Below are 144179 nucleotides of genomic sequence, written 5' to 3'. Positions count from 1 at the left end.
TTTGCCCAGTCAAAATCTCAACCCAAAGGGATTCCACACCCTCCCCAGTGCCATCAATGGTTATTTCTTTTTGGCAAGGCTCTCATTTTTTAATCCCTCTGCCCCCCTTCAAAGGGTGTAACCATTTAATTGACAGCCCAGTCACATGCTTCATCCCACCAGGTCTCAGTGATATCAATTATATCAGAATTAGAGATGTCGCGAACTGTTCGCCGGCGAACTTGTTCGCGCGAACATCGGGTGTTCGCGCTCGCCGGAAGTTCGCGAACGTCGCGCGACGTTCGCCATTTTGGGTTCGCCATTGTTGGCGCTTTTTTTTGCCCTCTCACCCCAGACCAGCAGGTACATGGCAGCCAATCAGGAAGCTCTCCCCTGGACCACTCCCCTTCCCTATAAAAACCGAAGCCCTGCAGCGTTTTTTCACTCTGCCTGTGTGTGCTGAAGAGATAGTGTAGGGAGAGAGCTGCTGCCTGTTAGTGATTTCAGGGACAGTTGAAAGTTTGCTGGCTAGTAATCGTTTTGATACTGCTCTGTTATTGGAGGGACAGAAGTCTGCAGGGGTTTGAGGGACATTTAAGCTTAGGTAGCTTTGCTGGCTAGTAATCTACCTTCTACTGCAGTGCTCTGTATGTAGCTGCAGTGGGCAGCTGTCCTGCTTCTGATCTCATCTGCTGACTGCTGCAATAACAGTAGTCCTTGTAAGGACTGCTTTTATTTATTTTTTTGTTGTTTTACTACTACTACTACTACTACTACTATAAGAGCCCAGTGCTATTAGTCTAGCAGTGTTGGGGAGTGGGACTGGTGTGCTAATCTGCTGCTCCTAGTAGTTCAGCAGCACCAACTTTAATTTTTTTTTTTAATATTCATTTTTTTTTTATTTTACTTTTTTTTATTTTACTACCGCTGTAGTAGTGTATAAGTTGACCTTTTAGGCATTATTTGCCCTGTAGGCATTATTTGCACACTGTTTTCTTCAACCCGCCATCGAGCTGTGTGACCTTGTTCACATTCTGTCTAAATATCCATAATATTACCGTCTCCAGAAAAAACACCGGAGTCACTTTTTTCAAGCAGCATTCATATATTTTACGTAATCCGTATCCACCGCTGTAGTAGTGTATACGTTGACCTTGTAGGCATTATTTGCACAGTGTTTTCTTCAACCCGCCATCTAGCTGTGTGAGCTTGTTCACATTTTGTCTAAATATTGATAATATTATCGTCTCTAGAAAAACCACTTGAGTTACTTTTTTTCAAGCAGCATTCATATATTTTACGTAATCCGTATCCACCGCTGTAGTAGTGTATACGTTGACCTTGTAGGCATTATTTGCACACTGTTTTCTTCAACCCGCCATCTAGCTGTGTGACCTTGTTCACATTCTGTCTAAATATCCATAATATTACCGTCTCCAGAAAAAACACCGGAGTGACTTTTTTCAAGCAGCCATAATATATTTTACGTAATCCGTATCCACCGCTGTAGTAGTGTATACGTTGACCTTGTAGGCATTATTGGCACACTGTTTTCTTCAACCCGCCATCTAGCTGTGTGACCTTGTTCACATTCTGTCTAAATATCCATAATATTACCGTCTCCAGAAAAAACACCGGAGTGACTTTTTTGACTCAACGTATATGGCAAAAAATGACTATTTTCAGCATTTATATGGCATATTTTTTCTGGCAACTGTGCTTCAGTGGCTGCGACCAAAAAAACTGGGCAAACAATGCCTACAAGGTCAACGTATGGCAAAAAATGACTATTTTCAGCATTTATATGGCATATTTTTTCTGGCAACTGTGCTTCAGTGGCTGCAACCAAAAAAACTGGGCAAACAATGTCTACAAGGTCAACGTATGGCGAAAAATGACTATTTTCAGCATTTATATGGCATATTTTTTATGGCAACTGTGCTTCAGTGGCTGCGTCCAAAAAAACTGGGCAAACAATGCCTACAAGGTCAACGTATGGCAGTTGTTTAAAGAGAACAGTAGATTACTAGCCAGCAAAGCTACCTAAGCTAAAATGTCCCTCAAATCCCTGCAGACTTCTGTCCCTCCAATACAGAGCAGTATCAAGCAGATTACTAGCCAGCAAACTTACTATTATCTGTCCCTGAAATCACTAACAGCTCTCCCCCTACACTATCTCTTCCAAGCACACACAGGCAGATTTTTCAGATACATTTTTGCCCTTGATCCCCCTCTGGCATGCCACTGTCCAGGTCGTTGCACCCTTTAAACAACTTTAAAATCATTTTTCTGGCCAGAAATGTCTTTTCTAGATGTTAAAGTTCGCCTTCCCATTGAAGTCTATGGGGTTTGCGAACCGTTCGCGAACCGCTCGCATTTTTGCGCAAGTTCGCGAATATGTTCGCGAACTTTTTTTCCGACGTTCGCTACATCCCTAATCAGAATTTCTAGTTTATGCAATTAACTCTAGCTCTCCTATTTTACCTGACAAACTTCATGCATTTGCCAGCATACACCTGATAATTACATTATTTATTGGTGAATTCAATTTAAAGTTACTATTAGCCAGTTTAACTTGTAATAGAGGATCTCCCTAACTGGTAAAATGTATGCTCCCCTCACACCTCCCTCATGAACCCTTACTAATTCCATTCCCAGTCTACCCTAGCTTTCCTATAATACTCTCACTTACCCACCCCTTATTTAGTTTAAACAATTAAGACTTTAGCTGCATATTTAACCCCCTAAACTCTCGCTGTCTTCCTAAACTTGCACCTGGTACAGGCAAAATTTCTGAAAAAATAACATTGGAAGACATTCCCTTAATCTTAGAGCCAAGATCCCAAAACTCATTGTTTAAGGTCCTCCATCTACCATTCATTTTGGCGTTAGTACCAATATGTACTAAGACAGCTTAATGAATCAGATGAAAATTGAGCGTAGGACTGGCCAGATATGGGATGACTTTGACTTAGTTGGCCAGCTTAAATATATTGCAATATATGGACAAACAATCCCTATTAAGTAAGGCATTTTTCAGTAGCAGTATGCACAAAATGTCTCTGTCTTAAATATATTGATAATGGGTTGAGTGCAGAGGACTCTTGTATTTATCTAAGACAGCTGGATCATGCCCAGCCGCACCCAATAATTATTAGCGGATCAACCACATGTCGAACCCTTGCCCCAGAAAGACAGCAAACTGTTCGGTTGTAGCGATCCAGGTGACAACACTTAGGACCTAACACTTCTTGGGCCTTGTTGACTCCAGCCATAGGGGTAATGATCCTATGGGTCCCTACATGTTCCTAAGATATGACAATGCAATTGAATTTTCTAATTGGATTTTGGGTCAAAACTCATAAATTCAAATTGGGAATAATCCAAACGCAATTCAAATTTGGAGATTTATAAAACCTTGACCCTGGGAACAATTTGAATTCTACTATTTGCTATCTAAAACCTGCCGAGTGCATTTAGAAGTCAATGGCAGAGATCCCATGACCAAATGGAAGATGTTAATAGCCTTCCTGACATTCAAGTTTTTTTTCAGAGAAAAAACTCGATTTGAGTTTAGTCTAATTCAATTCTAATTTGATTTGAGTTTTCGAGTCGGTAATATAAGTTCGAGTTTTAGATGTTCAAAATTTTTCTTAAATAACCTCCTATTCGAATTTCGAGTATAATCGAATTTATTAAGAGTAAAAAAAAATTTACATGAATTCGAAATTCAACCTTTGATAAATCTGCCCATAAATGGCAGTGTGTTGTGAATTTCCTTAACTGAGAAGGATCTAGGGGTTTTTGTAGATAATAAGTTGTCTAATGCCGGGCAGTGTCATTATGTGGCCAATAAAGCAAATAAAGTTCTGTCTTGCATAAAAAAGGTCATAAAATCAAGGGATGAAAACTTAATTTTGCCTCTTTATAGGTCCCTGGTAAGGCCTCATCTGTAGTATGCAGTGCAGTTTTGGACTCCACTCCTTAAGAGGGATATACATAAGCTGGAGAGAGTGCAGAGTGCAACTAAACTGGTTAGAGGGATGGAAGACTTAAATTGAGGGTAGACTGTCAAGGTTGTGGTTGTTGTCTCTGTAAAAAAAAGATGCTTGCGAGGGGACATGATTACACTTTACAAGTACATTAGAGGGCATTATAGACAAATAACAGGGGACCTTTCTTCCCATAAAGTGGATCACCGTACCAGAGGCCACCCCTTCAAGACCAGAGGAAAATAACTTTCATTTGAAGCAATGTAGGGGGTTCTTCACAGTGAGGACAGTGAGGTTGTGGAATACACTGCCGGGTGATGTTGTGATGGCTGATTCTGTTAATGCCTTAAGAGTGGCTTGGATGATTTCTTGGACAAACATAATATCCAAGGCTATTTTGAGACTAAAATCTACAATTAGTATAGATATTGGTGTATATATAGTTTATGTGAGTGTATGGAGGGGTTGGTCTGAGTGTGTGTATGTATGGAAGCTGCGTTTCATTTGGAGCAGTTGAACTTGAGGGCCATTGGTCATATTTCAAGCCGATTTAACTATGTAACTATATGTAACTATGCATACCACAAAGAGAAACTATCATGGTTTCCTTAAAAGCTGTGGAACTGAATCAGCTCATGCCCAAAAGCTATATTTTTTTCTTTAAGTAAAGTATAACGAGCAGTCTATTTTAAAGCTAAGAAGGACAGATTTGTCTGTTATTATTTGTAATGATTAAAGTAAAAACGATGCTTTGGTTGGCATTTCAGTCAACATAATTTTCCACAGACCACAGCTATGTCATGGGTAATTTAGATGGATATCATCAGTCAAAACAAGAGGTGAAACTAAAGTTACGTGAGAGACAATTGCTTATTACTGTCATCTTTGCTCTCATCAAGTGACAGTAACAGGCTAGCCGATATTCCTGAAAGCTCTGTAATAATGAAAGAAAAATAATTATAGAACTAAAATCACATTATATTATACAGTCATTTGACTAAACAATTTTGAAAGTAAATAAGCTATAAACCTTTAAAAAATATTGGCAATGAAGGTAAAGACGTGTTACCTTGATCATATTTTAACTTCAGGTAGACAGATTTCAAAAACAGATCTTTAAGTCTGCTGGTGAAAGTCAGCCATTCCACAACAGCCATTTCTCACCCTGCCTAAAGGCCATAAAAGACAGATGTTTTCATATCTTAGTTAGCAGAAGCAAAGGGTCAGCTAGGAAAAACCTGGTAATTTGAGCAAAGTTATTTTGGGTAGACTGTATAATGTGGATGCTTTAAAACTCTCAACACCCTAAACTTTCATCTGTCAGAAAGTGTTGGGCAAAGTTTTACCTCCAAACTTTCCAAACAGTGACTCTCAAAGGGTGTCAGTGGACAAGATGAGTGGTGCTGTGAAGCTGTGTTCAAAAAGGAATTCAAACAAGCAATTGCATAGAGTTTTTGGACCATGGACTGACCAAAAAGTTGAGTGGAGATTGTCTTTCTATAAACAGAAAGAATTACATAAAAGCATGAACTACAATAAACCAAACTGCATCCACCGTAGTGTTCACATTCCTGAGAAACACATAGGGGCCAATTTACTACGGATTGAATTGAATTTTTGAATTCAAAAACATTGAATTTCGAAGTCATTTTTGGGTATTTCGACCATCGAATAGGATACAATTCGATTCGAATTGAAAATACTTCACAAATTCAACCATTAGAAAATCGAAGTACTCTCTCTTTAAAAAACGTCGACTTCGACACTTCACCATCTTAAGCCTGACAAATTTCTGTTTAGCCTATGGGGGAACCTCCTTTAACCTATATGAGCCGTTGGCTCTCAAGTTCTTTCAAATTTTGAGAAATCTAAGGTTTTTTTGTAAAATCATACGATCAAATCGAAGGATTTCATCATGCGATCGAACGATTTTAATTTTAAGGAAAAAATCTTCGACTATCATACTACACCTATTCAATGGTCAAATTTCCACATTTTTTCACTTTGAAATTCGACCCTTGATAAATCTGCCCCTTAACAGTGATATCAGCTTTTTAACATTAGTATTGTTAGTCATTTTATAATTGGTTGCAATGGTAGTTCCTCTGTGGAGGCCTATTTATTAAAGGTCAAATTGTTGTGGTTTTTATGAAACCATGATCATGATCAACTTTAAAATTAAAATTTCTCTAAAATCACTAATGCGATGTTAGCAAAATATCTGTCAGGCTCTGCTAGGATTCAAGCAAGGAACCTTTGGGTTTTTGGCTCTGCACCTTAACCACTGGGCCAGGTTAGCAGCCTGTAGGGTTGTTTACTATATATTACCTGGTTGTTGCAGCCCCAGCCAAACAGCAGCCTGATTGGTTGCAGTCAGCCAATCAGGGCTGGCTCTGCCCTATTTAAGGCCAGCCCTGTGAAAACTCCTTGCCAGAGCATTATTGGCCTTCCTAGTACTGTGGCAGCGCCCCAGCTAGGTTATTCCAGCTCTTGCCCTTTTCTCTGTGATTCTTCCTTGCCTTGATCTGCCTTGTCCTAAACTGTCTTGCCTTGCCTTATCTTGTCTGAACCCTTCCCTGTCTTGTCCTGCCTTGTCCTGAATTTTTTCTTGTTTGCCTTGGCCTGATCTGCCTTGCCTTCCCCTTCCAGTTCTGCTCCAGGCCTGCTTTTAACCTTGCCTCAAACTTGCCCTGCCCTGTTTCCTTGATATTCTGTATCTTGCTCTGCTTCTCACTCCAAACCTTTCCCTGCCTTGACCTTGTACTGACCTTGCCTTTCCTGTTCCTGATTCTTGCTTCCTGAGCCTGCCTTGTACCTTGTACCCCCTCATCTCACTCTGTATCTTGCTCTGCCTTTTCCTCCCTCTCCTGCTATCTGCTCCAGTCCTTTCCTGCTTCCCGTTCTAGTCCTCATTATCCAGTCCTCTTGCTATCCTGCTTTTAAGTCCTCTTCTGCTCTAGCTCTCTTGTCACTCTGTCCCCAGTCTGATCCGATCTTTGCCCGCACTGTCCTGTACTATCCTTTCAGTCAGCTCCCAATCTACGCCCACACCATCCTGTTCCATCCAGTCTGTTCCTGTCCTGATCTTCGCCCTCTCCATCCTGTTCTGCTCTGCACTTGTTCCAGTCTGACACATTGCCCTCATCAGCCAATTCCTGCCTTTCCTTGCCATGTTCCCTTTGGCTTATACAGCCTTTGCCTCTAGGACTCACCCTTCCCTCATCAGCCTCCACAGCGCCCCCTACCTAATCCTTGACAATATCCTAATACAAAAAGTATAAATGGAAAAAAATGCTGAACAATGCACTAAAAAATATGAAAACCTCAAAAAGTTTTTCTGATCATTACTAGCAAAACAAAATCAGAATTAATTAAAAATGGTCCAATAGGATCAGCGCAGTGCCCATTGACTTCTATGGGACCTCAACAGGTTTTGTATTGTTTTCTATCAGAGTTTTTTGTGGTCTTTACTTTTATCTCAAATCACAAATTTTTAGAGATTCATGAAAAAAAGAAATATGTTTATTTTCTTTCCAACGTAAGTGCATACTATTTATAACAAGATGCTTCTTGGGGTCACTTGAATACCCCGCATGCTATTATGCAATAATACATTAGATTAAATGGAAATTGAGATTTAAATGTTAAAGTGAATAAAAAGCGTTTATTGTTTGTTTATATATGAAAGCTCAACCACAATGATTGAACATGAAATGTGAGAAAAGACACACAATACAGAAGTATTTGCTTCTAAGTTTTATTATATGCAATGAGATAATGAGATAATGCAACATTTTTGAACTGCTTCACTATCAATCACATAAACACATACTGCACAACCTTTTGAAAGGAAAAAGTGATTTACATATTGACAAATCTGTAGTATCTTTGACATATGACAGATTTCTTCTCAATATTATTACAAATTTATAAATTAGTTAATTATCGCTAAACTAAAGCCATAAACAATTATGGCTGGGAATGCTGTGGTATATGTAGTATATACTGAACTTACTGTACCTTCCTTACCCACTCACACTACCCTTACCCACTCCCTGCTGCTGCTGCAGTTTCTTCTATCGCTGACATGGGGACTAGGTGTCCCACAAATCTGGATCTGCAGGAGCTCCCCATCTTCTGATCTTACGACTTAAGCCATCTACTAAGTGTCAGTGGCAATGCACATGTTGTGTGTGCTCTGTGCAGAACAGACAGAGCTTAGGTGTTGTTGCTCATACACATTACACATTAGCAAAAAGAAAGGTTGCATTTAATCCTATATAATAAAGTTGAAGTGTCTCTGCGTCCAGTCCCTGTGTCCGTGGGATTGCGCTACTGCGCATGTGCCCCACGGACCGTCTCTGGCGAATGTTTGACTACATATGTTCTAGCGCCCGTTAATTTAACGGGCTTAATGTCTAGTTTAATATAAAAGATGATGGTACTAGTGATGGGCGAATTTGATGGGAAAATTTGCGAAACGCCGCCGGCATCTAGTTTTTGACACTGGCGGGTGTTTTTGACGCTGGCGAATTTTCGCCAGCGAATTTACGCGGCAGTTTTGCGAATTTGTTTGCCAGCGGCGAATTTGTTCGCCAGCAGCGAATTTGTTTGCCAGCGGCGAATTGGGGAAATTCGCCCATCACTAGATGCTACAGGACTGTTTATTCATCAATTCTGATGGAAAATGCACTAGCTTTTGTTCTGCCAGGTAATTTCAATCGGAATCTATTAATAAGCCTTGGATTGTGAATTTTATATTGTTTATACATTTGTTATAAATATTAAGTTGTTACCTGTGCCCAGATAACGAACAGCAACAGAAAGCATTATTGCAAGACAACAGAAAATAAGAAGCTACTAGGGGCATTTTTGGAAACACAGATCTTAACTGCAAAAGGCTTTGGTGGAGACTGTATGTGCTGTTGTAGAAGCTCAAAAGATAAGGCATAGCACGTCCATAGCCTTCCAAAATAATTTGAGGTTTAGTTCTTAATATGATTCTGTCATGATTTTTCTGATGTAAGTTTTATTTCTAAATTACATTGTTTGCATTGCAAATAATTCAGTCTGCCATATAAAATTTCATTCCTGAGCCAGCAAGTGTATTTTTGCAGTTGTAATATCGGTGTGTGGGCAGCCATCTCCGGTCATTTTGCCTGGTCATGTGCTTTGAGAAAGTTCCCATTTAGACAGGGGGGGGGATGAGGGGGTGATATCACTTCAAAGAATGACTGAATTATATCAGAGCACCAGTCACACGACTGGGGGCAGCTGGGAAACTGAAATGGATTTCAATGCAGAATTCTGCTGGAGAAGCACTATTCACTGATGTGTTTTGAAAAACAATTTTTTTCCCATGACAGAATCCCTTTAAAACTCTAATTCTCAATACACCCAATTTTAGGTAAAGCATGCTGGCAGGCCATGAAAACGTTTTACCATCAGGTATACAAACCTCAAAAATAGATTGCTAGAGTACTATGGGGCATTAAGGATATTGCTAACTTAAGCAAATATGAATTAACAACATATTCCTTAGTATATATGCATTTACAATGGGACACGCTTTATTGATGCATATTAATCTCTGCCCTGCAGGGCTCATACAGTTTTTACCTGTTTGAGGCAGAGAAAGACAATCCAAAAAGTCACTGGAAGTTGATTTGATATAAAACTAGAAACAGGTGTCCCAGCTTCATAATGAAACATCTTACCCCACTAGGCAAACCTACCTTCATACTATTCTACAAACACAATTTTTACTATTGAGTATATACACATGTATGCAGCAGTTAATACAGTTGTGAATGATATTTGTAATTATATTCATAAACTTTGATATATATATAATATATATATATATATATATATATATATATATATATATATATATATATATATATATATATATATATATATATATATATATATATATATATATTGTATTTAGAGAGAAATGCACATAAAGTTTTAAAAATATTCTATTTTTCATGCTACTGTAGGGATTAAATACACTCTTGATTATTCTACTAATAAATCTATTCGATAACAATATATTGAGCCTTACAGATGAGAATTTTTAATACCCAAAAAAGTACAGTTTTGAAGTGGTCACAAAGAAATCAGTGTTCAAAGATCATCGTGGGGTATAGCGCTATGTACAAATAGAATGGCACATTAAACTGGTGATATTTTATTAATGCCAGTTCTGCCCCAATAAGATTCAACCCCATCAAAGAAACTTTCATTTGGCACATTTGTCATTTTATTACAAGTTTGGATACATTCATTATGATATAGATGATAACGATAACTCCAGTGGTGTGTTCCTTAACATGTATTTACTGTATATGAAGACAAACACAATATAATATGCCTAGTCGTCAATGCTCACATTACATTATGTGAGAAATCCACAGACTAGAAGTGATATATGTATATTTTGCCACGAGTGAAGAGGAATCTCAGGCATTGCACCTGTTTTCAGCCTAATTGAGCACTTCTGCTAATATTAATTTAAGCATTTTTGAGTATTTGAGTACTGTACACAACTTGATTCAGTTCCTTTCAAACTTTTCTGCAATCCCAATTTTTCTCTAATCAAAGCCATGGCCCATCTTTTCAATTTTACCTTCTCAACTAGAATCATTCTCTCACAACTAATACATCCACTTGTCACCCCTATTCTGAAAAAAAACTTCTCTTGAGCCCTCCAGTCTTGACAACCTTCATCCCATATCTGTTTCCTTGTATCTCTTAACTACTCAAGTCATTATTATACAACTAACTGACCTCCCTGGCCAAAAACCTGCTGGATGCCCTAAAATCACATTTCACAGAATGTGCGTTAACCCAGCTAACTACTGACTGAATAAAAACAACGTATCAATACTAATAGTCCTGATTCTATTAGCAGCTTTTGAAAAGGTTAATTCATTTCTTCTCTTCCAGTCTTTCAATTTTCTTGGCCATCATGACACTGCCCTGTCTTTGTTTTTCTCTTACAGTACCTCTCAAATCACTCTTTCAGTGCCTCTTATAATGTATAATGTCTTCTCCCTTACCTTCATCTCCTCCTTTTGCCAACTAAGCACTTGATGTGGTTTTCAGTCTCCAATCTCTCTCTCCTCTCCTGATCTCAATCCAGATATTTTAATTTGGATCTCGTCTTGCTTGTCAGCTATCTCTACTTGAATGTGACAGCATTTCCTGTGATATTCTTTTCTCTTTCTCTTTAAAACAGATTTCTTTAGAGAAACTTACCCTCATCTAGCCTAACATAGCTTCAATGCACACTATATACTGTTATGCCCTGTGCAATGCCACATATCTCCTGATTTTGTCCATCCCTATATCTTGTGTATCATACTATTTGCTTTTAGATTTTAATCTCTTTTGGAAAAGGCCCAATAGGTTGGTGCTATATAACTATATGTTGTTGTTAATCATCATAATCATCATCATTGGAAGATTTGGATTGTAGCTTTTTTTTTAATAAAGAGCCTGGTTCTTTAAAAAAGCTTAAACTACTTATATGGACAAATTATTCACTGGCAAGAAAATTAAAGAGAAACAAAAGCACACCATGAATTGGTTCAGTTTTGACTTATACAAAACATAGGCAGACTTTAACAATCTCAAAAGCAAAATAGGGATGAAAAAGAAATTTTCAAGTCAGTGGCCCTGACAACCAAATACCATTTTCAGTTTTATGCTGGAATTAGGCAGAATAAGAATGCAAATTATTTAAAAAGCAAATAAATTATATAATACTTTCCAATTGAAAAGTTGCTTAGAATTGGGCTAACTCTAATATAATAAATATAATATATATTATATTAAATAGTATATATTAATTTATATGAATATTGTATTATATGAAAATATATATAATAGTATATTATATTAAATATGATATGATATATATATATATATATATATATATTGTTAAATAGTATATATATATATATATAAAATAATATAAAGAATAAAATAAAAAAATGAGTATTGATATAATCATGTGTTACTGTATATACATCAGAGTTGATCAGTGCATGGCTGGAATCAAGGCAAGTTTATCAGATAAGTACTCTATTTAAGACAATGTTCTATTTACGCAGCAAAATAAAAATGTTGTGAATGTTTCAAGATCATGTAAATGGAAATTGCTTAGAAGATACACTGCAAATACACAGTGTAACATGATTACGATTGGCCTACTGCAGTTAGCATGGCTATTCTAAGTTTAATTAAACTATCCAATGAAACAATCTTGTATTTAGAAATTATGTAACTGGTTGCTAAGGCATACAACTGGCTTGTTAGGACCAAATAAGATACACAAAAAATTATATTTATAGAGAGCTGACATTTTAGATGAAATGCTAATTTATTTATCATTTTTAAGAAGTTGCTAAATCTAAGGATCTATCATGCAAAAACCCAGATGACAACCCATGTCATTTCCTCATGTATGTAATATATTTTTTAATAATTTCTCTTTTTTTTGTCTAATTTCAGTACCTTGTGCTTGACACTAAGCTGCATGAATCCATGTTGGTGGCAAAACAATGCTATTGATGTTCACATTTGAATTAACTTTTAGTATGATGTAGAGATTGATATTCTGAGACAATTTGCAATTAGGTTTCATTTTTTATTATGTTTTTTATTCAGCAGCTCTCCAGTTTGCATTTTCAGCAGAGAGACTGCATTATGAATATGAGAAGGCCTGAATATAAATTTAGGTATGGGATCCGTTATCCGGAAAAACGTTATCCAGAAAGTTCTGAATTACCGAATGAACATCTTCTATAGACTCCATTATAATCAATTAATCCTCATTTTAAAACTTGATTTCCTTTTTCTCTATAATAATAAAACAGTAGCGTGTATTGATCCCAACTAAGATATAATTAATCCTTATTGGAAGCAAAACCAGTCTATTAGGTTTATTTCATGTTTAAATGGTTTTCTAGTTGACTTAATGTATAAAGATCCAAATTACAGAAAGATGTTATCCGGAAAACCCCAGGTCCGGAGCATTCTGGATAACAGGTCCCATACCTGTAATAAAAAGTAGCAATAATAATACATATGTAGCCTTTCAGAGCAAAAGAAAAGAACCAGCAGAAGAAATCAAATAACTCAAAAACTAAAAACATAAAATGAAGGTCAATTGAAAAGTTGCTTAGAATTAGCCATTATATAACATACTAAAACTTAACTTAAAAGTGAACCGCCTCTTAAATGTTTAATGTTTTTATTAGCCTTAAAGGGGTTATTCATCTTCTTAACTATTTTTTCAGTTCAGTTGTTCACCAGAAATACAGACTTTTTTCAATTCAGTTGTTCACCAGAAATACAGACTTTTTTCAATCGCTTTCCATGGTTTATTACGGTAAGTTTAATGTTCGTGTCTCTGGTGTCTCAGTCAGGCAGCTCAGTAATACAGGTGCAGACTCTAAACTGTTACAATTTGCTACATTAGTTTATATATTTCTCAGCAGCATCTATGGATTATTAGTAACTATTGCATTATATTGTAAAAGTTGCCTTTAAAGGGGTTGTTCACCTTTGCGATAACTTTTAGGGGCAGATTTATCAAGGGTTGAAGTGAATTAGAGGGAATTTTCGAAGTAAAAAAATTCGAAATTCGAAGTAATTTTTTGGATACTTTGACCATCGAAGTACTTCAAATATTCGACCATTAGATAATCGAAGTACTGTCTCTTTAAAAAACTTCGACTTCAATACTTTGCCAAATTAAACCTGCCGAAGTGCTATGTTAGCCTATGGGGACCTTCTAGAGCATTTTTCGAAGTTTTTTGAAGTCGAAGAAAAATCATTCGATGGATGAAATACTTTGATCATTCGATCAAACGATTTTACTTCGACCGCAAAGCGGTCAAATTCGGTGAAAAAAACTTCGACTTCAATAAAGCCATTCGATGGTCGAATTTCGAAGTATTTATCACTTCGTAATTCAACCCTTGATAAATCTGCCCCTTAGTTTGATGTAGAGCAGGAGTGCCCATACTTTACTAATGCGAGTTCTACTTTCAGTGATGATGTCCCATTATGGTCTACATCCATAAAAGCATTCTTAGCATTCTGTTCCATGGGAAATACAGTATTGAATATTATATTGATTTATGAGAATGTATTTTGCTATATTTAACAAACAACTATTTCTTATGGGACCTTAAAATATTAAATATCTGAATGAAAAGCATGAAACAGGAGGGTGATCTAGACAAGCTGTTTGTTGACAGTGTCTTGAGATCTACTGATCACCAGCTAAAGGTCTACTGGCAGATCTCTGTCTACCTTTTGGGCACACCTGATGTAGAGTGATATTCTGAGACAATGTGCCATTTGGTTTTAATTTTTCCATGCCCTGATTTGTAGCTTTACAGAGCATTTGTTTTTAGATGGGGTCCGTGACCCCCATTTGAAACCGGAAAGAGTTAAAAAGAAAAATGCAAATAATTAAGTAAAACAATGCAAAAATAAACAACAAAGACCAATTGAAAAGTTGTTTAGAATTGGCCAGTCTTTAACATACTAAACTGTAACTTAAAGGTCAACCACCCCTTCAATGAAACCCAGGGATACTGCTAAGCAGGGAGAAAGACAAGAAATGTATCAGCTAATGTATCCATTTAGAACAGTAACGGACATATTTATTATGGTGTATAAAAGACAGAGGCATAATACATCACACATTGCTAGGATTTGCTGTATAAAAAACAGGTCCAAAAATGTGTATAAAAACGGAAATCTGTAAATCTGGCGTTTGCATGGCATAAAATTACACACACCATGCGATATTTTACTCTGCTTTTTACTCCATTTTTTTGTGAATTTAGTTTTACATGGTATATTAAATATACCCCACAGAGTCCGTGACCCCCCTTCCCAAAGTTGCTTTAATTTAGAGTCTGCACCTGTAATTTACACTTTAATACTAGAAAAATGGTCACAAATAGAAGATAAAAAGTAATATTTAAAAGTCTTTATTTCTGGTTAACCATCTGAATCAACTGAAATGGAAAAAGTATTGGCGATTTCTTTGTGTTTCGTGTACAAATTGTAGCCAAATATTGCCTATAGCTGCCATTCAGCCTTTAAAACAGATAATTATTTATAGATGTATGTTAATTGGCTGGGGCTAAAAAGCTCCTTGCTTTTTTCACTCATGCCCTTTAAGGGAAAGTGCACCATGGTCTTATTACTCAGTAACATTGTCAACTGGGGGACTTGATTTTAAATGCACTACAAAAGTAAAATGCTAATATTTAGGGGCAGCTTTATCAAGGGTCGCATTTAGAGTTTATGGGAGTTTATAAAAACTCCCATAAACTCTATTTTCGAGTTAAAATCTCAAACTCTAATCGAATTCGAATCTAATTTGACTCGAGTTTCTTCTCCGAAAAAAACTCAATATTCAGGATGCCACCAAACTCCAAATTGATTTCAGGACGTCCCCCTAGGCTAAAACAGGTTTAAAGTAGCAAATAGTCAAATTTGAATTCTTAAAGGACCAGTACATGATAAATTTTGAAATTCTAATTCAAATCATTTTTAAAAAATGTAATCAAATTTTAACTATTCCATAGTCGAATTACACTAAAATAAACTTGAAAATACTAATTTTTACATTCTAATTTTCACTTCAACCCGTGATATATCTGCCCCTTAGTGTAGGAAGGTAATTATTCAGGTGTTTGTTTGTTGGCTGGGGCTTAAAAGCTCCCTGCTTTCTCGCTAGAGCTCCTGGGTTAAGGGTAAGTGTGCAATGGTCTTACTACTCAGTCACATTGGTTGCTGGGGGACTTGATTTTAAATGCACTACAAACTTATAATGCTCATAAATAGTGTAGGGCTCACATACAATGAGGGACCTTGGCGTGGCATGTGAGCTTACATATTTTGGCCAAAGTGTGGTACTAACACCTCAATTTTGTAATAATTATTCTTAAAGGCAAACCGTGGCTGGCAAATTTTCTCTTTTCCTTTATTATAAGCGCTCGTTTATTTTTCCTGCGAGCACAAGTGCTAGATGACTAAGGGGGTGCCCCTCAGAGCTCACCCAACACACACTTTTGCCCTCAGAATGCTGCACTCTGCATCTAGAGCAGAATTTTAAATCCAACATAATGTTCACAGCACAGAATCAGAGGGTGCAGGCCAGCCCTATGTCAGGAAGTAAGGGCAGGGCCCCATTGCCGTCTGCATCCTCTCCTGCTCCCTGAATGGAAAGCAGTATGTCTCATGAGTATAATGAACAGGGTATATATACTATATATGCTACAGTATATATACTTTAGGGTTGTACAGAGGCATGTGGTGAATATTTCATAGGCAAAGGCACTGGGCAAACTGCAAAAACACCAAGCCTATTTTCTGGACTTTGCCGCTCCGCCTCAGAGGTCGTAAATGTTTCCATTTCCACAACTGGGAAAATCCTAGGGCTCAAGTATTTCAGTAAATAAATCCCATAACTGTATTATTTTTATTACAGGTAACACAAATCAATATTGTATTGTCCCTTTCAGCTTTTGGCTGTGGATTTTTACCTTATGTTTTTTTTTAATACAATATTTGCTCTACAATCATTGGAATAATTGCGTTTAATTATCAGTTTGTTTGCTGGGCCCCCACGGTATTTGATGAGCTTCACAAAATGTCTTTGGGTTTAGAGAAAAAATGTAGTGCTTGTTTATTTCCCTGAATGTGCAGGCTTTGCCAGACTGATGTCATTTGTTTTTAAATTACTCTGGCCAAGTTTTCAGAGAAATGTACTCCACTCCATTTGAAATAAAAAAAGAAAAGAAAAAACAATGGAAAGAAGAGGAAAACCATATCCCAGTCTTATCACAGTAAAACTTCCATCTGAGAAGCATGGGTTAAGCTTTAATAAAATAACTAGTTGTCATAGCTGAAAGGAATAGAAAATCTGCTCTCAGATTCAGGTCTGCAATTGTAAGGCAGCAGCATTTCACTTGAAAGACAACTGACACTTAGGGGGTTATTTACTAAGCTCCAAATATCCGAAATTCCCTGAAATCAGAAAAATTTGTGATTTTTTTTATAAAATCTGAATTTATTAAACCTCGAGGGCTTAAAAGCCCGAATATAAAAACACGGCATCTCAAACCTGTCGAGGTTGCACAAAAGTCAATAGGAACAGTCCCATTGATTTTTTGTTGTGTTGGGGGTTTCAGGCAATTTCAGGAAAAATTCAGAGATTTCAAGGAAAATTCACGAAACATTTTTGAAAATCTGAGCTTTTCCCGCAAAGCAAATTTTTGCGAAAATTTTATAATAAATAAGCGTTAAAAAAATTGGAGTTTGTAGCAGCCGATAGTGAGATAAATTCGGGCCTTGATAAATAACCCCCTTAATTTCAGTGCTATTGAGTTTGGCAGATTCTAAAACACATGTATTGCATCTGGCTAAACCCATGTACATAACATGTATGGTCAGCCGTGCTTGGGAACCTAGAAAATACAAATAGGATGCTATCCATAATCAAGTAAATAGATTGGATCAACGTTTTAGTATGCTTCTACTCGTTTATCCAAGCCTTAAGCAATAAAAAAAAAAAAAATGCCATTCTTTTTGTATATGTGTGTGTGTCATTCTCTAGTAATGATGAGCTATATAAATCGATGAATAATTATTAGGATACAGTATCATGGTGCAATGCCTTAGTCACTGATGGGAGCAAGCAGGTGTTTTGCGCTCATCTAGGTAGATACATGATTTTGATAGCAGTCTGCCCTTTCCATACCAGGTAGAGATCGCAAGGGGGTTCATTTATAAACTTTGCGCAGGGCAGTTTGGTTCGCACAGTAAATATATTTGCCCTGCACATTATTACATTTATAAAGCTGTGTAAGGGTGTGCAAACAGAATTGCGAATATTTTTCTCACACTGTGAATGTCTATAAGAGCTTTTTAAATATGGCAAAAATCGCAAATTGTGAATATTATGTGCACACTCTGCATTTGAATTACGCCACATTTTTGGTGGTGGAGAAAATATTTGCGAAACAGTTTTGCAAATTGTGAATTTTAGTTACTGTGAATGCTATTTTCGCACGCAACAACCTCACACAGTGGGTGCACTCACACAAACACCCGTCTGATTTGTGAGCCATCTGTGAAAATGAATTCTCCATGCGAATTCGCAAAAACCGGAAAGACGGGCACAGCAGTGCAATATATTAGCGTTCAGGAAAAAACATGGGCAATACAGCCATTTGCGAATAAATATGCACTGCGCAAACTTTAAAAAAGTTTATCCCTTATCAAAAAACCTATTATCCAGAAAGTTCCAAGCTATGGGAAGGCCATCTCCTATAGAGCCTAGTTTAAGCAAATAATTCAAATTTCTAAAAATTATTTTCTTTTTTCTACTGGGGTATCTTTGGAGGCACAAATCTTACCTGATAAAGGGCTGGTACAGAGACCCAAAACATAATGTATAACATTTCTACCTACTTCTTTAGTTAAGCTTTACTTCTTCTTTAAGATGCCGGTCCAGGTACTGTCATTTTTATGAATAATATGAATGGCTATTTTATAGTCACATCAATTCTCTGTAATAATGAAAAAGTTTATGCATTAATCTATATTTGTAGCAAAAGTAAATGATTTTTAGCAAACATAAAGTATGGTTATCCAAATTATAGTAAGACCCCTTATCTGGAAAAGCCCAGGTCCCAAGCATTCTGGATAACGGACCCTACACCTATATTACCAAACGCCCAGCACATCAGAGTGAATTTCTTAGAAATGAAGATTTGTATGTCCTAAGTACTGTTAATTGATATTGCTTAAATTATAAGCTCCTCCAGCGAGAAAGGGACTGCTGTGCATAACAGATGTGAAGCAATACAGAAAACATTGAAGCTATATCAATAATAATGATAATCCGTTCATTGGTAAGGCACTGCAGATAAGGCACTGCAATTACACCCCAATCCCAGAACTGCAAATGTATTACAGGAACAAAGTTATTTAATATTTCTATACTTTAGTAGTTATAACGCCTGCATCACTTTAGATCAACATTGTTACTGCTTTACAAAGCCCCAGATCCAGTTGAAAAAGAGTTGAGATATCCGTTGACCTACTCAAGATTGGGGTGCAAGAACTATCAAGAACTACAAATAAAGGTGAAAGGACCCAGAGCAAAAATGTTTGTATTAGGACCCCAAAATAAAGGATTTGTATTAGGACCCAGAACAAAGGGGTTTGTATTAAGACCCAGAGGATGTTTGCTGTCTGAATTTGCATTCCCATCTGAATTGTAATTGGTGTTTACTGGCTCTAGAACTCCTGTAACCACTGTCACTGCATGCAAAGGGCCAGCACCAGCTTGTTAGATTATGTAACAGCCTGCTTGAAACTATAATAGAATATTTCATTTATCTGCCCAGAAAAAGAAGTGCAGTTGTCCTATGGAATTGTATTAGTACAAATAGTGTATGTGGTGATAACATCTGCAATTTGTGTCAAGTTACAAGGCACTCTAGAAATGATTCAGGTTCTAGAATATATGGTTTAAAAATAGAAATCTGCATTTTACTCCACAATGTGTGTGATTGATCTAAATCAAACTAGAAGTTGACATTATGTAGGGAACCATTTTCCCAATTCAAAGGTTGCATTACAGTCACTACACTAAAAGAACAGGTTCACTGTAGATGTAGATTTTAGCATGGGATGACTGGAACAAAAAAGAAAGAAACTCAAGTATTTGTCTTCTGATATCAGCAACTTTATGGGGTCATTCATCCCCCCTTAAGGGCACGAGAGCAAGAGTGCACCCCCTTAGTGCTAATTTTTTAAGGACTTGCCCCCCCCTGTATTCTGCACTCTGCACTGAGCCCTGGATGAAAAATATGATGCTTAGTGAAGAGCACAATGTCAGGACATGCAGCTCAGCACTGTCGCTGCTACCTTGCATCTCAGAATTATGAGGTAGGGGTGGGTATGGGGCAGAAGGGAGGACTCCTACATGCCTACCTACCCGCCCCTCACTAATACAGTACTGAGTAACATAGTCAGCGCTGTATTAGAGAAGGGGGTCTCAGGTCTCTGAAATGGAGTGAAGAAGCCTGCAGCTATTCGCACAATGCAGTGCAAGAAAAATTGTTATGTGTAGTGACCCAAACTAAAGAGGTCCACCTGTCAATAAACACATGGGTCATATACAGATGTTATTTTACGGAACCAAAGTAAAGATTGTACCAGTTGCAAGACTCAATGACTGTACCACTGCTTCTGTCCCAACTGAAGCTCATGCCAATGTAAAAGGGTTAAAGATTGTGGAACATTCAAAGCAGAGAGATAAGTTATTAATTAACCAATTAATTAACTAAATATGGTTACTATGTTTTTTGTTTTATTCTTTGCTATCAAGCATTGGTTTGAATTTCTGTATTGATTCTCTTGTCAATAATATTGCTATTTTGTGATATATCTGAATGTCTATGTTAAAACTTCAATAAAAACAAATTGAAAAAGAAAAGATTGTGGAAATAAACAGGCTCCAAAAACCGCAGAAACTGTGCTGCAAGGTTTATTCATACGACATGTTGACACTTGAAAGAGAGCCATCAGCTTGAAACATGTCATATGAATAAACTTTTCAGCACAGTTTCTGAGGTTTTTGGAGCCTGTTTATTTCCACGATCTTTAACCCTTTTACATCTGATGTCATTTTAATTCTGAGCACCAGAAATGACACAATCTCTCTGTAATTGTGGGTTAAAAATGTACATTGTAGGAAAAAAAACTCAAAACTGTACTTTGCACACTGCGCTAGCGGTAGTATTTTATCCTTATTATCTTTGATAATGGGAAAGACAACTGCTTTCTCTTCCTCTATACTCTACTGAGTTGTAATTTAAAGGAGACTTACACTATAAAACTGCCATAATTCATGTATTAACTAGCCTAAAGGTTCAACATCTCTATAGTAGTAATGGTCCAAGCCTTCAAAGTTGTCACAGGAGTTTGCCATCTTGGATTTTTTTAGAAGTGTCTATGACCTGCACATGCTCAGTGTGTTGTCACAAATTATCAAGCAGGAAATTAGATTTGTCTGCCATGTAAGCTTATGTTACAGGGCTGATTATTACATTCTTACGCCAATTGTGCTGGTTTCTGATCTGCCATGTACAAACTATATGAATTATTTACTAATAAGACTTATAATGTTACATATACAGTTTATTATATATATATATTCAGTATTTTGTCAGTCCCTAAGCTCCTTAAGTGACAGCAGGACAGAGCACGTGCAGTGAATTAGCAGAAAAGTAGATGGGGAGCTACTGGGGCATCTTTGGAGACACAGATCTTCACTGCTAAAGGGCTATGGTTGCCTTGAGCTGGAACAGAAGCCCACAACATAATGTGCAACATGTCTACCCTACGTCTTTAGTTAAGCTTCACTTCTCCTTTACAAAGCTGGTACTATCATTTCATTAATAATATTTTATAGTCACATCAATTTGCAATCAGAAGGGGGTACAAGTTTTTTTTCTCTGCTACTTCCTCTCTTTGTCATTAGTAATTCTTTCATAAATTAAAGGGCATGTAAAGTCTTAAATAGAATAAGGCTAGAAATGCTGTATTTTGTATACTAAATATAAACATGAATTTACTGCACCACAAGCCTAATCAAACAAATACTTTATGCTTTCAAAGTTGGCTGCAGGGGGTCACCATCTTGTAGCTTTGTTAAACATCTTTGCAAGACTAAGACTGTGCACATGCTCAGTGTGGTCTGGGCTGCTTAGGGATCGTCATAAACAAAGCTGCTTGAGTTCTGCATGACTGGGAAGTAAGGCGGGGGCTCCCCCTGCTGTTCATAAGTATGATTGTTTCCCTGCTCAGCAGTTAGGGACCATCTGACAATTCCTATCCACAGCAGTAAATGAAGGGAGAATTTCACTGCATACAGTCAGGTTTCTTATAAAAACGGTACACATTTTTTAATTAAAGTAGATTGGAAATAGGTTTCTTTTTCATTAAAGAAAGTAAAAATGGGATTTTATTTTTATGCCTTTACATGCCCTTTAAAGAAGTAAAAAGCATGATACATGATAGTAAACACAAATGTAGTAAATATAGTAAAACATAAACCACCTTAAGTAATTAAAGGCACTAAGTTTGCCCAGGAGCAGTAACCCATAGCAACCAACAGTCTGCTTTAAACAGGTGATCGGTACATTCTGCCTGCTGATTAGTTGCTATAGGTTACTGCCCCTGGGCAAACTTAAGGAGGAATGTAATGTAAATTGTAAGCGCTGTTAAAAATGCCATGTTTTCGAATGTTTAGTGCTGCTCGCAATGTAAAACCCATTCGCTGGCAAATATTACATCACTCATTGATGCTAAGTGACAGTTTGCAATTGCAAAATTTTATTAAATATATGTGTAACTTTCACAAACTTTGTGAGGAAGTCGCTGAGGTCCCAAATCAGTCAAAAAAGATGAAAACAATGGAAAGTTAGGTCACTAATATCTGCAAAAATAGATTTTTGTGCTAATGAAGCATTTTACATTCCCCCACTTGTGCCTTTTTATTACATAACCCCCTCCAAATGTGTCTAGACCAAAATTATTAAAGGTAAACAGACTGTTTGCAGTGAGAACTGGCACCCTATGAAGCTTCTGATAAGGTACATTTTTCCTCACTCCTTGCTCATTTCACCACATAAGCACAAGATTATTTCAAAGACAACATAACCATACATATTAATGCAATATAAAATAGCATTATGTATAACTTCACATCCATTAACTTCTAATAAAATAGGTAAAAAAGTAACTTTTGCAACTTTTGTAATAAATATCTTATATCTTATACTGTGGTTATAAGTATGAGTACAGATTTAAGTTTATAATACAAAACATTCACAGTTTAACACAATCGTCAGGTTACTGAAGAATGTTTGTTCTCAGTGCCCAACACCACATGAATGCCACACGACTGAAATAAAGCTGAATGCTTGCAGAATGTTGGCAGTAAAACTATGGTTTCATAGCCTGGCAGTTAATCATGTTATTATAAATCAGCAAATACAGTATAATGTTAGCGCAGACAGACCACAGCCATGCCTTTGCAGTGTTTGGTGCTAGAACTTCAGAATATAATGGTTTTGTGCTTATTTGGAATACATATTTGCAACACACTTACTGTCATTAAAAAAAGGCATATTGTCATTATTTTTTATGCTATCGGGCTTGCTTGTTTCAAAGATGTTTTGGAAACATCAGTGTGCATGGTAGACATAGCTATTGTCTCATAATCATCCTCTCTAGATCTAAAATCACAAAAATTGAAGAAGAACTGTAAATCCCTTTGGAAGTTTTTGTTGAGGAAACCATAAAAAATGGGGTTCACGCAGGTGGAGATCATTGCCGTAAGGTGGCAAATCAAAAATAATAAGTTGTGGTTGCAGGTTGCAACTGCTTCATGATTCCAATCAAACACCAAATTAAAGATGAAGAATGGAAGCCAACAAAGAGCAAATCCCACCACAATGGATAAGAGCATGATGTTAATTCTTTTTGTTTCACTGGATCGGTACTTATTGTCTCTAATCTTGTCCATCATATTGTTTCGTCTTTTTAATCGTAGGAATATCTAGAAAAGAAAAAAATAAACACATGAAAGTTTAACATCAAATAGAAAGCTAATTATATTTTCAAAGGAAGTGGTAAAGGTATTACCTTTGTGTAGCAAACAAAAATGAAACAAAGTGGCCCAAGGTACTGTAGGATAAAGAGCAATGTTGTATAAGAAAGTCTGAATTTGTCCTCCGGGAAATCTTCCAGACAAACATATTTTCCTATGTAGGAGTCAAGGCTTATGTTTTTAAATGGTTCGTCGGTTAAAACACTGTACATCATTAAAGGTGTAGAGCAAGCCATGGCAAAACCCCATATCACAGTTATACCAAAGCAGGCGTGTCTGTTATTTGGTCTCCACCCACGAGGATTTATTATCAATTGATGACGTTCAATTGCAATAAGAACCAGAGAAAAAATGGAAACGGTCACTGAAACACACTGTATGTACTCATTTAGTTTGCACATGACTTCTCCAAAAATCCAGTGGTCCATAAGCGTGTAAATCAGTGTGAAAGGGAGACACATGATTGTTGCCAACAGATCCGAAAAAGAAAGGTTCACGATGAGGATGTTGGTGACGTTTCGCATTTCCTTCTGCTTTAAAATGATGATAATTAGAGCCAGATTTCCAGAAAGTCCAAGAATGATAACAGCCCCATAGGCAAGAGCAAGAGTAAAAACCATAGGCAGAGGCAGAGCACAGTCTTCCGATATAGGGAATGTAATATTACCTGAAATGTTGTTAGGAACTGATAGATTTTCAAAATAAGTGGAGAAATTCATTTTCCTTGTGTTTGAAAAGCAGCTTAAAGGGAGAAAAAAGGGAATTCAGGATCTTTCAGTGTGACAAAGGTGCTCCTTCAATTGTTTTCATGATGGGATTAGTCCACAATCCTTGTAAAAATTCATGATATATGTGTAAAATCTAAAGAGAAAAATTATAGATTTTTACTAGCGATGCATAGAAATACAGGACTTCAAGAAACCTAAGGATATCTAGCAGTAGGAATCATTTTTAAGTAAAACTGTGATACTAATAAATATGGTGCGATGTAGCCACGGAAAACACACATTTATAAACATTCTCGATTTCAAGCTAAAAATATGTCATTATTAGAAATGATACCGTTGAGTGAGACTCCATGGAGAGACTCTATTAACATTAACCTGTTTAAATCAGAAAACTGCATTGATTTTACCCTTAAGGAAATGTTAGTCCGTAACCGATTGATAAATCAACTTTATTAAATCAAATCAGCAGTGACAGAGTTTTCTAAGAGGGTTACAAAGACTGCAACTAAACCTTGTCGATCATGCCTACATCTCTGTAAAAACAATTTAATTCACCACAAATTCTGCGTTGGAGGTGAAATATTACATATAAAACAAAAAAGGCTCATGTTGCGAGAGGGAAAACATGAAGGTGCAATGCTGAAATAAGTATTAATCACATGTGTTTAAAGTCAGGAAACCACTGTGTTGCCGTTCAGCCACAGCCACGTCACCAGGGGAAGAGATAAAGTGGTTTCAAAGCTTGTGAACTCAACCAGGCTCTAGAACTTAATAGGGTTCCATAAGAATTTTATATCAAGCTGGATTTTCTAAACCTCAAGGTGTCTGCACTTTTGCACAGATAAACTATGCTAGGGACTCCTCTGCTGCAGTTGCCTTGTATGCCAGTGGATCTTTATTTTATCCTGTTTTGAGAATGCCAATCCCTTTATCATTGAGCATAATGACAATGACAAGTTGGAAGAGTAAGGGTGTGCAATTGCACTGTACAAAAATCCACATTTTGTTCAAAGAACACCTAGGGGCAGATTTATCAAAGGTCGAGGTGAATTTTCGAATTAAAAAAATTCGAATTTCAAATTATTTTTTGTGTACTTCGACTGGGGAATAGTCCAAATTTGTTTTGAATTTGAAAAAAATAAAAAAATTCGAATATCGAAATTTATCATGTACTGTCCCTTTAAAAATTCAACTTCAACCATTCGCCATCTAAATCTTGCCGAATTGTTGTTTTAACCTATGGGGGGACCTCCTAGAACCTATTTGGAGTCAATTGGAAAAATCTAAGTTTTTTTGGGGAAAAATTTTGAATCAAATTCAATCTAATGTGTTATTCCTTCAATTCGTACGATTCAAATTCGGCCAAATACGGACCTATTCGATCGAAAACTGACTTTTTTAATTCAAATTTCGAAGTTTTTTCAATTCGAAATTCGACCCTTGATAAATATGCCCCTCAATATAGTTTGAATTCTATACTTCAAAACATTCAGGATCCACATCATTATAGATTACATCTGAAAGGTCCTATCAGACTAATTTATTGGAATTGTTATTATTAGTATTATTTTAGAAGACTTAAAAGTAAACAACCAGTGCACTAAAGTGCAAGTCAAACAGTAGGATATATATAAACATTTTTACTAGAATAGGCATGATATACTGCCCATTTATAAATTATTGGTGACAAGTTACTGTATATTTAGGTTTGGTGCCACCCAAAGAACTAGACCTAACTGCATCCCCAACATGCACAAGGGGTGTCACTCGCACGGATTTGTGACATCAATTCTGGTTTGTGTCACTTTCAACTTTTATTGCAGTGAGCACCTCCGCTGGATGTATGCAAAAAGTCTCTTGCGGTGTCTGAGTCGATTTTTTTATTCTCCTTAGAAAAACTGCCTCAATTATAGGTACCCATTAGTCGCCCCAAGGCACAGGCCCTCGGTTAAGTACAGCCTTGCATATTGCATTTGATTGTGGAGGCCACGGGACAAATTTACTAAAGGGCGAAGTGGCTAACGAAAATTTGCCAGCGTGACGTCATTTTGCCACTTTGCCGATTTACTACTGGCGTAAATTCGCTAGCGAATTGGACCTACTCTAGTGCTACTTCTCTCACTTACACCAGGCGAAAATGAGCTATGGCGAAGGGACATAAGTACGCTAATTCACTAACTTGCGGATTTTCGTGAACGTTACCTCTTGCACCAGACTTTACTTCACCACCTCAGACCAGGCGAAGTGCAATAGAGTAGATAGGAATGGTTCAAAAAAAGTTTACATTTTTTCTAAGTCCCAGGGTACCCTCCCCCCTGCATTTGATAACATTTGGCACCTAAACTATACTGTGGGCACATGTGTAGGGCATTAGAACACATTTATTAAGGTTCCCTGGCCTTGTGTAGTGTAATGTGTTTTCTGCTGCATATACGGCCATTGTACTTTAACTGCACGCCGTATGCTAATTTCCGATCACTAGCGTAACTTCGATCCTCTGATCGTAACATCGCTAGCGCAACTTTGCAAACGATCGGTAACTTGTGCGCAACTTCGGATCTTCGTGAATTTGCGCAGCCCTGGCGAATCTACGCCTGGTGAAGTGCGGTGAAGTCAACACTGGCGCAACTTCGGAGGTAAGTAAATATGCCCCCATGTGTAGAGGTATTAATTAAATAGCACCTGACCAGAAAAGGGCAATACTGATGGTTCTTAATCTAAATAAACTATACCAAGCTTTCAAAACCTTTAAAGGAATTGTTCAGTATAAAATAAACGGCTAAATAGATAGGCTGCGCAATATAAAAGATGTTTCTAGTATAGTTAGTTAGGAAAAAATGTAATGTATAAAGGCTGGAGTGACTGGATGTCTAACATAATAGCCAGAACACTACTTCCTGCTTTTCAGCTCTCTTGGTTTACACTGACTGGTTACCCTGGTTACCAGACAGTAACCAATCAGAGACTTGAGGGGGTCACGTGGGTCATAAAAGTTGCTTTTGAATCTGAGCTGAATGCTGAGAATCAATTACAAACTCACTGAACAGATATGTCCCATGTGGCTCCCCTTCAAGTCGCTGACTAACTCAGAGTTAGAGAGCTGAAAAGCAGGAAGTAGTGTTCTGGCTATTATGTTACTCATCCAATTACTCCAGCCTTTATACATTATATTTTTGCCTAACTAACTATATAAGAATTTTTTTTATTTTGCACAGCCTATTTACACTGTTTTTATTTTCACACTGAACTGTTCCTTTAAATGTTTAGCTTATTAAGAAAAAAGGGACAGAGGTGGCACTGACACATTTCTAAGTGGCAATTCCCTGCACTAGCAGGATCACGGTGATTCCGTCTCTAGTCTATGCAAGGGTACGTTCACTCATAATCTAGACAGATCATGGACAGTATAACACTCCATCTGATAATACCCTAAGGGACTTAAAAATCAGAATTAATGAGCAGGTGATGGAGACTTACATTAGATATATATACTAGCATTCAGGGAGGCCATTGGGGGTAAAGATGGTACCGCATGTAGGGGGTCCTATCTGTGATGATGCTCTGCAAATCAATATTGTCACAGTAGTTGTAATGGACCCCATGGAAAAACAAAATGGGTAAGTAACATGGAACATGTCTGTGTATGACAAAGAATGAATGATTTACTGATCTTTCCTTATATGCTCTTTATGCCTTTCAGGTTGCCAACAAAAAGCAAATTCCACATTCAGTATGGTGTGTCCTGTTGCCCCCCCCCCCCACAGTGAAATGCATCCTATAAATACAAGATGTAATACAAACATGAATGAAAATGTAAATAAAAATGTGCTGGAAAAGCAGAAAAAATAAAAGCACACAGCAGCATCACTACCAGATCCCCACAGTGGCCCTAATAATTAATTCCACAAGCAGCAAAGACTGAGGGTTTTTACCATCTTTTGCTGATTTTTTTTTATTGATGCTGCTACCTGTTTTATACTCTGTACTGATGCCATTTTCACACTTATTACTATTATTTTAATTAAGTATTTGGTATTCATGCCATATTCTTTACACCATGGAATAATGCAGCTTCCTGCAATTTATGCTCATTCTTCTCTCCATATTTCTGTGTGCATTCTAATGAGGAGTATACACTGCTGTGAAGCTGTTGTGAAATAACAACTCTATTATAATATTCTAGATTTCTTTTATTCACATTTAAGGGAAAAGAGAATTTTATTTGACAGCATATTTGACAATATAAGACTATAAGTTAAGGGAATTTCTTTAATGTCAGAAAAAAAACATATTTGACATGGAAGCAAATAATATAGGTATGCTGATATAATTACACATTTTCGAGTACAGGAAGGGCTCATTTTTTAACTTTTAATTTTTTTTTTGATTTTATTTTTTTTTGCTTGCAGCTCTTAATGTAGGCCTTTAAACTGGCATCTGGTTACTGTAGTCATTAATCTGAATAACAGGCTGGAAGAATAGAAAACAATCATCCAGGTTTCAATGGGCACTATGTAATTTTAGCACTCTTCCATGCTTTTTACATGATTGAGAGCTGTAGTAGACATGGTACACAAGTATGTTGTTATTTTTATTCCTTATAAGGATATTATTCACCAGTTAATACAGAGAAAGGACAGAATTCTGTCCAAATATACGTATGATCCAAAAGACAAAAAAAAAAAGGCAACTAACAGCGTAGTAGCTGTAGAGTAGAGCAATTAGAGAAGTCCACCCATGCATAAATGATATCAGATCAAAAATACACCACAAGAAAGTTCCAGAAATGTATTTGAAACCATGTTATAGTGTATAAAGAATTCCTCTTTGTTTCATTTAAACACCTATGGCATATATAGCTATATTTTAATCTTGGCTGTCCTAACACATGTTAAAAAAAAGGGTCTATAAAATAGATCAATATTTACTGTGTAAAAATAAATATATAAAGAAAATATGATTAAAGCATTTCCTGGAACAAGCGAATACTACAATAGCACAGTAACCCGGGCATCTGTGTTTGTAAAATAAACTAATGATCCAATGTAGTGCTATATTGTGTACATGCTAATGGGTAAATGTTATATTATATATATATATATATATATATATATATATATATATATATATATATATATATATATATAAATAATTATTCACACACCATTTGTGTCCTACTTTTCAATTTCCATAATTTGACTCTCAGTGGGTTTGCCCTTACTTACTGTATGAACTGTGATCCTCACTACCTCACAGAAGCAGTTTTTTTTATTGCAAATAGGTTCTGTGAGTGCATTAAAAAATATGTATATATATGGTTTGATAAAGGGCATATAGCTTGACGAAATGTCGCTGTATTGATGTGTTGAATATAAACTTTTTGCAAAGATTGTGTGCCACTTGATTTCTTTTTTCTAAAGCTATATACCCATGCTCATACCAATAGCTGGACACTTTAACTCCTTGTGGTCTGGATAGCCCAGATAAGCGATTTATATATCTATCTATCTATCTATCTATCTATCTATCTATCTATCTATCTATCTATCTATCTATCTATCTATAGTATTAAAGCCTTTGGCCCACCCCAATTCGCTTAGAACTTACCTTCTGGCCATCACGCGACATGGCTCTGTCCCTTTTGTGTCTGGGTACATGGCCCCACCCCCTTTTGCATCGCGGAACACCCCTTTGGTTCCCGCCCCCACCGGCCGGTAAAAACTTTGAGAAAAGGTGGCAACCCTAACAGGAACCTGATAAATGCCATGTGCAATCTTTGCTCAGCAAGAGATTGTTGAATTCATTTAACTTCTTTCTTTTTTTTTAATTAACACCCCTTTGGTTTTTCCTTCATGTTCCTTGCAGCTCATTACATTACTGTTACTTTATTCATACCAATTTATATTTTCACAGCTTTATAAGCTTGAGAAATATCTAAGACCATATCACACTAATTAAAATTTCTATCCAGCTCTTCACACCAAAAATTTAAATTTGTTTGACCTGCTCTGATGCTCACAAAACTGTTGTCTATAATTCCTGAATATTCTTGAATATTATCATTTAACAACCATTTAAATGTCTTAACCAACCATAGGTGGCAATCTTACACTGACAGCTAACTTTTATAATTTCCTGTCGTAAATTTCTTCCTTACTGAAGAATGTCATAAATGACATCCGCCAATTTCTAACCAATAAAGAGTTCATTAAGATTAAATATAGTGGTACGACAATTACTGTGTTCAGCTTCCTAAATGCCCGTGAAGGTTCACCATCTGGTTCTTCACCTTAACTTTAGTAAACAGCCTACAAACTTTGTTTTAGGCCACATAAGGGCGTGCCTGGATTAGTTGTTTGGTTCTTTTTAATTCCATTCATTAAGTATTTGGGCCTTACTGAAGCAAGGCAAAACTCATTGGCATTTCTGACAAGACAGAACCAATTTATTACCTAACTCTATATCATAATAGTTTTGTGAACCCATGGAATCCATAAATATCTCATTAATGTTAAGTAAGGAATAAGAACAACTGTCTAGTACCATAGAAAACAGAAACAGACAGAAACATAACTCATAATAACATGGTGAATTAATGTATGTTTTACAGCATAGTACAAGACACATGACCCAGACAGGCTATAGCATGGATAAGGTTACATTTTAAATGAGAACTACTATATACTCCCAAATTATGTAGGTCTCTATAAAAATATTTTGCATAAAACAGCTCATATGTAAAACCCTGATTTATGTAAATAAACCATTTCCATAATAATATACTTTTTAGTAGTGTGTGTCATTGGGTAATGCTAAATAGAAAACTGTCATTTTAAGAACTAAGTGCCACTCCCTGCGATTCCACAATTCACGGTGCACACAAACAATTCAAACAAACTATACATGTTAGGTCACATGAGCCAATTAACAGACAAAGTTCTGTCTTTTGCTTCCACGCTTCTTTCTGCTTCAGAGCTGCAGTATTTCTGGTCAGATGACCTCTGAGGCAGCACTGAGAATATTATATAATGGGGGTTCAAGGGAAAAGATGTAAAAGGGCAATATTTACTTAAATAATTTAATATACCACTTAATATGATACAAACTATCTGTTGCTTAAGTATTCATTTAAGGGGTAAACTTTTCCTTTAAGCCATACCCACTAATTGTCATGGGGCTTACCAGTGCCTTACATTATTCTTTTCAATGCAGACATTTTTAAAAATAATTTTTAGGAAACATAACAAATAGTCTATAATAATAATAATCATTATTATATTTTTAATATAACCCTTTGGAGGATTTCAAAGTGTCCTTACTAACTAGGATAACATTTATATCCAAAATCATATATTCTTTAGGCACAAATCTTTAGGCACAAATCCCAGCTCAATTTTAGCCTTAAAGGGCATGAAAAATCTAAAATAGAATAAGGCTAGAAATGCTGTATTTTGTATACTAAATATGAACTTACTGAACCACAAGCCTAATCAAACAAATAATTTATGCTTTCAAAGTTGGCCACAGGGGGTAACTTTGTTAAACATCTTTGCAAGACCAAGACTGTGCACATGCTCAGTGTGGTCTGGGCTGCTTAGGGATCGTCATAAACAAAGCTGCTTGAGTTCTGCAAGGCTGGGAAGTAAGGTGGGGGCTCCCCCTGCTGTTCATACATAGTTACATAGTTACATAGTTAAATTGAGTTGAAAAAAGACAAAGTCCATCAAGTTCAACCCCTCCAAATGAAAACCCAGCATCCATACACACACCTCTACCTACTTTTAATTAAATTCTATATACCCATACCTATACTAACTATAGAGCTTTGTATCACAATAGCTTTTGATATTATGTCTGTCCAAAAAATTATCCAAGCCATTCTTAAAGGCATTAACTGAATCAGCCGTCACACCATCACCCGACAGTGCATTCCACAACCTCAATGTCCTGACTGTGAATAACCCCCTACGTTGCTTCAAATGAAAGTTCTTTTCTTCTAGTCTAAAGGGGTGGCCTCTGGTAAGGTGATCCACTTTATGGGTAAAAAGGTCCCCTGCCATTTGTCTATAATGTCCTCTAATGTACTTGTAAAGTGTAATCATGTCCCCTCGCAAGCGCTTTTTTTCCAGAGAAAACAACCCCAACCTTGACAGTCTACCCTCATAATTTAAGTCTTCCGTCCCTCTAACCAATTTAGTTGCACATCTCTGCACTCTCTCCAGCTCATTTATATCCCTCTTAAGGACTGGAGTCCAAAACTGAACTGCATACTCCAGATGAGGCCTTACCAGGGACCTATAAAGAGGCATAATTATGTTTTCACCCCTTGAGTTAATGCCCTTTTTTATGCAAGACAGAACTTTATTTGCTTTAGTAGCCACAGAATGACACTGCCCAGAATTAGACAACGTGTTATCTACAAAGACCCCTAGATCCTTCTCATTTAAGGAAACTCCCAACACACTGCCATTTAGTGTATAACTTGCATTTATGTTATTTTTGCCAAAGTGCATAACCTTGCATTTATCAACATTGAACCTCATTTTCCAGTTTGCTGCCCAGTTTTCCAGTTTAGACAAATCACTCTGCAAAGTGGCAGCATCCTGCATGGAACCTATAGTTCTGCACAATTTAGTATCATCTGCAAAAATAGAAACAGTACTTTCAATGCCCACACCCAGGTCATTAATAAACAAGTAGAAAAGCAAGGGACCTAGTACAGAGCCCTGCGGTACTCCACTAACAACACTGGTCCAATTAGAAAATGTTCCATTTACCACCACTCTTTGTAGTCTATCTTTTAGCCAGTTCTCTATCCAGGTACAAATACTATGTTCCAAGCCAACATTCCTTAATTTAACCAGAAACCTTTTGTGTGGCACTGTATCAAATGCTTTAGCAAAGTCTAAGTAAATCACATCCACTGCCATCCCAGAATCGAGGTCTCTAATTACATTCTCATAAAAAGAAATTAAGTTAGTCTGGCAAGATCTATTACGCATAAAACCATGCTGGCACAAACTCATAGTATTATGATTTGCTATGAAGTCCAGTATCTTATCCTTTATTAACCCTTTGAAAAGCTTTCCTACCACTGACGTCAGACTAACTGGCCTATAGTTTTGAGGCTGAGAACGGGATCCTTTTTTGAATAGAGGCACCACATTAGCAATTCGCCAGTCTCTCGGCACTATGCCAGATCTCAATGAGTCCTGAAAAATTAAGTAAAGAGGTTTGGCAATCACAGAGCTAAGCTCGTTAATTACCCTGGGATGAATACCATCTGGCCCTGGACCTTTGTTAATCTTAACATGTTCTAGTCTCTTTTGAATTTCTTCATGTGTGAACCATGCATCATTAGTTGTATTACTAGAATTGGGACTGTTAAGAAGGAAACCTTCACTTACTGGTTCCTCATTTGTGTAGACAGATGAAAAATATGAGTTCAGAATCTGCGCTTTTATTTTGTCAACCAGCTGACCCCCCTCTGATAGTAAGGGTCCCACCCCTTCCTGTTTCATTTTTTTACTATTAACATATTTAAAAAATAATTTTGGATTTTTTTTACTGCTTGCTGCAATATCCTTTTCTATAGCAATTTTAGCTTGCCTTATAGCTTCTTTGCATGATTTATTGGCCTCCTTGTACCTTATAAATGTTTCGGCTGTACCAGCTAACTTGAAATCCTTAAAAGCACGTCTTTTCTTACCCACCTCAACACCAACGCTTCTATTGAACCAAAAAGGTTGTGCTTTGCAACGACGTTCCTTGCTTACAAGTGGAATATACTGACAAGTATATTTATCAAGCAGCATTTTAAAGACTTCCCATTTTTGTTCTGTGTTTAACCCTGTGAAAAGCATTTCCCACTTAATATGTTGCAGAGATGCCCTTATACTGTCAAAGTTTGTACGTCTGAAATTTAGTGTTTTAGTTACTCCCTTATAGAATTGCTTCTGCAACAGAATCTCAAAGGAGACCATGTTATGATCACTATTCCCTAAATGCTCACCCACACAAATGTTAGAGATGAGTTCAGTATTGTTAGTATGATTGTTTCCCTGCTCAGCAGTTAGGGGCCATCTGACAATTCCTATCCACAGCAGTAAATGAAGGGAGTACACATTTTTTAATTAAAGTATATTGGAGATAGGTTTCTTTTTTATTAAAGAAAGTAAAAATGGGATTTTATTTTTTTGCCCTTACATGCCCTTTAATGTTTCCTGCTTATCCCTTTTCAGTTTTACCAAATAAATAAATGCTCATTCTTTGCCATTCCACTTTAGGAATCCATACTCAGTCTTAGGCTTACCCATTCTTGCTCATTCTCATTTACTTTTAAGATGCTTGTACACCTCCTGTTGGCTGCTGCCACTCTAGAAGGAGTATTTGCTTAGCCAATAGACTCCTCAATAGCTAGTTGTGGCTGAGTCAGGTATTTATCAAGCAAGGAAGAAAATCCTCTCAACAAACAACATTCTGTAAATGTAGTACTTGTCTGGCACCGGATAGAATCTGATGATCAGGGTCAAATGTTCAAATCAGTTCCATTTGGTACTTCATGGTTAAAGTTGGCAAGATGTGCTCATTTGCCAACCTCACTAAACAAGCTGATCATTCTGAGTATGGCTAGTTTTACTTAGCTCTGCACATGCTATCTCAATCTTACTTGCTTTACTTATCCTTGATTATCTCAGCTCAGTCTAACCCATTTGGCATGTTCCATTACTGCTCATCCCACCCCAATCTTCAATTGTTGTTATCACAGTCTTATCTCCCTTCTCATCCTCTCAGTGGTAACTACCTCTGCTCAGTTTTACTAACTGGCACGTCTATGTAACATTAACAGCTTATTCCATCTCAGTATTTTCTCATTTTAATCCAGTCCTACCCATTCCTGCTTTTTCTATCTCAGTCTTACTTCTACCTGCTGGTCCTTTTTTATGCTTAGACATACATCCTCCCATTTCAGCCTTATTAATGTCAGTCTTGCTACTTTCTGTCTAGCCATTCCCATTTCATTTCCAATTCCATATTCTTTCCCTTCCAGCAATGTTTCTGTTTGCTAATGACACAAAACTGGGGGAGAGACAAGATCCTTGATAGAGGTTGCATCATTGCAGGTACATAGTATAGTGGTTTTACTTCTTCCAGTAATAGATGTGGTTTAATGTTTAATGCAGCTTTATGCATATGAGTTTTTAAAATGGAAAGGTGATTTATGCATTACTTTGCTTAGTCCCCCAGAGAAAAGCCATGGAGTTGTGCTGCTTTAGTATGTGTGAGCATAGCAAAGAACCACTTCTTGTGACAGCTTGTGGACTGTAAAAAAGAAATACGTTATCATTTCTAAATGTTTTACTAAAAGGTCATTTTTTAGAAATCAAATAATTTCTATGAAACTGACTGCAGAGATCACATTGATTATCACCACAGTGCTCTATATTCCATAAGAGAAACATCAAGAAGGAGATAAATATTACATGGATCAGAGTTACACATGAATGAACCAGACTATCATTCTGTACTTATCTCTGAGCTAAGGTGGCTCTGAAATGATTAATATTGTTGTTTGGGTTATGGATCAGTCCCCTTTTCTCCTTGCTTTATTTGGTATTTGTATAGAACTGAAGAGCAGAGACTAGTACAGGTGCAGGACCTGTTATCCAGAATGCTTGGGAACTGGGGTTTTACAGATAATGGATCTTTCCGTAATTTCATACCCTAAGTCTACTAGAAAATCATGTAAATTTTAAATAAACTCAATAGGTTGGTTCTTCTTCCAATAAGGATTCATTTTATCTTAGTTTGGATCAAATACAAGGTACTGTGTTATGAATACAGAGAAAATGGAAATCATTTTTAAAATTTTGGATTATTTGGATAAAATGGAGTCTACGGGAGACAGACTTTCTATAATTTAGAGCATTCTGAATAAAGGGTTTCCAAATAATGGATCCCATATCTGTACAAAAAACAACAATCATCATGAAAAAACCCAGAAACACAAAAGTGCAGTAAAGTATAAAAGTACCATTGTAGAACAAATTAATCTTCCATTCTCTCTATTTATCTTACAGAACCCATAGTTACAATCATTTGTATGAAATGCACATGCATAAGAGCACACTATTTTGCTTAGATCCATCTATGTGCAGTCTTAACCAATATAAGTACAACTACTGTATACTGTTCTGCAGGTTGCTCTTGCCTCAATGTCTTTGAGATGAACAGTCTACAGTCTACACTGTATAAAACTCATTGTAGTTATGTGTAATGGTGGAACAATATAAACATTATAAAGTTAACATTTCAGATATACAGGTTATTGCTGTATTGACTTTGTATATACAGATAAGCACAGCCATTGAACTTTCAGGTACTATATGCTATATTCTATATGCTATATAGTGCAAATTGTTAATAGTGAGCACAATGTGCCTTTTTTTGTACTGTGCCACAGGTCCCTCCCATGAATACAATATTGCCTACATTTTATACTGCTGCCTTTGTGAGGAACAACATGAGCTTGACATATAGGTGCCCCCTTTCCAACAGTATTCCCTTCCAATATGGTGCTAGGTGCATAAGGCAGTCAGAACCCAGACACGTGGTTCTTAAGCATTGAGAGGAAAGCTTTGCCCCTTAGTACTCTTGCACTAAGACTCCTTTTGCCTCAGAGCTAAAATAAGGGCAAGTTAGGACTGCAGTCATTAGGGAATACAGGGAATAACATTCTTGGTGCCCTGAAAAGTAAATTTTATTACAGTATTCCATAGGCAACCAAATATTTAATAGACCTCGAGCTCCGAAAGTATTTGAATAATAGCATTCCATAGTACTGGAAAACTAAAGCAATTATTTTGCCAGGAACTGCTGTGTACCTTGGCAAGTGTTATGTAAAGTTTTATATATATTTTACTAGCATATGTAATATCCAGGGCCGCTCTTGCATTGAGACAAGGTGAGAACCTTGCCTCAGGCAGCGAGAGGCCAATTACAGGGGGAGGCAAAAATATGTCTCTTGTAACTTCAAGAACCACATTTCCGTGTTTTAACCCGGAAATTTAGCACAATTTTGCTCATTGCACTTGCTATGCAACCCCCTTTTACCTGCTCCAACGCTGATGTTTTAAGCGTGGAGAAGGAGAGGGGGGAGCGACCTCAGGCTGCTGCCTCAGGCGGCAGCAGCCCCAGGATTGTCCGTGGTAATAGCTACTGTAGATGTGAACATCTGAAAGAAGCATTTTTAAGCTGTTCATAATGTATTTAAGAAAATATTTCAGAGAAGAGTAAACACCCAGTTCTTCTCAATACACCTCTCATTCTCAATTTGCAAAACTGTTCTGCGAATATTTTCTCCACCACCAAAGTTTTGCAATTTTGCCATGTTTAAAGGTCATGTAAAGTCTAAAATAGAATAAGGCTAGAAATGCTGTATTTTGTATACTAAATATAAACATGAATTTACTGCACCACAAGCCTAATCAAACAAATAATTTATGTTTTCAAAGTTGGCTACAGTGGGTCACCATCTTGTAACTTTGTTAAACATCTTTGCAAGACTAAGACTGTGCACATGCTCAGTGTGGTCTGGGCTGTTTAGGGATCGTCATAAACAAAGCTGCTTAAGTTCTGCATGGCTGGGAAGTAAGGCGGGGGCTCCCCCTGCTGTTCATAAGTATGATTGTTTCCCTGCTCAGCAGTCAGGGGCCGTCTGACAATTCCTATCCACAGCAGTAAATGAAGGCAGAATTCCACTGCATACAGTCAGGTTTCTTATAAAAATGGTACACATTTTTTTATCAAAATATATTGGAGATAGGTTTCTTTTTCATTAAAGAAAGTAAAAATGGGATTTTATTTTTTTGCCTTTACATGCCCTTTAAAGAGCTCTTATAAACATTCGCACACGAAAAAAAATTCTGTTTAATAGTTTGCCCATTAAATACACCACTCTTATCCAGCTTTATAAATATAACCATGTGCAGGGTTCACTGAGCAAATCATCCTGCACTGTCTGAACTTTATAAATGAGTCCCAGTGTGTTTTGTAATGCAGTTTTTTTTGGACTGACCCACAAGTTGGAATGCTGGGAGGTTTTAAAGTTCTTTCACCAGTTCTATTCTTGCTCTCACATCTGGGACCCCAGGTATATGGAGGGTAGAGTACATTCCACACACTTTCTTTAACCCAAAGACGCTCCTTAAGACCCTTTTCTTAAAAAAATACAATATATAAAATATAACTATATAACTTTCAATATACTACAAGGTAGTGTTGTGTGTTTACAGGCGCAGGGTCTCTGTAAACAAAATAAAATATTTTAGCCCTAAAATGCCCTTATAAATACATAGCTGGTTTCACAATATGAGGTCTGGTATGGTGCCCAGAGACTAGCAAATTGCTAATTTGGTGCCGCTATTCAAAAAGGGATCCCATTCTCAGCCTCAAAACTATAAGCTGTTTAGTCCTTTCAAAGGGGTATTAAGGGATACCATAGCACCATGAGTTTGTGCCAGCATGGTTTTATACATAATAGATCTTGCCAAACTAATTTAATTTCCTTTTATGAGAAGGTGAACAGGGACCTTGGTTCTGGGATGGCAGTGGATGTGATCTACTTAGACTTTGCTAAAGCATTTTGATACAATGCTACATAGAAGGTTACTGGTTAAGGAATGTTGGCCTGGAACATACTATTTGTACCTGGATAGAGAACTAGCTAAAAGATAGACTACAAAGAGTGGTAGTAAATGGAACATTTTGTAATTGGACCAGAATTGTTACTGCGTACTGCAGAGCTTTGTACTTGCTCCTTTGCTTTTCAACTTGTTTATTAAGGACCTGGAGGTGGGCATTGAAAGTACTGTTTCTATTTTTGCTGATGATACTAAATTATGCAGAACTATAGGTTCCATGCAGGATGTTGCCACTTTGCAGAGTGATTTGACTAAATTGGAAAGCTGGGCAGTAAACTGGAAAATGAGATTCAGGGGCAGATTTACTAAGCTCGAGTGATGGTTCGATATTCGCAGTCGAGGTATTTCAATTATTTATTTTTTTTAACTTCGAAATTCGACCCTTAGTAAACCTGCCCTTCAATGTTGATAAATTCAAGGTTATGCCCTTTGGCAAAAATAAACCAAATAAAACCAAATGGCAGTGTTTTGGGAGATTCCTTAACTGAGAAGGATCTAGGGGTTTGTTTTTGTAGATAACAAATTGTCTAATTCCTGGCAGTGTCATTCTAGCAGATTGGTAGTAGACTGAATTAAATGAAATACCCTCGTCCATAGTCGGAATACTATTGGGCACTGCCACCAGACATGAAAGAGCACAGTCACTTAGTTTCCAGGGAAGAAGGACAGACAATCACAATTCTGCCACTGAACATACTGTTATTGTCATTAACCTATGCCTGTACGAGCCATATATTTTCTTTAGTGTCACCCTAGAAATGTGCACATATGGCTGGTGCAGACTAAGATATATGATACTGACAGCACATGTCAGAGACAGGCAGGTCTCATGCGGCAGGCACCAAGATTATTTAAGGCATGAAAGCATAAAGAAGAGATGTGTCAGTACCATAATCATGTTCATTCCGCGTTTCACACTCCAGCTGTTGTGCTCTACAATTCCTAGAATTAGTGTCAGCTAAGACTTGTAGCTCCCAGCTGCAGGGGCCATGAGTTTGAGGTAGACGATAAGTCATACACATGAGTGGCTTAGAGCCGACAGTGAATGTGGAAAATGTGTTGGTATGCTGAATCCTCTAATCTTCTGTAAATGAAAGAGGAAAAATGAAAAACAGGAAACTAAGGCGCTGTAACAACTCACCCTGGTGGTTTAGTGAGGGTGTGACGGGGACGTTCCGGTGAATGCACATCTTCATATATTGACCCGGCTTGTGACGCTGATTAAGCTCCTGTCTCCTGTTATTGTACTGGTCTGCTCATCTGGTATATTGACCCGGACTGTGACCCCGACTATGTTCCTTGTTCTCCAATCTAGTATAATGTGCAGTTCCCATGCCTGCCCGGAACTCTCTCCCTGGTTCTCTCATATTAAGACCTGGGGAAACCGAGTAGTTGTGGGCTTCTCCCGAAATTAAAGGTGGTTGTTATAGGCAGATGTCTGAGCCATGACCAGGACCTTGGGGTTTGTTCTGGGTTTCGGATACCAATCGTAACAGGAGCACAAGTAGTAATGGTAGCAAGACTTAACAATTATTGGACTTAGTAGAGCGGCGAGATGTCTTGGGAACAAGCAATGGACCACTGGCAGATGTTTTGGTAGATGGCCACAATACAGTTTCCTTTTGCTGCTTTACTATAATTACAGTGGGATAGGAACAGCTTGATTTGAAAAGTACTTTTATTAGGAGTAATTTAATTTGTATTGTTTATACATGTTGATCAATAATGTGCTGATGGCAATCTGTTATTTCCATATTAGCAGCTATTGATGTTTAGGATACATAATTGTGTTTCTCCAGGAAGTTAAAGGCTAGGGAAAACATCCCCAGTTGTTATATTCCACTTGCATTTTATCAAGGAAACTAGGTATAATGAGGAAAACAATGGCATACATAATGCAATTGCCTCTACGTGCTTTCATCTATACTAGTACTATGCAACATCTTGGGTGTATGGTACAGAGTATAACCTCATAGTAAGTGCAGGGTTTTATCTGCATGTTCTATCTTTAGTTGCCTAATTTTGAATGACACCCGACAGACTAGTGTTTAAGTGAATGCCAATGTCTTACCCAAATTGAGCTCCTTATACAGAACCATATTTTTAAATATAACATTTTAATATGCCCTGACAAAGCTGCAGCCATGCCCTTACCTTGGACCTAGGAACTGTATATGCAATTTTCTAACTGGCACAAATCTAAAGTTTTGGTACACCTCATTTCAGCAAAGCAATTATACTAGACTTCTTGGAAATGTTGCATTGCAAGTAAAAAAACAGACAGTAACTTCTACTGCCTTTAGAAAATGGGCCCTGCTATTTTTCTCCTGTATTTGTATTTGCAGTATTTTCTTATAGTCTTAAATTAGTTAAGCCTGATTAGCATTAAACATTGAGAAGAATTTCCTATGCATTATATGTAATCTCTGTTTGAAACCTTCCCTCATTTGCTTTGTTAGCTCAAAGCACATGCAGTATCTCATTACACGCCTTCCACTAATCTGAATATATAGATAAGACAAAGGGATAATCAAATAACTAGCATTTAATTTTGTGACATTTAATTATAAAAATGGGATTTTAGCTATTTATTACATTATTGTTCCTCATATCTATTCCCGCTGCTCCTGCCTCGTGTTGTCGCTTTCCATTTACAATACTCTTCATTTTCAATGAAAATTAATCAGTTGCCCACATAGTGATTGATTATTTGTGTTTTAAAGTCCTCACAATATACTTAGCATTGTAGAAAGGAAATCACAGAGCAGTTTCCTTGGAGAGCTTACAATTTATTAATATGATAAGATAAGCCACAGGGAAGTAAAGTAGCTTGACAAAGGTCAACTTCATTCCCTTCCCACTGCCGCTGTGGCTGAGCAGTTTTCAGTTTTAGTTTTAGCCTATTTTTTTTCCCTTTTAATTTCCCATTTTCTACTTGTTCTGCAATGGACTTAGCCAAACAAATATTTGCTTCAATTTAAAAAAATTCTGAATATACAAAACAGGACAAGAATTGTATTCTCTACAACTTGTACACCTTAAGTAGCAACATCAGCATCTTTCTTTAGCTAAAACATACAACTACAAACACAAATATTCAGTGCCACTAAAGGAACCAAAATAATTAAAAAAATAATGTAAAAAGTCAGGCAAACAAAGTTGTGCTCCACGTAATTTCATTTTTCAAGTAAAAATAATATAAATTAGCTTACCTGATCATAGAATCATTTTGTTTAATTGCACATTTATGTATTTGTTGAATAGTTTTTTAATTCATCTATAACCATGCGCTACTAAATGAGCCAACCTGATAATACAGTAATTTTGCACAACTAAATATTTATGTGTTTCTCGAATAGCTTTTTAATTTGCCAATAAACATGTGCTCCACCTCAGTGACTCTGAGTGGACTATTCATCAAATCCTTCAAATTTCATTTCGCCATTTGATGGAAAAGAACTGTACTATAACTGACAAGCAACTGGTATAGTGATGATAGTCTGCATAGAAACTGCCAGAGGCAGCTCGACAGTTTGTGGTTAATGTATGCAAATGTGGCACAGAATATTCATAAGACAGTCTACTCTTAAAGCATTTGTAAAATTGTCACAGCCTGGCTACTGTGCCTCTTCCGAGGAAACTGCTTCTTACAAGCAAATTAATTTGATGGGAAATGTAAATAATGTAAATAATGTAAAAAACATAACTTTCTTTATAATACAATAGCTTGTATATCAATACAGCATACTAATATGACATTCTGCAAAATATGTGGGTGGCTAGAGCAAAAGGTTTAAACTGAATTTTGAGGGAGAAAAACATTTCAACAGCATTTCAAACAGGCTGCTCATTAACCCTCCAAACAGTTCAATTCAGTCACTTTTGTAAGATATTTAGTGCAGTGCATGTTGGATATATACAAGTTCAAACATTTTGCAATAATTGTAGATGTTTTGGCTGAAGGTTTGCCAATACCTTCTTTTAAAAATGGTCTCTTATTATAAAATAGCCTTTTGGCTAATTATTACAGAGGCTCTATAATGTCATTCAGTGGATCTTAACGCAAATAAAGTACTATCTTGCAAAAAAAAAAGGGATTAGTGAGGCAATTGGAGGGTGAAAACATAATTATCTTTTTATAGGTCCCTGGTAAGGTCTCCCTCAGAATTAGACTGGAGTGTAAAAAGTGCACCGGGGCTGCTACCTTAGGGGTCTCCACACCCCCTCTGGGGTCACCACCGACTGCCCGCTCGATTGTGGAGCGATGGTGGAGGGCAGGCACGGATCTGGTCTGAGTTGTTGGGCCCACCAGGTTTTTTCCAGTATCTTGTCTGCCCAGTGTGACCCTGCCTCACCTGGAGTATGCAGTGTAGTTCTGGGCGGACGGAAATAAATGAGCTGGAGTGAGTGCAGAGACGTGCAACTAAACTGGTAAATGGAATGGATGATTTAAACTATAAGAGAAAGACTGTCAAGGTTGGGGTTAGTCAAGGTTGGGGTTATCTCTGCAGAAAAGATGCTTGAAATGGGACATGATTACTGTTTACAAGTACATTAGAGGACATTTTAGACAGATAGATAGACAGACAGACAGATAGATGATAGATAGATAGACAGACAGACAGATAGACAGATAATAGATAGATAGACAGACAGATGATAGATAGACAGACAGACAGACAGACAGACAGACAGACAGACAGATAGATAGATAGATAGACAGACAATTTGTAATGACCTCTATAGGAACTTGTCAGCTTTTACTCTGGGTAACTTCTCCCTCTCCTTCTCTGATCATATTAATACCACTGTCAAAACCTGTCACTTTTTGTTTATAATGTAATATTGCCAAAATCCATTCATTCCTTTCACAAGCAACAGCTAAAACATTGCATGCTTTCATCCTATCTCATCTAGACTACTGCAACTTCTGTTCTTCTCTCATCCAAGAGAGTACAGGCCCCCGCCCTCCTGAAATCTGTTTAATGGCTTCCATAAAAGCAATAACTTACAAGCTTCTTCTCACAATATTCGAAACCCTTCACTTTTCTGCGCCTCTCTACATCTCTTCCGTTGTGTCTCCATAGAGTCCTAGCCGACTCTTCCATTCCTTTCAAAGCAACCATCTGGTTACACCCCACCTTTAATATTGCCTTCTTTCTGCTCATTAAATTTGGAATGCCATCCCTGAGTTCCTCCGGAGAGAATCTTCCCTCAGTTGCTTCAGAAATAAACTTATTGGGGCAGATTTACTAAAGGGCGAAAGTGGTCGTAGCTAGCGAAAATTCGCCAGAAATCCCATCTGCAATGACATTGTCAATTTACTAGCAGGTGTAGAGGACAATTCACTAGCGAAAGAGACCGTCACTAGCGTAGTTTCACGCCCTATCGCTAGATGAATTTTCACTCAGGGCAAACGATACGCAAATTCCCTAAAGTGCGAATTTTACAGAACATTTCCTCTTTGGCCAGTTTCCTTCGCCAGCTTAGACCTGCCGAACTGATAAGATGAAGCTACATCCGCCTCAATCTTATGTCAGTGACATTATATCCTTTATGCCGGAAAGTTATTAAAGGAAAACTATACCCCCCAAACAATGTAGGTCTCTATTAAAAGATACTGAGTAAAACAGCTCATGTGTAAAACCCTGCTTCATGTAAATGAACCATTATCATAATAATATACTTTTTTAGTAGTATGTGCCATTGGGTAATCATAAATAGAAAATTGCCATTTTAAAAAATAAGGGCCGCCCCCTGAGATCGTAAGATTCACTGTGCACACATACAAACCACATGTAAGGTCACATGAGCCAATTAACAGACAGAGTTCTGCCTTTTGCTTCCTCACTTCTTCCTGTTACAGTTAGTGTTGTAGTATTTCTGGTCAGGTGATCTCTGTGGCAGCACAGATAGAGTCATGAAATGGTGGTTCAAGGCAAGAGATGTAAAAGGGCAATATTTATGTAAATATATATTCCAGTTTGGTAAGATTCTTTAATATGTCATTCAATTTGATATAAACTATCTGTTGCTTAAGTATTCATTTTGGGGATATAGTTTTCCTTTAAAATGATAAAAAAGCTGGTGTTTTTTTCATATTTTAAAGTGGGATTGTCTTGTTGTAACAATTCCAATTTTTTGTTTTTACCTTGTTTTAACCATTTGAGGTTAATGCAACATTTGTTTTAGGGTAGGCTCATGTCAAGGGCATTAGAGGATCTCTTTTGTCTTTATTTTGCTTCCTTGAACATTTTTAATAACAATAAGTGGCCAATTCAAGCATTTGCAACAACATATCTAATAAAGACATATATACGAACTATATGTACCTGCCCTATTCAAATTGACCTAAGCGCAAGTGTACTAACAAAGTTTCACTAGGCAGAAACAAACGTTAGCAAAAGTTTGCTATTAAATGCTCATGCTGACGAATCTTCGCCAGCGTTCAGCTGCTGAGACAACACTTTGCATTTTAGTGAATTAGCGTAGTGTTAGCGAATTTGCGCTTGGCAGAGTGGAGCAAATTGTGGTGAAGATTTCGCAAACGAAAATTTGCCCTTTAGTGATTTTGCCCCAAAGACTTGTAGCACTCACATAACACATGACCTGGTTTTGATACCTATAGTGCAGTGACAATCACTGTAAATGGTAATAACCTCCAACTGTGTTTGTGTGTGTAAATTACCCACCCAGTTAGATTGTAAAATCTACGAGGCAGGAAGCACCTTCCTCTTGTCTCATTAACAGTTAATCCTGAATATAATCTGCATACAATGTAATGATACTTTGCCACCTTGTGGCAGCACCTTAGTTTATACAGAGTTGTATAATATAATGTTAATATAAAGTTGTATACACTTTATATTAACAAAATGGACAAATGGACTGACACACAATGGGTTAAATCAGAAGGAGCCTATACAATTATTTTAAACAGATCCTGCAATTAATCAAAACAATACATACAAAAAAAAATAGGTCTTCGGTTTTTCAGGAGACAGTAACCATTCAAACAGTCTGCAAGTGTGTCTGGTTTCACACGGAACATGTATACACAGTAATGTAACATATCTAAACACATCCAGCCTCACCTAGAAAATGGTTTTTAAAGATTTAAGGTCAACAGTTAAAAAATGTAAGTAAAAGTCAACAATAGAATGAGGTACTGCAGAATATTTCCTTCCAATGACATTTTTCATAAACCTAGGTTTCCGTGATCTCAGAGAAACCCTAAAAATAGTCTTAAGTTTTATCTCTACAGATTTTAGAGGGGATTTCTACACACACAGAACCATGTAATTGCTATAATGAACTGTGAATAAACGCTGCCTCTTTATAAATCAAGTACAGGTATGGGACCTGTTATCCAGAATGCTCGGGACCTGGGGCTTTCCAGTTAATGGGTCATTCCCTAATTTAGATCTTCATACCTTATGTCTACTAGAAAATCATGTGAACATTAAATAAACCCAATAGGCTGGTTTTGCCTCCAATAAGGATTAATTATATCTTAGTTTGGATCAAGTACAAGGTACTGTTTTATTATTACAGTGAACAAGGAAATCATTTTTAAAAATTTGGATTCTATGGAGTCTATGGGAGACGACCTTTCCATAATTCGGAGCTTTCTGGATAACGGGTTTCCGGATAACAGATCCTAAAAAAAATTGTAATGACCATCCAGCTGTAGTTCTAGAGCTATAACAAAAACACTAAATAAGAATACACCTGGCAAATCTAACACTGAATGGTTTTCTGAATGGGACCCCCTTCCATTGCACAGGATCCCATTAGCATATGCTGGGGACAAATTTTAAAAAAAAGAGGTATTTTACATTCAAATAGGTTTGACCTGAATGAATAGTGACGAGCGAATAAATTCACCAGACATGAATTTGCAGCGAATTTCCACGTTTCACCAAAAGCAAATTAATCAGGGGAACTGCAGCGACACTTCTCTGGCTAAAAATCTGCTGCGTCAAAAAAAAAATGTGCACGTCCATAGAAATTGTCGTGAGTCAAAATTATTATTGACTTCAAAAATTATTATTATTGACTTCAATGCGTTTGGACCAATAGTCGCACATCTAAAAATTGATGCTCGCGTCAAAATTGACGTGCATCAAAATTATTTTGACGCCTGTTAACTTTAATGCATTTTGCGAATTTCTGAGCATTTCGCGGTACAGATTCACTGATCACTACTAATGAAGTCGATAGACATGGCAGTTGTTTCTTACATATACAACCTTCATAGACATCACTACTATAATTGAAAAAAAACTGTATTACATGGATGTTCACAGGCTGTGTAGGTACTGGTTGTTATTGTACGTACCTGTTTATGGAGAATTTATATTGGTAAATATTTTGTTCTCAAACTCTACGGCGTACACAGGATACTCTGTGGAAGAAAAAACAAAAAAAAAAACGATCAGCCAGGGCCAATCCAGCATAATCCAGCTGCAATTACAGTGAATCATCAATTTTCAAGACATCATGAAAATTAATGATAAAAAAATAACTAAAACGTCAGTGTTCTGGGAACATTTTGTTAGCAAAAATAAATCTTTTCTTTTAAATTGGTTCAAGAGCATAAACATTTATTCATAGTCAGAAAATGATGGTATCCTAAAGACTGTAGTTTCCGATAACCCAAAGCAAACAACTGTAGGCAATCTTTTGTGGTCACCTGTTTAAAAGAAAGCATCTGATTGGCTGCACACGATGCTATACCTGGGGAAAACTTTTCAACTATTATCACCCCAATAGCTTCACTAACATTTAGGGGCAGATTTATGAGTGTGAAATTAGAGCTCACCCCAGAAAAACTCACCCCTTTCTATTCTTTCCAATGGGATTTTTAGAGTCATATTTTTCGGTGATAGCCAAGTAAATAACTATTGGCTGACTTTACTAATCTTTTTTTCCATGCTGGAATGATTTGTTTCAGCATGGAACAGATCTGTCAGAATCATTAAAACCCACTTTTTTGTGTCTGGGATTAAGGATTTGGGGAGGGGGGTTTTAGAGTTCAGAAATGCTGTTGAGTTCGAACACCCCACAGATTGATTGATTGCTAAAATCAATAAACAGTATTTTGACAATTGATACAAGCAATTTGAAATGATACAACACTTGTGGCAATTCTTTATACTTTCCTAACTGCCTGGAGTGAGTTAATGTGCTAATATTTAGTCCATTTGGGATTCTTCAAGGTTCCCAATAAAGGTTTAGTCATAGAATGCTGTTATACAGAGGGGATAATACACCACCTTTTTTGAACATAGCAAGGAGAGTAGAAGCCATATCTCAATTAGGCTGCAAATCTGGACTGGGGATCACTTATGCCAATGAAGAACATGGAACCCTGTACTTAATCCTTCTTTTAGGTCAACTCATCTTTTACAAGGCAGCCAAACCTGCTTAGTAAGTTAGGTATTTTAAAAGCAGGCATAGAATTTAGCGCCCAAGAGATTCAAAGCGATTATATAACATATAGTGAAAATTCCATTACTGAAGTGTCAAAATGTTTAATAGATTATAATAGATTCTAAGATAGGAATTGTTTGCAACTGAACGATCAATAAGGGCTTGTTCGGCAAAAACTCTACTTTTGCACCAGTTATTTCTTTTCATTTATTCTATTTGTTTGTTTTAAAGCTAGTAGAAGCTTAATCTGCCATCAGGAAATCAACTTTCCCCTATACATTAATTACAGCTTTTTTTAATTATAAAAATATTTGTAAATGTAATTGCCACTGACCTGCCTGTACTTTGCTATTACCTGCTCTCAGCACTGTATTTGGGTCTGGTGCCACCCTAGGAACCAGATCTCAGCACATCCCTTTCATTGTGCCAAAAATTTGCTCCTAAAACCTCACCCCCCACCCCAGTTTAGCTGTTAAATTCAACCACAAGTCTCCAGTATAACAAATGTATTTGTTATATAGGCACCCATGGTCTGACTTATGCTTAAATCTGCACAGAACAAATTAAAGACAGTTCTACAGCTACCTCTGTTTCATTTAATTTTCCAATTCTTCTTTTTTAATCAAGGTGGTTTGGATATCTATTTTTGTACATTTTTTCATCTTTTTAGGTAATTTATTTTAAAATATTAGCAGTGGCAATTGTGCCAGTGACTTATGTGAAATTCTGAATTCACTAAGCACTAGTCACTTTCATCAATTAGGATTTATTAGTAATCTTCTATTACCCGTATGAATATCCATTTGAATTTCACACAAATGTGAAGGGTGCAGTGCACTGGATATGTAAGCCCTAGTCACCTTAAATCTTGATGAATTAAAAAACACCTGATAAATTATTATTATAAATATTTTGTAATTGGATCCTTTGGGGAGTTTAGCAATAATCGGTAAGTAGTGGGAGACATTTTTTTCATTGTTTTATTCATTGTACTCTGTAAGTAGTCACAATAAGAGGGGTGTCTTTCATCTTTCTAATCTTCATAATATGATAGAGTTTAATTTTACCCTTTGTGATTACTGAATCATGGAGTTCATTAATTTAAAGGTAGAAGAGCCCTTGTTCCCCTTTCCCTTTCCCACTTTTTAAATGCTCAGCAATGAAAACAAGAAAACAATGTAAATCGGTCACACTTGTGCCTAATCGTGGGTTATGTGGATACTAGTGCAAGTGGGCCCCACTCACATCTCAATTTGCAGTGGGCAGAAGAGAAGTATGACCTGTACATTTCTAGGGCCACCTAATTACCCAATACATGCTCAGTTGTACATCTACCTGATTTTCCACTTTGAGGTATCATAGTTAGTGTTATTGCACCAGGGATTTACTGGTTCAACTGCTCAGCAGATAGGACTATACACAGGACAAGAGTAATACAGTGCTGTGCAGATATTGACTGAACTGCTATCAATGGTGGAGCTAGAGACGGTAGAGCATCAGAATTGAAGGAAGGCTTCAAATTCAATCAAAGGGCAATGGCAGTCTGTGCACTTAATTCCCTGTGGCTAAATCTCTATAATTTTTTGTGTGTCCAGCATTAAAATCACTAGCTTTAATCACCCTGGGGAAGCTCTAAGGGTGATAAACCAAGATACGGTCTTCTTTAACAAAAGCACGGAAGCAAAGTAGGACATTTTAAAAGGCTGTATTAAATGCATGTCTACAACACTCAGTCATGAAAATGTGGCTGGATAACAGAGTATCAGAAGTAATGCTCTAAAAAAAGAGAGAATGCCCAAAAGAGAAAATCATTGCTTCAAACAAAAGAACATTTTAATGAGCAATGGTAATAGCTGCACAACCAATGCAAGAAGCAAATCCTAAAGGCATATAAATAGCAAAAAGGCAAACGGAGCCAAGAAAAAATCTTTTAAGCAGATTAAAACATGGGAAAAGGAAACATTAAATTCTTCAGAACTGACATGGAAGCAACTGTTTATTATGTACTAACTCTGTCCTAATTGTCACCAGTAGAACAATACCAGAGGTACAGAAAGAATTACAAGGGATTCTGCCTGAAAACACTTGGCCCTGATGAAATCCACCTGGAAAAGGAGGAAATAAAGATTAGTACTATTAAAGGAACAGTGTACCATATTCCTCAACCTGAGTAAATAGGTCTTGTGCTGAACATATGAGTTGCCTGTTGTTTTAATCACAAATCAATGTGTTTCTTATTTCTTTTTGTTAGTCTTTATTTTTTTGTGTTTGTTATTTCTTGGGTTAAATTTACATTGATTACAAAACAGTCACACGAAGGGGGGACTAAGGGAATGTATACTCATAATCAAAAAAAGTAAAGCATTATGTTCGGCCACAAACTCATTAGGGCTCATTTTCTAAGCCCCTATGAGCAAATGAAAGAGCAATAAAGGGCATCAGAGTGCTTATTCTAAGAGCACGTGCATTGAGGGGTGTGTGGCTCTAGATTTTTGATAAAGCACAGTGTCAAGAGGCAGATTGTGGCCTTTTTTTTTGTACCAAGATACTGTTGCACAATTTACTAGGATATACAGTAGTAGGAGTTGTCTTAGTGAGGATAATATTGAGGTTTTGAATCCAGTGCTAAATCTTAAATTAAACATTTAGTCAAATTAGGGCAAATTGGGTTTAATGTGTAATAGCAGATAGCATGCTTGACATCCTTAACTTGTGCCAGACAGCTGCTGTAATTCATATTCTGAAACAAACAGACAAAAAGAGTGATAATGCATTTCGGTCTCCTTTCCTTTTTTTAGTTATTGCCACTGTAGTAATTTTATCCTTAGACACCAGAAATACTTGTATCTAAGTTTTATTTGAAGACCTAATTGATTAATAAAGCAATGGTATTAGGATAAACCATTTTTAAAAAATAATTCTTGATAAAATAAAATCGCTGCTTATTGGAAGATGTACAGAGGATGCTGAATATCTCTAATATATCTGTTCTTCATGGGGAATCAGCAAACACAAGTAAGGAAACATGCTTATGGAATTGAAAATATAATTTCAGTGATTTTCAATAGAGATGCGACTTAACATTTCCCTCAATTTAGAAATATAGGTTGAAATTCATGGAAATACCATAGAGTATGATGAATAAAAGTAATTAAACAGTAGGTCAGTGGGCTTCTCCTTTGGTTTCTTTTCAATGGTGGAGTTAGAGACGGTAGAGCATCAGAATTGCAGGAAGGCTTCCAATTCAATCTAAGGGCAATGGCAGTCTGTGCACTTAATTCCCTGTGACTAAATCTCCTCTACCACATACAACAAACTGTCCAAAAATACTCGCACTTCCAGATCCATTGGAATCTCCCAATGTAAAACCCTTTACAGAAGGGATCCCTAGTAATCTATACAAAGCAGGTTTACATGCAGTGATTCCAGCTGGTTGCCAATGAGAGAGGAGAATTGTCACAGCTGAGACAGCATCACATCTGTCTTTTATCAAATATGAAGGCAAAACCGCCATACAGCCTTTATATTTTTAGCTGAAGAGTCACAAATTGGACTTCCATGAAGTAAATACTAAAACTGTCTGTAATTAAAAACATCCTTTGTCGTTTTAGCCCCTTTTCCTATTTCTGAAGGACACTTGTGACTCTTGGGCTCTGTTGCAAATGCCCATTCTATCCTACATTAAGGGGGTTATTTACTAAAACTTGAATTTTGTCTGGTTGGGGTTTTAAAGGGGAAAACACGATTTTTTTTGTGGTAAAAAAAAAACAACTCAAAATTTTCAAGATTTTTTTATACCCTGAGACTCCTAAAAATCGTAAAAATCCATCTCAAACCTGTCAAGGTCATGTGGAAGATATCATTAGCTGTCTGGGTATCGTATGGTAATCCGAATAATTTGTGGTTTTCAGGTGAAAATCCAAATAATTTGTGTTTTTCGGGTGATAATCCAAAAAATTCGGAGTTTTCGGGCATCAAGTCCAAAAAATTTGTACACTTTGAAATTGTGACTAATTTTTCGCGTTATTTTATTGATAAAATAAGGTAAAAGCATAGATGGGAGTTTTGTTTAATTTTTAGTAAATAACCCCCCTAAAAGTTAACTTTTATCAATTGGCCATCATTTTTTCTTTTTAATAGTTTTTAAATTATTTGCCTTCTTCTACTGACTCTTTCCAGCTTTAAAATGGGGGTGGCTGACCCCATGTAAAAACAAATGCTCTGCATGGCTACTAATTTATTGTTATTGCTACTTTTTATTTCTCCTCTTTTTAAAACCCTCTTCTATTCATATTCCAGTCTCTCATTCAAGTCAATACATGGTTGTTAGGGGGAATTTAGACCCTAGCAACCAGATAGCTGAATCTGGAGAGCTGCTGAATGAAAAACAAAATAACTAAAAAAACACAAATAATAAAAAAGGAAAACTAACTCGTTCCTGAGTGTATGTGATGATTGCAGTTAAGCATGGTGGTGTGACGGAAGTGGAGGGAATACCTATGATTCCAAATCCTGATTTTGCTTGATCTACAAAAAGATATGTTTAGTACCACTTGAAAGTTAAAAAAAAGGGTAGTTAACACTCATGCCTTTCCAATTTGTCTCCGGTACAGCCTTTTCGGATGACATTTATTGTGGCTTTTATGAGGTTTTACTGAGCTGCACTCCACTGAACAAAGCCCTTTGTGTAAATGACAATAATAGGAAGTTAAATAGAATCAAAAACATTAATTAGTTGCGAGGGATTTTATCAGACTTGGAGCATGTTCAACCTTTTTATCTTTTTTTATTCTATAGCATTGCGCATAAAGAGAAATGGATGAAAAATAATCTAAGTAAATGTGACCAATACAAGTGTTTGTGTTTAGGAACTTAGCCTACATTATTACATGTATTTACCAAATACTACTTCATTATACATGAGTTTGGCAGTTCATTTGAAGTAACAAATGCGTTGGTCAAGTGGTTACTGTGGGTAGGAAGAAGTAGAGATAACTATGCACCTGATATTATATTAGGCAGTTTTGAATGGCACTTTAGACTAGAGCTGCATCATGTCGAAAATGTCCTTGTGGGCTAGACAGATTGTTACCAAAAAAAAACAATTATCAATTATCTACATTCCTAGGATCCTCAGAATGAAATCTGCAGAATGGTACATACTTGAGTTTGCTGCTTATTGATGACTTAAACATCCAATTTTTAAATAGATGGTGTTAAATGCCAGCACAGTTACCCATAGCAACTTATCAGATCTTTGCAGTGATTGTGAGTAAATGGAGATATTGTTACTCTATTTAACACAGATAATGAATTGTCCTTGAATCAAGGCCTTGGTGCCTAAAACATGTTGTGCTACTGAGGACATAAAGCAATAGTTGCAATTGTCGGTTGCTGTGTCCTGAACTCATTTAAATTCTTTGTGGATTACAAAGCAAATGAGCATCTAACCATGGGTTCTTGGGATCGATATAACACACAGGTGAAAGTAAAGAAACTAGGACAATGTACAAAAATTTGCAAATATGTTCTCCTTTATTTTTCCCCCGTTGGTTCATGGGGTGGAAATAGTCAAGGTACTGATTACCTTTTCCTAGTAGTTGCCCCTTGCTTCCCCCAGCACCCCTGCTTGCTAAAAACATGGATCAGCTTCCTAAATGACATTGTGCTTGGAGACTGGGGCAATGTCTACTTTTTTCATCCATCCCTTTAAAAGGTTGATTCATTAACTGCACAAGTCCAGCAGCTATAGCAACCAGCCACACATTTGCAATCAGTCATTAATATTCATTATAGTAATTGCTCTTGATTAATGAAAGATAATTGCTGACTGGTTGCTATGGGTAACTGCAAAGATAGAATGCGCAGGGTTAGCCAGCTAGCTGGTTAGGGGGTCAGCCCTTGTTTAAGTTTGCATCCAAAGATATTGGGATTACATTGACTGTGTTCTACTCAATCTGATTATAACACTGATTAATATTTGACTAAGGTATGCCTTTGTGTGTGTGTGAATAATGCCTTCAAATAGAAGGACCTTGGGAATTTTGTAAAGCTTGGAAAGTCACAGCCCTAAATATAGGGGCCCCAGTCTTACCAGATTCATGGAGAACCAAAGACTTATTAGAAACTGGAATTAGAGCACCAGAGTTAAAAACAGTATAGTCATTAACCACTTTAGCTATGAGTAGTGCTTCAGAAACTCAGTACATATATTAAATGAGAACTAAAGCTCAATATATAATTAGGCTAGACATGCTGGACCTTATATATATATATATATCCTGTACTAGCTTAAACTCTCCACAGCCCTTTAGCGGGGAATATCTGTGCCTCTAAATATACAACCAACAGCTCCCCATATTCTTTTCTACTGATCTACAACACATGCTTTGGAGGGGGGGTCAGTTACATAGTTACATAGTTACATAGTAAAATCTGGTTGAAAAAAGACAAAGTCCACCAAGTTCAGCCCCTCGAAATAAAAACCCAGCATCCATGCACACACCTCTCCCTACTTTCACATAAATTCTATATACCCATATCTATACTAACTATAGAGTTTAGTATCACAATAGCCTTTGATATTATGTCTGTCCAAAAAATCATCCAAGCCTTACTTTAGGGGCCGACTCACAATATGTAAACAGTATATAACATTTACAATATAAAATTGACAATACAAGACTGACTAGAAATTAATTCAGACTGACAAATCATGGAGCTCAGGAACCAGTACTTTCTGGACCTCTAGGTCAGTAGAGTAAGTACAATATGAGATATACAGCATGTCTATCAATATTCAGTTTAATCTTTAGTTCTCCTTTAACATATTGCCAAATACCTCCAATGACCATTTAAAGAAAAATTTAAAAAGAAATTGGGAATAGTATCCATACAAGTGAAGCAGTCGTAATCAGTCTACATTGCTGTGAGTATATTGTGCATTTCTGGTCACCTCTGTCTGGACAGACTGTCACGTCTCAAGGTCCCTTTAAGAATTCCTGCAATAAAATAGGACTCAAATTGCTTTTTGTGTTGGTTATTGTGGTGTCAGGGTAATGCTTTGATTCTCAAGATATTGCAGGTCTAACATATCCACTATATCCTTCAACAGCGTAGCTGTTATAATGCTGTTTGGAGTTCTACTTGTGTATCCTCAAGAGTGCAAAGATTTGGCTTTATTGCTTCTATTAATGACTTCTATGGTATAGGGAAAAAACATTTTGGTTAATTTAAGAGGATATATTAGTAGAGAGTGAGAAAGAAAGAGCTGTATAGAGATATGATAGATAGATAGATAGATAGATAGATAGATAGATAGATAGATAGATAGATAGATAGATAGATAGATAGATAGATAGATAGATATTAGTAGAGAGTGAGAAAGAGAGAGATGGATAGAAATATGATACATAGATGATAGATAGATAGATAGATAGATAGATAGATAGATAGATAGATAGATAGATAGATAGATAGATAGATATTAGTAGAGAGTGAGAAAGAGAGAGATGGATAGAAATATGATACATAGATGATAGATAGATAGATAGATAGATAGATAGATAGATAGATAGATAGAAGATAGATAGATAGATATATCAATAGATTAACAGATGATAGATAGATAGATAGATAGATAGATAGATAGATAGATAGATAGATAGATAGGTATTAGTAGAGAGTGAGAAAGAGAGAGATGGATAGAAATATGATACATAGATGATAGATAGATAGATAGATAGATAGATAGATAGATAGATAGATAGATGATTGATAGATAGATGATAGATAGATTGATAGAGAGAGAGAGAGAGAGAGAGAGAGAGAGAGAGAGAGAGAGAGAGAGATGATGATGATGATAGAGAGAGATGATGACAATAGATAGATCGATAGATGATAGATAATAGATGATAGATAGATAGATAGATAATAAATAGATTGATAGATAGATGATAGATTGATATAGAGAGAGAGAGAGAGAGAGAGAGAGAGAGAGAGAGAGAGATAGAGAGAGAGAGAGAGAGAGAGAGAGAGAGAGAGAGAGAGAGAGAGAGAGAGAAAGAAAGAGAGAGATGATGATGATAATAGATAGATAGATAGATAGATAGATAGATGATAGATAGATAGATAGATAGATAGATAGATAGATAGATAGATAGATAGTGTTCAAAGGTGAGCCAGACACTACACATTTGTAGCTAATGAAGGATGTGCCCAGTAATGATTTCATAAAGGCACATTGAGGATCCTGTTAGAGCACTGGAGCATGTCCAATGCATTATGTGCAGAATGCAGAGTATTTAAAATAGTCTATACATACAACTGCTCACATGAAAATTTCAGCTTTTTGTTCCTGTTATTTTTTTCAATAGGCATGCTTATAAATGCTATTACTATGAGTTGAATGAAGATTATACAAATCCAATTGTCATTACTTGCCCTTCCCGTCCCCTGCTCTGTCAGTGGTCAGTACTTTGCATGGAAGGGAGAAAAAAAAGTGAAATGGTATTTACTGGGGTACAGATGGCAGGTAAAACAACAGTGCCACTAGGGCATGTACAAGATCTTGCTCTGTAATAATAATGATAATAATAATAATAATACACTCTTAATTGCAATAGCTGCCTCAGTTAACAGATAGGTAAACACATTCTGAACACAGTAGCCAGCCACACAGAGCCAATCTATTCTGTGCACATGGAAGTTTCACGAAATGCTTTTAGTCTGTCTCTTCAATAAATTCAATGTGTTATATTGCGCTTACACTTCAGGACTGGCCGTTTTAAAGAAAACCAAGAAGAAATAGCATCTATGTATGTATTTCACAAGGTGCTAAAATTATTAATTTTAGTAGATGACCGTCAATAAAACCCCAAGGTCTGGCTTTCCAAATGACCATCATTCCTTACTGTCAGATAAAGTGAAAAAAAAAAAAAAAAACAAAGACATAGTGAGCAGCAAGACCAAGAATTTTACACATTCGTAAAGTGTATTCTAAGCAAACACAGTGTTGTCCCTTGTCATAGGAGGCAAAATACCTACAGTAAAAAATGTTTCCAAATACTTGTTTAAAAGTCTTAAGGAACAGGCAAGTCATGCAGGCAGAGGTGTATAAGCAAAGGGTATGGATGTTACATAATCTATCTAGAGAGCAGCTTGTAGGGGGAACAGGCTGTATCCTTAACAGGAAGGTGTCGGATGTGCAAAAAAAAGGCACTGGGAAAGGGAGACTGCAGGGTCTGCTCTAAGGACCTCTAGTGCCAAATTCAGCTTAATGAGGGAAATGCTGACAGAAATATTGTCCCACAGGCACATAATGTTAAAAATGCTGCCCCCCTCCCTCAGGCTGTAGTGTGAAAAGTAAACTGTACAGTAAAACTGCACTTGGAATTTTGTATTTAAAGAAAAACATGCCCCTTCATAACATTAATTCATTCCAATAAACTCTACGCCTATAAATCCACCTGCTGCTCAACTGCCAACTACTCTTTATAACTGCATGTTATAAAGAGCATGGGTATTACACAGGTATCAGTCTGGAAAACTCTCCAACCCCCCAAACTGAAGCACCCCCCTCCCTTATCAGCACCCTGACCAGGGTACCCCCATGCACAATTGCAAATGTATCCAGTGCACACACTGAGGACATAAAGAGGCAAATACAATGTACCTTGTGTGGGCTTCAGGCTCTGCTCCCCTTTGTAAATAACAGATGGCTAGGATGAGCTGACGACGAATGAAAGAAGCAGGAGAGGGAATGGGGCATTTCTCCAGTCATTCCTCAAACCTGAGATTGTAAAGATTGCTGAGGATCAAGCAACGCCCCCTAAAGCTCAGCTCCACCTTAACAGAAACCTAAACTGAGCTGCACACATCTCACTGTCTACATTACCATCACCTTCATATTAGCCATGTGGGGGAGTGTTGCCTAGTAATGCCGAGAGAAATGCAATTAAATATAGAAGCAAAAGGGAGAGAGAAAAACCTGCCGGAGCTGACTGCATCTTGGAGCGTGGGGAAGTTTAAATCGCCCTGCAGTTCTTCTCCTATCCCTCGTACAGTAACATTTTGTCTGCGGCTCAGCGCCATCTGCCAGCTACATGCAGCCATTGACTCCAAACACAAAGTGTGTCTGCGATTCTAAAAAGCTGTCTCTACATTAATGTCGTTAATTTACCTGTTATATGTACCTGCACCAAGGAATTCGTCCAGAGGTGGAGAATAATTAGGGTTTCAGGTTTAACCACCCCACTAACAAAGAGACCAAGTGCCTGAAGTTGTATAAACTGTCTGCAGTCGCATGTTTACTGGAGGGAATTGCAGTGGCCATAATGATAGATATCCAGGTACTGTAGGTGTCCTGCTCTTTCCTGGATTTGAGGGACTATTTGATCTTATTGGGCTGAATATGTTACTAACATTCGATTAACCAATTAACAGCCATGCATGGCACATGGTTGCGATGAGAGGGACAGTTCTACAATGTAACAGTGCCTGGACATCTCTGCCAATTGCTGTCATATTAATTCTGTCATTCTTGGGGCTCCAAGTCAATCCTGTAACTGATATGCCGATGCCCTCTGTGTGAATTGAATGTCCTCACACAGATTCATTTATTCCTCCTACCCGGTGTGAACAGGTGTCAGTGGGCCTCTTGCTTCTAAACACTTGGTCTATTTCATGGTCATTCCATATTTCTTTATTGGAACTAAGAGGCTAAATAATGGAAGAATAGAGTATAGAATGTAGAGAAAAGAGACTAGGAGATTAAAGATGTTGAGAGAGGAGAGGAGGTATAATAGTTTGGAAAGTGGGCCATCAGTCTAAGGTTTTCTGATGGGCCCCTGGCATCCGAGTCCGACACTGCTTCTACCTAGTGATGGGCGAATTTATTCACCAGGCGTGAGCTTGCAGCGATAATTCGCTGGCGAAAATTTGCCAACGCTGACGCTCATGGGCGCCGGCGTCAAAATCCATGTTTCGCCATTTTTGTTCCAATTTCGCTGTAAATTCGCAAAATTCATGGTGAAGCGAAAAGGGACAAATTCGCCCTACTCTTACCCTATATTGTGTGTGTATATATATATATCCTTAGACCTCTCCTTCCCACCCATCTCATCTAGCCCGTGGACTATTAAAATTAAATTTGAATTAAAATAGGCCCTGGCATTTCAGGTACACAGAAGCCCAAACAGCCCCCCACCAGCCACTAAATAGTGACTTTCTATGGCATCTTATAGCAACCCCTCTGGCATTTGCCACAACCCACAGATTGCCAGTCCGGGCCTGGTCACTAGGGAGATATTTATCTAGTCCAGAGACAGATTCCTCTTCACTCTAAAATTTAAAATGAAACAAAAAGTCTCATAAATGTTAAAGCCCATCAGTATTACCCTAATGGCACTAATCTCAACAGGTCAAAGCACAAATCGGTTCCATGTTCACCTCCCATAAACGCATCGATACAATAAGCACCAGTGTTCCCTCTGATCAAATCCATGGTCTGAGCAGACGCTCAGACCATGGATTTGAGTGGCCCCTACAGTGCAGGGGCCACTAACCCTGCTGGGCTGCTTTATATAAGAAATCCACATTGTGGCCCGTGTTGTGTCCCCAGTAAGCCCCTGGCTAGTCTCGGACGAGCAATGCAAAACCACAAGATGGCACTGACCTTCACTCAAGCCGCTGCCATATCAAACGTCCCTCGCCCTTTACAGCTTGTCTTATCTCTTATGGAAGCACCGAGTGATTGCACATTCCCTTGCCCAGCGCTCTCTCTCTCTCTCTTTATAGAGAGTTGTCACTTGTTTCCCTGGGAGCCATGTGCTCTCGTCTTAAGGTGGAGTTGCTTTTTAAAGGGGGCGTCGCTCGCTCAGTGTAACAATCTTCAGTCTGTCGGCGGGAGAATAAATACGCCGTCTTTCCCTTTCGTGCAATTCCTTTGCTCTTTCCATCGGTAATACTCTATACAGCTGGATACAACTCATGGACGCTGCCTGGATTTCAGCAGACACATCCAAGAGCTTTGTGGGTTAAATGTACTGAAGGTACGTGGAGCCTTTTCTTTCTATTTTTACGGTCTTACTACTACAGGTTCGCTGAAATGCTGCACAGCTCCATTAGTCTGAATGGCTCTTACATTGTTACATTGGAGTCAATTGATTGGGGAGAGAGTCACAGCGCAGCAGCGATTCCACTAGGTCCTCTATAGAATACTTTGCCCTCTTCTCCAGTCCTGGGCGCTAAATTGCACCACAAGCGCCCAGTTCCAGCGAGCACTGTTTATATACACACCCAATACTATATACTATTAGTACAGTCACCCAATTCTAAATACTATTAGTATAGGCACCCATTACTATATACTATTAGTATAGGCACTCGTTCCTATACACTATTAGTACAGTTACCCATTACTATATACTATTAGTACAGTCATCCAATACTATATACTATTAGTACAGTTACCCAATACTATATACTATTAGTATAGGCACCCATTACTATATACTATTAGTATAGGCACCCATCAGTATAGTCACCCATTACTATATACAATTAGTATAGGCACCCATTACTATATACTATTATTACAGTTACCCATTAGTATATACTATTAGTATAGGCACCCATTACTATACACTATTAGTATAGGCACTCATAAATATATACTATTAGTATAGGCACCCATTACTATATACTATTATTAAAAGCGCTCATTACTTTCTGTACCAATTGTAAAGACTCCGTGTTATTTTCCCACTGGCACTGTCCATGGTCCTGAAGATCAAGACTAGCATTGCCACTCGTTAATTCTTACCCATTGTACAGGCTTGAGATGCTTTCATACTGGCACTGTCCATGGTACTGGAGACTGAGATGTTAGTGTTGCCTGATCTTAGGGGTGTTAATGTCAGGTACTACACTATACACACCCAATACTATATACTATTAGTACAGTCACCCATTACTATATACTATTAGTATAGGCACCCATTAGTATTAGATATTAGTACAGTCACCCAATACTATATACTATTAGTATAGGCACCCATTACTATAAACTATTAGTACAGTCACCCATTACTATATAATATTATTACAGTTACCCAGTACTATATACTATTAGTATAGACATCCATCACTATATACTATTAGTATAGTCACTCATTACGATATACTATAATTATAAGCACCCATTACTATATACCATTAGTATAGGCACCCATTATTATATTCTATTAGTATAGGCACCCATTACTATATACTATTAGTATAAGCACCCATTCATATATACCATTAGTATAGGCACCCATTACTATATACCATTAGTATAGGCTCCCATTATTATATTCTATTAGTATAGGCACCCATTACTATATACTATTAGTATAAGCACACATTACTATATACTATTAGTATAGGCACCCATTAGTTTATACTATTAGTATAGGCACCCATTAGTATATACTATCATTAAAAGCGCTCATTACTATCTGTACCAATTGTAAAGACTCCATGTTATTTTTCCACTGGCACTGTCCATGGTCCTGAAGATCAAGATTAGCAATGCATAGTTGGCAAAAGGGAGACAAAGGAGTGATTTGCATGCCTCCGCCCATGATGCCTTATGGGAGAATCAAAACTCAAATTTTTGGTATCTAGGCAGTGCTGTGTGTATGGCATGAGAAAAGTAATGCATTACTTTGCATATAATTGCCAGCTAAGGGTTTTTTGGCTCCTTTCAGCCCTTCTCACCACAACCAGATTTGGTTCCCCATTTTGCATTCCCGCTCGTTAATACAGTACTTACCCATTGTACAGGCTTTAAGTGCTTTCATACTGGTACTGTCCATGGTACTGGAGACTGAGACGTTAGTGTTTCCTGATCTTACGGGTTTTAATGTCAGGTGCTAGGTATGTTATTTATTCTTGCAGGTATTCGGTATATTTGATTCCTATGGACTAGGGTTCCTAAACTGCTGTCTGGTTTGAGAAAGTTCTGTGTTTTCTTCTATGGTGATTATCCATTGATAAAAGCAGGCACATGTAGAGTAAAGTGATAACTTTTCCTGGCTCACTTATCTGAAGAAATAGGAGCTGCTCTGAAAGCTGGCATTTTGTTAGCCAATGAAAGGTATCTCTTATTGTACATTATCCTGCACAGCCTTTGCCTTTGTCTACAATCATATTACCCATAGTACCCATAGTAGCTTAAGGACAGATAGACTAGATAGATAAAATCGTAGGAAAACTCAATCAGCTCAAAAGGAGAGCTCCTTATAAATCTAATTTCAAGAGCTGTTTAGATCTGAATGGAATACCAAGGGAAGGTCTCAAGCACCAAGTCTGTACAGCATTGACTGAATGCTTCTATTTCTGTCTTCCTTACATGCAAGCTTCACATGCCTTTCATTTCGCAATAGTGTGAACCTATTACCACAACAGATAGATTTATTCCAGGATACTTGTTCCCTGGAATCATGATTGCATGCCACTTTAAGCATAAAATTCAAACATTGAGGCAAACCTTAACAAACTATACTTTAAGCATACCATAAATAAATGAACATCTGTTTGATAAGTCCACGTCAAATAATGTAAATATGCTTTAACTTTACTATACCTTAAATTCCAATTGTTATCCCAAATCTGCAAAATCTAATAAGGATGCAGCAGGAGATTTCTTGCCATTTGCAGTTGACAGTGTAGCTTTGTGTGAGTGAAAGTAGAACAATACTTTATATGTATATATTCTATATAAACACTATCTGCTGCCTTGTATGTGTTTATTTAACAGAGTTGTATTGGCCGTTGAATTGGGATGGCTAGGCTACAGTATATTAGCTTTATCAGATTACTGGCAGGGTTTTATTAGTTGGGACAGTAATTAATTGGAAAGATAGCAAATGCAAAGGTCATGCTTATTGAAATCCGAAAACAGATAATTATATTCACATTGTTCAAGCAACACAATCTGTTTCTGTAATAAGTACCTGAAGCACTTGCTTCGAGATAGCAGTTGGAGTGACATATATAGAGCTTCATATTATAAAGCATGGGGAATTTACTTATGCTGATAAGTATTTTATTGCTTTCAAGAAATATACAGTTCAGCATACGAGGGTTTATTGCATATGGGTAAAAACCTACTGTCAGATTTTATAAGCTTACCAGTGTGACTACTTGTAGCGTCATTTGGCCACTGTAGAGTAATTTCCTTGATTAATTGTGTTGTTTTTAATGAAGGCCTTAAATAACTATGATCATTCACTGTTGATGTATCACAGACATCTTTTTTTTTTCAAAGAAAGGGTTTAAGCAGATTTAGAGTTATTTTCACTGACAAATACAGAACAATTACGTCCTTCAATCTTATGGGACATTATTCACTTAATTACAATTCTTAGCCTGACGAAAATAAAGGAAATCCACAAGAAAATTCCCAAATTAGCCTTATCTAAGTCAGTTCCAGAAGGACTTTTGAGTCATGTTAAGCCTTCCATGTACATATTAGAACACACTGCTTCATTTAAACGGAGGGAACAATCACATATGGCAAAGAAACACCTTTCTCAGGTTATTTTTTTATGTTGTTACACCTCTACTTCCAAAACAGAAAATTCTAGTACAAGTCCCAAGCATGCCAACATTCAGCTGTGATTGATGGAGGAAGATGACTTGAGAGGAGAAGCAAATGGATTTGGTATGGGAAAGGTTCAGTAGCATTTTCTTTTAGTGAGAGTCCAAGCTACCTGGGACATGACTATAAAACATGAGCATCAATTCATGCATTCAATTCCAATAACATAATAGTCATGATGATTTTATCTTCGTATCCAAAAACAGGTTCAGCTTAGTTGATTCATGTTGATACTTTAGAAAAGGTGATTTTTTTTTTTTAAAAAAAAAATGTATATCATTTTGCTGAATCTTGTACAAAAATGCAGCTACAGTAGATATTGCTTCTCCAGCCTGGATTTGTTCTTGAGATTCTTTTAACATTTCTAATGAAATCTATTTATTCCTATTTTATCTAGCAAATCTCTGGTGTCTTTATGGCTTAAAAATAAATTACATCACTACTATAGAGATGCAGAACAGTTATGCTTTTTCATATTAACAGTTTAGTCCTCCTTTGACATTTTCCATTTATTGTCTTTAAATGGAATAATATTCATAAATGGATTAATTTGCCAATGCAACTGGATGTTGGCAGTTTACCTGCAGTAGTAAATCTTAAGGGATGCACTTGTGCATGGGCACACACAACAACTTGTATGTGGCCTATAGAGTTGGGAAAGCCATAAACAAGCTATAGTGAATAAAAGATTGTTACGCATTGCAATGTACTTCAAGCAATTTTTCATGTTATTTTAAGGCTGTTCCTTTTTAAAGGGACCTTGTGCTTAATTGCTTTTATCTGGTTATCTGGAGTAATACTTTATTGGCTTGGAACAAGGAGTAAAAAGTTTTGTATATAACACTAGGGGGCACATTTACTTAGGGTCAAATATCGAGGGTTAATTAACCCTCAATATTCGACTGTCGAAGTTAAATCCTTCGACTTCTAATATAGTAGTCGAAGGATTTACCGCAATTCGTTTGTTCGAACAATCGAAGGAAAAATCGTTCGTTCGATCGAACGATTAAATCCTTCGAATCGAACGAATCCATCGATCGAACGATTTTCCTTCAATCAGAAATTTGTTAGAAAGCCTATGGGGACCTTCCCCATAGGCTAACATTGATGTTCGGTAGGGGGTCAAAGCTTTTTTTTAAAGAGACAGTAGTTTGACTATTGAATGGTCGCATAGTCAAACGATTTTTAGTTTGAATTGTCCGATTCAAAGGTCGAAGTAGCCAATTCGATGGTCGAAGTAGCCAAAAAAAACGTTCGGAATTCAAAGTATTTTTTCTTCTATTCATTCAATCGAGCTAAGTAAACGTGCCCCTAGGATTCTTATGAATAATAAATAAGTAGATTGCATATATTGTTCTCCAAATCAAATTTTGATTACCAGTGTGCACTATGCACTTGCTTTTTGTTGCAACTGGCTTACTTTTGGGGAGATTTAAAGGCCATGGTTGATCATTAATCTTGATAGCCCTAAAACACATTTAACACAGTCTACGTGTTAAGCAGAATTGTTATTGGTGTCACAATTGCATTTCTTAGATTGATGGATACTTAAAAAGGTGTTTGATATGTTCCTTGTTCAGTTTATGCTATGATGGTAAAACTTTGATCACTTGCAGAGATATATAATCCCGTGATTGAAGGGATACTGTCATGGGAAAAAATGTTTTTTGTTTTTTTTTTCAAAATGCATCAAATAATAGTGCTGTGCTGACATAATATGTCAGTTTCCCAGATGCCCCCAGTCATGTGACTTATGCTCTGATAAACTTCAGTCACCCTTTACTGCTGCACTGAAAGTTGGAGTGATATCATCCCCATCCCCCCAGCAGCCTAACAACAGAACAATGGGAAGGTAACCAGATAGCAGCTCAAGATAACAGCTACCTGGTCGATCTAAGAACAGCTGTCACATTCAGCTCCCAAAACCCAGAACAGGTGTAGCTGTCACCTTTCACTTGGGAGGAGCCATCGGCTAATTGGATGCCACCAATAAGAGAGGAGCCAAGCAATAGTTCTGGATGAGTAAAGGGTCACAGTTGTTATAAAGTCTTTGGATGTAAGGCACAGTTCTTGGATAGACAAAAAGCGTATTCAGACAGGCCAGGGTTGGTGCGGGCAGAGTTCAAGCAAGGTCAGACAGGCAGTGGTCGGTTCAGGCGGAGTTCAAGCAAGGTCAATCATACCGGGGTCGATACAGGCAGGGTTCAGTCAGGCAGGCAAGTGTCAATATCGGTAGAAACAAAATAGTTAGGCAGGCACAGGTCAGGATAATCAGAGTTCAGAGTAGTCAGGCCGGCAAGGATCAGATTTGGCAGAGTTCAGAATAGTCAGGCAGGCAGGGGTCAAAACAGGAATCAAACACACCTAGGATAACTAGCAAGTAGACCTAACAACAGGCAATGAGTTTGTGCACAGAGTCCCTTTAAATATTCTAATTTTGCGCCATTGTGATGATGTCATGATACTTGCGACGCACCAAAATCCGGAAGTGCACATTGCGCGTGTCATAGCAGAACCTGCGCTTGAACTAAGAAGATCCCTGCAGCGGGATCAATAGTAAAATCCAGGTACCACTGTGACACATTCAGTTACATTGAGTAGGAGAAACAACAGCCTGCCAGAAAGCAGTTCCATTATGAAGTGCTGCCTCTTTCTGAAAGCACATGAACAGGCAAAATGACCTGACATGGTTGCCTACACACCAATATTACAACTAAAAAAAATACACTTGCTGATTCAGGAATTTAATTTTATATTTTAGAATTAATTATTTGCAGTGTAAACAGTGTAATTTAGAAATAAAAACTACATCATGAAAATTATGACAGAATCCCTTTAAGATTTACTGACCACGTTCCCTTTACACAGAAAGGCTGACAACTCCACTACCTATGTTCTATAAATAGATCTATGTTTTTTAACTCTTCTCCTAATGGACTCCGTAAGAGCTTTACTTTAGTATATTTCCTTTGATTGCTTAAATGATTTCACTCTTTGACTATATAATACATACATTGGTCTGTGTTGCTGTTTGGGGACTGAGGTGGTCTTATATAAAATGATGGCTTGTGTGGTCTAAGAAATGACTCAGAAAAAGTAGTTGATGTACTTGTTTCACTTGTTAAATGCACCAGATTGCTTTGACCTTTAGCTACTTGGAAAAGCTCCATAGAGTATCTGCTAGAGACAATGTTTAAAGGTTATTCAATTTCCCATTAATATCTATTCTATAAGTCTTGTCATATTTTGCCACTGTTCTGATGGCTCTTGTATCTGCATTGACAAAGAGTCAACTACGACTACATATGGTAAAACCACAATATTACATATGTACATCAGGCAGGAACTCAAGCAAAGGGTAATTGCACTCAAAGCTATTTCTATAATGTAGATGCTCCAGTGATTTGTCATTCCATTAAAAGGGAGAAAAAACACTTGATATATTCCCCCGAATTAGTGTTATTGGTAATTGCCATGACTCGAGCAGTACGTTCCTCTCATTATACAGGACAAGGCACATTGTAGAGATTCCCATTTACTTTCATTGGGTGGAACTTTCATTGTACACACCATTACCCTTAAACACATACTTGCAAAGATCCATACATATGTAATGGAAAGATAAGCCACTACTATGGTTCATGCTACAGGTCCTGACAGCTTTCTTAAAGAATAGGCTACATTTGTGGTTTCACCACTGGCACATTTTTTTGAGAATCCATTCTAGAATTTTCTGGTCTGTTTAGCAAGAATTTTTTTTTCATACAATCATCATCTAAATCGTTGCCTTTGGAATCAACCTATTGGATCACAGCCCTCCCCCTGTCTCTCAGGAGCTGTCCAAATGCCATCTCAAGAACAAACTGGCAACATGGAAGCCATTTGTTGCAACATCATGGAAAGGAGCTTTTCTAACAAGGTAAGGTAATGTAGTGTATATGCTATTGCACAGTTTAAAAATGCAGTTTTGCCTTCCTATAAATTCCAATTCAAGTTTGATGATCTCTAATGAAAAAAATGAGCTCTCTAAGTCTGAATGGGAAATAAGCAGCACTGTATCGAAATGAAATACCTCATGAAACATAAAAGTGGAGCTGACCTGCCTGATCTAATGAAATATTATGACTTGCTGGTTAAAACTAATAGATAGATTGTTCCAATAAAAACTCTGAATGTGAATAGAACAGCAGAACTCATTAAACCATTTACTTGTGTGGTGAGTACTGTAGGGTGCATGACAGGTGCATGATGGACCACCCCTTTTATGGCTAATACTATGGTGGTATGGGATTGGCTATAGACCCTACAGTTTACAACATCCTATCTGTCTCCTCTAAAACCCACAGATACCACTGATAAATAATCATAACAGCAACTGATTTACAGTATAGAGGGAGATGTGCAAATATTCTACCTTATGGACAAGGAATCATTAATCCCCCTCAATAAAGTCAGATTCATCAAGGTTACATTTCCAACAAGGTTGACATTACCTGTTGCATTTTTAAGGGGACAATCCATTTATAAACATGTTGGTGCGATACCCCCAATACAGTACAGGTGCCTTTCTTTACTGTGAATGATATCCTTTGTAGATGTCTCACTTCAAAAAGGATCCTTTGAACATTTTGGCGTAATACATCATTTTACTCAAGTGGGTGCTTGAACTCAACAACTCCTTAAATACAAACCTTCTCTTCAATAATACTAACGTAGCATAGTCACTATTATTCACTATGATACCTCAGTATTGTAAATATAAAGCCACCCCCACTACTAAACAATGACTTTTGAATGTGTAAGACATAGGGCATAGAACTAGCTCAGGATACTCCTGAGGTCCTGTTTCTTTCTTCCTCTATTATGGAGGAATGTAATAAAAATCGCAAAGAGCAAAACAATTTGCACAAATGAGAATAAAAATTTGCATTTCGCAAATGTAATTTCTTCCTTAAACTGTTATTGCATTGCAAATTTTAATTGCTCTTTGCCCACTTTTAAGAAGAGCTTGAAGGTGTTGTAAACTTTTGTAGCAAACTTAACATTTTCAGTAAGAACTTTTATTACATAAGAACTTTTATTACATTCACTGCTCACTGGAGCAAGCTATAAAATTCACAAACAGTTTCCGGGTTTGTTTGCAAAAGCTATATTAAATTTGTGCAATGGAAAATTTGTTCTCACAAAGGCATAATTTTTGCATTGTGAATATTTTTTCTGTTACCAACTTTTATTACATTTGCCAGGCACGAATTGGCGGCAAATTTGCGCGATTCACGGCCAGCAAATTAATTCGCGAAACGCCCGTGAAAATTCGCTGGCAAAACGGTGCAAAGCGAAATGGCGCAAATTAGTCCATCACTACTCCTTACAACATTTATACTTCTTTTCCTTTATCCCATTCTATGTAAACAGCCTGATTAAAGGGTAAATATATAGGCATATGATGGTTATACACAAGCTGGAACTATGTTTTAAGCAAATTATATAATATATAACTTTTTTTTTATATATATAAATATATATATATATATAATAGTTCCCCAAGATTGACGCACTCCAGGGCTTCATAATGAAGTTTAGAAAAGAAAATTTATTGTCAACGTTTTGGTCCCTTTCTCAAGACATTAAAGGCCCAAGGGACTGAAACGTTGACAATACATTTTCTTTTTTAAACCGCATTATGAAGCCCTGGAGTGCGTCAATATTGGGGAACTATTATCTACAATACATTTGACAGCACCCAGGCATGAAGAGAACGTTTGACTGGAGTGCACCACAGCTGGAACTTTATATATAAATATATATGTATATATATATATATATCATTTTTTTTGTATGTATAAATGTTAATTTGTATTCATGCCCTATGACAATAACTGTCACTAGTGATGGGCCAATTTATTCGCCAGGCGTGGATTTGCGCAAACTTCCAGATTACGCCGATGGCGAATGTTTTTGTGAAACTGATGCAAAAATTATCCGTAAAAACTGTTGTCAAAACTGTTGCACTTCAAAATTATTCAGACATCCATTGAATTTAATACATTCGGACAAAAGAGTCTTGTGTATAAAAATTGTCGCTCGTTTCAAAACTATCATGCGTCAAGATAATTTTGACACCCATTGACTTCAATTCGCATATTTTTCCAGAGTTTGTGGTTCACAAATTTTTCAGTGAAGCGAAATGACACAGATTTGCCCATGACTAACTGTCACCAGCATGCAATATTATTGTCACCAATATTTTAGACTTAGAAAAAAGAAATGCACGGCTTACATTTTTGTAAAGTTCCCCACTATAGGCAAGAGGATGTGGGCAAAGGTTAAAAGCTTCACTTGAACCTTAATAGAGTCAAAAGAGAAGAATACATGGTGTCTAAGCCTTTTGAAACAGTTGCACAAGACTGCAGTCTTGTAGAAAGCATAGAAGAAGGTTTCCATGAAATTATTTTAACTCTTTAGGTGGTTTTCTTGCTTGGTTAGTCCCTTGGCTCTTCCTGGAAATGTTCTGTATGTATCTCTTGTAGGCTTAGTGGGATTAGCTGTGGCAGCCACAGAAAACCATCTCAGTAATAGTGTTATTCAACAGGATAAATAATGGGCTTGTATATTACGTTTTCCATGCTAGTTCCTAGGCTTACTGCCCTTATCAGCTAAACAAGTTCAAGGACAGACTGCAAGAGATGATGGCAATAAGTAATAAAGTAGCAGTAGCAGCAAGAATCCAGCCTTCCAACTAATATTATTTCTGTTTATTTATGTAAGCAATAAAAATCCACAAGCTTTTCCATTTCTGGTTAAAGCGGAACAGAAAGGCGACTAATACAAATTTTAAAAAAATACAGATGTACATGGTGTATAAGTATGTTTCATGTGAACCATGTCACCATGAAATTGGAATTGCACTAAAGATCAGGACCCAGTGAAGCCAGAAGCTATGTTCTAATAGTGGAAAGATGGGCAGGATATTTTCTATGGCTTATTTGTGGTTGGGTCCTATGAATATCATTCTTTGCATGACAAAACATGCAAAACATTGGAAGCTTTCTAATGTTATCCCTGTGCAATATACAGTATGTATTTATAATAATGAATGGAAGCATCTTGTATTGTCTGAATATCTTATAGAAATGCATACTGAAAATACTGACATCTAAAAAAAAGGTGGACTCACATGGCATTTAAAGCAGTTTTTAAAAAATATTTTATTTATACAATATTGTAAATTGAAAAAAGTGCAATAGCAATAAATTCTCTCATTAAACGGGACCTGTCACCCCAGGAAATAATTCCAAATTCATTCCCATTGTGTTTGACAAGCAAAATAAACTTTACTTACACTACATAAATTATTTAAATCTTGTTTCATTCAGTCTTGGAATTCACAATCACAGCAAGCATACAGGTGCTATTTTGTTGGCAGGGTTATTAAGGCAAGCTTTGCATCATGCCAACATTTTATGTATGTGCCATCTAGGATGTGCTGAATGGAAACTGAAATTAATTGCCTGGGCATAGAGGCTGGACAGGCAATATATGATTGACAGCTGAGTTTTTTTTAAATATGTTTATAACAGGAATGAATGTTTTAATAAAAATAATTTTGGGTTTTAATGTTTAATATGAAAGGACTTTTATTATACACATTTTTATGTCTGGGTGATAGGTCCCCTTTCAAGAGGTTGTTCACCTTCCAAACACTTTTTTCAATTCAGTAGGTTCCCCAGAAATAAAGACTTTTTTCAATTACTTTCCATTATTTATTTTTTACGGTTTTTCCAAAATCTAAGTTTAAAGCTGAATGTCCCTGTCTCTGGTGTTTGAGTCTGGCAGCTCAGTAATTCAGGTACAGACTGTTACAATATAGCAACATTTCTCGGTATTAGCAACTATTGTATCAATTCCAACAGCTGCCTGTAATGAAACCCAGAGATTCTGCTCAGCTGGGACAAAGATAAGAAATGTATCAACTAAATGTATCAATTCAGAACAGTTTACAGGGTCGGCGACCCCCCCCCCGAGCGGTTTTAGAAGGAGAAAAATGACACTTTACACTTGAATATTAGAATAACGGATAGAAAATCATTGGAAAAAGTCTTTATTTCTGGTGATCTATCTGAAAACAACTAGTTGTTTGAAGGTGAACCACCCATTTAATGTACAAATATCATTGTCTAGGCTTTACCTGGCACACAGTATTTAGTGATTTAGTACCTTAAGGGGACTAGTAACTCCTCCATTTAAAATGAGTGTATATATATATATATATATTATATTGCAATTATTGTTTTCCTAAGGAAGGAATATAGTCATATAAGTAGCTTGAATTATGAAAATTGTAGCATATTGTATAGTATTTAATGCATGGAATATTCCTTTCCTGACTTACTTGTCATATATAGATTATGTTGTGTTTCGAAAATACTCATAGTTACTGCTCGTTGCTGTATAATGCATCTATAAAGACAAAATTGTACTAAACTGTAGAAAAAAAAAAAACTTTACCATTTCCAAATTAGATGTTTTGCCCCATTTTAAATTTTCAAGTTTTGTCAATGTAAGAAAATATTGTAAATTTCAATGAAAATTCTCTAGAAATCACTAGGGGTGAGTTTTCATCACTCAAGCTAATTGTTTTTCTTGCATTTTAGTAATTTTTCCAAAATTTCCACAACTGTGTTTTTTTAAAGTTTTTTGTGCATATGTTAACGATTTAGGGGGAAAAATGTATTACAATTGGGTTTTGATAATAATCTAAAATTAATAAATCGGCCTCCCCAACTTCTAGCCTTTATGTTTCCAGAGAAAGTAATAATATTACCGATAGAACAGTTGAAAGCTGAATTATGCAATCTGCCCTGATTATTCTTTTATGTTTGATTGATTTCCCAGATGAACCACATAGTTGTAAGGAAGCCTTACCCTGGTGGTCTAGTGGGCAGTGGGGTCCACCGCCTCTTCCTCAGCATGCACGCCCGCTGCGCTGCTCCCTTCTCTCCTGTGCCGGCTTCCTCTAAGGTGCGCGCCACGCACGTCCACCTGGCGTGTGATGTCAGCGCGCAATGGCGCCAAATTCAAATAGTTTAAAAGGGGAATTTAGATTTCAGCACACTGCCCGTTGTTAGGTTCTATTAGCAAGTTCCTGGGTGTTATCCTGAACAATTCCTGTCTGATACTACTGTGTTTGACCCTTGCCTGCCTGCTTACTACTCTGACCTCTCCAATCCTGACCTTGCCTGTCTGTGACTACGCTGATCTCTCCAATCCTGAACCTTTGCCTGTTCTCTGACTATTCTACGATCCCTAATCCTGATTCTGGCCTGTCTGACTATTCTAACTGCTTGTGCTGGCCTGGCCTGCCTGTTCCTGGTGGTGTTCTTCCTTCCAGTATCTTGGTGAGACGATCGTGCCCCTTTGCTAGTCCAGAACCATTAGCTTTGCTACTCTCTCTGTTAAGACCTGGCGGCATCCAATTAGCCGAGGGCTCCTCCGGAGGTGAAAGGCGGTGGTTAAAGGCAGAAGTGAGAGCCGAGACCAGGGAGCTTAGCTTGGGTTCTGGATATAGGGTGCCGAACGTGACAATATAAATGCGATCACTGTTAAAAAAGTTAGAAAATACCATGCATTCATTATCTAGTGAAGCTCTAACTGTCAATGAGGCCTACTCCATTAAGTTTAACATAATCTGGCATTACATTTCGTTGTGTTAACCATGCAATTCAACATATTTTCTGATGTTTTGAAGTACTGCACAGATTTAAGAGCACTTTGATACAGAATATGTAGCAGATTTATGAATAACATATCAACAGATATGATGATAGACCAGTCAATTTCAATTTATGATCTTAAAAATATTAAATTACATTTCTGGCAACACTCCTACTGTTTGGAAAAACTCATTATAAACAATAAAACACGTTCCTGTTAAATAAAGCAATGATTTGATTTTTTAAATGTCCACCCGCCTCTTAAAGGGACTACAACAGGCATTTGCAAGTGTTATTTTATCTTCTGGTGCCTAATTGTAAGTTAATGGAATCTGTAGCACTTTTCCTCACTTATTATCCAAGTTACATGCACACAGGGGGTTATTTATAAACACTAGGCAAATTTGCACCTGGGCAGTAACCCTTGGCAACCAGATTATTGCTTTCAGTGTTCAACCTGCAGCTGTCTGAAAAAAAACAAATATAAACAACTGACCACAACTTGGACCTAATCATGTACCACCAACTAAATAACAGTTTTTTGTGTTTTTAGGGTGGAATTGAGATCCTACAATTACACCATTGTTTTCCCTCTCGACAGCTCCACAAGCAGTGGCCTGAGTCTGTCCTCCCCCCACCCTAGCTGCCCCCCCCCCGGGGAAATGCCCCTAACTTTTCACTTACCCCTCAGTGCAGATTCAGGGATCGCAGTTCGCGACAGCCATCTTCCTGACCCTCATGTCTTCTTATAGCGTTTCGGCAATTTCCATCTTTTTCGGCTGGGAAATTGCTTCAACTACACATGCGCTGCTTCACCGGACTCAGTCTCAGATTTTTATTATGCTAATTATAAAAGGAGTAACCCAGTGAGGCAGGTAATAGCCTCTGATGAAGTGAATGAATCACAGAATGCGTTAGTGTGTGCTACTGTATTATAATAAAACTAAATCTAATCATTTGAGAGTTATCCTTGTTGCTCGAACGATTTCCCAGCCCACAGCGTCTTTTCCGCACTGTCCAATCCCAGTGAGAACCCATATGAGAGACGGAGGATCCAGGAAGTGAAGTGGTGGACGTAGGAGTAGTGGAACACGAGACAACAAACAGGATTGCAAGCAATAATAAGTGACCGTGCCAGGAGGATCCTGTAAGTATTAATCAAGCAGGGATCCGGTGCAGGTGTCATAGCAGCGCGCAACTGTTTTTTGTCTACTTTGTGTTTTTTGAGGCTGAGAGAAAAATGAGTTTGGCGTTTGGAGGGGGAGATCGCTAACAGTTTGTCAGTTGAGGGATATATTCTCAGAACCCTGCATGATTTAAAGACACCTAAAGCTGCTTGGGTGAGAAAGGGAGACTCAAAGTTGGTGGAACATTTTATTATAGGAGGATCATACATTCTTAACGATTTATGCAAAAGTATCTTAGTTGTGCCTGGTGGCTGTTCTGGGCTCTCTGCCAAAAGTAGTGTTCAGTATCCTTTTTGTTTTAAATATGAGCAAATATATTCCTGCTATTTTTGTCAAGTCAAACAATTTGTAATTCAGCTATGATTATCTTAGTTAGCCAATAAAGGTATCACCTTTTTGTTATGTTTATGCCCTGTGACTGGCTAACACGGTACAACAACTTTACCTGTAATTCAGCATTGAAACATCTGAAACATGAGCAATATGCAGAACCCAGCTCATGGAAACCTGAACACAAGGCAGAATATTACACTTACAATTATTCAGAATCCTATTTAATAATTTTAATCAAGCAAAATAAATTTTAATTAAACTATATAAATTATTTGAATCTTGTTTCTTTCAGTTTGGGAATTCATAATTATAGAAAGCAGGCAGGAGCCATTTTGAAACTAGGGAGGGGGAATGTGTTTTAAGCGCGTTTACAAGAGCTATGAATGCTTTAATAAAAACAAAGAAATTGGATTTCATGTTCAAGGACTTTTATTATACAGATTTTTATGTCTGGATGACAGGTCCCCTTCAATAATCATGATCACAAGCTGAACTACTCTAGTGAGCCAGAGAAACAGGCATAACCTAAAACAGGTATAACTGCTGTTGAATAAAATATTTAGGTAATACCTTTAAGTGATGGGGCATGTGGAAAATAATCTGGGTTTGAATGAAGAAGTGCCTTGTACTTTATGAATAATGTAACTACTGTGAAATGTATGTGTAATTATACACTGCTTTTTTTAAAAATAAAAATATATTTAAGCTCACCAAGGAGTTCCAGTGTCATAATAAAAGTTTAGGTCATGCAATTCTGAGACTATATTTTACAGGTTATTAGTGCTTTTTGTATATTAGGTTATAACTATGGGCTGCAAGCTCTATTGTCCATGCTAGATAGCATATAATATATTTAAAGTAGGAGGTGCTTCATGTCTTTATATAAAACTTTGTCTTAGAAAATGTATTAGCTATTTATCAACTTTAATTGAGTGGAAGCCTAATAACATAATTCATTGCCACCCTGGGCCAGCATGAGCTTTGATTCTTGCTGCAGTATACAACACTGCTGCCATTTATTAGCAAAAATTGTCTAGGAGGGCTGTGATTGTGAAATAGCCCCTATATGTCCCAGCTGTCACATCGGTATCCCAAAACCCAGAACAAACACCAAGGTTCCAGCTACAGCTCATGCTTCTGCCTATAACAGCCGCTTTTCACATTGGGAGGAGCCCTTCGCCAGGTCTTAAAGTGAGAGAACCAAGGCGAGGGTTATGGGCAAGCAAGGGAATCAGAATTCAGAAGTGTAGTCAATAATCAGGCAAAGGTTGTTTCAGACAGCAAAACAGCAATGGTAAAGAACAGGGAATGGTCAAGAACAGTAAATCAGACAAGAGCACACCCAGGAACTATCACAGAATCAGACAAGAGCACACCCAGGAACTCTCAGAATAGACCAAGGCACTGGAAATAGGGAGCAGACGGCTTAAAATATTTGAATTTCGCTCCAAACACAATGATATCTCACGTGGTGCACCAGATTTAAAAGGATGCGCGCAGGTGGCGCGTGCATCAGAAATAAGTGGCGTGTGAGTGGCACCGCCCCCAAGGTAACCTTATACCAGCACTATTAGGTTTTATTTACTAAATAGCCTTTAGAGAGGGTGTGGTAATATGTGTGGCAATTGGGTAGTCCGTTATTAGTTCCAGTTTTTCCACAATTCACTGCTAAGTTATTTCTAAGGACATTATCCTTCACTTATAGATATAGTCTATTTGGGCATTCTTTTTAAATGTTGGCTTTGTTACTTTTTGTATCATCCACATACTGGAGATATTTGCTCAGCTGGTCCCTGGGTGGATGTGACTGCCTTTAGTCCCTTGTGACTAAGTGATTTGCTTTTGTGCATGGCTGTATTGGTTGGGACTTGCAGGATCTAACATCATTCAGTTAAATTTGGCACTCAAATATATATACTTGATATTTTAAACATATATTGAAAAGAAAGGGTGATTGAGTTCTAATGGTGTGCATGTTTTCAGGCATTACTAGACACTGCTTATATCTTGTTTTAACAGCATTCATGTACTCAACAGCATTTTTTCTTTATGTATTACAATGATAAGAGGATATTGTGAAATTATAAAGGATTACTCCATAGACTAAGGGGCATATTTATCAAGGGTCGAATTTCGAATTTGAAAAACTTCGAAATTCAAATTCAAAAAGACCAACCAAAATTAAGTCAAAGTTCTTTTTTGGCCAAATAGGTCAGTTTTTGATGGAATAGGTGCATATTAAACTAATCAAAATAATAGAGCATTCTATCGAATTTGAATCAAATTTTTCCCACCGATTGACTCCAAATAGGTACTAGGAGGTCACCCATAGGCTAAAACAGCAATTTGGCAGGCTTTAGATGGCGATTGGTCGACGTTGAAGTTTTAGAGAGACAGTACATGATAAATTTCGATATTCACTAAAAATTTGGATTTTCTAGTAAAAGAAACTCTATGTTTTTTTGCATTCAGACTTTAATAAATAATCCCCTTAATAACAGGAATTGTCATTCAAATTACATCACATGTATGTATTCTTGAAAATGTGATTTTGTCTGTTTGATCTTCCTTCTGTTTTCCCTCAGACAGGCAAGAGATGAGACACTTATTATGTGTACATTCCTTTTCTGCATAAACGCATTTATAGATATGACATAGATTTCAGTTTGCTTGCAGGATGAATATACATAACTAGAACAGGATAATTCACATGCATATTGAACACATTTCTCTTTGACTCTAATCCCAGTGCAACACTGGATTACATGTTGAATATATATATAGTGCTCTTCTCCATGACAACTGTCACTTAGCTCATCAACTGTCCTCATTATATGCAACGGCAGGCATACAGACAAACCTTTAACTGGCAGTTCTCAAATACAAATTTATTATATATATATTATATATATATATACTCACACTAAAGCCAAGTTGGAGCGCATTGGCTATAACTGCAGCTGCTCAAAATCTAATAAATAATTCATCCCCCAAAATGTTTTTTTCCCTGCTGTTTTACTTTTTTTTGTATATAGGCATACAGGTGCATTAGAAATGATGTTGGTTGATTTCCTTGTTAGGTGGTTATTTCCGTTTGTTCATCATCATTTATAGTAAAAAAATTAAAATATTCTGTCTTTGATAAAACTTGCGATTACTTAAAGAATTGTCTTCCCTAGCGGACCTCTGCCCTGGCAAGGAGGAATTTTTCCTCTATAAATTAAAATATGCTCAACTCAAGCACTGGCTTCATTTACCAGAAAACAAACAGATAGTAACAGAACCCACATCCACTTTTGAGGACTATTGCCTAGCCAGACATCTCCCTACTCACCTCACCTCATTGCTTTATAAAATAACAGATCATCAGCTGGTAGGTAGCAGACCAAAATATACTGATAGATGGGAGCGAGAACTTAATACATTATTCACTGATGTCCAATGGGAAACGTGTTTCTTGCTCACACACAAATTTTCCATAGCCTGCAAGGTTCAAGAGACGAATTTCAAGGTGATCTCAAGATGGTATAGATGCCCTGATATCATACAAAAAATGCATCACACTGCGAATGCATTATGTTGGAGATGCAATGAAGCGACAGGGTCCATGTTACACATCTGGTGGGAATGTAAAATGTTGCAAACTTTCTGGGATGCAGTGTTTAAGGCAATAAATATAATATCGGATGTCCCTATAGCGAAAACCCCATCCATTGGCCTATTATCCATGATCCCGGGCACTCGGGCTAAGTATAAACATTCTTTACTGGGGTACTGCTTGGGGGCAGCTAGAACAGTGATACCCAGACACTGGAAATCCACAACACCTCCTACATTCAGCGAGTGGATTTCCGAAATGAGCCAGATAATGCGTATGGAGGAGCTATTATCATATATGCATGATAGACAAACATTATATGCCAAGACATGGGCAGCTTGGGTTATGTTCTTGGAATCAGATGCTATAAAAAATATCTAACCGGACAGGAGCAACCTTGTATTTGAATATAAACCATTGTATTACAGAAAGAGCGGTTTGTGGTATTTGGCCTAGCACTAGTTTTCTCTATTCACTTTTATAAACCCCCCCCCCCTTTTTTTATTTATTTTTATTCCCTTTTTCCCCTTTTGTATGCTGACGCGTGACCAGGGTATCTTCGCTAGATCTCTTCTACAACAGTCCACCCCCTTCCTCTCTATCATAGGGACTGAGTAGACCATTATCACTGCGCTATATAAGTATGAGTCCCAACTCGCTTCTGTCTCAGAGATGTCACTGACGATAGGCTATGTAGGAAAGGGGGATTGGAACTTTGTTAACGTAATGTCAACCCTGAGTTCATGTATTAACACTGTTGGTTATCTCCTCTTTCCCCTTGTCCCTATTTTCTCTAACAGTTGACTGATCATAATATATGCATAACATGCTTTATTGTTATATATTGACTGTCGAGATGTTATTTTTGTATGCGCTGTATCAACCAAAAATAAAGATTATATAAAAAAAACTTGCGATTACTAAAATTCACTACAGATATACAGTATTATGTCAAGGCAGAGAGATTTGCAGTAAACAACTTGTACAAAATTCTAATTCTGTCTGAAAGGTCTGAAAAATCCTCTACAGATACTCTTTGTGTTCTCATATTTCAAGGAACTATGATTAATGTTTTTTAGAAGCTCATGAAAACTAAATTACAATACTTTCCCACTCTGTGAAGTTAGTGCATTAAGCATATTTCAAGGAAATATGATTAATGTTTTTCAAAAGTTCACAAAAACCAAATTACAATACTTTGTGAAGTTAGTACATCTAACAAAGGTGTATAAACAAAATCTTGATAAATAGGTTGTCTTGAATCATTGGATACTAAGAATGTTAAAGGGCATGTAAAGTCTAAAATAGAATAAGGCTAGAAATGCTGTATTTTGTATACTATATATAAACATGAACTTACTGCACCACAAGCCTAATCAAACAAATAATTTATGCTTTCAAAGTTGGCTACAGGGCGTCACCATCTTGTAACTTTGTTAAACATTTTTGCAAGACTAAGACTGTGCACATGCTCAGTGTGGTCTGGGCTGCTTCGTCATAAACAAAGGTGCTTGAGTTCTGCATGGCTGGGAAGTAAGGCGGGGGCTCCCCCTGCTGTTCATAAGTATGATTGTTTCCCTGCTCAGCAGTTAGGGACCATCTGACATTCTTATCCACAGCAGTAAATGGAGGGAGAATTTCACTGAATACAGTCAGGTTTCTTATAAAAACGGTACACATCTTTTTAAACCAATTATTGGAGATAGGTTTCTTTTTCATTAAAGTAAGTAAAAATGGGATTTTATTTTTTTTGCCTTTACATGCCCTTTAACAGTCAAATTTTTTTAACTGCTCTACTAGAAAATTTTACCAACGAAAATATATAAAAATATGTGTGTCAATGTGTAACAAAAAATTTGTGTAAGAGAGCGCTACAGTTTCAAAAAATTGTGAGATTTTTGGTATATTCTACATTTTATCAAAAGTATTTTATCATAAGTCAAATGCATTGAAACGACAGCTGTAATAAGTGGTCTAGTAATAAAAAGGCTGCCATATGAACATTATAAAAGCAGCGACAGAAGTTTATTGTTAAAGAAAAGCTGTTTTACAGAAGTGACTCAGCAAGTGGGAATGATCCTGTCAGAAATGTTGCTGCCAGTAGTTCTCAGAGCTGGAATAGCATCACCTTTCTCTGTTGAAATTAAATAGATGTATAACCCTACCTTAATTACACACTCTTTTAAACAGTGATTAAATCTTTGCAATCCAGGGTCCTGAATTCTCTTTGCATATGAAAGATACTGGGAACTGGGATTTACAGCGCATTGCCTCCACCTAGTGAGAACTAAGGATCACACCTCAGGGAATTCCACTAGGAAAATAAAGCAAAAAATAAAGCACACAGGTTGCAGCAAACCAAGAGAAACTTAATATAAAAAATAAAGGAAAGACTAGGTTAAACACCTGTAATGCAATAATATTTCGACACTAGAGAAATGTGGTTCTGTCTAGTAATCAGCACAGTCTCTCTCTACTCAGGATGGACAACCCAGTTCAGTTCACATGAAATGTCCCATTTTCCCCAAAGCTCTTTATTCCCCAGGTAACACTTTCTGTCCCAATGTACCTCTCCTTTAGGTAATAGGCTGTAGCTCCCACAGGCTCAGGAGAAACACCTGTCCTCATACTGGGGACACACAAGTGTTGCAACTGCCATCCAACAACTGAATGGAATGCAGGTCAACCTTTCATCCTATGCTGAACTTTCACTCTCCCTGCTGCCTCTCTCAGCCTAGCTGGCTCTGGCTGGCAGGAGCTCCCTTTATCAGCTCTGTTTGTAACCCTGTGCATTTGGCTCCAAAGGCAATCCCCTGGGTACTCCTCTTGGTGCGCCCAGCCAACCTGATGGCTCTCTTCAGCCTGTAACCAGGCTGGATCATGTCACAGACAGAAAAACAGGGGAAGGACTTGTCTGAACCCCTACAGATGCAGAGGAACGTAAGGGTAAACTTAACAATAGGTGATTTGATTTCTACATATCTACATTTGTTTGCAAGACATTATTATTTAGTCCTGTTTCATCATTAGATATTTGTTTTAATTCCTTAAAACTGCTGTCCACTTTATTTTGAAGATCATGTGCTGAGTGTTCTGCCAGCAAAAACAAATTTTGCCTGGTGGGGAAAAAAAATTAGCCGGACTGAGAAAAATAAATATGTACAAACCCCACCATAATGTGACCCTGGTCAATGATCAATATGAAAAATAGATCTTGTGAATGCAGGAAGAAAAAGTTAGACCTTGTGAATGCCAGGTTTGAATGGTAAATTCGAATTAAATTTTTTTGTGGGTAAAAACTCATCATTTTGAATTTAAAACCACCAACTTACATAGTTAAATCGGGTTGAAAAAAGACAAAGTCCATCAAGTCCAACCCCTCCAAATGAAAACCCAGCATCCATACACACACCCCTCCCTACTTTCACACAAATTATATATACCCATACCTATACTAACCATAGAGTTTAGTATCACAATAGCCTTTAATATTATGTCTTTCCAAAAAATCATCCAAGCCATTCTTAAAAGCTTTAACTGAATCAGCCATCACAACATCAACCGGCAATGCATTCCAAACCTCACTGTCCTGACTGTAAAGAACTCCCTACGTTGCTTCAAATGAAAGTTCTTTTCTTCTAGTCTAAAGGGGTGGCCTCTGGTACGGTGATCCTCTTTATGGGTAAAAATGTCCCCTGCTATTTGTCTATAATGTCCTCTAATGTAGTTGTAAAGTGTAATCATGTCCCCTCGCAAGTGCCTTTTTTCCAGATAAAACAACCCCAACCTTGACAGTCTACCCTCATAATTTAAGTCTTTCACACCTCTAACCAGTTTAGTTTTTGGATGCCGGCGACTATTCTTGGACGTCGGCGACTATTCTATGTGCCGGGGACTATTCTTAGACGTCGGCGACCATTTTTGCGCTTGACCAGAGTATAAGCCGAGGTAGAGTTTTTCAGCATATTTTGGGGGCTGAAAAACTCGGCTTATACTCGAGTATATACGGTAGTCAGGCAATTTATTCATACAGAATACAACATAACAGTTTTGTCTTGGTAAGCTGTTGGAGTAACACACAGAATGTCACCCAAGGACTCATCAAAGACACACCTCTTGGTCCAAGCATTATATAGCTTTCAGAAGGCATTTACAGTAATTGTGACAAGGGGTAAATGGAAAAACCATACATGGTCTGGCGAGGAGACTTACTGGCATACATATTTATACATTCTTGCAAGATGTGCAGTTTTGCAACATTAGAGTTTTCTGGTTCCAACTGTCCACAGCCTCGTAAACATCTGTTGGCTAAACATAGCCATTGTGGTAAAGCCAGCTATTGAGCAACACTTCTGCAAACGGGACCCCAAGAGACATGCTGACACTATGCTGACACTCTGGAATCTAAGTAACAGAGTGGAGATCATTTATTTGTATATTCTGTACCGTTTCTGAAACAATCAAGTTTATCTTCACTATCCCTCTCTCAGCATCTATTCCTCTTCATTCTGTCTTCATGCAGCAGTTGAGTGTCAGGTATTCATTGACTTAGATCCAATATATCTTATAGGAGGGGCTTCCTTTTCTAGCAGATGAATTAGAGCTCACTTAAATAACTGATTCCAGTACAAACAAAATCTAAAAAAATAACTGCCTTTTACACAAATTCTGCATGTAGAAAGACATGATGTCTGGTGATTTTAATAGAGTGAGCTCTAATACATCTTCTAGGCAAAAGGAGCCCCCCTATAAGATATATTGGAACTGTCCATGAATACCTGACATCCAACTCCTGCATGAAGACATAATGAAGAGAAACAGATGCTGAGAGAGGAATAGTGAAGGTAAACTTGATTATTTCAGAAACAGTATAGAATATTTTATTGATTGTATTTAGAAAGTTTCTAAAGTTCTAAAGTTGAATGATACATATAGCAAATGGAGAGCATCTTATGCCTCGTCTGCCTGTAAAGCGCCAGAATGAGATCATATGGTGGAACTATCTGTAGTGATAGAATACTTTCAAAACGTATTTTACAGCAGAGAAAAAACATATTCTGTTTCTTCCACACTGGACTGGAATGCAATAACCCTCAAGTGATTAAATTTTTCTGTTGAAGTCTGAAATGGAAATAATGTGATTCTCTAATTACTATGTGTGCTTAATTTCATTTTATGTTGGTAAAATTGTAGAAAGAAACATTCTAACGATTATTAACCTAAATATTAATAGATGTCCTTTGGTTTGGAGACCAAAATAGCTGCTTCACATTATGCATATAAATTTCATTTTAAATCAGTGATTACCATTTACAATTTAGAACTAATATTATAAGGCATTATGTACAGTTCTAAAATTTTTGAAACTTGATTTCACAAAGAGCCAGCGCTGCACAATGGAATTGCTTTCAGATAAGCTAATATTTCTCCTACTCTGGAGGAGTTGCAGTTGGACTTGGATTTTTATTATTGAGTGCTATACTCATATCTACGAAGGAGGTGTTAACTGATGTCAGGGAGGTGTTATCTGAGTGCCTTTCTATTGTTCTGTTGATAGGCTGCTTGGGGGGGGGGGAGGAAGGGGTTATATCACTCCAACTTGCACTGCAGTAGTAAGTAGTGACTAAAGTTCATCAAACCACAAGTTACATGACTGAGGGCACCTGGGAAACTGACATGTCTAGCTCCATGTCAGATTTCAGGATTAAATATAAAAAAATCTGTTTATTCTTTTGAAAAATAGATTTCAGTGCAGAAGTCTGCTGGAGCAATACTATTAACTGATGCTTTAGAAAAACATACAAACACGACTTTAAATATGACCCAGGATGGTATTATTAGAAACACCGTATATTATTTAAGTATTTTTTTTACCATCCAGTCTTATATACATGTTGTTACAGTTGTTACAGTTTTTTTCTGAGTGCATGTTATATTTTTTGTGTTCTAGTGATCATAAAAACTGTACCATAATTACAGCTTTTCTGAAATGAAACAGATCAAAGCTTCAAATCTGGTGCACTCAGAGCAGGTGTTGCTCTAAAATTCTAAATATATTGACTGAAAGCTACTGAATGTCTTGTGCCCTTTCATGAATGAGAACTTCAAGGCTAGCTATAACTGCTCTGTTAAAAACAAAATTAATAATTCTGAAAGAGCATCAAAGAAAAGAGTGCATGTTGTCTGCCATAAAATGTATAATAATATGCTCTTTCTTTGGGAAGGTAGTGTATCAGACCTTGGGTTATTTGTTTTCTTATTAAATGATAATGACACTAAACTAAAGGCTATCCATAGTTAGGAGTTTTAGGATTTTATTTGTAGATCTGAAGATACAAAAGAAGGAATGACTTTGAGAACTGAAAATACACCTCAACAAACTGCTTTTAAATGCAAGTTGTTTTTATCCGAAACAGTTATGTGTGATTTATGCCCAATTGGGTGTCTGAAGATACAGGTAACAGTACTACTGCACTAAGAAAAAAGTTCAAATGTTTATGGATTATTTAGCACATAGATGTTAAAATGCTAGGTACCCTGGAACATCTATTTAGACAGTAGATATAGGGCTTATTCATATTATTAAAAGCATTGATTCCATTTGTGCTCAATTTAAAACATACTAGGTATAGAAAAATGTATAATAGCGACACAATGGAAGATGGAATACATTGGATAAATTGCTAAAAAAAAATTTAGGTGGGTCCTAGGACCCCTCTCACCTTAATCTAAGGAATATTCTGGCCCGGGGCCAATATCAGTCCACAGGCTGTAGGTGTTGTGGGAGATTTGAGGCGTACCCCATAATTTGCAAATGCCCATTCCAGGAATAAAAAGCATGTATACACAACACAGGATAGTTTATTGCCTTGGGGTGTGTTGGAGTGGTATACATAATCCAGTGCCTTGCCCATAACTGTATGAAAACTAAATCCAGTGAGATTTGAAAGTTTATATACTTGAACGCAGAAGAAATGTATCCCCATATGTAATAAAGGCACAAAAAGGGTTATGTAATAAATGGAACTAAGTTTGCCTAGGAGCAGTAACCCATAGCAACCAATCAGCAGGTAGAATTTACTGTTCATCTGTTTAAAAGCAAATATCTTATTAGTTGCTATGGGTCACTGCTCCTGGACAAACTGTAGTGCCTTTTATTACATATAAGGGATAGTTTGCCAAGATGTAGTAATCTCATTTACATACACAGGTACTGGGGCAATTTGTGCATTTCCCTGCAGTGAGTTGACACCTCAAACCACTTTCATTAAAGGTATTTGTGTCAAAATGTGCTCCTCACACTTCCCTATAGTTGTAGTATGTGCTGCTGAGTCCTTCAGGCCCTCTGTTCACTGCTGCACCTGCACCTGCACATGTGTCACTTATACCCAAGATACCAGAAATGATGCCAGTGAACTGGAAAATACACCAGACAGACTTCAAAAATATTTGCTACAACTGCACCCATTTGTGACAAAGAGCATGCTCAGTGGAATCTATTTTAGGGACTCAAAAGAATAGACCACTTGCAGAATTCTCGGTGGAATTGGTACATTGTGGGGAAAAACATGGAGATTGTGCTGGAAACTACACTTTTCTTACTGTGCATCGATAAGTGAATGCACACCAATTTTGTAAGAATTTGTCCTTCATTAGAAATTAAGTAAATATAGGGGCCGCTTTATTAAAGGAACAGTATGACCAAAATGGAAAGTCTATTAAAGTAATTAGAATATAATGTAGTGTTGACCTGCACTGGTACAAGTTGTGTGTTTGCTTCAGAAAGACTACTATAGTTTATATAAACAAAACTACTGTGTAGCCATGGGGGCAGCCATTCAAGCTGTTAAAAGGAGAAAAGGCACAGGTTACAAGGCATATAACAGATAAAACACAATTGTTTTCTACAGGACTGTTATCTTCTATGTAACTTGTGCATTTTCTCCTTTTTCCAGCTTGAATGGCTGCCCCCATAGATACACAGCAGATTGTTTATATAAACTATAGTTGCATTTCTAAAGCAAATATGTTAGTTTTACCAGTGCAGGATAACATTATATTATATATTAATTACTTTAAAACACTTTCATTTTTTGGTGTAACTGTTTCTTTAAGCCTTGAATTTTATGATCAAGTTTTTAGAGGGAAAATACTTTAATTTTTCGAGTTTTTTATGCTCCAAAGCGGCCAAAAATCCAAATCCGACAATACTCCAGCTAAAACCTGTAGTCATGTAACAGTCAATGACAGATGGTCCCTTCACCAATTATAAATTGTTTTTTGCCTTCATGATTTTTGAGTGTTTTGAGCTGTTGACACTGGTTTTTATTCTATAATCTGAAAAAATTGTGGTTTTTGGACAACAATTGTAAAAATTAGCACAATTCGAATTGTCGCATGGTTTTGTCTCAACTTTTCCCACACATACAATTTTCATTAAATTTTTTTTAAATATTCTGAAAATATGCTTAGGAAATTTGAGCTCATGTTTTCTGTAGCTCTTCCTGGAGGTGAAACGGGTATTTTTCTTTGTGGACAACAGCAATTAATGGACTTGAAGACATAGTAAATTACCTATTTCATTAGAAAAAAAAGTCACAGATGCAATAATTTATCTGTGCTTTCAATGCAGTTTGGATTTGTTTAGTGCTAGGTTCTGCAATTTAGCATAATAGCAAACAGGGCTGTTTCTGGTGCTTTAAAGGGATTCTGTCATGATTTTTATGGTGTAGTTTTGAATTGTTAAACTAATAATTCACTCTACCATGTAAAATGTAATTCCTAACCCAACAAGTGTATTTTTATGTAGTTGCAATATTGGTGTGTATGCAGCCAACTTATTGTCACACAATTTTGTTGAAACTTTTCCTGCACTTTTTTTTTTCATTCTGATTTTTTTTGGTAAATTAAGGACATTTGTGGTCGGGAGATCAGTCAAATTTGTTTTTTTAATAAAAACAAGTTTTAATATATGCCCCCTAAGATATTTTGTGTACTAAACTAGCAAAAAATGCTTTCCCCCTTTAAACAAATCAGGGATTGTTTGTCCATATATTGCCATATATTTAAGCTGGCCAACTACGTCAAAATCATCCCTTGTCTGGTCAGTCCTAAACTCACTTTCATCTGATTCATTAAGATTGAAAACTATAGGCCTCTTTGTTTGATGTCATTGGTTGGAAAGGTTTTCGAAATTGTAAGAAGGTTTAAAATACTTTAATACACTGCAAAACACAATACTATGAGTTTGTGCCAACATGACTTTATGTATAATAGATCTTGCCAGACTAATTGAATTGTCTTCTATGAGGAGTTGAGCTGGAATCTCAACTCTGGGATGGCAGTGGATGTGATCTTGGTCCCTTGCTTTTCAAATTGTTTATTAATGGACCTGGAGTTGAGCATTGAGTTTTCGCTGATTTTTTACATTATGTAAAACTAAAAGTTCATTCATTTGAAAACTGGGCAACAAACTTGCAAATGAAGCTCAGTGTTGACAAATGCAAGGTTATACACTTCGTTAGAAATAACAAATGCTAGTTATACACTAAACGGTTGTGTGTTAGACTATGCTTAATCCATAAGATTTGGGGATTTGTGGATAACAAACTCTGCAACTTTAGGCAGTGTCACTTTATGCGTCCCTGGAAAGGTCTCACCTTGAGTATGCAGGATATTATTGAGCTGGAGAGAGTGCAGAGGCAACTAGACTGGTACATGTGGTGGAGTATTTCAACTATGAGGGTAGACTGTCAGGTTTGAGGTTGCTTTCTCTGGAGGTGCTTATGAGGAGACATTATTTCTCATTGTAGACAGATAGCAGTGGATAAGTCTTTATTCCAGTAGAAAAAACATTGCTCCAGAGACCACCTCTTCAGATTAGAGGCACAGAACTTTTATTTTAAGCAGTTTAAGTGGCTTCATAGTGAGGGCAGTGAGGTAGGGAATGCTCTGCCGGTGATGTTGTGATGGCAGATTTTATAAATGCCTTTAAGAGGGGCTTGGGTTATTTCTTGAACCAGAATAATATCCAGATGTACAGTATATGGATATTTGTATATATATATATATATATATATATATATATATATATATATATATATATATATATATATATATATATATATATATATATATATATATATATAGTAACTCACAAAACCTACCTGCACACTTGCTTAAGTATTCAGCTGGAGTGCTGAATATATATACTTGGGTGCAGTATATATACTTGGGTGCAGTGAGAAAAGTGTAAAAAATAATATGAAAATAGAGACTACACTAGTGCAAACAAAAATTGCAAAACTTTTGTTTTAAATAGTAAAATGATATTGCTATGAACATTACCAGGCTTCTTTGATTTAGATAGCTTTGACATTGGTCATTTGTTGTTAATAATCAATAGCAAATATTGCTTTAAAATAAAAACAATAAAAACAATTCTTAAAAAGACTTGCATTATATATTGTAATCAATACAATCATTTCTTAAATAAAATCTTTACTTGGAGTAGTGAAGAATCCAAGTATTCATTTTTCACTAGTGAATGGGGCTTAGCTTCTTTTATAGGTTTATGAAGAATATAATGGCAAGATGCAGAAGAAATAGGAAAAATATATTTGCTTTATATATATGAAAATCAAAGCAAACTGAAATCCCATTCTTTTTTTAAGATAAATAATTTATGGGGCAAAGAGAGGCACAGCATGGAATGGAAATTTTGCAGAGAATAGAGTAGATATCTACAAAGGTTTTATCTCTCTTAGGGGCCTATATGAGATTGCTCAAGCTTTCGGGCCCAGTCAGTCTTTAAGGAAACCCTGAACTCAAACTGGGTTTCGAGCCTGTTTTTGCAGTGAGCCTGAAATAGAAAAACATATCAACAAAATTGCAGTTAGGGGAATTTCAAAATATCCATGTCTAATTCACAGGCACAAACACGGCGAGGCACATTTATCAAGGGTCGAATTTCGCAAACATCACCAAATTGATCTCTGGGCCTCTCCCAACATACAGCAATTTCAGAAGGTTTAAGGTGGCAAATAGTCGAATTTGAGTTGTTAAAGGGCCAGAATACAATAGATATATTAATAACTATCAAAAAATATATACTGAATTAGGCAGTCTTAACAGGCCCATATAAGTACTTTCTAGTACTATGTTTCTGTGTATGGATTTACATGATTCAAGTCAAATCCTACCACTCTTAGGGGCCTATTTATTAAGCCTTAAATTTTTCTGATCCAGTTTTTAAAGGGGTAAAGGTGCTAAAAATCTGAATCTGAAAATACTACTGCTAAAACCTATCGAAACTATGTAAAAGTCAATGAAGATGTTTGAAGATGTTTCTTGCCTTCATGATCTTTGAGGCTTTTGACTGGGTTTCTGTTCGATAATTGAAAAAGTTGAGTTTTTTGGGTGACAACTTGAAAAAGTCACACTATTTGAACGTCAAATCGCAAAAGTTGCACGATTCAATTTGCTGAGAAAAAGATGAGTTTTAGTAAATAGCCCCCTAATAGTAAGAGTATACATAAATTCTCTTGTCTTCCAAGGGAAAAATTCTTCCTTGAACAGTACATAGGAGTATGCAAAGGAGTGTGGTACATAAAATGACAAATACGTGGACAGAAAACAATCATAAATCTGTGTAAGTGGCATTGAGATTTGTAAAAAGGTTTATCATTGGGAATGTTATTGGTGTGGACCTTGTAGCAGAAGAGGGAAGAATGACCTCAGTTTCTGAATGATTGAGCAGTGGAATTATTCTGGAGGAAACAGAGGTGACATAAGTCAATAAAATGGAAGGTCACTGGAAATAAAATAATGGCCTTAGTACAAAAGCTAAAAATAGATGAATTTGTTGGTTAGAAAAAGCATATAATATGAGCAAAAGTTACAAAGGGCAAGGTCATTGTTTTTATAATTTCAACACGTTAATATAACATAAAGGAGTCACTGCATATCTACACACAAGCTATTCCTATATATATAAGAGGTCATTGTCCTAGCACAGAAGTGCACGTGAGCCATGTGAAAGATGTACAGTACCTCACAAGGACATTTTAAAAAATAAATAATACACAGTTGTTAAGTCCAGAAAATAATACATTCTTTACAGATATATCATCATGTAGAAGGACATGTGGATATGGATATTAATTTATGCACTTGATATGTGCACAGTTCAACTCTATGTACATTTTTTCATTTTCCAGTTGTTTCTAAAGTAACATAATTTAATAATAATTTATGAGAAAATTAGTGAATATACAGTAATCATCCTGTTTTTAGTTGGATAATGACAATGGCACATGGGGCAATTTCCAGGGCAATAGTAAGAATCTGCAACCATAATCACCAGCAGGTCCAGATAATTACCATTCATGGAAACAGAGGGGCAATTCTGAGCAATTTGCTGTCCTGCTTAGCTGAAAAGGTGGCAAAATTCTAGCAAGAACCCCATATACCATTCCATGGCATTTAGAATATGAAACATATCTTGATAATTTGTTCTGTACATAGAAGTAACTTTTATTAGCATACATTTTCTCTATGCAGGTGTTAGCTTTCATTAGTTTTCCTCAGTAAGAGTTAAAGACTAAACACTGTGTGGCTTGCCCTCCTCCAGGGGTGCCAGAACCTTTGCTAATGATGTCTGGCCTGAAGAACAGTTAGGGAAGGATTTGAGGGAAATGCCTATTTTCTTTCCAGATACATCTTGAATCCCAATGTGGGAAACCAGATGGTTAATTCCCCTCTGTTCCTTAATATACCACGTGGTGGCAAATCCCATGCCTGTCCAGCTACGGGTTGGACCAAGAGTGCAGGGAGGTGAAGGAGCCCTTGTCTCTGTGAAGTGTGTCTGGCAGATGTCACAAGGTGTTGCTGCTGTGCAACTATTTTGATAAAGGCAGAGCCATGTGCTCACAGCCATTGTGCTGCCAGATGCAGAGGCTAAAAAGGAGTTGGATAGCCCTGCCAGGCGTGGGTTAGGGTACTCCAAAGCCTGGTAAACTTAACCATGCAGGTTTAAAGCTGTGAGAACTTTTGTTTGCTTGCACTGTGGAGAGTGCTGGGAGCTGTACTTCAGCAGAGGAGGACTTTGTGTTCTTGCACTATGGAGAGTGCTGGGAGCTATGCCATGAGGATAAAATAAGCTGTCTGTGCTTCGCTGAATGGATTTCATTGCTGAGGATGCCTGTTCCAGCTCTGGATGAGCCTGTCCATCTTAGTGAATTCCTGGGTGAGTTGTGCCCAAGGGAGGGTAGAGAATGGATCCAGCACATGTCCCTGTACAGCTACAGGTGTTGTTCATGTGCTTGCCATGTGGGAGCAACTACCTCTGTACTGCCGGAGAGGTATTTAGGCAGGTAGCGATACCTGGGAAACTTAAGAGCTCTTTAAGAAGAAGGGACTGAGACTCTTTGTCCACCAGGAGTGGGGTGTGGGACTTTGCTTGGCATGGAGGTGCCAGGATGGGATTGCAATTATCTCCAGGGTAGTGGTCATTAATATGGGAACTGCATATTTACTTTGCCTTTAATTTTATATGAAGTTTCTGTGTTTTACTGCAAAAAGTGTGTTTGAATAGCTAAAAAAATAAAGGTCCAGGATCAGCACAGCTCCCATTGACTTCTATAGGACCTTGACTGCTTTTATTTGGCAAGTTTTTGTATTAGAGGACAGGTATGGGTTATATAGAAACCAGTTATCCAGAAAGCTCCAAATTACAGAAAGGCCATCTTCCATAGACTCCATTTTATCCAAATAATCCACATTTTTTAAAATGTTTTTCTTTTTGCCCATAATAATAAAATAGTGACTTGCACTTGATCCGTAGTAAAATACAATTCCTTATATGAAGCAAATATGGGATCCATCATCTGGAAATTCATTATCCAAAAAGCTCCGATGTATCACATCTCAACCATGGAAACAGTTCTAATTTAATTATTTACCACCTAAAATCTGCAGAGGTCATTTGAACCATTTGAAGATATTAATTACCTTCCTGATATTCATATTCATATTCATTTTTTTCAGAAAATTTCAAATTTGATTAGAATTCAATTCGAATTTTCAGGTTGTTGCTATTCGATCAAATGTTAGACATTCGAGTTTTTTCATAAATAACCTCCCTTTCAAGTTGTGAGTACTATTAGACTATTAGAGTTAAAAAAATTCACATAACTTCGAAATTTGACCATTGATAAATAACCTCCTTAATGTTTACATGATTTTCTAGTAGATTTATGGGGGTTATTAACTAAAATCCAAACATTTATCACTATTTTCTTAATACCACTTTGACTAAACTGAACCCTCCCCCCATGCCTAATTTAAAATCTCCTCCAACCCTCTAGCCATCTTCTCCCCCAAAACAGCTGTGCCATCATCATTGAGGTGCAGCACATCCCTTGCAAAGAGCCTGTAGCTGATTGAGAAATCAGCCCAGTTCTCCAGAAACCCCAAACCATTCTCCCTACACCAATCTCTCAGCCACGCATTAATCTCCCTAAGTCGTCTTATCTTTTCTCTTGGCACAGGTAATAGCTCTGAGAAAATTACCTTGGAAGTCCTTGCCCTCAACTTTACACCTCCTCTAACTTTTGCCCCTCCAAATAACCTGTCCATTCCTTCCCCCACATGCTGAACCCTAGCACCAGGTAAGCAGCAGATTTTTTGGCATGCAGGGTCCTTGCGGAGGTGTCCCCAAAACAGTTACATGCAAGTGCTAGTACTTGCTTACGGCAAGGTTGGGGCCTTTCAGATGGAAGATGTGACTGTGGGTCTGGATTTGTTTAGTTCTGAGCCCCCCAATGCGAGAATGTTTCATGTTGCTTAAGGGACCTGGAAGTCTTTACCAAGGAAACAGATCACCTAAAAAAATTCCCTAATGGAGTAACCAGCATTGAGATGGCACATCTTAGCCACGACATAAGCCATCCACTGGGGAAATAAACCTAAATGATCTGTATAAAGAGAATGAAAAGATTTCTAGTAAACCTCATCAAATAATGAATTCTTAGATATTGCTACATTAAGTTGTATAGTACAATATCCCTATTTTTTTTTTTTTTTATAAAAGCACAGTACTTATTATGATCCCTATTCTAAGCAATGGTTTACCACTCTACTGGACTAGTTTCTCATTGACAAGGCACTTCAAAGAAAATTGCTATTTATTTTTCTTCTGTGAATTCTCTTCTGTGAAATGTCAGCTTGCAAGTGAAAGGGTTTAACATTATGGATTATGAACCAGCTCAAGACCGTTAATGCACTAGTCAATGCTGTTTCTCCACAATGTAAGTCAAAGCATAATGGAATATACTTGCATTAGTAATGTGAAAAGTGAAGAATACTGCCACCAAGGTTGGAGGATTGGTGACTTAAAAGGGATATTGTTGCCATGTATGTGAGTAAATAATGAAAAATGTGGTCATATGTGCTTTTTATATGAGCACAGGGTATTAAAACAAATGTTTTATGATATATATTCCAGCTTTCATCCCCCAAAAAGGATTTTTCAATATTCTCAAATAACTGGATATAGGGAATAATAAACTATACCTTAGATCAGGGGTCCCGACCTTTTTTTTATCTGTGAGTCACATTCAAAGATAAAAATGTTGGGGAGCAAAACAAACATGAAAAATAAGGGCTGTGATTGGCTATTTGGCCTCTATGTGGACTGGCAACCTACAGGAGGCTCTGTTTGGCAGTACACCTGGGTTTTATGCAACTCAAACTTGCCTCCAAGCCAAGAATTCAATAATAAGCACTTGCTTTGAGGCCACTGGGAGCAACATCCAAGGTGTTGGTGAGCAACATGTTGCTCACAAGCCACTGGTTGGGGATCACTGTCTTAGATACAGCGGGAGATGGTCATCTTGATTGGTTTCCAGCTTTTGTGTGCTGAGCAGTCTTAGTTTAGAGGAAGAGTACCTCAAGGATTTACGAGTTCTTTCATAAAACAGAGATGGTCACCTTGATTGGTTTCCAGCTTTTGTGTGCTAAGCAGTCTTAGTTTAGAGGAAGAATACCTGAATAAAAAGCTGTTGATGGGCTATTTAAAAGGGCCCACGGTGTGCAAGGCTGCTGCAGATCCTATGCTTACATGGCCAAGTTGTTAAGCCTTTACCCAACATGAATGCATAGATATTAATTCAATACCATGTAAACTTGTAATCCAGACAGTTAGGGGCAGATTTATTAAGGGTCGAATTTCGAATTTGAAAAACTTCGAAATTCTAATTCAAAAAGACCAACCGAAATGAATTTAAGTTTTTTTTTGCAGGTGAACAGTCCGTATTCAATCGAATTCGAATTGTACAAATCAAAGTAATAGCTGATTCGAATTATATGAATCAAAGTATTTCCAAAAAAAACCATTACATTTTTAAAAGTCCACCAATTGAGTCCAAATAGGTTCCCAAAGGCTAAAACAGCAATTTGACACGTTTTAGATGGCGAATGGTCGATGTCTAATTTTTAAAGAGACTGTACATGATACATTTTTGAATTTTGTTCAAATTCAAATCGAAATTGGACTATTCCCTAGTCGAAGTACACAAAAATTAGCTTGGAATTCTATTTTTTTTATTCTAATTTTCACTTCGACCTTTGATAAATCTGCCCCTTAGAGTTCCCTATATAGTGTTGCAGACTTGGCCTTTAAGCCCACAATCACCCCAGACCTTCAATAGTTAGTTGAAGTCTTAGTGGTTTGTACTATTGATTCCTACCACCCTCTACTACAATATAGCCCATATATCCCATACTGGAAAAGTAGTCCCACAATTTATTTAGAAAGAAAGAGAATAAAATGCAAAGTACATGAATAAATGCCAATCAATGAAGTTATATAAGTGTAAATAAAACAAGGTTATACACACAATGGTAGAATCAAAATATATTAATAAATGAAAAGATAATGGCAGAAGATGGCACAAGTACACCACAAGTTCTGTACATTCTCATGTTCAAGGATTTACGAGTTCTTTCATAAAACAGAGAGCCTTGAAGACAAACTAACTCTTTATACTCACAATATAATATAATAAATAACGAGAGAACATTTAGATGTGTTTACACTTAAGTTATGATGTAGCAGAATAACTAACTTGAACCAACAATGTTTTAATGTGTTGAAATTATGATTTGGTAATGATGATTTTGTTTGTAGGAGAGATTCTTGTTATAAACCTTAAGCACTTCAATTTCAAGCTACTGAGAGTTAAACAAGAGTAAAAAAAAAAAGTTTTGGAAAACATTTAACTGCAGCATGCCATTAACCCATATCAGGCTCAATTACATTTAATGCAATATGGTGCATTTGCTGTAATAAGTGCAACATTTTGTGTGTCTATTCAAAAGTAGCGGGAAATACTTTTCTCAATTCAAGTTTTTTGCGATAACTTTCAGTTTCTCTTATGCTTCTTGGAACTGGCGGAAATGCTCTTTCTCCTATCACTAAAGTCTTTTTGCCCTTTTTCCATCTTCTATTCTCACACATGTGCCACTTAAAGCTACACCAATGTATATTTCGTATTTGTATTTCTTACATTTTCATTCATGTCTTTTTTGTGTGTAAAAGACTTCACTAGTTCTACATCATTATTTGTTTTAGACCCTAGCAAACAACCAGTGTTTGAAACAATCAAAACAAACTTTCTAAAAGTTATTAATGTAATTAAAATATTTAAATATCTTATATGTTAGTTCAAACATATCCATGCAAATCCCACAAAATAATCATTCTAATTAATTTCCCTTGCAATAGATTCCACCAATTTACAGTGTAAACCATTTAATCCCAAAAATCTCACGAAGCTCAATTTCAATATTGTTTTAAGACCCAGATCTGAAAGTGTTAATGCAAAATTTGGCTTGGGCAAACAGAACTATAAAAACCATTCAGTCCTTGGCTTCTTGCTTGGTCAATATGGACCATTTTGGGTCTCCTATGTGGATCAGATGTGTCTGGAAAGCTGATCAGAGAAAACAACTTAGAAGAACGAGGAGACTTCACTTACGATTGCAGGTTAGAAGGGCTGTTACTTCCCCTGCTGCATCCCACCATTTAGCATGGGATCCATTAGTAGTTGCTGGGGCACCTCTGCCTGATGGCCCTGAAAGTCCCTGTAATAAAAACTACTTGCCCTGGTGGTCCAGTGGTGCGGCGGGGACACCAAGTTACTTTTTTGTGCTACAGAACAAGATTGTTCCATGAGTAGTGCTTGTTGTTTTGGTTGTTAGTCTTTAAAAAAGACAAGAATGTGATAATCATCCATAAGCAATTGAAAAAAATTGCTCGATATTCGACTGTGGAATTAAAATCCTTTGACTTCGAATATCGAAGTTGAAGGATTTTGCGCAAATAGTTCGATCGAATGATCGAAGGAATAATCGCTCAATCGAACGATTAAATCTTTCGAATCCAACAATTCGAAGGATTTTAATCCATTGATCGAAAGATTATCCTTCGACCAAAAAAAGATAGCCAAGCCTATGGGGAACATTGAGTTCGGTAGCTTTTAGGTGGCAAACTAGGGGTCAAAGTTTTTTCTTAAAGAGACAGTACTTCGACTATCGAATGGTCGAATAGTCGAACGATTTTTAGTTTGAATCCTTCGATTCAAAGTCGTAGTCGAAGGTCGAACTAGCCCATTCGATGGTCGAAGTAACAAAAAAACACTTCGAAATTCAAAGTATTTTTTCTTCTATTCCTTCACTCGAACTTAATGAATGGGCCCCTTAGTGTAACCTTCAAAAAAACATGTTGCTCTCTTTCTCTCTCTCAACTTCTCCTCCCTCCCTTAACCTAGAATTAGACACTATATTGATATGTAGATGGCTAGATTGCATAGTTAAATTAAATTGATAAATTATATAGTTACCGAGAAAGACAGACACTTAGGGGCACATTTACCTAGGGTCGAATATCGAGGGTTAATGCACCCTCGATATTCGACCGTCAAAGTAAAATCCTTTGCATTCGAATATCCAAGTCGAAGGATTTTGCGCTATTCCTACGATCGAAGGAATAATCGTTCGATCGAATGATTAAATCCTTTGAATCGAACGATTCGAAGGATTTTAATCCATCGATCGAAGGATATTCCTTCGATCAGAAAATTGTTAGGAAGCCTATGGGGACCTTCCCCATAGGCTAACATTGGCCTCGGTAGGTTTTAGGTGGCGAACTAGGGGGTCGAAGAATTTTTTAAAGAGACAGTACTTCGACTATGGAATGGTCAAATAGACAAACGATTTTTAGCTCGAATCGTTCAATTCGAAGGTCGTAGTCGAAGGTCGAAGTAGCCATATTCGACCATTCGAAATTCAAACTATTTTTCCTCTATTCCTTCACTCGAGCTAAGTAAATGGGCCCCTTAGACTGACAAACTATTACACAACTTCAAAATGGCATTTTGCACGTTAGACCATGTTTTTCTTTTTTTAGGGTTGAATGTTAAAATCTGATATTTTATAATTTTTTATTTATATGTGTTAATATAATTTCTCTTTCTAATATTTGGAGGTTTTAAATGGGGTGAGTGCAACACCCACATATGTGTGTGAGGGTCATATTTTAATCTTACTATAACTTTTTCACACTTGGCTTTCAATGTAGTACATTAGTGCATAATTTTCTTCAGAGCAAAACCTGTGGCCTCGTTGCTCATCATCATCATCCACTGGATTGACATTGATGTGTTCTGAATGGATGTCGTCTTATGACCTTGGTGGGTTGACTTGACTTGAAGAAATCCTTGTTTTTGTAACAGAACAGCTTAAGCCACATCTGGAGGTGGAACAGGACCTGATTTTGCTTTCACTTGGTTGCTTAGCCACATCACCATGTAGGTTTGTCTCATCAGGGCCACCGTTGACTGTGCTAAGATCCATTATACTTAAACATTTTCAAGACAAATTTTCACCTTAAAGGGGAAGAAATTATGTTCAGTCCTTTCAGACACACTTAGGGACAGATTTACTAAGCTCGAGTGAAGCTCGAATTTCGAAGTATTTTTTTGGGTACTTCGACCATTGAATTGGTCGAATTCGATCTAATCGAATGTTTCGATCGATTCAAAGTAAAAATCATTCGACCATCCGATAGTCGAAGTACTGTCTCTTTAAAAAATACTTCAACTTCCTACTTCGGCCCTTTAAACCTACCGAGGTGTAATGTTAGCCTATGGGGACCTTCCCCAGCACTTTTCTAACCTTTTTTTTGATCGAATAAAAATCCTTTGATCGATCGCTTAAAATTTGATTCGAAGGATTTTATCGTTCCATCGAACGATTTAATCGATTGTTCGATTGAAGCATTTGCGCTAAATCCTTCAAATTCGAAATTCGAAGGATTTAACTTCGAGGGTCGAATTTGAGGGTTTATTAACCCTCGAAAACCGACCCTTGATAAATCTGCCCCATATAGACACAGTGACATTAACATCAAATAATGACATTGGCTACACAGAGAAGATTCAATGTAATTAAAGCTTTCAGAACAAACATAGCATGGTGATAACACTTTCATTTTTGGTTAGTTCACCATATTTTTGTGTTGCATCATAGCTACTGCTGTTTTTCTTTATACCACCTATCTAGTTGTTACAGTATGTGGCTCTAGCGAGCAACACTGGTTTGTAATGGCAGACTGGAATAATATTAGATATGGACAAAAACATAAACTATTTAGAAGAATAAACAAATCAAACCTGACACCACAAAATTGCGTAATGGTTGGATCAATCACCAATTGTGGAAACATGACATTATGTTGAATAAATCATTACATATATTTCATTAAACAGAGTGATATAAACCTTTAAATGCACATTCTGAAAATGTCTGTAAGTGAAAAAAATTAGACATGGCCAGTAAATGGTTGTAAATAAAGAAGTATATGTTGGTTTGGATTGTTGGAGATGATGGATGTTACAAATATGATTAGTTAGAGGTGGGTTATTTTGAAATGAAAACATTTAACCTCATTTTGTGCTTCAATCTTTTTATTAACTTCAAACATAAACCGGCTGATTTCTTTCAGCAAGTTAATTGCAGTTTACAAAAAGTTAGAACATTTAAATAGTTTATATGATAATACAAAGTCTGCATTCATGTGATGTGTTGAACATCAAATAAAACATTTAATAAAAGAATACAATAGAAGAATACAATAAAGCATCAACAACATTTTCTGCACAACATCTATACAAAGATCAAGGCACTATAAGAAAGTACAAAAATATGAATGTGAATGAGTCAACTAACTTGCTTGTAAATAGGAGGAGCTCCTGTCAAAATCCATACAGTTCTTAAGGAATTCCCTTTTATTTTCCTCTAGAATGTTCAAATATCTAAGAAAATGCTTAAGAAACGAATTCTCATTTTTTGATTCCCCGTTCTACAAAGTATCACCTCTTGTAAGCAAAGATTGTAAAGGTAACTCAAAACAATTTCCAACGAAGGTGTGGTGTCTTTTATCCAATAAAATAATAATAAACGAGCTGCAGCTATCAATACGAAACAAAAGTGAAAGATATCCTCAGAAGTATTAGTGTCATAAACATAAAGAGAAGAAACTGATGTCTGAAATGAAAAATGATTCTACTACTGTGCTATACCCTGCTCTAAAATCTACACTATTACTAGAGACTGTTTCTGGGTAGAAGAAAATGTTTAGCTAATGTATTGCTCTGTGTTATATAGTGTTTCTTTGCTTTGCTCTGGAAGCTTAGTCTCACATATAAGTTGTCTTTTACCAGCTTCTGCAGGCTGTGGCTTTAATAACACTAATAAAAATACTTCTATTATAATTGCTGCGCTGAATTGTGGGTTTTGAGGTGTCATGGCAACAAATAATTTCCCAATGCTACTTCTTGTGTGGCAGCAGGGTCATTGCGACTTATTCTTTGAACATCAGTGGGGGTTGTACAGGCAAATGCAGTAGTTTTTATGGGAATACTCACGGGATGCAGATTATCACATTTTGCCAAACTTCTCCTGTTTGGAATCAGTTTACTAAAGGGAGGTCAAAAGTCATTTAACACATTAAGACAGGGCCTTAATTTAGGGTCAGGTTTCATGTCACGCTATGTCACCTGACTAAATCCAGACTCCTGGACTATTTACAACCCACCCTTATTCATTGTATTATCTCTACATTTGATCTCTATCTATCTGTAACTTCCTAATTTATGGCAATTATTGGTTTATTCACTTTTTGGCTCCCTTAAAAGGAAATATAAGTGGACAAACACCCTTAGGAAGGGCTGGAGGCACATTTAGGAGGAACCCACATTAATTATTTAGTTCAGTTCCTCAACAACAGGGGTGAAAAAGAGGGATGAACGTAGGTGTTCTGGTGGTATTCTGCATAATTTGCCAAGTAACCAAAATGCATTGATCCAAAGCAATGCTCCCTCCAAACCACTGTGATGCCCACATTTATTACTTATGTAGAGCAGTACACCTCTTGGTACATACAGTTTTCTAAAATGTGCAGAAAAATCTCATTTTGAGAAAGATAATTCTTGTGAACACATGAGAAAAGCAATAAGAAGGAACATAAATGACAAATTATAACATGTAGGTGGCAAATGAAAACCCTTCACTGTGGCAGCAGATGAACATAGAGAGAGGAATAGAATATGTATGTATTGTAAGATATGTGTGTCAAAAGGGCACAATATTGTGTGTAGTTCACCTGCATTAGGCTGGTGAAATGAAAACTCCAGGGAAAAGGGAAAATTGTATCATACTTACCGTAATTTTCCTTTCCTGGTCCTCTCCATGTCAATCACTCTCGGGATAGGCCCCTCCCTCTCCTAATTACAGAACCCACCCATAATTAATTAATAAATACTCACCCTCAGGCGCTCCCCCTGCGTCTAGTAATAAGTTCGAATCCTCTTTAAGACACCATGGGTAGGGAGATCTTGACATGGAGAGGACCAGGAAAGGAAAATTACGGTAAGTATGATACAATTTTCCCTTTTCCCCAGTCCTCTCCATGTCAATCACTCTCGGGACGTAGCAAGCTCGATGTCCCTGGGTGGGAAAATGATACTCCTTTACGCAGTTCTGATGCAAAATATAATTTAATTCATAGAAGAAGCAGATTTAAGAATTCTAGAGCCAAAGAGAGAGTAATCAGAGGACGATAAGTCCAGTTTGTAATGAGAAATGAAGGTGCTTGGCGTGGACCAAGAGGCTGCTCTGCAAATCACCTCCAATGGAACTCCAGCTTCGGCCGCCCAAGATGCTGCTTGACCCCTAGTTGAGTGAGCAATGACCTTAGATGGCTCCGGAAGATCTGATGATGAGTAAGCTCTTTTGATTACCAATTTGATCCATCGGGATATGGACCTGGATGATGCCTGATGCCCCTTTCTTGAGCCAAACGGCATAATAAAGAGCCTATCCGATTTTCGGATAGACTCGGTTTCTCTGCAGTAGATTCTGATATTCTTTGCCACATCTAAAGCTTTTAGGTCTGGAGATTCAGATTCCTCTGGAAAAGCTGGTAAAACCAACTCATCTCTGAGATGAAAAGGTGACACTACCTTCGGCTTGAAAGTTGAATTAAAACTCAAGACCACTTTATCCGGAAAAAAGGTTGGACTGTTGTGGGAATAAGTGAGTGCTTGCAGCTCTCCCACTCTTTTTGCTGATGTGATAGCAACTAGAAAGACCACCTTGACAGTAAGAAGCCATAATGAAAGTGAGTCTGTAGCGTCAAATGGAGGAGATGACAACATTTTGAGGACCCTGGGAAGATCCCAAGGCAGGCACCTTGGTCTTCTTGCTGGTAAAATCCTAATTGCTGCTTTGAAAAATCTTGAGACCAAGGGATGTTGTGACCATCTGATCCCTGAAATTGCTGATATGGCTGAAACTTGTGTTCTAAGTGTGCTTATAGACAATTCCTTCTCCATTCCTCACTGCAAGAAATCCAATACTTCAGTAACCAATACTGGTGAGGTTCTTGGAGTATTCTGTTTGCTGGAGAATGTGTCCCATATCCTTGAGTATCTCGCATTTGTGGAAATCTTTCTAGATTTTAGCAACGTTTGTATTACGTTCTGTGAAAGGCCTTGAGACTCTAAATTCTGCCGCTCAAGCGCCATGCTGTTAGAGCCAGCGAGCCCGGATCTGGGTGGCTGAATGGACCCTGGGTTAATAAATCCCTTGAGACTGGAAGTTTCCATGGTTGATCCTTTGAAAGCAGTAATAGATCTGTGAACCATGGTCTCCGTGGCCAGGCAGGAGCGATGCATATTACTTCCGCTTGGTCCTGCTTGATTTTCTGAAGCACTACCTGAATCAGAGGTAGAGGAGGAAAGATGTAACCTAATTGGTGATTCCACTTCTGAGTCAGTGCATCCACAGCTAGAGCCCTCGGATCCGGCTCCCTCGAGAAGAAAAGGGGACATTTGGCATTGCTGGATGAGGCCATGAGATCTATAACCGGCTGTCCCCAAATCCGAACTAGAGTCCTGAAGATTCTTTGGTTTAGACTCCAATCGTGTCTTCCTACTGCATATCTGCTGAGGAAATCTGCAGCTGTATTTAGCTTTCCGGGGAGATATACTGCCGTGAGATCCACTAGCCTTGCTTCTGCCCATTGGAAGATTGGTTCCACCTCTGCCAGGAGTAAAGAACTTCTTGTTCCTCCTTGTCTTCTGATGTAAGATACTGCTGTGATGTCGCATCTTACTTTTAGTCTTGTTCCCTTTAGTTGATCCTGGAAATATAGACAAGCCTGAAAAATTGCCCTTAGTTCCAAGACATTTGATGGCTCTTCTGAGTAAGGAGCTGGCCATAATCCTTGAGCTACTTGAGCACCTAGCTGCGCCCCCCATCCTCTTCCTGAGGCGTCTGTGGATAAAATCACCCAGGGTCTTGGAAACAGTTCTGCTCCCTGAGATAGGTGCTGGGGAATTAACCACCACTTCAAGTCTGGAATTAGCGCAGAGAAGATCTCTATTAGCTGATTTTTGTTCTGTCCATCCCATTGCTGGATGAACACATACTGTAGCTGTCTCATCCTCCAATGAGACCAAGGCACCAGACCTATGGTTGATGACATTATCCCCAAGGTTCTTAGGCAACTCCTTGCCAAAACACGATTGTAACTCAGAATGGAGTGGACTGCTGTCCTGAGAGATTCTTGTCTTTCTCTGGATAAGGCAATTATTCCTTTCCTGGAGTCTAGAATCGCTCCCAAATATTGTAACCTCTGAGACGGAAGTAGTTGACTCTTCCGTAAATTCAGGGTCCAGCCGTGAGATTTCAGGAAATTCATAGTTTGGTCTCTGTGACTGATTGATTGAGCCTGGGAGGAAGCCAGGATTATGAGATCGTCCAAGTAATGAAAAATTCTTATGCCCTGCCATCTCAGCTGGGCTACCAAGGTTACCATAACCTTCGAGAATACTCTCGGCGCTGTGGATAGTTCGAAAGGTAAACAGCGAAATTGGTAGTGATCCTTGTCTACTTTGAATCGCAGAAACCTTTGATCTTCCTTGCGAACTGGAATGTGGTGGTATGCATCTCTGATGTCCAGGGAACACATCCAATCTCCTGGTGCCATGGCCCCTCTGACTGAATCTAGAGATTCCATTCTGAATCGCTGAACTCTTAGTGCCCGATTGACCCTGTTTAGGTCTAGGATAGGACGCCCTTCGCCCGTGTGCTTCTGAACTATGAAGAAAATTGAATAATTTCCTAGTCCCCTTTCCTCCTTTGGGACTGGGGAGACTACTTTTTGAGTTATCAATGTCGACAGACATGACCGAAGAACTTCTCTTTTTATTGGACACGGTGGAAGAGGTGAAGCTTGAAAGAATGCACGAGGGACGTAGTTGAATTCCAACCGATATCCCTCTCGAATAATATTCAGTACCCATTTGTCTTCTATAGATTTTTCCCAGGCGTCTCGAAACAGCATCAATCTTGCTCCTACTGCTTGCCCCTGGGGAGCACCACCTTCAGAATTGTTTCTTAGGAATGTTGGAGGATCTTCCTCTGGCCACTCTTAAGAAGCCTGATTGACCCCCTCTCCAGCTTCCTGATCTTGACATATCTCCTCTGTAACGAAATGACCGCTGATCATATGAAGGAGATCTAGATCTAAATGAGCCTCTGCCTCTGGTTGACTGCTTATTAGGATATTTCCTCTTTGCCTTCTGTGGTAAGCGTTGACTCTTGCCACCCGATGCCTTAGAAATAAGGTCCTCCAGCTTTTTCCCGAATAGCGATTGCCCCTGAAAAGGTAAGGAACATAAGGCCAACTTGGAGGCAGTATCCGCCTCCCAGGATCTGAGCTACAAGGCTCTTCTAGCCGAAGAAGGGATAGAGCTCTGGAGGAAAGCCGTATCTGATCCACAAAGGCATTCATTAGGAACGATGACCCTAGTTTGAGTTCTTTCAATCCTTCTATGATTTCCATCCTTTCACGACCCTCTCTCAATGCTGATTCAATATTGGATAACCAGACTTCCAAAGCCTTAACTACTGATAAGCCTGCCATTGCTGGTTTAAGGGATTCTCCTGCTACTAAGAAAGCCCTCTTTAGGTCTGTTTCCAAACGTCTGTCCATTGTATCTCTCAAGGTTGCCTGATCCTCGATGGGTAAAACTGTATTCTTTGATAGATTAAGGACTGGGGCATCCACCTTGGGGAGAGTAGAAATATCCTTCATATCTTCCTCCTTGAAAGGATATAATTTACCAAATCGAGCCTGAGTCGAGCTGCGTTTAGACACCGATTCCCATTCAGACTTTACCAACTCCAGTACTTCTTGGTGTAGTGGAAATACTTGAGCTAAGCCCTTTGCTCTAGGAAGAAAGGAGGATGAAGATGCTTGTTCCTCTTGTTGTAGGGATAAGGATACCCTTACTGCCTTTATGAGAGGTTGTACTAGGGCAAAATCGAAGGAAGACTGTTGTTCATCCTCTTCCTCCGTATCTGAATCCAGCACCGAACCAGTACACACCTCCTCTTCCTCTGTGACAATGAGGTTCCTCGAAGGTCCCCCCATCTCTCTAGATGCTGCTTGCACCTCCTTGGCTACTGTCTCCTTGATCCAATTCAAAATCTCTGAGTTGGTAGAAGAAGACTGTCCTGCCGCAGCATTTAGGCATGCTTGGCATAACTTCTTGTCCGAAGAGGTGCTTCGGAGCAACCAAGGCATTGAGCCTGTGTCTGAACTTCATCTTCTCTGGGAAGGGACTGTTCTTTGGATCTTTCTCTTGATCTGGACGGTCTCATTGCACTGCGAGGGAAAGAGAGTATAATTAGAAGTCCTGGGAACTGCTAAGCATCCCTTAACGGACATGTGATTTGCAAAGCCCCTGCTTAAATCTTGGTAGAAAATACCCTTTTTTTTTATTTATTTATTTACCTCAACCAGGGTGTAGTCTTTTTGGGGATGGCGGCTGGAACAGCCCAGGAACTGGAAGAAATTCTGCCCAAAAAGATAACCAGTAAATTGGCATGCACAATATATGCAAAGGCAGGTTCAAAAACCCAGTCCCCTGGAAAATGTTCCCCTACTTACCAAGGTGAAGTTCAGCACCGAGCCAGAGCAGCGTTGCAATCCAGTTCCCTAAGCAGAAGCAGCCCACTGCTTCCTGCTTCCTTATAAGCCTAGGAAGCCCCGCCCCCTAAGGCGCCTCCAACTGCTGCCAGTGCGGGCCTGCCCTAACCTGAGGGCGACCGGTTGACTTCCTGATGTAAACGGCGCAAGTCTCGCGAGGCTGAGTATCATTGCGGCCATTGTTACTTCCGCCGCTGGAAGCGTTTGGCGGCTCCTCTCTCTAGACCGCATGCTCGTTGGCGCTCGGTAAAGATCCTGCCTGCCGCCATCCCCCCTACTCTTCCAAAAACTAGAATGGTGAGCGGGGGAACCCATGCCGCCGGACGCTCACGTGGGCCGGACGAGGCAGGAAGGCAGGGAGACGCAGAAACTGACTGGAACAGCAACATGAGGTTTTCTGCACCGGGAGAAAAAAGGTCTACATGGACCAAAAAACTCAGTCTCTGGGACGCTGTCGGCAGCCCCTGCTACACCCCTGGTAAAAAATAACAACAAGCTCCTGCAAGGAGCTAGGATAAAGAGAGAACCCAAAAAAAGACGCAGGGGGAGCGCCTGAGGGTGAGTATTTATTAATTAATTATGGGTGGGTTCTGTAATTAGGAGAGGGAGGGGCCTATCCCGAGAGTGATTGACATGGAGAGGACTGGGGAAAGTCTGTGTTGCTGCAGCTATTAAAGCTGTGTAATTTGTGTACCAGCTTAGGAAAAGTTGGATAGTGGGTCCCTGGAGTGAATGGAAGAGAGCAGGGTGGGCCTCCATTCCTTGCTCCATGAAGGGTTTTGCAGCTGCCTAAGTAGAGGTAACTAAGTAATTAGGTTCAGGTCAGCTGTTGTAAAAAGGAGGCGTGGGACTACACCTCAGTAATGATGGGCGAATAAATGCTCAAATTTGAGGTGAAGTTTGCATTTCGCCACAAGCAAATTAATGTGCGAAACAGCACCGAAAAATTTGACGACGAAAGATCTGCAGCGTCAAAATTGTTGCGCGTATAAAAATTGTTGCGCATCCAATATATTCGGTCGCCCAATATATTATATATTAAATCCAATATACTGCCCATCACTACAACTCAGGGCTTCCCCTGGGTCAGGGGCCACATGAGAACCTCTTTGAGTGGAGGGAAAGAGTCTTGTGTGCAGCTCAGAAAAGAGTGTGATTCCCCCTTTGTTGGAGATAGCTCCAAAAGAACTGGAGAGGAAGAGAGAAAACCTTCCCAGGAGAGTGTCTTGAGTGAGCCCCAGAGTGGATTCTGGGAGTTGTGTCCGCTAAAAGTCAGTGAGGGCTAAAAACGTGCATTAATGTGTATACCAGTGCGGGTGTGAAAGTGGGACTGTTATTTCCTTTGTGAAGCCAGAGGACTAAAGATTGCATTTTGCCAAATAAAAGCCAGTAAAGCTGCATTTAAGAGTTAAAGGTGGGATCAGTCTCCATTTTCTGTGCTGAAAACTGTGCCGTGGCTATGGGTTTTGCAACCGAAAGCTCACATTATTTAAACTACTTTTCATCAAATGTTAGTATGATTAAGCCTTTTCTTTTACTACGTGCATCTATGTATGTGATTGTTCTATTACTCTCTCCTTTTGTCTATCACTACCTCAGACAAAAGCATACACACCGACATGAGTGCTTTACCTCTGGGTATAAGTACAGCCAGGGTATGTGCTTTACTGATGAGCACAAGGGGTGAAAATGGAATTGAACAGCATGTACAATGGTGGTATATTATAAGCCTCATGGTTAAGGATAAACTTGAATGCTTAAATGAAAATAGACACATATCAACCTAAATATGACTTTCTATAAAAAGTCTATAATTATGGGATTTGCATGCTCACCAAGAAGACACATTTTTCCAAATTTTGCCGGACAGCCCTGAGCTTCGTAAGTTAGTCTGATTAAGGAAACAACTTTATTCGTTAAGTTGACCCAATATTATAAATATTTTGTTGCATAGTATAAAGGTCCTAACAAGAGAACTGAATATATTCAGTGGTAATAAGTCCTCTACTAAGCCCAATAAGTATTTTTCTAAGGTGAAGAAATTAGGAAATTCTAGGCTATCTTTCATACATCGTTCTAGTAAATCTGCAGTGGTGGACATCCCCATGCAAGGTGTAAATCTGGGCATGTAGGGCAGTCAGCTGCTGGTCTATTGCCAATCCTTTGTCAGGCCTGGGCCAACCCGGCTGGTCACTTCACCTCCCGGCATGTGTGCATGCAATGTGACGATGCGTGGGGGGAGGAGCGAGTTGGAGAGAAGTGCTGGTGGGGGAAAAAGGGTCCGGACCAGGGGTTCCAGTCCTGTCCTTTATATTTTTACCGGGGTAATATAGATCTGGCGAATGAACGTGAATTACAGTACATCAGTCTATATTGGATAGATATTAAATCCTTGTACAAAAAGTCAATTGCTTCCTCTTAGCTAACTTTTCACTTTTCACATTATTATAAGCAATTCACACACAAAAAATGAGCCCTTTGGTCAAAGGTTAATTCATCCTGCAATTTTCTGTGGGACAAAGATTGCTGCTGGCCCGGGTAACCCATAGCAACCAATTTCCAGGTAGCAGTTGCTAGCCAACTGTTTAAAAATAAACATCTGGTTGCTATGGGTTACTTTTTTGTTTTTTTTAATCGCATTTCCCTACAATGGATGACATGGATTTCTGTTGTTTTTCATTTTTACTGAAGTCACACATTTATTTCAAGTCTATGTTTTTTTTATTCATTTGGCAGCTACAAGTATTACATTATATAATAGATTACCATAAATGTGGATGACTGTGAAATTCTAAAATTGGATTAATTTAATTCTCTCAATAGTTTGGATTATGTAAATTTACATTTCTATGACTGTAGTTATAGGTAAGATGAAGAAATGCAGCCTCATGAATAATAACTGCTCTTTAGCGTCTGCCATTGCAAGTTTGATTTAGTAATGTTTCTTTTGATTTTAATATTCTCCAAGGCATATAATGTATGTATTTCGTCAGCACAGAATAAGCCACCATGAAAAAGCTCATATCTGCTATGTAGTCGTTCATTCATATAACTATTAATATCCTCTACATGGAATATGGCTGGCCTCCCTCATATTTCTGCCTTCACTTCTCTGGCCTCTTCTGTCTACTTTTCTTCCAACCTTCTATCAATTCCTTGCACTTATTTATATTCCTGTTACTTTTGCCATTACTCTGAGGCTACATTCCCACACCTATTATGATTTCATTACACTCCTGGTAGAGACAGTGTGGGAACAAGGATATGGCAGTCATCAACAGTGGAGATGATTGTTATCTTTCATATTTTACTAGTGTTTAGGCATATACAATAGAAAAGCATATAGGATTGGATTTTTTGTGGTGAATCTTGTTTGGATAAAACTTCGTAGAATTGTATAGAATTCCAGATGAAACTATTTATAGTTTAAAAATGCTGCCTAGGGCTTTAATTCTTCTTTTATGCTATAATGTTACATGCATGGGGTTACTTGAAAATTTATTGTTTGTGCACACACACTGTACATTGTATGAGGAGCTCTACAACTCACCTTTGGGGCAAATTCACTAAAGGACAAATTTTCCCCATTGCGAAGGCTTCGACACACTTGTCGCCACTTCGCCAGACGCAAATTCACTACCACTACACTAATTCACTGAAATGCGAAGTTGCGTCTCGGCAGCCACACACTGGTGATGTTTCGCTAGTGTAAATATGTCAACAAACTTTTGCTAACGTTCATTTCTGCCTAATGAAACTTAAGCTTAGGTCAATTTGAATAGGATGGGTACATTTGTCCTCTATGTCCTTGGCGATGTTTCTGCGGATGGTATTTCTGGTGAATTTTTGCTAGCGAGGGCCACTTTGCCCTTTAGTAAATCTGCCCCAAAGTGTTTATACAGTAAAGGTGTTATAAAGAAAATCTCAAATATGTTTGAAAGACATATTTTATGTTTTGCGAAGACCTACAGGAGCAGCTGAATCTTAAAAAGAGCTTATTACTAATAACACATGGCACAGTGCAAATAATGTACTGGTAGTTTTGTCTGAATTAATACATGATACAATAAATTTGTCCTTAAAATAATAAATCTCTGGGAATGAAGTGAAATCAGACCTTGGGGTATATTTATCAAAGAGTGAAGTGAGAGATAACCTAAGTACGCTAGAGTGAAATACTCCAATCATTTCTATCAGATTTTTAAAGGCGTATTTATCAAGTTCACAGGACTGTGGCGATCTCTAACGTCACTTTTTGATAAATATACTCCTTTGTGTTAGATTAGTTGTTGCTAACTTTTCTCTCTCTCTCTTTTTTATTGCGAAAAAAGCTGTGAAATGGATTTGGCAATAGAAGACTTCCACAACAGAACCGTTACCAAAGATGAAAATACCACATCGGAAACAAAAGACTCCACCTTTCCTGAATGGGAGGATTATAACAGCAGTGTCGATGACATCAGATACTTTCTTATTGGGCTGTACACTTTTGTGAGTCTGCTTGGATTCATGGGAAATTTGCTTATCTTGCTGGCTATATTCAAAAAACGCAAACAGAAGACTATAATAAACTACCTAATTGGGAACTTGGCGTTTTCTGATATCTTGGTTGTACTCTTCTGTTCACCTTTTACCCTTACATGTGTCTTGCTGGACCAGTGGATTTTTGGAGAAGTCATGTGCCATGTGGTGCCTTTCCTTCAATGTGTATCAGTTCTTATTTCAACCTTGATGCTTATGTCCATTGCTTTGGTTCGATACCACATGATAAAGCATCCTCTTTCTACAAATTTAACTGCAAACCATGGCTACTTTTTGATAGCAACTGTATGGACACTTGGATTCACTATTTGCTCTCCTTTGCCCGTTTTTCACAAAGTAATCAACTTGAGAGAGGCATTCAACTTAGACTCACTGATTAATAGCTACTTGTGCATAGAGTCATGGCCATCTGATTCGTACAGAATTGCTTTCACTATTTCCTTATTGCTTGTGCAATACATATTGCCATTGTCTTGTCTAACCATAAGTCACACCAGTGTTTGTAGGACCATTGGTTCGAGGTTACCAAGCAGAGATACTAAAGTCGAAGAAAATGAAATGATAAATCTAACCCTTCACCAGCCCAAAAATCATCGACCCGATCTTGAAATGACCAGCAGCCGCAGGTGGAGTTACTCCTGCGTCCGCAAGCACAGAAGGCGATACAGCAAAAAGTCTGCCAGTGTAGTTCCGGCAATTCTGCGGCGGAATCAAGAAAGTAATACTGGTGACATTCAAGAGACATCTATGACAGAGAGGAGTCACACTCTTCCTTCAAGTGTGTACTTACCTGGAGTGCCCATTTGCTTTGAAATGAAGCCGGAAGAAAACTCTGAAATGCATAACATGATTTCAGTCTCTAAATCCATAACGAGAATAAAAAAAAGGTCAAGACGAGTTTTCTGTAGGCTCACAATATTGATCATAGCTTTTGCTGTCAGTTGGATGCCACTGCACCTCTTTCACCTTGTAACTGATTTTAATGCCAATTTAATTTCCAATCGACATTTTAAATTAGTGTACTGTATCTGTCACTTGCTTGGCATGGTCTCCTGTTGCCTAAATCCCATACTGTATGGATTTTTAAATGACGGCATAAAAGCTGATTTGATGTCTCTTATAAAATGTTTTCAAATATCATAACTTATACGCACACACATATATATATTTTATTCACACAGGCATTATAAATACAGTAATAACCACACTGTTTTCACTTGTATAGTACCACATAAAGTGGATAAATGTTCAATGGGCCTATGTTTACAGGTTTTGTATTTAAAAAGTCACTATTTTCAAAGGTTTATTTTAAAATCAGCCTGACGGGTCATATTACATACAATAACTATATGTATAGTATAACTTGAGTCATACAATCTCTGTGAGGTTAATAACTATCATTCTTGTGTGTAAATAAATAAATAGTTACAAAAAAACAGAGGTTACGTGACATTATTTCAACTTATTTGATTACTAGACTAGCAGTAGTTGTCTAGTATTATTGTATGGCACAGATTGGTAAGTGTATGATTTGTTGCATGCTTTGTATTTCCTTGAAAAGGCAGAACAATGATTTTGGGCTAAACAAATGTAATAGGGCCCTGAGATATGCAGTTCCATTGCACACATGGACAAGGAGGTCCCTGAGAGGTTTTGCAGGCTATAAAGTATCTGACCACATAAAGAACATCAAAACAAATACACAAACCTTCTTATCTAGCACTACGCAAAACGTCAGCCCTATATAAATACATGTTAATAATAATAAATATATGCAGTATGATATCTAGTTATTATATAAAAATTGTGCATAGCTATACAAAATATACAAAAACTTCACCAGCCTATTAACATTTGTAAGAAGGTGTAGAAGCCAGTGCATGAGTGAGGCAGACAATAAGTCATAGTACTGGTTAGCCCCCCCCCACCCACTAAGTGCAACCCTTAAGGGGGAATGCGATTAAAACTGCAAACGTTATTTAAAATGGCATTTTAGCGAATATGTAGTACTGTTCGCAATGTATGGCAAATATTACATCACTCAGTATCGCTAAATTAGCATTAACACATGCTCTGGAATTTCTTTAAATATTTTGTCTCAGAAAACCCTTTGCTATTGCAACATTTTATAACATACACTGCACATGTTCACAAAAGCCATTTGGTCATAAACTTTACAAGGTCGGTCAAAAAGGACGTAAACAATGAAATTCTCATTCGCTAATGTTTGCAAACTTGTTTGCGAATGTTATTTGCTATAACTAAACATTGCCCCATTTGTTCCAGTTTTGAGCAGACTTGTGTTCGTTTATAAAGTGACAGCCCCACTTGTCCTGGTCCTGAACTGACCTTTAAGCCTCACCTATAATTAACGGTTTTGACTTTTTGAAAATTACTGACTTAACCTTGTTGCTAATAAAAATGCGGAGAAAAGAAAAATTGTATGAACCACCACACCACAAAAACGTGTGCATTCCATAAAAGCTTCATGCTTCATAAAATCCTCAACTGACCCCATCACTTTTGTTCACATTACCCCTTAGCTCACTACAAACAGGAAAAAAGAAAGTGTGTATGTGTGGGGGGGGTTCAATGGCAAAATACTCTCATTAATAAGAGGGACCCCACTGAAATATTGTTATGACCCATGCCTGGGTATTAAGAAGTTAGAAAGCAGCTAGATGCTAGTGATGCTTGGTCAGCTCAAAACGTGCAGGACCTTGGGGTTTGCAGGTAGTGAGCAGGTATGGACCAATTTCTTCCTTACGCCCACCCTTTCCGCAACTTTACTTTGTCCTGCTTCCTCATCTGGCAACCTTTATTATAGACACGTGTCAGCTCTGGCCCGTCCCCTTCCTGATGTCAGAGATGGAGTGTCAGTTGCCCGGTTTGGGCGCAGACTGGGTGTGAGCATGTGAGGGTCAAGTTTTGTTGACCTGCACATCACAAACCTTTGTAACCAGCTGTGTTCATGGTCCTAACTCTATATTCCTATTGCTGTCCTACTCTCAAGTAGGGATGTAGCGAACGTCGGAAAAAATGTTCGCGAACATGTTCGCGAACATGTTCGCGAACTTCCGGAAAAAAATGCGAACGGTTCGCGAACGTCGCGAACCCCATAGACTTCAATGGGAAGGCGAATTTTAAAAGCTAGAAAAGACATTTCTGGCCAGAAAAATGATTTTAAAGTTGTTTAAAGGGTGCAACGACCTGGACAGTGGCATGCCAGAGGGGGATCAAGGGCAAAAATGTTTCTGAAAAATACATTGTTGACACAGCGCTGCGTTTTGTGCTGTAAAGGGCAGAAATCACACTACATTTCTAAACTTGTGTAATAAACTGCTTTAAAACGTCCGGCGTCTACATGCCAATCAAGTCGTGTAAAGGTTACAGCCTGTTCACACGCAAAGACAAAACGCGGCGCTTACTGCAACGCAAAAAAACGCAAAGAGCTTTCATGAATGATACCGTCAAGTGAGCAAATAATAGTTTTTAATTACTAGTTGCTTGTCACCTCCAGGATGTTCGTCCTGTTGGTGGCAATATTTCTGTAGTGGTGTGTTTAGCAGTCACCGTGCTTGTGCGCACGTGCACAGTCAGGCAGAGGTAATTCAATGTACAGTGAAGTGAACCAAAAAACACTGATTCTGCAGTGTGGGCCCAGTTTTAGTCTACTTTATTGATCACCTGCGGTGACCATAAAAGATGCGATTTTGCCACTGTTGCAGAACCCTGAAAAATTAGGCATGTGTACTTTCCTGAAAAATTATGTTTTGTTTGTCGCAGCCACTGAAGCACAGAGGCCAGAAAAAATATGCCATATGAATGCTAAAAATATTAAAAAAATTTTGTCGCAGCCACTGAAGCACAGAGGCCAGAAAAAATATGCCATATGAATGCTAAAAATATAATTTTTTTTTGTCGCAGCCACTGAAGCACAGAGGCCAGAAAAAATATGCCATATGAATGCTAAAAATATAAAAAAAATTTGTGGCAGCCACTGAAGCACAGAGGCCAGAAAAAATATGCCATATAAATGCTGAAAATAGTCATTTTTTTTGTCGCAGCCACTGAAGCACAGAGGCCAGAAAAAATATGCCATATAAATGCTAAAAATAGTCATTTTTTTTGTCGCAGCCACTGAAGCACAGAGGCCAGAAAAAATATGCCATATAAATGCTAAAAATAGTCACTTTTTTTTGTCGCAGCCACTGAAGCACAGAGGCCAGAAAAAATATGCCATATAAATGCTGAAAATAGTCTTTTTTTTTTGTCGCAGCCACTGAAGCACAGAGGCCAGAAAAAATATGCCATATAAATGCTAAAAATAGTCATTTTTTTTGTCGCAGCCACTGAAGCACAGAGGCCAGAAAAAATATGCCATATAAATGCTAAAAATAGTCATTTTTTTTGTCGCAGCCACTGAAGCACAGAGGCCAGAAAAAATATGCCATATAAATGCTAAAAATAGTCATTTTTTTGTCGCAGCCACTGAAGCACAGAGGCCAGAAAAAATATGCCATATAAATGCTGAAAATAGTCATTTTTTTTGTCGCAGCCACTGAAGCACAGAGGCCAGAAAAAATATGCCATATAAATGCTAAAAATAGTCTTTTTTTTTGTCGCAGCCACTGAAGCACAGAGGCCAGAAAAAATATGCCATATAAATGCTGAAAATAGTCTTTTTTTTTTGTCGCAGCCACTGAAGCACAGAGGCCAGAAAAAATATGCCATATAAATGCTAAAAATAGTCATTTTTTTTGTCGCAGCCACTGAAGCACAGAGGCCAGAAAAAATATGCCATATAAATGCTAAAAATAGTCATTTTTTTTGTCGCAGCCACTGAAGCACAGAGGCCAGAAAAAATATGCCATATAAATGCTAAAAATAGTCATTTTTTTTGTCGCAGCCACTGAAGCACAGAGGCCAGAAAAAATATGCCATATAAATGCTGAAAATAGTCATTTTTTTTTGTCGCAGCCACTGAAGCACAGAGGCCAGAAAAAATATGCCATATAAATGCTGAAAATAGTCATTTTTTTTGTCGCAGCCACTGAAGCACAGAGGCCAGAAAAAATATGCCATATAAATGCTGAAAATAGTCATTTTTTTGTCGCAGCCACTAAAGCACAGAGGCCAGAAAAAATATGCCATATAAATGCTAAAAATAGTAATTTTTTTTGTCGCAGCCACTGAAGCACAGAGGCCAGAAAAACTCAGGATTTACCTGTCCAAAAAGTTTTGATTCAAATGAAACCAAACCAGTAGGGTTTGCACCCTAGTTTGTAACGGTGGCGGAGGGAGGAGGACGCTAAAGGACAGCTGTGTGTGGAGTCATGTGGCGTGCAGAGAAGGACAGCTGCATGGGGAGTCAGAACAAGTCTTCCGGCGTGCAGTAACCCTCCGAGATCCATGCCTCGTTCATTTTAATAAAGGTCAGGTAATCCACACTTTTGTGACCTAGGCGAGTTCTCTTCTCAGTTACAATCCCTCCTGCTGCACTGAAGGTCCTTTCTGAGAGGACACTTGAGGCGGGGCAAGACAAGAGGTTCATGGCAAATTGTGACAGCTCTGGCCACAGATCAAGCCTGCGCACCCAGTAGTCCAGGGGTTCATCGCTCCTCAGAGTGTCGATATCTGCAGTTAATGCCAGGTAGTCCGCTACCTGCCGGTCGAGGCGTTCTTTGAGGGTGGATCCCGAAGGGTTCTGGCGCTGCCTTGGACTGAAAAACATTTGCATGTCTGACGTTACAGAGTGGCCAAAGTGCATTGTCCTTGCAGGTGCGCTCGTGGCAGGATTACTAGCACCTCTGCCCCTGGAATGTTGATGAGTTCCTGAAGTGACATCACCCTTAAAAGCATTGTACAACATGTTTTGCAGGCTGGTTTGTAAATGCAGCATCCTTTCGGACTTGTGGTACGTTGGTAACATTTCTGCCACTTTATGCTTGTACCGAGGGTCTAGTAGCGTTGCGACCCAGTACAGGTCCTTCTCCTTAAGCCTCTTGATACGGGGGTCCTTCAACAGGCATGACAGCATGAAAGACCCCATTCTCACAAGGTTGGATGCAGAGGTATCCATCTCCGCTTCCTCGTTATCAAGGATACATCATCCACGGTCTCCTCCCCCCAGCCACGTACAAGACCAGGGGTCCCCAAACGGTCACCACAAGCCCCCTGGGAAGCTTGCTCCTGTTGGTCCTCCTCCTCCACAAAGCCACCTTCCTCCTCTGACTCCACTTCTGACACCTCTCCCTGCATTGCAGCAGGTGCCTGGGCTCGTTCTGGTGATTCCGACCAGAAATCGTGCGCTTCCTGCTCCTCGTCACGCTGGTCTACAGCCTCATCTGTCACTCGTCACACGGCACGCTCCAGGAAGAAAGCAAAGGGTATTAGGTCGCTGATGGTGCCTTCGGTGCGACTGACCATGTTTGTAACCTCTTCAAAAGGGCGCATGAGCCTGCAGGCATCGCGCATAAGCACCCAGTAACAGGGGAAAAAAATCCCCAGCTCTGCAGATCCAGTCCTATCACCCAGTTCAAACAGGTATTCATTGACGGATCTTTGTTGTTGCAGCAGACGTTCAAACATGAGGAGCGTTGAATTCCAGCGAGTCTGGCTGTCGCAAATTAAACGCCTGACTGGCATGTTGTACCGCTGCTGAATGTCAGCAAGGCGTGCCATGGCTGTGTAGGAACGTCTGAAATGGGCCGACACCTTCCTGTACTGCCTGAGAATGTCCTGGAATCCTGGGTACTTCGAGATAAAACGTTGGACTATTAAATTCAGAACATGTGCCATGCAGGGCACATGTGTTAAATTGCCCAGTCTCAGTGCTGCCAACAGATTGCTTCCGTTGTCACACACCACTTTTCCGATCTTCAGTTGGTGTGGGGTCAGCCACCGATCGGCCTGTGACTGCAGAGATGACAGGAGTACAGATCCGGTATGGTTTCTGCTTTCCAGGCACGTCATCCCCAAGACAGCATGACAACGGCGTACCTGGCACGTCGAATAGCCTAGGGGGAGCTGGGGGTGCACAGGTGTGGAGGAGGAGGACCCAGCAGCAGAGGAGGAGGAAGCAGAGGAAGAAGACGAGGTAGAGAGCGAAGGAGGAGTAGAGGTGGTGGCAGAACCGCGTGCAATCCGTGGCGGTGACACCAACTCCACTGTTGTTGTGGAGCCACGCATTCCCTGCTTCCCAGCCATAACCAAATTCACCCAGTGGGCAGTGTAGGTGACATACCTGCCCTGACCATGCTTGGAGGACCATGCGTCAGTAGTCATATGGACCTTTGCCCCAACACTAAGTGACAGAGATGCGGTGACTTGGCTCTGCACATGGTGGTACAGGTGTGGTATTCCCTTCTTTGAAAAAAAATTGCGGCTGGGTACCTTCCACTGTGGTGTCCCAATTGCTACAAATTTGCGGTGGAGTCCACCAGCTGGTATGGTAAAAGCTGGTGGGCTAAGAGTGCAGACAAGCCAGCTGTCAGACGCCAGGCAAGGGGGTGACTCGCAGACATTAGCTTCTTACGCTCAAACATGGCCCTCACAGAAACTTGGCTGGGGGCAGATGACTGGGAACTGGTGGTCAAGGTGGAAGGCGGAGTGGAGGGTGCTTCAGACGGGTCAAGGACAGCAGAGGTAGAGCAGTAAGATGCTGGACCAGAAGGAGGGTGGCTTTTAGTTTGTCTGCTGCCTTTGAGGTGTTGCTCCCATAGTGCTTGCCGTTCATGTGCCTTCGCATAGAAGTTGTACCTATGTGGGTGTTGGGCTTCCCAAGACTCAGTTTCTGACTGCACTCATTGCAAATTACAACGCTTTTGTCAGAGGCACACATTAAAAAAATCCCACACTGCTGACCTATTTGAAGCTGGCAATCTGGCGGTAACAGTAGAAGTTGGCGGCAATGGCGGGTGCGTTGGCCGGCTGACCACAGGTGGCGATACATGTTGTTGCCCTACTGTTCCCTGCGAGCTGTCCTCCCTGCTTCTTCTAAGTCTTATTTTCCTTCTGCCTCTCTGACTCTCCGTCTCTCCATCTGAACTATCCTCCTCTTGCTCTCTTCTACTGGGCACCCACAAAACATCAATCTCCTCATCATCATTCTCCTCAGATGCATCAATTTCTTCTAACAGCTCACAGAAGGAAGCAGCAGCGGGGACCTCCTCATCACTCATTATGTCCATCTCTGTTGTGTTGTCTGCCAGAATTATATCTGGTGTAACGTCCTCATCTCCTTAATCTTCTTCTGCCAATAATGGTTGCGCATCACTCAGTTCAAAAAACTCATGTGTAAATAACTCCTCTGACTCCAGTGAAGAAGGGGCGCCGGTGGTGGAGGAAGTGTTACGTGGGGTGCCCATAGCAGAGGAGGATGAGGATGTTGTGGCAAAGTTAGAAACGGTAGAGGATGGGGTGTGCTGTGTAAGCCAGTCAACTACCTCTTCAGCATTTTGGGAGTTCAGGGTAATTGCCTTTGTAAAACTGGGCAATTTCCTAGGGCCACAGGATAGCATAGCAGCACGGCCCCTAGTGCCTCTGCGTGGCGGCCTGCCTTTGCCTGGCATTTTTTTTAAAACAACAACAACTCAGGTGGTGTTTCTGGAGACGGTATTATTATTGATATTTAGACAGAATGTGAACAAGCTCACACAGCTAGGTGGCAGTTGTTTGAAAATTAAGAACACACTGGGCAAACAATGCCTGCAAGGTCAACGTATACACTACAGCAGTGGATACGGAATATATTATTGCTGCTTGAAAAACGTCACTCAGGTGGTGTTTCTGGAGACGGTATTATTATTGATATTTAGACAGAATGTGAACAAGCTCACATAGCTAGGTGGCCGTTGTTTGAAAATGAAGAACACACTGGGCAAACAAATTGAAACAATGCCTGCAAGGTCAACGTATACACTACAGCAGTGGATACGGAATATATTATTGCTGCTTGAAAAACGTCACTCAGGTGGTGTTTCTGGAGACGGTATTATTATTAATATTAAGACAGAATGTGAACAAGCTCACACAGCTAGCTGGCCGTTGTTTGAAAATGAAGAACACACTGGGCAAACAAATTGAAACAATGCCTGCAAGGTCAACGTATACACTGCAGCAGTGGATACGGAATATATTATTGCTGCTTGAAAAACGTCACTCAGGTGGTGTTTCTGGAGACGGTATTATTATTGATATTTAGACAGAATGTGAACAAGCTCACACAGCTAGGTGGCCGTTGTTTGAAAATGAAGAACACACTGGGCAAATAATGCCTACAAGGTCAACGTATACACTACAGCAGTGGTGGATACGGAATATATTATTGCTGCTTGAAAAACGTCACTCAGGTGGTGTTTCTGGAGACGGTATTATTATTGATATTTAGACAGAATGTGAACAAGCTCACACAGCTAAGTGGCAGTGGTTTGAAAATGAAGAACACACTGGGCAAATAATGCCTACAAGGTCAACGTATACACTACAGCAGTGGTGGATACGGAATATATTATTGCTGCTTGAAAAACGTCACTCAGGTGGTGTTTCTGGAGACGGTATTATTATTGATATTTAGACAGAATGTGAACAAGCTCACACAGCTAAGTGGCAGTGGTTTGAAAATGAAGAACGCACTGGGCAAATAATGCCTACAAGGCCAACATACGCGTTATACACTACAGCAGTGGTGGATACCGAATTATATCATTGCTCGTGCTTGAATGACACTTCAGCTGGTGTTTCTGGAGCAAACATGCGGGTAATTATTCACTCTATATTTAGACCAGCAATGTGAAACACAAGCTCACACAGCTTACGGAATGTGCACAGCTGGCATTAATAATGCCTGCAAGTGCACACGTCACTGGCTAGTACATTCACTACTCTATGAAACAGGGCAAACAGCACTGGACACCCTACAAGAAACAGTATGATAAGTAAAATAAAAAATAAAAATTATATGATATTTAAAAAAAAAAAATATTCATCGATCGGATGTCTCTGACGGTGACAATCCCAGGGCAGCCACGGCACGATCCGGAAATGTACTCGGCAACTACCAGTCCCAAGCTCCCCAACACTCAGACTAGGACACAAATACTAATTAGATCTCATAGCCTTCAGTAATTCACAGCAAATATAACCTCCGAACATCACAAAAAAGAAAATAAAAGCAGTCCTTACAAGGACTATTGGGTTATTACAGCAGTCAGCAGATGAGATCAGAAGCAGTGCCCACAGCAGCTACATACAGAGCACTGCAGTAAGAAGGTAGATTACTAGTCAGCAAAGCTAACTAACCTAAACTCACTGTCCCTCAAATCCCTGCAGAGTTCTGTCCCTACAATACAGAGAAGTATCAAGTAGATTACTAAGCCAGCAAAGTTACTATCAACTGTCCCTCAAAATCACTAACAGCTCTCTCCCTACACTAGCTCTTCCAAGCACACACAGGCAGAATGAAAAACGCCAAGGGCTTAGGGCTATCAACTAGCTGACACTACGCTTCTTCCAATGGCAAAATGATACAGAGTGGCTCCGTAGAGGGAGTCGCTGGGCTGCGGACGTAGCGCGTGAGCTTAGCTCTAAGGACGTCATTTGCTGAGCTGCCGCTTCGGTCTTACATCTCTGGGTACGCCCGTTCTATGGGGAGCCCATATTTCGCTAACCGTCGTTCATCAACGTAGTGGCAACTAGATCCCGGATTGCCCCGCTGAGAGCACACACGGCCATACTAACGGATGATCCCGTTGACTCCACTCTTCTGGGTAATACAAATCGTAAGGTTACGCCGACATCATATCACCCGACTGAACACGCGCAAGACACCCAGCATAATACTTGTGCCGTTCTCTCCTGGAGTCCTATTTATCAGTTGACGCTGTAACACCGTTATCAATGACACCACGATATCCACACAAATAGAATTTCAACTAGATCTTAGCTCTCGCCTACCTTGACATGACGTAGTTCTACATGTCAACCATAATCCAAGATTGCACTCGTATCTACCTATACAGCTATAACACAATGTTCTGCCCTAACTATCACGAAAGATACCATGCGCCGATTGCATCTGCATACATACGATGCGGTACGGAATGCGATCCAGAACTTCGTCCTGATAACTACTGATAATAGATGAGCCATTTGCACAAGGACGCGCGGCTCGCTCGCGAAGCAATTCTCCATAACAGTCCCTAGTAAATTGACACGGCAAATGCGCATTTATACCACCGTCGACTCAGGCACTAGCTAAAACAACACACATACCATATATTTCACGATTTGTAGCACAATGTAAACAGCTACTAATGAGACCTGCTGCAACAACGTGCTACATTCTCCACTTGCTAATGGCTGCTCCAGGTCTACTGTTGTTCCTACTATCTTTCTAACAGAGCGTGCTGAAGAACGGCATCACCGTAAATCCATCCTTCGAGTCACAAAGACCAGTCATGAAGTCGATCACTGACCAAATACACCGCTAAGAGCACCGACTCACATTCTACGAGTCGTATAATATGTACCTAGTGACCGAGTCGTCGCACTTCGAACGATCCCACCTCGTACACACTGTCCTGGAACACATAAAGTAGCAGCCTCTAGAACGCGTTACTTGACGAACACACTCTTGAAAAGTCCATAGTAATTTCCGCCTAGAGTCTAGGGCGATTTCTTAGCTTGCGCATGATGCTTATCCCAACTACAGTAACCATATTACTTAACGCGTAATATACCTAGATAGAATAAATAATTCCATCGACTTATTAGTATTATAGAACCACCTTAGTATTGATACTCAGAGAGTGACTATAGTCACACTTCCTTAACCAACTCTTTCTTTTCATTAGTTCTTCTACTAATCAAAACACCCAAATTCAATCACCTCATTTGTGCACTCAATGCGGTACCTGTCACACACTGACCACTTATTTCTCTAGTGCAGTGTGTCTGGCCTCAGTGATTGACATGCAAGTTTCACGGATTGGTTCCCATGTTGATCATCCCACACTTTTACTGCTGACAATAAGCTGGGGGCGAAAGACAAAGGAAAATGTATTTGTTTGCTGGGGACTTGATTTTAACACAGTGATGGACTGGTGCTACACAGTTAATAATTAATCCAAATAAAACAGGCATAGATTAGTATTTACAGTCATCAGTAGTACTAACACAGTTATCCCTCCCCTTTAGTGTAAAAGCCATCCAAGTGTGCTCCAAAGGACTTCTCTTTACTCTGAGCATACCCACTTGAGCTTCTACACTTGAGGATGGTCTGGGGAATCAAGTTTCCTGATCACCTCAGTAGAGCATCATAGCTAGCCTTATGTATCTCTCATAACTAGAGAAAGCTACAAACTTGAGCTAGCCCTCACAATAGCTAGGCTTTAATTAAGAAGTAATTCACAGACACATCTACTGAGGTCTAACCCTTGCCTGCCCTGTGATTGCAAGAAAATGATACAGCCCTTGATTTTTAATATATTATTCTATATTGATATACTGTAGAATTGATCCACAATGTGCTTAAAAATAATATCATATCAGACTTTTAACACCATCGGACTTTAATAAATTGCAAACAATTCTCAGAATAAATGGTATTTTTCCCTTTAAAAGTCTGACCAGAAAAATTCAGAGGTTAATGAATAGCTGAGAACACCAGCAGTTTGTTTCACATGCATTCAGCCCTGCTGCTCAGCATGAGGTGTACTAAATAGGCCTAGGGCCTCATGAAAACCTGGCCTACGGATTTGGGAATCCGCCCCACCCTACTCTTGCGGGTTCCCAGTAAGACCAGTCCCAGATCAGCAATTGCAAAAACAGAGAGACATAGTGTTTCTCTGCTAAGAGCACTACTGGTCTCACCTCAGTAACAATATCTGAGAATCCGTGGCCCAACATACATTCCATCAATCACTTTTCCCCAGGAAACTGGGGACCTTTTTGTTACCATACCACAGATAGGTATAAATACTGTACAAAACTGAATATGATGAATCAGACCTGATGATAACATCATTATCAGACAGGCATTTAGAGGTAGAGCAGTTCTGGTATTTGGATACTGTTACTACAGTAGTGAATCTTTGATGCAACTTAGTAATTCCAGAACCATATTTTTAAAGGATCCCACTACTAACTTTAAACAGAAAATTGATGGCCTGATTGAGCTTGGGCTTTCCATGGAATTAACAAGACACACTTTTATAACATTATAAAATGAACTGAAATCCCTTTCAATATGCTTAGAAACTTCTTCTTTGGCACGTCACATCTATAAAAAAAAATTGGTATAAATTGTAAGGTATACCTTTATTTTTCATTTGAATGCAGTATGTGGACTCAGCATTATATAAGAACTGATCAATGGCTGGCAGCTACAAGTGTTGCAGACAATGAGATTGGTGCTTTTTGCAAACACATCTACACATACACATCCTCTCTCTCTCTCTCTCTCTCTCTCTCTCTCTGTCTGTCTGTCTCTCTCTCTCTCTCTCTCTCTCTCTCTCTCTCTCAGCACAGAAACATTTTAGCAAATGTGATTTATTACAATTATTTATAGATAAGATATGACTCCTGGGTATTGGTATCTCTCACCCCTTTGTTATTATGTACATTTAGGGCAGCAAGTGACGTCAGCATCATAAACAGATTATCAATGTACAGTGTCGGACTGGGATGCCAAGGGCCCACCAGAAAACCTTAGACAGTGGGCAAACTTTCCAAACTATGATTCCTCATCTCCTCAGTCAACCTCTTTATTCTCCTAGTCTTCTATATCTACTTACTATACTTTATTCTTCCATTATTAAGGCTCTTTTTTATCATAAAGAAATAGGGAATGACCATGAAATAGGCCAAATGGTCAGAAGCAAGAAAGCCCACTGACACCTGGGCCCACCGGGAGTTTTCCTGGTATCCCAGTGGGCCAGTCCGACACTGTCAATGTATATTTATGGTTGTAGCTATTTTTCACTGCTTTGGGCCCCTTTGCCAGCTTCTATTCCAGGGATACAGTATGTAGTGGTAGGTTCCCACTGGATCAGTCACTATGGGGCACATTTACTAAGCTCGAGTGAATGATTCAAAGTAAAAAAACGTCAACATTTTTTTTTGGGTACTTTAACCATCGAATAGTCTACTTCAACTACGACTTCGATTCAAACTAAAAATCATTCGACAATTCTACCATTCGATAGTCGAAGTACTGTCTCTTTAAAAAAAAAACTTTGACTACCTACTTCACCACTTAAAACCTACCGATCTTCAATGTTAGCCTATGGGGACCTTCCCCATAAGTTTTTCCTTCGATCGATCGATGAAAGTATTTGCGGTAAATCCTTCGACTTCGAAATTCAAAGTCGAAGGATTTTACTTCGATGGTCGAATATCGAGGGTTAATTAACCCTCGATATTTGACCCTTAGTAAATGTGCCCCTATGTGTAAGAAGTTTTACCATGTTTGCTATGTCTGCCAGCCAGAAGTGTTGTAAATGAAGCTGATGATACAAAAAGCACAAGCACACATATATACTATACTTGTACTTTCTTCAAGTAGGATCACCAGAATTATTTTGTTTCCCTTTCATTCTTTTTACACTCAGATTTCATAAATGTATTTCTATCAATGATACTTGCCATTTTTTACCCTGTGATGTACAGGTTTAAGCACCAGGCCTCTGACCTCTCATTTATTAAAGAGCGCTGCCAGCTGTGAACAATAAATATTACCACTTTAATCTCTCATTTGTCACAGAGGTCTACGATTTTTGTTTTTAGGTCAAGTTCTAAGTGCTCAGGTTCTCTTAGCATTCAGTTATCTATGACATATAATTTCAAGCAGATGATAAGTACATTACATATATGGTTAAGATTCAATGCATGTTGTGAGGATAAAAAAACCACATTTAATAAGTTAGTAAATGATTACAGGGGAAAATATCTGACATACACTGAAACATTTCTATCAAATCAAGTAGAATTGAGATTTATTTTCTAAAACATGTGGCATAGCATAACCATACATTATCATCCTGAGAGCACCTATTGTAAATGTCTTTAAGGCAAAGGTTCTTGTATCAAGCTCATTAGATTTGTCTGATTTGATCATTTATGCTATCCCTAAAAATTTATTTTAGAAACTAAATTGCCTGTCACAATGTTACAACATTAAGTAGAATGACATTGTTACCAAGTGTAGCTTTATATAAAAGTGTTCTTGCTTTCTATAAATAAAATCAAGAATGCCAGAGTTACTGCAATATAAATATTTTAATATATTAATATAACATCATCAGTTAATGTGAGTTGAGTATACAGTAACAAGGTTGCCCTGGTCACGGTGGTCATTTCCCCTTTCTGGAGCACAGAGTATTAAGTCTTTTCTACCTTTTCCCGGCTTAGTTTGCATTTAATTGTTTTGGTCCAAAATAGTGTTAAATAATGGAAATAGTGTGAAATTAGTCTTATAACTTTTGGATTTTGCTTGTTGTTTCTTCAAAAAAATGTTTTGAATAAGGAACCTACCTATACTCTGCACTTAAGTAAAACTCCACCTGCCATAACACTACATGCCTATCCTATACAGGTATGGGATCCATTATCCAGAAACCCATTATCCAGAAAGTTCTGAATCACAGTATGGCCATCTCCCATAGACTCCTTTATAATCAGATAATCCAAATTTTTAAAAATTATTTCCTCTTTCTCTATAGTAATAACACAGTACCTTCTACTTGATTCAAATCAAGATATAATTAATCCTTATTGGAAGCGAAACTATCTTATTTATGAAGATCCAAATTACAGAAAGATCCATTATCCAGAAAACCCCAGGTCCCGAGTATTCTGGATAACAGGTCCCATACCTTTAATACCCCTCATGAATACAGCACTGCTGAATGCAGGCAGCACTGTATTCACTTTGTAAATGAGCCCCAGAATCCAGACATGTTGCCACAATGGTTGTCCCTTCGATGTATAATGATCCATGGCTAACTACACTACTATTAATGCCTTCATAAGCACTTGTTCACTGCCTAATGGGAGGCCTAATACTATGCCCTGTAATCAATCATATTCAGCGCTGTTTCTAATGCAGGAGCCCTCTGAGGCCGCCCCTGCAATGCCACCTCCTCTCGCCCCTCAACATTCACCTTTTTCTGCGCTGGAGGGGGTTGGTGAGGACGCATTGATAGTTCAGAGAGAATTGCTCTCTTTTGTACTAGAAAGCGGAATTTCTGGTTTAAAAAACAGAAATTCGGCTCATAAAGGAACCACAATCAGCTGTTTTTGCCGCCCCTGGTGCGCTGCTCGACTATGCCGCCTGAGGTGAGTTTTACCACCATCAGCGCAGCACCCTGATCTTATTAGTAGTGATTGCGAATTAAATACTAATAGTCAGGATATTTGCATATACTCTACTATAACTAAATGAAGATATTTACAGTATTTGTTAAATGAAGTGCAAATTTAATAATATATGAGTGCAGATGGCATATTCTGATTAAAAATGAAACACATTTACTTTCCAGGTCTGTAACCAACTGACATATAAAATCTGCGAGCTGCCAGATTGGTTATTATGCACAAAACTGACATATCATTATTTGTCAATTTAAAAAGTTTTAAGTAATGTTTTAAAATGTATAGTCTTTAATTTTGTCTGTATCTCTCTTTATTTATTGTGCATGTTATAACCCAGTCTCGTTATAATAATTATAATTAGTGTATAGGCTCCGTTATCCAGAAACCATTATCCAGAAAGCTCTGAATTGCGGAAAGGTCATTTCACATAGACTCCATTTTATCCAAATAATCCAAATTGTTAAAGTACCAGTAACATAAAATTTTTTTAGTATAATGAAAAAAAAATACCAAGACGAATTAAACTTTAAAATAGCAAAGCCTTTATTAAGAAATAACTTACACTAACTCCACTTCCGCTCCTCTTCAGAAAAGGCGACAGGGCGACCATCTTGCGGTGCTTCATTTCTTCTCCCTGGCTATTCCACTGACAGCGTGTCCTCTGCCTCCATTTCCTTCTCCAGCTCTTCTTCATCCTCCCAGGAGCAGCAATAGGAATGCAATGTCTGCAGGTTCCCCATTGGCTCCACAAATGGTGCAGGAAGGTAGAGGAGGGCAGCGCGTCCATTCCTGCCTTGCCGAACCAGTGACCATACCTACTGCTCCTCCTGCGCTGCTGCCGCCGGGTGTGTGTTCAGCGTGGAACTTCGGTTGAATGCTGTGTTAGGGCAGCAGTTGTGTTCCTTATATTTGCATTGAGTCCAGCAGCGGCCAGGAGAGGGGCCACATGGAGGGGCATGGAGCACTGAGCCGCATTCAGCATAAACAGCTCACTCCAGGTCAGTTGCAGCAGAGCCACCTGGTCGTTTATCTGCAGGTCCGGGAAGAAAGGGATGTTCCTGGCCCAATCATTGTTAATGGGGTTAGGTTGTATATCTTCTTATTGTGCATTCTGTACTTAAAGGGCATGTAAAGTCTAATATAGAATAAGGCTAGAAATGCTGTATTTTGTATACTAAATATAAACATGAATTTACTGCACCACAAGCCTAATCAAACAAATAATTTATGCTTTCAAAGTTGGCTACAAGGGTCACCATCTTGTAACTTTGTTAAACATCTTTGCAAGACTAAGACTGTGCACATGCTCAGTGTGGTCTGGGCTGCTTAGGGATTATCATAAACAAAGCTGCTTGAGTTCTGCATGGCTGGTAAGTAAGACTGGGGCTCCCCCTACTGTTCATAAGTATGATTGTTTCACTGCTCAGCAGTTAGGGACCGTCTGACAATTCCTATCCACAGCAGTTAATGAAGGGAGAATTTCACTGCATACAGTCAGGTTTCTTATAAAAACGGTACACATTTTTTAATTAAAGTATATTGGAGATAGGTTTCTTTTTCATTAAAGAAAGTAAAAATGGGATTTTATTTTTATGCCTTTACATGCCCTTTAAAGTGACTCATATGTCTTTAGTTACATTTTAAAGGCCATGCCTCATATATATTTAGTTAGGTTTTAAAGGCCATTCACAATATTATAATATAAATGCAATGACCATGTATCATAGATATGTCACAGCATAGACATTATTATATAAAAAAACACTTAGAATATTTACCTTATAAATGCAATATCTTAGCAAGGGGAAACTTCAAGTACCAATATTTAAACAAGTTATTATTTTGCTCTGCATTGTATGACCTACTCAACCAAACATTATGTAAATGTATGTAGCATCCTGGAAGGGGCTTTGAAGTAAATCTGTTCAAACTCCAGCCATTCTCAGGTAAATGACTGATACATGTGACCCTCTTTCTTGCAGGAATGGTGGAAGAGCATTGTAGCTTTAACTCACATTCATGAATTTGGATGCCAGTGGTTGATACAGAAAAACCATACATTTATTGAAGAATAAACAAAGAAAAAGACAGTTCTTTATTTAATACACTGACAGTTATAATAAATCAAACAGCATCTATGTTACCAAACAAATAAAAAACCTGAATTGAGATGAAATACACCTGACCAGCAGGTTTCCCCAGCAGACTGACTTACTTTTGTGAGTGCATTCAATTGAGCATAGACATAGTTCTGTGCTGTTTATCAGTAAAGTCATTATTTCCGTGTTATTGGCAGTATACAGTATTTCAAAATAAGACAGTTTTCTTAAGTATTAATAAGAAGCAAAAAAGCACAGTGTTTGCAAAAACAAGGATGCTGGGAAGGTCGGGTGTACTGTACCTTAAAATATGTAACAGTTCTTTAAGTAAAAATTTACCCCCACAAAGAATACTTAAAGGACAAGGAAAGTCTAAAATAGAATAATGCTAGAAATGCTGTATTTTGTATATTAAATATAATCATCAACTTACTGCATCACAAAGCCTAATCAAACAAATGATTTACACTTTCAAAGTTGGCCACAGGGGGCTCTCATCTTGTAACTTTGTTAAACATCTTTGCCTGACCCTGACCCTGCACATGCTCAGTGTGGTCTGGGCTGCTTAGGGATCATCATAAACAAAGCTGCTTGAGTTCTGCATGGCTGGGAAGTAAGGCAGGGGGCTCCCCCTGCTGTTCATAAGTACGATTGTTTCCCTGCTCAGCAGTTAGGGGCCGTCTGACAATTCCTATCCACAGCAGTAAATGAAGGGAGAATTTCACTGCATACAGTCAGGTTTCTTATAAAAATGGTACACATTTTTTAATTAAAGTATATTGGAGATAGGTTTCTTTTTCATTAAAGAAAGTAAAAATAGGATTTTATTTTTTTGCCTTTCCTTGTCCTTTAAGCAACAGATATTTTACATCATATTAAGTGGCATATCAAAGAATCTTACTGAAATCTATATTTAAGTGAATATTGCCCTCTTACATCTCTTGCCTTGAACCACCATTTCATGATGGTCTGTGTGCTGCCTCAGAGATCACCTGACCAAAAATACTACAACTCTATTTGTAACAGGAAGAAGCGTGGAAGCAAAATACAGAATTTAATTGGTTCATGTGACATGTATGGTTTGTTTGTGTGCACCGTGAATCATAGGATCCCAGGAGCAGCCCTCTGCTCTTAAAATGGCAATTTTCTATTTAGGATTGCATATACTATTAAAAAAATATTATTATGAAAATGGTTTGTTTAGGTGAAACAGGGTTTTACTAATGAGCTCTTTTATGCAATATATGACATTGTTTAGGGGATAGTTTTCATACAAAATATAGGGGTAATTATTCCCCAAGTGCTAGAACACAAAGATGCTAGCATGTATCCTTTAGTGCTCACTTGTCAAGCACTGCTCTCTGCCCAGATCAGTGAATCAAAACTCTTGTTATTGGTACAGAGAGTGGCCTCAGAAGGCAGATTGTGTTCTCATGTCCTACTCATGTACCTCAATGCCAAACACAGTGTGTAAAAATGTGAATTTGGGGCCTTTTTTTACCCTTGCACAATGTGTTCAGTTTAGCAAATAACCCCTTGTATATCCCTGTACTTTAAAAAACAAATTTCCTCTCTATACTGATCAGATTTGGTTAATGCTAGGGGGCAGATTTATTAAGGGTCGAATTTAAAATTCAAATTAAAAAAATTTTTATGGTCAAAACTGTCAAATTCAACTCGGGAGTTATCCAAATCCGATTATAAAATTTTTATTAAAAATTTGAATTTGATTTTCGAGATCTATCATACTCTGGCCCTTTAAGAATTTGATTTGACTACTTGCCACCTAAAACCTGCTGAATAGCTGTTTAAGTTAATGGGAGAAGTCCATTTGCAGCCTTCCTGACATTCAAGTTTTTTTGGAGAAAAAACTCGAATCGAGTTTGATCGAATTTGATTTCAATTTGATTTGTTTTCGGGTCGTTTCAATCCATCCGGGTTGGAATAATTCGATTTTATTTATGAATTTCAAATTTATGGGAGTTTTAAAAAACTCACATGAATTCGAAATTCGACCCTTGATAAATGTGCCTCTAGGTGTGAATTGCACAAAAACACAGAAAACATTATTAGATTTCTTTACTTTTTGCCCTTGTGGAGCCACTGTCCCATTCTGTCCATTTACTGGTTACACAATACTTTCCCTTGCACAGTGCAGTGCCACCATGCACCTATCCAAATCACTGCACATATTGTTCAGTACAGGTAAAGTATCATTTATCCAGAAACCCATTATTCAGAAAGCTACAAACTACTATACATTATCCAGAAAGCTGCACATTACAGGAAGGCCATCCCTTGGATGTTGCTCCCAATGGCATCAAAGCAGATGCTTATTTTTTAATTCCTGGCTTGGAGGCAAGTTTTGGTTGCATACAAACCAGATGTACTGCCAAACAGAGCCTCCTGTAGGCTGCCAATTCATATAGGGGCTACCAATAGCCAATCACATCAATATATTGACATCCACATGGACTTTTTCCATGCTTGTGTTGCTCTCCAACTCTTTTTACATTTAAATGTGGCTCATGAGTAAAAAGGGTTGAGGACCCCTGGTCAATACCATAAAATGGTATCTGAAGACTGAAGGAAAAGACATGGAAAAAAATGGAAAGGAGATTTTCCTTCCAATATAGGTGGTTATGAGTCTTTGCTGGGTTTAGGGGCTTATTTAACAAGAGCAGTTAATAATGAAAACCGCACGTTGTGGGTGAGGTGGTGGCCTGCCAGGGGACATGTTTGCCTTTCTGGTTTTCTGGATCTGTTTGGAGAATTTGTATGTATTTTAGGTTGATATACTGTATGTTATTTATTTAAAAAATTAATACTTTTGGCATTATACAAAGAATTATAAAGTAAAGTAAAGTAAAAATGTAGTGTAGATTTGCAATATAACATAAGGTGGTGTATCTCACAGGAATAAAATACAACGTTATATATTAACATACATGACTTATTCATATTTCTTTAACCTGTATCAAGTCTCTATAGAAATATCTGAATATGCTCTAATAATCACATTTAGCCTAGTTGCATAGAAGAGACAATCCAGAAATAAGCCTTTATTAGAGTATTGCATTAAAGTATCTAAATATTGCATTAATACCCCCCAGGTAAGAACACATTAAATATTGAAAACAAATAAGCTGGTCTCTGCCATCCAAACAGAATAATACACTTTATAGTTATAAGCCCTGATCTAAATCATAATCAAGCTTTTAGTCCAGTTATAGTTGTTTAAATTTGAATTAGGGTTTCCATAAACTCAAATGTTATTAAGCGCAAAAAAAATAATCAAAAAAACTTGAATGCAAAACTTCAGCATCTAAAAGCTGAAGTCAATGGGAGCAATATTCACAATTTGATTTTTTGAGGTTCTCAAAATGTAAATTTCTGAAAAAATATTTTATAGACCAATTGAAAATGATTAGCATACCAGTTCTATACATTCAAGTTTTTCATGGTTTTATTCAATCAATAAATAAGCAAACATTCAGGTTTGTAAATTTTTGAGTTTATTCAAATTGAAAAAAACTCCAAAAGGTACACATTCAGATTTTGATAAATAAAATAAATAGATGCCAATCCTACGCCAGCTGATTAAAATGCTCTGCACTTATTCTTTCACATTCATTTACAAGACAATTACCTTGGACAAACACTGTCACTATGTCTATCAATACAAAAAATGACATTTAAACATCTAGAAAATGGAAACATACAATGTTTATACAGGAATACAATAGAACCTATTATCCAGAATGCTCGTGACTTGGAGTGTGATAGATAAGGGTTCTTTCTGCAATTGTATCTCCATACATTTAGGGGACTATTTATTAAAACCACTCAAAACCACAATTTGGCTTAATTTATTAAAAATTCTAAATGAAAATGGTATGTGCAGGAAAAATCGCAATTCAAATCATGCAACTTTATCGAATTGTTGTCCGAAAAACTTTTTTCGAATTATTGAACGAAAATCAAAGTCAAACACCAGAAACGCACAACAATAAAGGCAAAAAAACAAGTTCCAACTGCAAAACGACCATCTGCAATTGACTTTTACATGACTTTGACAGATTTTAGCTGGAGTATTTTTGGATTTTTAGCAACTTCAGAGTATAATAACAAAAAAATAATATTCAAGTTTTTTCCTCTAAAAATTAAAATTTTCCCCTTTAAAACTCAACCAGGAAAATTTGAAATATCATGCTACTAAATGCAGTACAGCATGCATAGATAACAATAAACATCATATATGTAAATTAACCTTCAAGATTTTGAGCATTGCATCACTCAGACCATGACCAGGTTTAGGTGGAAAGATGATCAGTTTTGTTTTTGTTAGTATTAATTGGAGATGGTGCTGATTCATCCAGGAGAAGATAGTTAGGAGGCAGTTAGATATCTGAATTTTCATTTCACAGGCAAATGTTTGTGATCTCCCAAAGAGTATAGAGAATAACAGTGTAATAACTATAGAGTTATCTGTTGGGTCATCTCCACATGGAATGGGAGATAAGGTTCATGCAGGTTCATGCAGTAACAGGCAAAGAATGATCTGTTATAAAGGTAAAAAGAGGTCCCAAATGCAGTACAGACACAAATAATGTGCACTACTACAAGGGAGTAGTCAGCCTTATCAAACGCAGATGAGTCATGGAGGATTAGAACTGTGATGTCTAAAGATCATGTTTACTGTAAATCTACACTTAGGCTCCCATAAACGATTATGGGTTTGAAGTTATAAATAATGAAGATATTTATATAGTTGAACATATACATAAGGAGTAAGTTTAGCAGCACAGTGTAACACTATAGAAAGAGTTAAAAGAAGGGGGGCCCAGGAGGTATGAGCCCCAGATATTGAGCAACTTCAATATTTATTGGTAGAACAGGACAACCTCTGGATGTGTTTGGGGCCCTAAAATTAATTTGCTGTGGGGCCCAGTAACATCTAGTTATTCCACTGGTTTCTTCAATTAAAATTGTAGGAAACTATTTTATAGGCAGTCAGAATTATATTTTGAATTTTATTTTGCTTCTCATCACATATACCAATAGCATAAAATATACATGGAAGCAGAAATTCAATTCAACCTATAGTATTAAGTCAATTTGCAGATGAGTTATATGAAACAAAGACACAAGAAATCATTGCATTATTTCATTAGTAATAGGCTGCCACTAAAATGTTTCCCACTGCCGGATACTTGAAAAACAGGAAATCAGTATTAACAAAATACAGTAGACTGTAATATAGCAATACATTTTGTTCAAGGCATTTACAACAAAACATCGTAATGGGGAAATTCATATTGATATCCAATTTAGCACATTGTATGTATTGCTATTCTGATACAATCTGCAAATTGTTCTGATTTTTCCATTATTTGCGGTTATTGTTTGTCCTCCTATTCTGCCACTCGATTCAGCAGACACATTCTGTTCATTTTCATTTGTACCATTCAGATCACTGTCTGGCAGCTAGGGAGAAAATTCCAAGCTTGAGAGCTGCAGAACAAAACATAAAAGGAACCAACAATAAAGGAAAAGCTATATTCAACTGTGAATTATTGCAGAAGTTGTTGACTCATTTTACTGCGAGGTTCACTTTAAGGTGAGTTAATTTTAAAATGAATTGTGCCCTTCAAAAATCTTTGAATGTATATACAACATAGTTTGAATATGCCTCAAAACACTTCCATTTATTATCACAGTGAGAAATAAATTAACCTATAAAACATATCAAGATAAATGCACCATTTGATTATGAAAAGTATATAGAGCATTAAAAAATTCCAGCAACTGTAACCCCATTGCCCCTGACTGATAGCTTCACACTCTAACGTAATAGCTTCCATCATCACTTGGATTTAATGAAGTTGTTGTATCTTTTTCATTGTTGAGTGCATTCATTTAAATGTACATGTAAATCACATTGAGCAACTGCTATACACATGGAGTCAGTGGTGAAATCCTGTTTGAAGCTAAAAATTAACTTCAAAACAAACTACTACAGGGGTAGTAAAGAAAAGGGAAGGGTCAAGGAATAATAAAACTAAAAACGCAATATTTGAAATTCACGGCAAGTACGATGACGCCACATGGGGCATGAGCATCAAAGCCTCAAAGCGGGCGCGGAAGAGGAGGTGGCAGGCATCCCCACAGTGAGTGCCCCGGGTGTCCCTGCTGCCCCACTAGACCACCACGTACAGTGTCGGACTGGCCCGGCGGGACACCGGGAAAAAACTAGGTGGGCCCCGACCCTCATGGGCCCCCGCTGGGCCAGACCCCCTCTGGGCCAGACCCCCTCTGCAGATATCGCGATATGAAAAAAAATTCTGGCGCTGCGCAGCTCCGCAACTCTGTTGCGCATGAGCACCACGGGATGCCGTTGCGCATGTGCGCCCAGCGGCTGCGTGAAGAATTCAAGCTCAGCTGGCGCGTCAAAGTAGGGGGCGGGGGGGCCTGGACAGCAGTCCAGGTGGGCCCCGGGCCCCCCAGTCAGACCCTGACCACATACTCTCACATCACCCCCCCCTATAGAGGCCCCTAGGCTTATCACAGAATTTAGAATGAACTTGCCTAATAAGATGATCAGCCTGAACATCAAAGGCAGGAACCCAAGATCTTTCCTCACAAATAGTTATAATTATATATATATATATATATATATATATATATATATATATATATATATATATATATATATATATATATAACATCAAAGAAAATTTTAATTATTAACATAACAACAGAAAAAGGGTAATTATTGTGTCAACCCTAAATTTACAGCAAATTAATCTCAACTGTTGATTAGCACCAATAATCCATGCATGAATAATTAACCCTTTAGCTGACAGCTGATTTGACCATTTGAGAACTTTATTGACTATACAAATATGTATAGTTTTATGGAGATTTTTGACTTGTATACTTCAGATTTCAAGTACAAAAATCCAGTAACAGTAGGTTTACCCTAGCAAACCATACAGTTTTGCAAAGAGCAGATTCTGAAGATTTAAAAATAAGTAAACTTGTTTTACTACTCCAAACTTCCCAGTCAAAATGCTTTCCTAAAGTTACAGGGTTTTATAACATTTTCGGTCATTTTTTAAGAATCACCTCAAATCTTTCACTTTTCAGCATCTTATCTCCCACATATCATTAGGTATCAAGCTAAATCACCCTAAATATGAGGGCCAGGGGTCCACTGATTAGTTTGCTGCCTAATATCCATAGGTTTACCTAAGTATCTGGCCTTTAGAAGCCCCAAAAGGTAGACACCCCCATTTTGTCATCCCAGCTACTTCGAAATCAACACATTTACCACATTTTATGTGGGGTAAAACTACAAAAATTTAAGTTCACCCAGAAAGTCATATATTTTCTATTCTAAACTGTAAAGTTTTCCTAAATTTGTTAATTTTTATGAAATTTCAAAAAATCATCTCAAAATGTTGCAACTTGCCAAATTTATCTAACACAATGTTTTTTGCATAAAGGAAAATCACCCTAAATATGAACGCCAGAGGTCTACTGAACACTTTGATGCCTAATATGCATAGAGAAACTAAAGTATGTGATTATGTCGGACCCCAAGTAAAAATGGTGTATATGTGAATTTTCCTGCCTGCCAACTCAGCTGCTGAAAATAGAGCTCCCTGACTGTGAATTGTGTGTCCTAAGGCCCCCTAATTGTACAAAGACCTCCTGAAAACCATATATTTTTGGAAAGTAGACATTCTGAAGAATACAACAGGGGTAAATATGTCTTTCTACACCAAATTACCAAACTGCAAAGCATTTCTAAACATAGAGGATTTTTGATGTTTCTAAAAATCCAAAAATGTTGTGATTTGCCGCATTTATCTCACACAATGTTATACGTACAAATAAAAATGACCCTAAAAATAATTTATTAGCCAGCGGCAAAATGTGGAAATTTTCAGCGAATTTGCGCCTGTCCAATTTATTTGCTCCTGTCGAATTTATTCGCCCATCACTATTGTTATATAGTTAGTATTGTAATATATTAAAACTGAAATATTTCCTTTATTAGTATTTGGTTTCTTTGCCATTTACCAGTAGTGAATATAAACTAAAGGGGTACAACTCATTATTCATTGTAGAGATTGGCAGCTCTTGAGTTTTAAGATAAGAGAAACCTAACAGTTCAATAAAAATTCAATAAACTGTACTGCAACAGATATGACAACTGACAGTAAAAAATATGGAGCTTGACATGAAAACATCTCCATTGCTATGTGTGCGTCAAGTGTTACTAAATTATACGTAGTACAAATTGATTTTCAATTCTCTACTTGGTATGGCCATGGTGATCTCAATCCATAGTAAAGGAAAAATTAACAATAAAAAATTTTTTTTTTTTTACACAGCTGAAGCAGAATAGTTTATTTGTGAAACTTTCTTTTTTTTTTTGCAAAACATCAGAAATAGATTGTTAAATACATTCATAAATCAGTAACTAAGTTCTTCCAACTCTCCCAAGAAAAATGCTTTTATAGGGGTACTGTATCAATCTCATAAAAACACTTTCTCAAACAATCATCACACGATTCTCAAAACTCTTCACTGATATAGTGTTTATTGTTGTGTTATTGCAGTTGTTTAAAATTTAATGATGTATTTGTGAGTTAATCAACCTAGCATGCTGTGAGTCACTGACAGATATCACTCTCTCTCAATTACAACTTGCAGCGCACTACTGGTTGGATTGCTAATTGCCAGAAATACAATAATAAACAATTTATATTTCAAACACTATAACAGAAGGGTATAAAAACATTTACTTTGGGAGTAACTCTCCCCAATGGTTTTTACTTGTAGAAGACCCCAGTCCCTCTCAACAGCATCTCCCCCAACGTAACTGATTCACTAAAAATGCAATATAGTGAAGCAAGCTGGCAACCACTAAGTTTGGCCTCATCGCTTCAACAGGTTGACTTCAAGTCTGCAGGCACCTGTGCTATTCTAAGTTTGATCCAGAAGTGATGGGCCAAAGATGATAAGCCCGTTGTTGAACACCCTGCAAATAGTAAGAAGGGGGAGGTGGGGGTGTGAGATTGGAGGGGAATCCTCTGCACTGGAGCAAAAAGTAATAAAACCAGGGGGTAGTTTACTTCACCCTGAACTAAAAGTAACATAGTAAGTTAGGTTGAAAAAGGCACACGTCCATCAAGTTCAACCTTTTAACTCTATTTTAACCTGCCTAACTGCTAGCTGACCCAAAGGAAAGCAAAAAAACATTTGTAGCGGCCTCAGAGGGGGAAAAAATTCCTTCCTGACTCCAAGATGGCATTGGATAAGTCCCTGGATCAACTTGTACTATCTTCCATAACTTGTTTCCTTTTTAACTGCAATTCATTTTTACCTGGTTATTAAAAATACTTATTGTATACAAATTGAAAAGAAAAAAAAATGTTTCTATAGTGACCGATTTTCCCAACAGAAATGTCAAGTTCATGGGTTCTATATTATATGTACTTAATCTGTATTTATCATTTATGGTTCTCATGAGTAGATTCATATGGATTTCAACTCAAAAAAAGAGTGAATAGAGTGAAACAGCAGGCTTAAAGTCAAGATATTTCTTTTAAGCTGTGCACATTAAATTGGCTAAGCCGAATAATCACTTCTATGGTTATTATGAAGCATAATTCTTTACCTTACAAGCTTCTTTTTTTCTTTTACTTAACAAAGTCCAATGAATAAATAATAATTAAATACCTACTGAATGGGAACTATTTTCTTTATTCTTCCTTTACTTTTATTGTCATTGCCAAGGAGAGAAAATGTTTTGAAAGCCTTTTCTTGTGTTTGAATGTCAAATACTACACTGACCCATTCAATCTGCTAGAGAAAAGAACATCCTTGAAGCATTTATGATCCAGTTTACACCAATGGGAGAAGCAAAAGAAAAACGGTGCAAGCTTTATTTTCTTGTAATGAATGTGAAAAGAGAATTCCTGTACTCGATGAACCAGAGGTCCAAGCTGTGTTAAGAAATAAAACAAAAAGAGACTGTCAGTGTTTGCGTTAAGCAAACAGATGCACACAATAAAACAAATCAGATGCAGATCAGTGCAGCAGGGCAAGAGAAGCATTATATCCTCATGTTTCACTTGATATCATATATGTGCCCTACAGAAATAAAAGATTTTATTTTTTTCCCTTCAACCGTCATTTATGGAACAAGAGAATGGTTAAAGGGGAGCTTATTCTTTTGTGCTGCACTGATTTATGAACGCTGCTGTGAGAACCCCAAATTATTGCCTGATTCAGAAGTGACAGTAACTCCAGGGGTTCCCTGAATTTTAGTCCTGAAAATCCATCTTGATTATGTTAGGCTGATATTTGGGGGTGAATACACATTTGCTGTCCCATTATTGTGTCCAGAACTGCATAGCCGATACAATTGTAACTATGTCTTTTATTTTGACATAAGCTAAGGGCAGCCACAAACAGATGCTATGTGTCAAGGGGAAACAAATGAAAGTTGAGCTCCCCACAAATTTTTAAACCATTTAGCAGGGGTGCAATGAGGTGGTGGCCACAAAATTCATAAAGACAAATACAAAACGTCCTCTGTACTCAACCCATTATTATTGATGACTCAATTTATTCACCAGCCATGGATTTACGGTGAAATTCTGAATTTTGCTGCATGCAAATTTTTTCACGAAACAATGGTTACATTCACCGTGGAAAAATTTGCCTAGAAAAAACTCCCATTAAATTTAATGCATTTGGACAAAAAGTCTTCATAAGAAAAAATGCCCATTGACTTTAATGCATTAGGACAAAAAAGTCTCCATAAGAAAAAATGACCATTGACTTTAATGCATTAGGACAAAAAAAAGTTGCCATAAGAAAAAATCAAAAATTTAGTCTTACCTGAAATTTTCCTTTTCTTTAGTCCGAAAGGCAGCACATCACAATTGGGTAATAGATTCCATTCCCCCTGATAGGACAGAATAATAAACAAGCTTAATTAACCCCTATAAGAGTCACCTCCTCCCCTCAGGCATCAGTGTTCATTTTCTAGCTTCTTAAATAAAAACACACCACTACTTTAAATTTATCGGGAGGGATTATTGTGCTGCCTTTCGGACTAAAGAAAAGGAAAATTTCAGGTAAGACTAAATTTTTGATTTTCTTTACGTCCTACAGGCAGCACATCACAATTGGGATTTAGCAAGCTAAACACAGGGAGGGATCATTATTTCTCTGCCAAGGCCGATACCCAAACTGTATTGCTAAAAGGCTGCTTCTTGAAAAGGCTGCTATGTCAAGCTTGTAGAACTTTGCAAAAGTATGTACATTACTCCAAGAGGCTGCTCTGCAGATATCTCAAATATGCACTTGTGGTCTTTCTGCCCAAGAAGTGGACACTATCCTTGAATATGCTTTTAACTCTGCTGGAGGTTTCCTCCCTGCCATATAAGCTTTCCTATCCAAGGATCTTTAAATGGTGACTCTTCCACAGGAATTGTTGTTCTTTTAGAGTCTTGCGATCAAAACATCCACCTGAAGTGGCTCCTCCCAGGGTGCCTCCTTAGCATCTATAGGAAACATCAATTAGAATCTTTTTATCAATTTGGGTGTGTTTTCCACCTAAAATAAATAAAACCGTTCCTTAGATTTGTGTTGTACTAATGAGGAAGCATCACTATCAGCAACTGAATCAAGATTCTAAACTAGATTACAAATCTCTAGAATGTCAGCAGGTGACATACGTGTATTTATATTTGATCTGACTTCATCAACATATTTTGACAACAGTTTCTTGAACCAGCTAACAAACTGTTCCTTGTTATTTACTGGCCACTTGAAATACATGATTCACGATTTGACTGAGAATAATCTTCAGGCAATGGCTGATCACATCCTGAACAAATATTATATCTGGATTTTCGCTTTTTCCTGGAAGATCTTTCTCCAGACACTTAAAATATATGAAAAGTGAGCATAAGTACACATATTAACTTTGTAAATGTGACCCCAGTAAATCTGCTACACATAGTACCTTTAGCAGCCTAATCACAGTCTAGCAGCTTCCGCTACAGGAACGGACACACAAATGGCAAATGCTGCAAAATACCTGTTTAAGGGGATACCGCAGCTGTGAGTTTCCTGGAAATATCTTAAACTCCTCATACTCACCATATTTTGCATGCATGTGGTATAAATGATGCTCCCTAACCAGTAACAGTTTTATACTGGTAAAGGTAATAGAATGCAGGACAGCCTAGGAATGGTAACAGCAATGATAATTTGCAATCATTTGAATATCACATTATAACAGATTGCTAAACACTCATTTGAAATTGTAAACTGCAGATGCAATACCATAAAATATAACTGTAAAGGAGTAATAGGATATTTGCAACCCCTATATCTTTGTAATATAGACAATAAAATTCAAAGTTTCCTGAATGCATTGCCCTTGTACTCTACAAGGTCATGAATTAATGGTGGTGAACTGCAGTGCCGTATAAAAACTAATGCAGCATAATGGACAAGGTACCACTAGCTACAATCTACACCCACATACCTCGCATGCTGAGGGATTATAGGGACTTTAACTACATTATATTAATAACCCCTTAACTAGAACATTAGTTAAAGTACAGTTCTGTATGTTTGGATCTATATGTCACTTAAAGCTAGTCACTTACAACTGGGTAGTTGTATCATTAGAATAAGACACAGCATTATCTATTTAGTATCCATATATTTTGGAATTAACAGATAACCTGCCAAAATCCGCATCCATAAATGTAGTAAAGTTAGTGTTGATATACTTAGCTATTGAGCAAAGTCAAGATTACCTACAGAGTACACCGTAGGATAGAAACACGGAAAAAGCCACAAACACAGTACAAATACTTCAGAAATTGGCATGTGATAGTAGCTGGAATAACCTAGAGAGATACTAAGTACGGTAGTTGTAGAAGGAAATAAAAAGACCTGAAGCACTATGTTAATATGGTGCATAAACCAAAAAATTCAGACAATCCATCATGAAACTATTTTCACCGCTGTAATGTCATAGCAATGAACTTCTGAAAATGTTTACTTTTAACATTTACATAGCTATTGTAATAGTGCTCATTTCTGCAGAAATTGCAATGTGGTAAACACATTGTATTCATCTGCTTAAATGCTGTCAACTGTAAAGATTGCAATATGTTAATATTTTGAATTGCACAGTACAAATAATTCAGCACCTTGAATGGTTATACGATAACTTTGGTTGCAACCTAACTTGTAGTATAGTAAGAGTGAACTGCAGCTGTGCACATAAGATCCATAAATTGAATGTATGACCTTATGGACAGGTTACATGCAGATGTCATAGTAAGGCAACAAGTGAAGTAAAGGGTGCCCTTAGTATAATGCAAGGGGATGTTAGTAAAACTGAATGGTTATATCATGATAATACTGATGTTTGCAGACCTATATAGTTGTATGAACTACAGGACTTCAACTGGCCTCCATATTCTCAATGACTATCCTGCTAGTACTGGTTAAATGCAGACATTCCAATATGGTAATAGAGAACTGTAGGCGAGTATTTAGTACAACACTCTGAAAGGCTATACAATGATAGCTTTGATCATATCATTACATAAATTGTAAATAAGTAATAATGAAACACAGAAGTGCACTTAATATCCATATACTGAATGGCTATTCTGCTATTACTGGTAAAATGCAGACGTGACGATATGGTATTATAGGGAACTATGGAAGCACAACACACTGAATGGCTATACAATGATAACTTTGATTACCAATAGCATATAGTTACATAAGTTGTAATATAGTAATAATATCTGCAGAAATGCACGTAATCCAAATGCTGATGGACTATTCTGCTAATCCGGTTTGATTGCAGCCATTACACTATAGTAGAATAGGGAGCTGTAGTTGAACATTTAGTAGAACACCCTGCGCAGAAGTGCACTTAATCCATACACTGCATGGCTATTCTGCTAATCCTGTTTGAATGCAGCCATTACACTATGATAGTATAGGGAGCTCCATTTGTTGCATGGCAGCATCATGGTATCACAGGTTAATGCAGATGTTGCCGTATGGTAGCAAAATGAAGATAGCCATGCACTTAGTTTGAATGCGGTCATTACATATAATATGTTGTATGATGATACTGCTTAATACAGGTATTGTGGTACAGAATCCTGGTGGGGAGCAAGGGTGTGATTAGTGTAACACAGTACACTGTATGGTTATATCATGATAGTACTTATGTCTGCAGACATAGTAATAATAATAATAATAATAACAACCATATATGCTGTTAGAATTCATATGCTGAATGGTAGACATTGTAATTCAGGAATGAACAAACATTTTTACACACAAGAAAAATTGCAGGTAAGAACCACCGCTTGAGGATTAAATCCTGCAATACTCACTGCTTCATGGTGAAATTGGAGTCTCATGTGGTCAT

The 144179-nt window shown here is 37.8% G+C and overlaps 2 protein-coding genes across 2 annotated transcripts; one reads left to right on the top strand and one right to left on the bottom strand.

Moving 5' to 3' along the window:
- Window positions 1-22930: 22930 nt before the first annotated feature.
- npy2r.S (neuropeptide Y receptor Y2 S homeolog) lies at window positions 22931-60355 on the bottom strand (the record flags this gene model as incomplete). The annotated part of the gene is given in 5 exon segments (NM_001085879.1): window positions 22931-23649; window positions 23736-24561; window positions 47472-47537; window positions 58239-58271; window positions 60340-60355. Coding segments are annotated over 2 exon segments (1101 nt in total). The 3' UTR covers window positions 22931-23232.
- On the top strand, window positions 60248-112632 carry npy5r.S (neuropeptide Y receptor Y5 S homeolog). Its single transcript, XM_018242730.2, has 2 exons — window positions 60248-60615; window positions 110993-112632. Exon 2 carries the CDS (start codon window positions 111000-111002, stop codon window positions 112344-112346), a length of 1347 nt encoding a protein of 448 aa, XP_018098219.1. The 5' UTR covers window positions 60248-60615; window positions 110993-110999; the 3' UTR covers window positions 112347-112632.
- Window positions 112633-144179: the final 31547 nt, after the last annotated feature.

This window comes from Xenopus laevis, chromosome 1S, assembly GCF_017654675.1.
Source record: "Xenopus laevis strain J_2021 chromosome 1S, Xenopus_laevis_v10.1, whole genome shotgun sequence".
NCBI classification, from domain to species: Eukaryota; Metazoa; Chordata; class Amphibia; order Anura; family Pipidae; genus Xenopus; species Xenopus laevis.
The sequence above is the reverse complement of the archived record's forward strand: the minus strand, read 5'-3'. Positions and strand labels throughout refer to the sequence as shown.

What these genes read in the sequence shown, in the direction of transcription:
- npy5r.S (XM_018242730.2), top strand. Translation starts at nt 111,000, where the DNA reads ATGGATTTGGCAATAGAAGACTTCCACAACAGAACCGTTACCAAAGAT.